This window comes from Symsagittifera roscoffensis, chromosome 2 (genome assembly GCF_963678635.1).
Source record: "Symsagittifera roscoffensis chromosome 2, txSymRosc1.1, whole genome shotgun sequence".
In the NCBI taxonomy this organism is placed as follows: Eukaryota; Metazoa; Xenacoelomorpha; order Acoela; family Convolutidae; genus Symsagittifera; species Symsagittifera roscoffensis.
This window is the reverse complement of record NC_087063.1, coordinates 67,275,900-67,415,913: the sequence shown is the minus strand read 5'-3', so window position 1 is coordinate 67,415,913 and position 140,014 is coordinate 67,275,900. Positions and strand designations below refer to the sequence as shown.

General features: G+C 37.1%; 8 protein-coding genes across 9 annotated transcripts; 1 reads left to right on the top strand and 7 right to left on the bottom strand.

Annotated features, from left to right (window-relative positions):
* Positions 1 to 24,052: 24,052 nt before the first annotated feature.
* LOC134840240 (serine/threonine-protein kinase D1044.8-like) lies at positions 24,053 to 69,403 on the bottom strand. 2 transcript variants are annotated; one of them, XM_063855976.1, is made up of 11 exons: positions 68,880 to 69,403; positions 65,919 to 66,134; positions 63,659 to 63,926; positions 29,366 to 29,750; positions 28,382 to 28,872; positions 27,920 to 28,106; positions 27,502 to 27,667; positions 27,007 to 27,254; positions 25,387 to 25,582; positions 24,662 to 25,181; positions 24,053 to 24,449 (listed from the first exon to the last, which is right to left on the bottom strand). In XM_063855976.1, exons 1-11 carry the CDS (start codon positions 69,296 to 69,298, stop codon positions 24,156 to 24,158), a joined length of 3,390 nt encoding a protein of 1,129 aa, XP_063712046.1. In that variant the 5' UTR covers positions 69,299 to 69,403; the 3' UTR covers positions 24,053 to 24,155. The 2 variants fall into 2 exon arrangements, with proteins under 2 accessions (XP_063712046.1, XP_063712047.1); XM_063855977.1 differs by having other exon boundaries at positions 24,662 to 25,166.
* A 243-nt stretch (positions 69,404 to 69,646) lies between these two features.
* Positions 69,647 to 71,154, bottom strand: LOC134840189 (protein FAM8A1-like). Its single transcript, XM_063855905.1, has 2 exons — positions 70,574 to 71,154; positions 69,647 to 69,990 (listed from the first exon to the last, which is right to left on the bottom strand). Exons 1-2 carry the CDS (start codon positions 71,133 to 71,135, stop codon positions 69,704 to 69,706), a joined length of 849 nt encoding a protein of 282 aa, XP_063711975.1. The 5' UTR covers positions 71,136 to 71,154; the 3' UTR covers positions 69,647 to 69,703.
* Positions 71,155 to 73,450: 2,296 nt separating this feature from the next.
* Positions 73,451 to 87,847, bottom strand: LOC134840238 (charged multivesicular body protein 2b-like). The gene is made up of 6 exons (XM_063855975.1): positions 87,745 to 87,847; positions 80,260 to 80,357; positions 80,143 to 80,184; positions 76,457 to 76,609; positions 74,120 to 74,317; positions 73,451 to 73,689 (listed from the first exon to the last, which is right to left on the bottom strand). The coding sequence occupies exons 1-6, from the start codon at positions 87,770 to 87,772 to the stop codon at positions 73,588 to 73,590; spliced, it is 621 nt and encodes a 206-aa protein (XP_063712045.1). The 5' UTR covers positions 87,773 to 87,847; the 3' UTR covers positions 73,451 to 73,587.
* On the top strand, positions 80,391 to 87,731 carry LOC134840237 (uncharacterized). Its single transcript, XM_063855974.1, has 10 exons — positions 80,391 to 80,606; positions 80,764 to 81,048; positions 81,517 to 81,629; positions 82,142 to 82,522; positions 83,302 to 83,498; positions 83,985 to 84,244; positions 85,763 to 85,957; positions 86,199 to 86,390; positions 86,662 to 87,004; positions 87,284 to 87,731. The coding sequence occupies exons 1-10, from the start codon at positions 80,567 to 80,569 to the stop codon at positions 87,660 to 87,662; spliced, it is 2,385 nt and encodes a 794-aa protein (XP_063712044.1). The 5' UTR covers positions 80,391 to 80,566; the 3' UTR covers positions 87,663 to 87,731.
* A 1,407-nt stretch (positions 87,848 to 89,254) lies between the features above and the next one.
* Positions 89,255 to 90,801, bottom strand: LOC134839315 (coiled-coil domain-containing protein 97-like). Its single transcript, XM_063854819.1, has one exon. The coding sequence runs from the start codon at positions 90,769 to 90,771 to the stop codon at positions 89,920 to 89,922; it is 852 nt and encodes a 283-aa protein (XP_063710889.1). The 5' UTR covers positions 90,772 to 90,801; the 3' UTR covers positions 89,255 to 89,919.
* A 7,731-nt stretch (positions 90,802 to 98,532) lies between these two features.
* LOC134840234 (pleckstrin homology domain-containing family M member 1-like) lies at positions 98,533 to 101,566 on the bottom strand. Its single transcript, XM_063855971.1, has one exon. The coding sequence runs from the start codon at positions 101,561 to 101,563 to the stop codon at positions 99,188 to 99,190; it is 2,376 nt and encodes a 791-aa protein (XP_063712041.1). The 5' UTR covers positions 101,564 to 101,566; the 3' UTR covers positions 98,533 to 99,187.
* Positions 101,567 to 104,605: 3,039 nt separating this feature from the next.
* Positions 104,606 to 113,400, bottom strand: LOC134840233 (lipopolysaccharide-responsive and beige-like anchor protein). The gene has a single exon (XM_063855970.1). It carries the CDS (start codon positions 113,197 to 113,199, stop codon positions 105,175 to 105,177), a length of 8,025 nt encoding a protein of 2,674 aa, XP_063712040.1. The 5' UTR covers positions 113,200 to 113,400; the 3' UTR covers positions 104,606 to 105,174.
* A 242-nt stretch (positions 113,401 to 113,642) lies between these two features.
* LOC134839539 (autophagy-related protein 101-like) lies at positions 113,643 to 114,953 on the bottom strand. Its single transcript, XM_063855130.1, has one exon. The coding sequence runs from the start codon at positions 114,922 to 114,924 to the stop codon at positions 114,253 to 114,255; it is 672 nt and encodes a 223-aa protein (XP_063711200.1). The 5' UTR covers positions 114,925 to 114,953; the 3' UTR covers positions 113,643 to 114,252.
* Positions 114,954 to 140,014: the final 25,061 nt, after the last annotated feature.

Sequence of the window (140,014 nt, the reverse complement as noted above, 5' to 3'; positions counted from 1 at the left end):
GAATTGTTTTTTTCCCTGTTTTTCGATCGGTTTCTGAAGGAGCGTTTTGAAATCGTTGATTGCTCAGCTGGTGAACTCTATGTGGCAAAGAGAGAATTAAGGGGCGGCGCTGCTTTGATGTTAGGCAAGCAAAGAATTGGTTTGGCATAAATGTTTTAAAAAATATACGAGAATAAAGATTCAGTTTTTTCAAAGTTTTTGTATAAATTACACTATCATTTTCTTTGTTTTTTGCCGAGTATGATAGAAGGAGATTCAGTTTTTGTTTCTATTAGATTTCCTTGAAGTCAACATCTAAGCTATAAAATTCAACTCTGAACCTTTGTTTAAACACTTTGTTTGCTCTTTTCAATTCATTAGTTTCCAGAAGGTCTCGAACGGTTTCCATAACCTTTCGAACAAATTTTTGAGATGATTTCTTTTGTCCTCAACGAAGATGTTCGCTGCAAAAAATTTTGTAACTCATCTTGTTTTTTTTGTGTCATCAACACCATCTCCACTTAAATCAGTAACTGAAGGCAGGTGTTTTTTCCAAAGAATTGTTTCGACAATTGTAGGTGTTAGAGGGATGGGAGTTGATTTTAAAGGCAACTAGTCGCAGCTGGTATTTCGTTCACTGTTTTGTAAGTAAATGAGTCGACATACTTTCAAAGAAAATGATGAATTTTATAATCTGGAGCATATGTTTTGCGCGAAAAAAAGACGAATTTTTGTATAAGGCATCTTTTTTCATATTTCAATGATTGTAAACGATTTTTTTTCAATTAACCAGCGACAATTTGTTGGCAAAATTTTTTTGTTTTCACGGACGCTAACCTCAATATAAAATTTCCTCAGATGGTAGTTTGTTTTTCTCGATGATTTTTTGTTAACTGGAACATGGCCAGGAAACACAATTACAAAAACAAAATCGCTAGGAAATTGAACAAAAATTGAATCAGCTGTTGTCAAAGTTAATCTAAAAGGCGGGCTTTCAAACATTCCCTTCAATATATATGGTTAATTTGCTCTAAAATTCCAAGGAAGGAATGACTGCGATCTAAGATGGGAAACAACAGGTGGAAAGCATCGTAGGAATAATACTTCAAGAAAAACGAAGATTATTAGAAATACCGGGATCTGAGTCTGCTAACAAAGTGCCAAAATCTTCCGTTACCGATTGATAACCATGCCCGATAAATTTATCGTTATTCGGTTGCATTCCTAAATGAAAAATTGTTGAATGTCACGAGATGAGTTAAATAAATTCAAGCACGTCGTATTCAATTCTAATGTACGTGAATGCTTGCTTTGCTGAAACAAATCATGCTTGACATGAAAAACATGAACATGTGTAAGGCGGCATGCATACGCTTATTTAACAAAAACTTTTTAAAAAAATTCTTCACAAGTATCATTAAAGACAATCAAGCAACCCGGTAAGTCATCAACAGTTTCAAAGCTAGACGGTTGTGTAAAATCATTATCAAATTTGTGTTAAGTAACAAAAGAACAGTACTTGGGTCGATCGTGAATAACAAAAAAAACCCTTGTTTTACGGTGAATGCATTGTACTTTCGAGAAGCATTTGAAAAGGTAAATCAGTTTTGTCGGATTTTGACGGACCCAAAACGGATAACAACAGACAACTATTTGTTGAAAATATCTTGTTAATTATCACCATTCGGAACATTCTAACCTGTAACCAATTGTACTGGAGCGCATCAAACACCAAATGGCAGGCTCGTCACAATTTAAAATTGTAAAACAATGATTTAAAATAGAAAAAGCTAGCAAAAAGAAAATAAAACAGACGTGTGCAAAAAAAAACATTTTCAACAGATGCAAAAAAAACAGTAGACAAATTTCCCTGATCTATTACCTTCAGACGAAGATCCTTCGACAACACCAATGTCTACAAAAGGGCAATCACATTCTCCATTTTGGTGTTTTCGTGCTCAAATTTATTAGGTGAATGTTTTGGTTAATTTTTTTAGTATTTACAATATTATGATGATCACAAACTTTTTTTCAACATTTACCAAATGGCCTTTGCTTATGATACATATTTATATGGTTTTGTCTGTCGTTTCTATTGGCAAACGTTTTCTACGGCTTCGGTTCTGATCTCGTTTTCAAAATTTTTTTTATCAAAATCACACTGTGAATTTCACTTTTGCGTAGTGATTTTTGGCAATTTTTTTGGAAATTTTGAACTTTAAAAATTACAAAATGCTATCAACATTTAATCACGCAGAGAAAAAAGATGAATGAATTCAGTCTTTTTAAATAAAATTTTCAATATCATAAAATTTAGAAAAAAAATACTTCTTTAAATTGATTCAGTGGGCAAATCAACTACTCGTTAAATAAATTAAAATATTGTGAAATTGTCAAGGTGTGATTTAGATTTAAAATTAACTGCAAAAAATGGTTTTGAGAAGTGTTTCAGTTAAATTGGAAGCTGTTAATCACGCAAATAAAATTCTGTTTTAACTTCTTGATGAGGTTTAGGCCCTGCCAAGTTCAGGTTGAATTGCTAAATGGACTGTCAAACATGACTGTCAAAGCTGTTAAATTGTCGTCTGGACATTGTACATGTGTTTCGACATTATACTGGTGGAAATAGTCAAGAACGGTAGTAACAATTCATACAGATTGTTGATTTCGATATCGTTCATTTTAAATTAATCAAGCCATTGCACGAGACGCTTTTGCCGACATCCTTAATTGCCTGAACACGTCAGAGTAACTTCAATTGATGGTGTTGAGTTGTTATCAGGATTCTCATTGGTCATCAAAACAAAACTCACTGAAATTGAGGACGTGTTGTTTGCATCGCAAAATAGTTCAGTTTGTTTCCGATCGGAAAAGTCTTTGGCTTTTAAGGTACAAAAATTGAATAATTGTTGCGAGGGAAAAAATTTTAGTTTTTCGAACAACGAAGTTACTTCCTCCATCCTCCAGCAGCCAAAATGTTTCAATTCTTTCACGGGTTATTTAACTTTTTCAGCAAAAAAAAACTAATTTTAGCGTCACTTTAGCACAAAATTGAAAGGTTGGTTTCCATAAACAGATGCTGGCAAATTTTTGGTCCAAACATTATAGTGGGTATTCAGACTCGTCACAACGTAGCCCGAGCAGAAATCTAATAGCCCAAATGTAAGTTTTGTATTTTGTTTTGAAAAAACGTTGGTTAAATTTGGCAATGAAAATCGATCTGAGTGAATTGTATTAGCAGAACAAACGGAGACTTCCTTCACAATCGAAAAATTCTTGTCGATTTTAAATTCTTCAAACTCTAAAATAATTGGGCGGTTGTGGAAAAAAACGGATTTCAATTCTGTGAATTGACAGGGTTTTCAAATAACCTATTGGACGAATTTGAAAGTCATTCAAGAAGGAGAGGAATGAAACTTTCGAGACGTTTCAATTACTATCTCGGAAGCAACGGGAAGGGGAGACACAGGAAACATTCCACTCAGTATTGAGTGGGTTAGCTGCTAGGTGTGCGTTAGGAACCCTGAAGCGACGCATTTTGCGTGACGTATTTATAGTAAATATTTCCAGAGGCACAAACGGAACTCTGTAGTTCAATAAAGACCCCAGATGAGGTCTACCAAAATGCCTGGTCAAACGAGCGGGGGGACAAATACGCCAAAACGTATAAAGTCTCTGGTGGTGGTCTTGCAGCGGCACCAGCGGGGGCATTGCAGATAAAAACAGAGCCAATTAACGCCATTCGAGGTAGCTACCGTCGACCGTTCCAACAGGGCGGAAAAGGATTCGGTAGAGAAAATAACAGGGGCGGCGGAGGAGCGGATTGGAAGTGTTTTAACTGTGGACAGAGTGGTTTTACTCCAGAGCATATTGCAAAGTGTCCGGCGCAGAATGCCACGTGTAATTTTTTGTCGGAAAACAGGTCACTATGAGCGGACGTGCCGAGGACGTAGAGCGGCAAATAGGGGACGCGTGAGGTTGATACATGATGATAGCACCGACGGAAGCCCTCTTCAAAACGATCCGGAGGAAAGTGTGTCGAATTACGGAAGTTCCGTCGGATGGGTAACCGACTCAAACGCAGTAACACAAGGATGGAACTCAGACAGTTCAACAGATTATGTTGTTAAGTCGGTCCGGCGAAAACAGGAGGAAGAATTGAAAATCGCGGGGGCAAAACTGCCACTACGGATAAACGGTCACGCAACTCAGGCCTGGATTGATAGTGGATCGCCGATTTCTATTTTTTATATAGGGGACTTGTAACGTACTTGGGAACATGCAATGTGCGTCTGCAGCAGTTGGATCCGAAAGATGACCAGTTTCTGGACTACGGGAACATCACGCTGAAGTTTCTGGGCAAGATGGTCGTTACACTCTAGTCCAATGGATGGACAACAAATGCAACCATCAATGTAATTGGAGGCTGCAGGCCCTCTATTATCGGCCGGGATTTGATACCAAAGCTGGGATTATTGTTGGTCCAAGCGCCAGCGGAGTAGGGGGTGCACAAAATCCAGAAGCAAGGTGATATTGTGGAGCAAGATGAAGATCTTGATGATTGGCAAAAACATTTCAGTAAGCAGTATCACCATCTTTTTTACAGGGTAGAACGCATTCGTAACTATTAAGTGCAAGCAGAATTTTCAAGAATCTGATCCCAATCCAGCAAAAAGGCAGAAGAGTGCCCATAACGTTGCAAGAGAAGGTAGATTAGGAAATCGTTAAACTCTTGGAGCAAGGTCATATCCAAAAGCTGGAGAAATGTTCAGATAAATTTTTTGTCTCCCTATTGTCATTACGGTGGAGAAGGTTGGTTCCGTGAAACTTGCACTGGAATCAAGAGAACTGAATAAGCAAGTCCATAAAAATAAATATTAAATGCCTAATATTGAAGAGCTAATGGACATTGTGGGCCAAAAAATAAGTAAACGAAAACAAGTTGATGTTTTCTCGTCAACGATGGACCTCACATACGCATACGGGCAATTACCGCTGAGTTAAACTACGAGCAAACATTGCAATTTTTCTCTGATAGTAGGTCGCGCTATCGGTACGTACCGTTTCAAAACAGGATTCTACGGTTTAACAACTATGCCGGCGGAATTCCAACCGGTGATGGATGCCATTCTTTCGGATGTTCCGTGTGCGCACGAATTTATCGATGACATTTTGGTCATATCAAAAGGCTCTAAAATTGAACACATTGCCCTAGTAGAGAAAATCTCGGCGAAACTTCATAACGAAAATATGGCACTAAAATTGGAAAAATGTCAATTTGCGAAAAATGAATGCGAATGGCTGGGCCATCGGAAACGAAATCTGGTATTACGCCGCTGGTTCGAAAAACCGACCCGATAGATAAATTGGCCTCTCCGAGGTCACTATTGCAGCTGAAATCATTTATGGATTCGGTTCATAGTCTTCACAAATATCTACCATCGCTAGCGGAATCTTCGGCGCCATTGCGCCCGCTGTTAAGTAAGAAAAATGGTGTGGACAAACGAATGCCAATTAGCATTTGAAATGCTCAAGAAACAAGTCGCGAAGATTGTAGAATTTAAACACTTCGACTTGCAGAAAGATATCCGAATTGTGTGTGATGCGAGCCATAATGGCCTAGAAGCAGTACTAGAACAACTCGGCTCCGAACGATGGCGGCCTATTTCATTTGCGTCTCGATTTATGAATGCAGCGGAAAAGAAATATTCGACCGATGAATTACAAATGTTGGCCGTAGTTTGGGGTTCGTAATACTTTAGAAATTACATTTTTGGTAGAAAACTTACTGTGGTAACAGATCATAAAGCCTTAGTATCATTATTGAACGGAAACTTTAAGAAAAATAAAACTGTTTAGTCGCCTAAACCGTTGGATTGATCGAATTATTCCATTTGATTTTTTAATTGAACATATGCCAGGGATAAAAATCGGCCTGGCCGATTACTTATCAAGGCACCCAGTGGGGGAAGCTACGCGGGTGAGCCTTTATGAAAATACGTTCTCAGTTGTAAAATTGCAGTCGATTACCAATTCGCTTGGTTATAAAGCGCAGAAAACCACCGGAGGGGCTATTAGCAAGTCAAAGAAATTAGTTGGTTCAGCTAATGCGCACCGAATTGGATCAAGTAATCGCAAAATTCTACCGGATGAGGGCGGCAAAACACGTGATCATCGATTAACCAATCAGAATGCAGTACCGCGTATAATCGAGTGTAATGACCGCAAAGGCGCGAAAATAGTCGAATTGATGACTGAGTGTCAATTACGTGAGTTTGCTTTTAATCCTTTTCAAAACAACAAAATTCCTTTTCAATACAACAACATTTCTACAATGACGAATATTAATTTGAAGAAACAAAATAAAATACTTTTGCGATATCCAGAGATTACCAGCGGGAGCAGCAGCGAGCTGGAAGTGGTGGATGCGAGACAGGAGGCGGTGACGACGGGTACCAGAGACGTTAAGTGCAATACAGTTATGTCAATTCTTTCGGCATTTGGGGGGACACCCCCCGGTGGCATACCCTGCAATCGTGTTCATGTCCGTAATTCTACGGGACTGCAATATTGTCCGAAAAAGTGCCTTGCCAGAACTATTTAACCTCTAACTAGTGGAGGCTTACTACAAAGGAGACCTTCAAATTCGCGCTATTAAGGAGTTGGTGCAGAATAAAAATCCCGAAATTGAGAGAAAAGTACGAGCAATGGGTGCTAATTTGGGACAGCACACTCATGACTTCCATGTCCGTGAAAATTGCCCGTGGATGGACGAGCGACTCGTCATCCCAGTTCCTCTCAGGAAAGCGGTGGTCAATCGGATCCATTGTTTCAACCACTGTCGATCAAACATGTTCGATGCGGCAAGGGACGTGTGGTTCCCCTACCTCCACCGGAGTTTGGTGGCTGCCGCAGATGGGTGCAAAGAGTGCACTAAAGCAGATTCTAATGACCCGCGGGCGGTCAAATTTCCGCACCCAATGGCAACTAAATGGGAGGACAGGTCGGATGTCGACTATGACGTCGAGCATATAAACCATCCAAGAAAACTTGCAGAGGACCAGTTGGTGTCCATTGCTGATCGGGGCTCGGCGTTAGTTGCTGCTTCCAAAAACTCCGAGGGAGTGAAAAAGCGGCAGTCAGAGGCGCAGACGCCAAAGCGTCCAAACAAGCGGACGGAACTCTTGTTCCAACGCATCAAATAGAGCAATAAAAAAAAAGTGGAGTCGCGGAAAAAGCGCTAAATTCGGCTGCATCGGAATTCTCGAAGAAGATAACGCCAAAATCTCCAACGATGGTCGATGTGAAAAGAAGGGGCGACCAGAAAAAAGCGGAAGCTGAAAAAGCAGCGGGAGCAAGTGCGAGGAAAACTCTACAAGCTGGGAAGCGAGCAAAATCGCAAAACTGGGACGACGATGACGACTCCGAATCGGGTTTTGAATACGAGCCACTGCAAATTACGCGATATACTGGACTGGGGGCAATGGGTGACTAGCTGGAGGCTGGCCCCAGCCATAGGGACAGGTCAAGCACGCCACTGGCCAAAAAGAATACAGAAGGCGGAGCGAAGCCATTCGGCGGATGCGGAGCGAAACCATCCGAGGGAGAACATACGGGGATTGAACGGTCGGAGGAGGCTAGTATCGAAAAAGCGGGAAGTGTGCCGAATGTGAGCGGCGGAGTGGAAACGGGGAAGATGTCGAAAAAGAAGACTGAGCGTGTAAGAAAGCAATGATTACTGTCGTGTTCGAGCCAGGAGTCGCAGGATTCAGATGGGGCGGGATCGCGAAAGAGTTCAAGGAAACGAGCTGAAGTTACAAAAATTGGCGACGTGATGATTGACAGCGTTTTTAAGACCAGAAAGAACAAGGACGAAGAAGATACTGAATGTGACACAAATTAGGAAGGCGAAATCATCCAGTGGATGAACATAAAACTCTTGATGAGAAACTCGTATTTAAGTTCAGGGAGAGGGCGGACCACTGTAGGTCTAAAACTCAGAATTTAGTTTGTTGTCTGATTTTAAATTACAAATTAAAATTGCTATTTGAGGGAATGTTATAAATACAGTTTATTGAATTCAGTTAGTTTATATATTAGGAGTTTGATTCTGGCGCCATTGGTTACGGCCAAGTCCTTGGTGTCATTTTGATTAGTACCTGCCAGTGGTGGTCTTGTACACTTGCCATCTAAAACAGTTGAAGCTATTTTGCGTTACGATTTAAGTTGTGCATTATCTTAGGAAATTTACAGTATTGATCTCACCTTTTTCACAAATCAATTATAATACAGCATGAAAAATAAGGAGAAAAACTTGAATTTATTTTGAGTTTTGGCTCGAATAAAGTTTCAAACTCAAATTTGAGCGCACAAAACACAAACAACTTATTCCGCCTGTTGGTAGACAAACAGATGTTTCCCATTTTTGTTCTTACCAATTTTTTTGAAATCACTAGGCTCTAGTTTTTTCAAAAAATTAATTGCTTGAAAATTTTCATGAAATTTTGATTAATTTTTTTTCCGCAAACAAAAGCAACTGAAGACGCCTCGAGCGCAACGAGCACCTTCTTGATAAAGTTCCTGTTGTTTAACGATGCAATTAGTGTCGATTTACTGCTCAAATGCTCTAAAAAAGCGCAAAATCATTCTTTACTCTCACGGTCAACTTGCAGTTGTTTGTTATAATTGTCAATTGGGTTTCCACTTGCTGAAAACATATCAGCTCAATTAAGAGTAGCTAATGGCCTAACTGTTATGGAGTTTGGCTTTGCTTATTTAGCTACTACAATTGCAACTGCTGATGCTGCGGTCGGTGATGTGCAAGCTGTCGATCGAGATGAAATTAACAGCTTCAGTGTTTAAACAAGAGAGTCTGGTTTTGGTGTTTTCGAGGCGTATGTGATCGGCCGGCGAAAACCTACCAGCAATTGAAGATCAATCGATTTGATCTTTCATTTTGCAATTTGTGGAAGACACCAAAAAAATCAAAACCTCATAATCGACTGGTTGGCAGAAAAACCTAGAAAAATTTACTTCAGCTTTAGTTCAAACTAAGGCTTAGTTAAAACTAGAGCAATAGTAGCTTCTGGTGATATAGATCCCTATGAGCATTTTTTGCGCAAATGAAACCGATGACAAGCATGGGATGAAAAGGCGACATTTTTTTTGAAATGTCCGAAAAACGCAATTGGTCTTAGAGATTTTTGCATATTATGGAAGCGATGGGGTTCTGCAACACGTCATTCAAGAATTTTTTGAACTTGCGAAATGTTATCCAACCTATTGATCATCTCAGTTTTGATTTAATTGAACTAGTCGTCAACACTAGATTTCGTCAACACTAGAATTCACGACGACCCTTGTTGGTTTCAACTTTGCTTTACCGTTCCATAGAGTTTGAAAAATGGCATCGATTTACCTCTGACCAAACAAAAACGCGTACGCAAGAGGGGCGCAAAAACATCTTGATACATTCACAACTCAATTTTGCCCATGAGTTTTGCATAGAATGGAATTTTTCAACAAGTCAAAGATGTGCGGGTAAATGCTTTCCAGTACCAAGAAGGACATTTTTTGCAGTCGTACATATGAAAACGATCAAACCATGACGGTAACACTGAAAACAGGATATTTTATATGGACCTGCTTCCTTTGTATCACAAAGCATCACCATGTACTTGTAACATATTTGCTAAGAATGATCTGCGAAATCAATGTGACTTATGCTTTCATGCAGAAACTGTTTTCATATTATTTGGTGTGATGAAAAATTGAACAGTAAACCTAATCTTGCAAGAACCATAAGCTTGCTCTAGTAGTCATGCATTCAGCAGAAAAAGTAACCAACCGATACAAGTTCAAAAAGCTTTAGTCTTTGTGGTTTGTACCATTTGTGATTTTCGTCGATTTAGAACCTTTTCTGAAACACGGGGATTCCTGCCCTAGAAATCTATTGCAATTATCATATCGATTTGATCGAAAATTTGTTGTTTATGGTAATCTTTGGCTGTATTTGAGCACCAAAATTTACAGCTTTACTTTGAATATGGCAGCTCAGGGCAATGCATGAAGAAATTTCTCAATCAGTTGCAGCAATTGGCGAGAAAAACCTAGTATCAAAGGGACGATTTCCACGTTTTCTACAAAAAAAAATCATTATTGAACAAGTAATTATCAACTTGTTGGATGTGCCGAATTTTACAAAGGAGCACGAAAATTTTTTGACCAATGTAAATTTATGGCAAAGTTTCTGCAAAGAGCCCATGAAAAATTCAATCGTCGAGGACGAACTAATTCCAAGCCATCGGACATAACAACCAGAAAAAAAACTTTTTAACAGAAATGTCTAGAACTGCATGGCTGCTAGCCATCCAACTCGATGAGTGTTCTGCAAAGCATTTGCGCAAAATACATTTGGTTAACTGAAACGGAAAAACGGAGTTGAGGAAAATTTTTTCGATTACTACAAGTTCATTGAATCGTGCTAAAAAGACCCAAAAATCAATAGAGGATACGAAGTATTTTTTTACCCGTTTTAACCCATAGAAATTACCAATAGAAAAAAATTGCCAAGAAAGAACTACCCACCTTGCAACATTGACCCATTATTTTGAGTGGAAAAAAATTGCAGTATCAGAAGCCAATCTGGAACATGCTAAGAAAGTATTTGACGAGTTTAAATGTCAGAATATGGAGGACAATCACAACTCAGGTCTTGATTGTGATATAATTCTTCTTGTTTCCGTCTTTAAATTTTAGAAAATTAGTCAACAAACTTATCTTCTGGTCTGGTCGCACCATTTTTTTTGCTTCAAACAAAGCTGGAGACAACTGCAAACGTATCAGCAAAGACTCAACCGTCCAGATTATATCATACCGTAGACATAGACATCTCAAAATTGTCAAGAGTATGATGCGAGTTGGCACCACATCCGATGGCTAAATTCGGTCGCAACGGAATTCTCGAAGAAGATAACGTCAAAACCTCGATAAACGTCAAAACGATGGTTTATGTGAAAAGAAGGGCCGACCAGAAAAAAGCGGATCAAGCACGCCACTGGCCAAAAGGAATACAGAAGGCGGAGCGAAGCCATCCGACGGATGCGGAGCAAAACCATCCGATGGCGAACATACGGGGATTGAACGGCGGGAGGAGGCTAGTATCGAAAAAGCGGGAAGTGTGCCTAATGTGAGCGTCGGAGTGGAAACGGGGAAATATCGAAAAAGAAAGCTGAGCATGTAAGAAAGCAAAGATTACTGCCGTGTTCGAGCCAGGAGTCGCAGGATTCAGATAGGGCGGGATCGCGAAAGAGTTCAAGGAAACGAGCTGTAGTTACAAAAATCGGCGACGTGATGATTGACAGCGTTTTTAAGACCAGAAAGAACAAGGACGAAATAGATACTGAACGTGACACAAATTAGGAAGGCGAAATCATCCAGTGGATGAAAACGAAACTCTTGATGAGGAACTCGTATTTAGGTCCAGGGAGAGGGCGGACCACTGTAGGTCTAGAACTCAAAACTTAGTTTGTTGTCTAATTGTAAATTACAATTCAAAATTGCTATTTGAGGGAATTTTATATATACAGTTTATTGAGTTCAGTTAGTTTATATATTAGGAGTTTGATTCTGGCGCCATTGGTTACGGCCAAGTCCTTAGTGTCATTTTGATTAGTACCTGCCAGTGGTGGTCGTGTACACTTGCCATCTAAAACAGTTGAAGCTATATTGAATTACGATTTAAGTTGTGCATTATCTTAATAAATTTACTGTTTTGATCTCACCTTTTTCACAAATCAATAATAAAACAGCATAAAAACTAAGGAGGAAAACTTGAATTTATTTCGAGTTTTGGCTTTAAAAAATGCAAACTCAAATTTGAGCGCACAAAACACAAATAACTTATTCTGCCTGTTGGTAGACAAACAGATGTTTCCCATTTTCGTTCTTATCAGTTTTTTTTGAAATCACTAGGCTCAAGTTTTTTCATAAAATTAATTGCTTGAAAATTTTCATGAAAATTTGATTGCATTTTTTTCCCGCAAACAAAAGCAACCGAAGACGCCTCGAACGCAACGAGCACCTTCTTGATAAAGTTCCTGATGTTTATCGATGCAATTAGTGTCCATTTATTGCTCAAATGCTCTAAAAAAGCGCAAAATCATTCTTTACTCTCACGGTCAACTTGCAGCTGTTTGTGATAATTCTCAAGTGGGTTTCCACTCGCTGAAAACATATCAACTCAATTAAGAGTAGCTAATGTCCTAACTGTTATGAAATTTGGCTTTGCTTATTTAGCTACTACAATTGCAACTGCTGATGCTGCGGTCGGTGATGTGCAAGCTGTCGATCGAGATGAAATTAACAGCTTCAGTGTTTAAATAAGAGAGTCTGGTTTTGGTGTTTTCGAGGCGTATGTGATCGGCCGGCGAAAATCTACCAGCAATTGAAGATCAATCGATTTTATTTTTCATTTTGCAATTTATGGAAGACACAAAAAAATCAAAACGTCATAATCGACTGGTTGGCAGAAGGACCTAGAAAACCTTAGTTCAGCTTTAGTTCAAACTAAAGCTTAGTTAAAGCTACAGCAATAGTAGCTTCTGGTGATATAGATCCCGATGAGCGTTTTTCGCGCAAATGAAACCGATGACAAGCATGGGATAGTAAGGCGATTTTTCTTTTGAAATTTCCAAAAAACGCAATTGGTCTTAGAAACTTTTGCATATTATGGAAGCGGCGGGGTTCTGCAACACGTCATTCAAGAATTTTTTGAACTATCGAAATTTTATCCAATCTCTTGATCATCTCATTTTTGATTTAATTGAACTAGTCGTCAACACTAGAATTCGTCAACACTAGAATTCACGACGACCCTTGTTGGTTTCAACTTTGCTTTACGGTTCCATAGAGTTTGAAACATGGCATCGGTTTACTTCTGACCAAACAAAAACGCGTACGCAAGAGGGGCGCAAAAACATCTTGATACATTCACAACTCAATTTTGCCCATGAGTTTCGCATAGAATGGAATTTTTCAACAAGTCAAAGATGTGCGGGTAAATGCTTTCCAGTACCAAGAAGGACATTTGTAGCATTCGTACATATGAAAACGACCAAACCATGACGGTAGCACTGAAAATAGGATATTTACATGGACCTGCTTCTTTTGTATCACAAAGCATCATTATGTACTTGTAATAGATTTGCTAAGAATGATCTGCGAAATCAATGTGATTTTTGCTTTTATGCAGAAACTGTTTTCATGTTATTTGGTGTGATGAAAAAATGAACAGTAAACCCAATCTTGCAAGAAACATAAGCTTGATCTAGTAGTCATGCATTCAGCAGAAAAAGTAATCAACCGATACAAGTTCAAAAAGCTTTAGTCTTTGTGGTTTGTACCATTTGTGATTTTCTTCGATTTAGAATTTTTTCTGAAACACGGGGATTCTTGCCCTAGAAATCTTTCTCAATTATCATATCAATTTGTTTGAAAACTTGTTGTTTGTGGTAACCTTTGGCTGTATTTGAGCACCAAAATTTAGAGCCTACTTTGACCAGCTCAGAGCAATGCATGAAGAATTTTTTCAATCAGTTGCAGCATTTGGCGAGAGAAAAGTAGTATCAAAGGGACGATTTCGACGTTTTCTACAAAAAAATCATTGTTGAACAAGGAATTATCCACTTGTTGGATGTGCTGAGTTTTACAAAAGAGCACGAAAATTTTTTTGACCAATGTCATTTTATGGCAAAGTTTGTGCAAAGAGCCCATGAATAATTCAATCGTCGAGGACGAACTAAATTCTACGCCATCGGACATAACAACCAGAAAAAAAGCTTTAACAGATATGTCTAGAATTGCATGGCTGCTAGCCATCCAACTCGATGAGTGTTCTGCACAGCAATGGCGCAAATTACATTTGGTTAATTGATAGAGAAAAAAGGTTCATTTCATCGAATCGTGCAAAAAAGACGGAAAAAACAATAGAGGATACAAAGTGTTTTTTTACCCTTTTTCACCCATAGAAATTACCAATAGAAAAAAATTGCCAAGAAAGAACCACCTACCTTGCAACATTGACCCAATATTTTGAGTGGAAAAAAATTGCAGTATCAGAAGCCAATCTGGAACATGCTAAGAAAATATTTGACGAGTTTAAATGTCAGAATATGGAGGACAATCACAACTCAGGTCTTGATTGTGATATCATTCTTCTTGTTTCCGTCTTTGAATTTTAGAAAATTAGTCGACAAACTTATCTTCTGGTCTGGTCGCACCATTTTTTTGCTTCAAACAAAGCTGGAGACAACTGCAAACCTATCAGCAAAGACTCAACCGTCCAGATTATATCATACCGTAGACATAGACGTCTCAAAATGGTCAAGAGTAGGATGCGCGTTGGCACATCCGATGGCTAAATTTGGCCGCATCGGAATTCTCCAAGAAGATAACATCAAAACCTCCAGCGATGGTTTATGTGAGAAAAAAGGGCCGACCAGAAAAAAGCAAAAGCAGAAAAAGCAGCGGGAGCAAGCGCGAGGAAAATTCTACAAGCTGGGACGCGAGCAAAACCGCAAAATTGGGACGACAATGACGACTCCGAATCGGGTTTTGAATACGAGCCACTGCAAAATACGCAATATACTGGACTGGGGGCAATGGGTGACGAGCTGGAGGCTGGCCCCAGCCATAGGGACAGGTCAAGCACGCCACTGGCCAAAAAGAATACAGAAGGCGGAGTGAAGCCATTCGGCGGATGCGGAGCGAAACCATCCGAGGGAGAACATACGGGGATTGAACGGTCGGAGGAGGCTAGTATCGAAAAAGTAGGAAGTGTGCCTAATGTGAGCGGCGGAGTGGAAACGGGGAAGATATCGAAAAAGAAGGCTGAGCGTGTAAGAAAGCAACGATTACTGTCGTGTTCGAGCCAGGAGTCGCAGGATTCAGATGGGGCGGGATCGCGAACGAGTTCAAGGAAACGAGCTGTAGTTACAAAAATCGGCGGCGTGATGATTGGCAGCGTTTTTAAGACCAGAAAGAACAAGGACGAAGAAGATACTGAACGTGACACAAATTAGGAAGGCGAAATCATCCAGTGGATGAAAACAAAACTCTTGATGAGAAACTCGTATTTAGGTCCAGGGAGAGGGCGGACCACTGTAGGTCTAAAACTCAAAACTTAGTTTGTTGTCTAATTTTAAATTACAATTTAAAATTGCTATTTGAGGGAATGTTATATATACAGTTTATTGAGTTCAGTTAGTTTATATATTAAGAGTTTGATTCTGGCGCCATTGGTTACGGCCAAGTCCTTGGTATCATTTTGATTAGTACCTGCCAGTGGTGGTCGTGTACACATGCCATCTAAAACAGTTGAAGATATATTGAGTTACGATTTAAGTTGTGCATCATCTTAGGAAATTTACTGTGTTGATCTCACCTTTTTCACAAATCAATAATAATACAGCATGAAAAATAAGGAGGAAAACTTGAATTTATTTCGAGTTTTGGCTAAAAAAGAGTTGCAAAATCAAATTTGAGCGCACAAAACACAAACAACTTATTCCGCCTGTTGGTAGACTAACAGATGTTTCCCATTTTCGTTCTTATCAATTTTTTTGAAATCACTAGGCCCTAGTTTTTTCATAAAATTAATTGCTTGAAAATTTTCATGAAATTTTGATTGCAAATTTTTCCGCAAACAAAAGCAACGAAGACGCCCCGAGCGCAAGGAGAACCTTCTTGATAAAGTTCCTGGTGTTTATCGATGCAGTTAGTGTCCATTTACTGCTCAAATGCTAAACCATTCTTTGCTCTCACGGTCAACTTGCAGCTGTTTGTGATAATTGTCATTTAGGTTTCCACTCGCCGAAATCATATCAGCTCAATTAAGAGTACCTAATGGCAATCTGTTATGATTTTTGGCTATGCTTATTTAGCTACTACAAACGCAACTGCTGATGCTACGGTCGGTGATGTGCAAGCTGTCAATCGAGATGAAATTAAGAGCTTCAGTATTTAAATAAGAGAGTCTGGTTTTTGGTGTTTTCGAAGCGTATGTGATCGGGCGGCGGAAACCTACCAGCAATTGAAGATCAATCGATTTGATTTTTCATTTTGCAATTTGTGGAAGACACAAAAAATCCAAACCTCATAATCGACTGGTTGGCAGAAGGACCTAGAAAAACTTAGTTCAGATTCAGTTCGATCTATGGCTAAGTTAAAGCTAGAGCAATAGTAGCTTCTGGTGATATAGATCCCGATGAGCGTTTTTCGCGCAAATGAAACCGATGACAAGCATGGGATAAAAAGGCGAATATTTTTTTGAAATGTCCGATAAACGCAATTAGTCTTGGAGACTTTTGCATAATATGGAAGCGGCGGGGTTCTGCAACACGTCATTCAAGAATTTTTTGAACCTACGAAATTTTATCCAATCTATTGATCATCTCATTTTTGATTTAATTGAACTAGTCGTCAACACTAGAATTCGTCAACACTAGAATTCACGACGACCCTTGTTGGTTCAACTTTGCTTTACGGTTCCATAGAGTTTGAAACATGGCATCGGTTTACCTCTGACCAAACAAAACGCGTACGCAAGATGGGCGCAAAAACATCTTGATACATTCGCAACTCAGTTTTGATCATGAGTTTCGCATAGAATGGAATTTTTCAACAAGTCAAAGATGTGCGAGTAAATGCTTTCCAGTACCAAGAAGGACATTTGTTGCAGCCGTACATATGAAAACGACCAAACCATGACGGTAGCACTGAAAATAGGATATTTACATGGACCTGCTTCTTTTGTATCACAAAGCATCATTGTACTTGTAACATATTTGCTAAGAATGATCTGCGAAATCAATGTGACTTATGCTTTTATGCAGAAACTGTTTTCATGTTATTTGGTGTGATGAAAAATTGAACAGTAAACCTAATCTTGCAAGAACCATAAGCTTGCTCTAGTAGTCATGCATTCAGCAGAAAAAGTAACCAACCGATACAAGTTCAAAAAGCTTTAGTCTTTGTGGTTTGTACCATTTGTGATTTTCGTCGATTTAGAATCTTTTCTGAAACACGGGGATTCCTGCCCTAGAAATCTATTGCAATTATCATATCGATTTGATCGAAAATTTGTTGTTTATGGTAATCTTTGGCTGTATTTGAGCACCAAAATTTACAGCTTTACTTTGAATATGGCAGCTCAGGGCAATGCATGAAGAAATTTCTCAATCAGTTGCAGCAATTGGCGAGAAAAACCTAGTATCAAAGGGACGATTTCCACGTTTTCTACAAAAAAAAAATCATTATTGAGCAAGAACTTATCAACTTGTTGGATGTGCTGAATTTTACAAAAGAGCACGAAAATTTTTTTGACCAATGTCAATTTATGGCAAAGTTTCTGCAAAGAGCCCATGAAAAATTCAATCGTCGAGGACGAACTAAATTCTACGCCATCGGACATAACAACCAGAAAAAACTCTTTAACAGATATGTCTAGAATTGCATGGCTGCTAGCCATCCAACTCGATGAGTGTTCTGCAAAGCAATGGCGCAAATTACATTTGGTTAATTGATAGAGAAAAAAGGTTCATTTCATCGAATCGTGCAAAAAAGACGGAAAAAACAATAGAGGATACAAAGTGTTTTTTTACCCTTTTTTACCCATAGAAATTACCAATAGAAAAAAATTGCCAAGAAAGAACCACCTACCTTGCAACATTGACCCAATATTTTGAGTGGAAAAAAATTGCAGTATCAGAAGCCAATCTGGAACATGCTAAGAAAATATTTGACGAGTTTAAATGTCAGAATATGGAGGACAATCACAACTCAGGTCTTGATTGTGATATCATTCTTCTTGTTTCTGTCTTTGAGTTTTAGAAAATTAGTCGACAAACTTATTTTCTGGACTGGTCGCACCATTTTTTTTTTGCTTCAAACAAAGCTGGAGACAACTGCAAACGTATCAGCAAAGACTCAAACGTCCAGATTAAATCGGACCGTAAACATACAAATCTCAAAATGTTCAAGAGTAGGATGCGCATTGGCACCACATCCGTTGGCACCAAAACTATAAGCAAAGAAGGCCCCTTCTTCAACCCGGATCAGTATAGCACCTATGTTTCGATGATTGACGCCAATAACCTCGCTTAGACGAGACAGTTTTGAATCAATTAAAAATCAAAACTAATTTTTCTTTAATTTGATTTTTAGCAGCTTTTCTCGAGTACTCAGAAGTGCTAAGCAACACTCCTTACCTTTTAGCTTCTACTAACAACAGTTCCACAATAAATTTTTTCAGGCATATTATGGTTAATTTCAAACATTCAGCTGCTAGAACACATTTTGCGTACTTTTAAGTTTGGTTTCTACAAACGAATGCTGTCAAAACAAGATTGAAATAGGAGTAAGAGTTTAAAAATTCACTTTTGTCACAACGTAGTCTTAGATGCAAAAACATGCAAAATGTTAGATGCCCAATTGTAAGCTTTTTTGATCTTTTTTGAAAAGTAAGCTTTTTAAAAAAAAACTGTCAAAAAAAACGGAGGGTTTCTTTGAAATGAAAGATTTCTAGCACTTTTAGGTTCTTCATTATCTAAAACAATGCGGTGGTTATGAAAGGAATTTTAGTGTTTCTTCATTTATGCTAACATGACTTTCAATCAACGTTCCCACAAAAGAAACAACTTTGTCTCTAAAGCCTATTTTACAAGCAAAACGTGCTGAGATGTCACCTTGTAGTATCACGTGACCTAGGTAACAGTTTTTGATTGGACAAAACGAAACATATTTGTGCTCAAATCGCGTGGTACTTTTTGTTGCAATAATCTGCTGCATCATTTTGTGCTCAAATCTGCTGCATCATTGTAGGTTCTCCAGAAAAAAAATGTTACAAGTGTTTTGTCAAGTGAAAACTTGACTAATCTAACAAAACCGCCAACAAAACTGTTTTTCGACACAAAACTCAAATAATCATCGGCGAACAAACACAAAAAATTTGCTGAAAAATACTGAAATCTGCTCGATTTAATTGGATATTGATTTCCTATAAATATTCATTAAAAAAAATTCGAATCGAATAATTAAATTTATGCCTGATTTAAACAAAAATTAGTTAAGAGTCAATTTCTCTATAACAAAAAAACTCACAAACAAAACACCAATTTCTATATCAAATTTTTTTAACACTTTATCAAAAAAATCGAAAGAGTTTTTTTAGCCTGTCTTAAGTTCGTCCAATAAACCACCATTTCCAATGACATCTGAATCTGGAGAAATTAAATACATGAAAACCCATCGAAAACCCAGGAGATACTGAAGTCTTCTTGGCAAGCAACAATTCTTTTAATCGTTCCTCGGAGTCTACTTGAATCAAGATATGGTAAAAGGACTTTTTTCAATTTCAGCTGGAAAAGGCAACACTCAGATTTGAAGTGCCTTCCGAGAGCATATTTTATTTGAAAGTAGATGAAATGGGCATTTTTTCAGAAATTAAAAATTTTGAATAATCTGGTATCAGAACTTTGAACATAGCTTCTGCCGTTTTCTAAGAAATATCAATTCGAATCTTAATGAATTTCGTTTGCGTCTCAAAAGAGTTGGGTCTGCTTGTCAAAATTACAATTAGACTGGGAGTTATTTTCAATACTATAACGTGCCTCGGTTTTTTGATCTCAGATATAATTATCTGATTTAAAAATTTTGAAAAGTTTTCACTGGTTCAGAAAGTTTTTGCATACAATTATTTTCATCGTCTTCAGTTGTTTTTTCTCAAAAATTCTAAGAACACAAATGTATCTTTTACTGTTTTCCGAATTATCGAAATAGCAATCGCCAATTTCTTCAACTGTTGTTGCTGTCTGTTCATTGAATCGTGGTCTTTTTTGAATACATGTTTGCAAAAAGTGGTACCTACTCTATCAGCGGATAAAGAGTTCTCGTCGAACAAGTTTTCTGCAAAAAGGCAGAGAAAATACAAAGACATGACATGACAAAAAAGTTTTTACCCTTAATCATAGATGATCACTGAAAAAAAATGCAGAAAAAGAAATACCGCCCATGCAGCAGTTGGGCGATGTTTCGAAAGGAAGAAAAATTGCAGTATCAGAAATGGATCTGGACGATGCGAAGAAAGAATATAGCAAATTCATTTTTCAGAATATGGAGGTCAATCACAACTCTTATCTCAAAAGTGATATCAGTTTCCTTACCTGTAACTTTGATATTTTTCAGGGAAATTGTCAACAGACGCTTGGTCTGGTTCAAACTTAGCTAGAGAACGCATAGCCTTTGAACGTATCTGAAAAAACTCAAATGTCAGGATTATATCGGAATGTACACATCACAGAACTTTCAAGAGTATGATGTGGGTTGGTACCGCATCTGTGTTTCCTTGTCGTTTTTTCAAAGATGAACACAAAGAATGCCCCAGCTTCAACCCGGATCAGCCTGTACCCCAGGAGTAGTTGAATTCCTACAAACTAAATTTTTTCAGTCAGATCACGGTTAAGTTCAAAAATTCAGCTACTAGAACGGATTTTTGCTTCATCGATTGGCGAGATTATCTTTAATGCACAGGACGGTTTCCACACTTTTATAATTCCAGAATCCTTGAAAAGGATCAACATGTTGGATTTGCTGTTCAAATTGTTCCAATGAGCACAAAAAATATCTTGAACAATTTCAATTTCTGCGATAGACCCATGAAAAAAGCAATCTTGCTAGACGAAAAAATTTCGTACTCAGTTCCGACGAAAAAAATCATATCGTTAATTAATTGAAATTTATTGAAAACTGTTAAAAAAATGGAAATGAGCTAAGAGTTTTTGATCACTTCACAGTCAGTTTTTGAAATCTTCCTTGCAAAAAAAAATTAGGTGATAATCTACCAGTGGAGAAAAAATCCGCTTTCAACGAGTGTTTTGCAAACAACAAGGAGAAACAACGATTCATGATATGAAAGAAAATTGTACTCCTAATCATACATGGCCAATAGAAAACATTTCGCAGAGAAAGAGGGACTACCCGTTGCAAGACTGGTCTGATATTTTGAGCAAAAAATCTGCAATGCCAGACGCTGATCTGGAGCTTGCTAAGACAGTATTTGAAATTCAGTACATGGAGGGCAAGCACAACTTTTATCGCAAGTGTGCCACCGTTTTCCCGGCTTGCGTCGATGAACTTGGAATAAATTGTCAATAAACTTATGGTATGGACTGTGTGCGATATTTAAGTGGTTCCAGTTTAGCCGGAGAAGCCTTCAAACGTGTCTGCAAAAGACTCAAATGTCCAGCATATACCGGACTGTAGACATCTCAAAATGGTCAAAAGTAAGATACGGGGTAGTACCCCATCTGCGTTCAATAGTCGTTTTTCAAAACTAATAACAAAGAAAGTCCGTAATTTTTTTAGAAAATGAGAAAAACCAAAAAATTGGGTAAAATAGAGTTTTTCGTAGGCTGTAGAAAGTGAGGTATGGTAAAAAAATACTCGTGGATTATGCAGGCACACAGAATTGTGGGCTGTATTTCCATTGGCAAACAGGAATTCCAGTATTCTGAACAATTAAATTCTCTCTGGTATCGTTAATTAAATTCTCTCTGGTTTCGGTAGTGAACTGCTCCAAAGATTTTGGGCTAAAAAATTATAGAAGATTTTTTGATTTGAAACGAATTGTGCCTAAAACCATCTGAAGACCAGAACTGTCACTGGGCAAAATGCTACACTATGGGCCCAGAAAAAGCTGGAGGTACCTGATTGATATTTTATGAATTCGCTGCACTGATACTAGATCAAATGAATATTTTCGAAAAATTGAAAAGTTGGGTTTCAGAGAAAAACTTAGCTGTTTCTCTAATAAAGCAAGAAAGACTTTTTTGAGAAATTTGCCATATCCTATTGCCTCGATTTTTTTAAATCACGAAAAAAGTTTCAAACAGCGGTAAAAAAAGACAAAAATAATTCTTTCCGAGAACGATATCTTTGTATGGAAAAACTTGTCATGGTCGCTTATACAGGGGAGCTTCACACAACCTGTATTTTCTTTTGAAACAAAAATATCGAATTGGGCGGGAGTACTTTTTGAGAAACTTTTAAAAAAACAGTCAAAAATTAAAAATATTTTTCCGAGAACAGTCTTTTTAGGCAGAAAATGGGTCCTAGCTACTAAGGCAAGAAAGGTTCCCGCAACCAGGTATATCCATTGGACCCAAAACCCCAGATTTTGGCGGGTAGTTTTCGAGAAAAGTGGTCATAAATCAAATATTTGACTTTCCCCAGGGTGATTACTTTTTGTGTGAGTACATTTGAGCGTAACTACTTATGCAGGGGAGCCTCAGATTACCCGCCCTTCCCTTCGATTGGATCCTAAATCTTGCAGGGTAGTTTTTGAGAAAATGAAAAATTCCAAAAATCAAGTATTCCTACCTCAGAGTTTTTCGAAATCAAGTTTTCCTACCACAGAGTTTTTCGAATGCTGTAGAAATTGTGATATGGCAAAAAAAACGTACTAGTTGCTTATGCGGGCACACAGGGTAGGGAGAAGTCTTTCCATTGGAACCCTTTTAGGAAATCGAAATTGTAGATTTTGAAAAAAAACTAATATTTTTGAGTAGAGTGCAACAATTTTCCGAAGCGTCAAAAAAACACGATACTTTTTGATTAGTTCTCGAACTCGGTAAGCCAAATTCATAAAGGCTATCAACATTATGACACTAGTTAGTCTGTAGAAATTTAATCAGAGCATTCTTTTAAATCCGTTACTTGTTTTTATTTTTTTGAGCTCTTACACTAATTTTTCATTGATAAATTTGCCAATTTTTGTTGGTATATTTGCATTGCTTCGCATACACCAGCAAAAATAAACAACTTTTAGAAAAAGCAAACGAAAGCGAGCAAAAGAAAACATGCTTTGGATAACATAGAAGCTACTGAATGCGAGAGTAATGAAGGCGTCGAAGTCCTTGAGAAGAGTGCAACCCTTTCCACCGAAATAATCGTTACTGAATTAATGAGATCAGTTGGAAGTAAAAGCAGTTATTATAAGCCCTTAGCCACACCAAGGCCTCTACTTCGAAGCTCTTGCTTTACCAACATGTCTGTTTGCAAAAACGAAAAAACTAGATTGGAGTAGAAAGGTAAACCGAAACTAGAAAGAAAAACTTCAGATAAAAATCCGACAAAAGTACCTCTGGCTGAGGCGCTTGAATAACAGAATCACTTGGCATCGTGGTAGGGCGTTCACTTCGAGAGCGTCAGATCGTGTAATCGATCCCATGCCATGTCAATGATAGTGAGTCGCACTTGACATCCAGCTTCAGGTCTACCACAGCGTGACCCAATTTCGGCTGCATTAGTGGTTCCAAATTCTGGACGCAAAAACTACTACCTTGACTCGCTAAGAAGTATGGGCCTACCGCTTTCGATGCGTCCTTTCAAAGTACTTGTGTAGAAGTAGGTTCCAGGTGAAACACAACAAATTTTCTTCTTTAGACTTACTACTTCAAATTTTCTATATAATCAAAAACTATTTCATTGGCTAAACTTAAACAGCAAATGTTTATACTGTACTAGCAGCAAAATAATAAAACCAATCGACCTAAATTATCTATGTGATTTAGCTACGGCAGAAATTGAACTTGAAAAAAGTGGATAGCTCAATTTCAATAAGACTAAGCAGTTTCTAAGGCCGACTTTAATTCGGAAAACTCTTTTCTGGGAACGTATAGAGTTTTTTGGGACCATACTTCTAAACGGGTTAGCCATACTCTTTATAGTATAAAGAAATATTGGCAAAATTAGGGGAAAATTTTTATTGCAATAATTCAAGAGTGAACATCTCGTATTTACAAAAATTGCGACTAAAATTTTATGAATAAATTTATAGTTGAATCGAATGTACAATTTGATCAAGATGACTAGACTTTAAGAGCTAATTTAGGATCTCTTTAACTATTCCTCTTTTTTTTCCAAAAGGAGGATATTATTACTAGATAGATACAAAATTCACATATGCTTCATATGCTTAACCGTTGAATTAGTTCATTATAGGTGGCAATTAGTTACTAGGTACCAAAGGGGGGGGGGAGTTGAAGAAATCTCTAATTTGATGATTAATCAGAACGTTGAGCTAATCTAATTAAGTAATCTATATTTCTGCAATTATATTTTTACAAGCTATTTACAATTTTCATAAACTCTTGATATGATACAGATTCCATAGAACTTTGTGACTTAGAGTAATAGCTCATTTGTGAATGATTCGAACCAATGCAATTTACTGCAAGGTGAGCGAAATTTTGTCCAAAGCATTCATTCGCAGCTGGATTTTGAAAAAAGTTTATATGCATGACATCACCACTTTCTTCAAGAAACTTCCTGATTTGAGTTCGCATCCATTCCGAATCATCGCAACTGTACAGTTTCTTTCGAACAAGTGATACAAGATACAACTGTTTTGATTCCTGAAAAGCAAACAAGATTTTCGAGCTTTACCATTCGCAAAATTCTAAAGCTGCCTTTTGAGTTGAGAGCTATTCATAAACACCCATTTGCCAGAACAACAAATACAAGGAGAAATATTAGTCTATATGTGCTGTTCAGGATCTATCCCGTTAACTATTTTAATTCCGATACCACGGGATTGCGTTCTCAAAATTAGACTGCAAATTAATACCTTTTTGGTCAAGTTATCTTTCTTTCTATTGCACAATGAGTCAAGTCTCCTCAAAAATTGCAGCATATCCACTTGCGAATCATTTGAACTCAGATCCCGGCCTCCAATTGAACCTCGCTTCCCCGAAGGACTCAAACTAGCCACCTTTAATTCTCGCAGTTTTGACATTGGCAGTGTGACTGTAAACGATTTATTGTTCGAGCTACTTGTCGATATAGAACTCGGACTCCTGGTTGATTTCAACGCGCGGGCCAAGGCGGCTGTGTTTGGCTGACTCGATTCGAAATTATTTGATACAGGCGAGTTAATCCTTGGAGGATTACCAGAACCATGCCCGTTACTTCGTGTATTGTGACCGTTGTTAGACATGGGTTCTTCAGCCACCGAATTGAGTGAGGTAGCTGAGCTTGCACGTGAGTGAGAAGCAGTTGGAAATGAGAGACCTCCTGAGGATCCTAGGAGATCCATGGTCACTTCAGCAGCCGGCGAGGGGGTTAGATTTCCACTGGATTGAAAACCACTGAAACAATTAGAGACAATTGCAATTCGGTCATTAATAAAAAATACAAAAAGATCTTTAAGCCTCATACGACCTAAAAGAACCAATTCGCACTTCTATTTTAAGTAGGATAGTTGTAACATTCAGAGCTAAATTTCATAATTCTTCCAACATTTTCCTTTGAAAACTTGCATCACTTTGAGATGGCGAAACTTTCCTTGCTAACCTTTGCAGGTCACCGTGTGACCCTAAGGATAGCTCCAGTGTATTGGAACTTGGTCGAGACGAGTTCAACTTCCATGTTTTGCTCACTGAATCTAGTCTCTGTCGCAGCATTTCATTCCTTCGCCGACACTGCTTCAATTTGTCAGCCTGTATGTCTAACTGCTCCAGCAACTTGGGAGACAGTATTTGCACAACTCCTACGATCAAATAAGAAAAATGACCCCCGAGAAACCCAATATTTCAACACAGAGGCGAAGCTGCACTTCGCAAAAATCAGCGAGAAAAGAAAAGGCGAAACTAACAAAAAGTCTGCCAATCCGCTTACTAATAGTGGAACACTAAGGGCCCCATTTGATATAAGGGCCCCAAAATAAACTGTCGTGTAACCCACCTCCGGTGCTTTTAACAGATTAATAAATATGAAAACTGCTTAAAAAAGAATATATGAAAAAACAGCAAAAGGAATGCAACTGTAATAATAGACGGGGAATCCAAAACGCTTATTTCTAAAATTGAACGATAAAAATAATTTCGACATAAATGTTCTTTTTGAATATACTTTCATATTTAAAAAAAACTTCGATACAATTTCATTTGAAAAATCACTGAAATCATAAATGAGATTTTTGTTTAACTAAGTTCCTTATTTTTATTAGCTTGTACGTATATCACTTAGTGTAATGAAGCGTTCAAACCTGCGTTAATAATTTAAAAATGTGATCTTTTTTCTTAGTTTGATCAAAAATTTTTAAATATCAGAAAAAACGTCAATTTCGAAAAACTAATTAACTCGAGCAATAGTACCAGGATGAAGGCCACATCTACAACTGCTGGTAGTAGCCTGACCTTACCCCACTAAAATGTCTAAAATTTCAAATTTTGAAAAGAAAATACTGATGAAATTTAACTCTTTGAAAATTTTTTTAAAAAAAACGTCATATGTAGGAAAGTGAGAGGCGTTGACCAGTCAAATATGGAGTCGATTCGTGAACCTCTTGTGAGTACCTTGACAGTGTTCCATAATAGCTTTGAGAAATTCAAACTCCAGGAAACTTTTTTAGGTTTTTTTTTTTTTTGAAAATGTCTGAAAAATCAAAAGAAACGGCTTATCTCGGAAATCAAGATGATTTGAGAAGACAAACTTGGAGGCAAGATATGCAACCTCTGAGATTATTCTGAGAGCACCCCACTACAGGGTTGGAATTTTCGAGTTCTGAGAGCACCCCACTACAGAGTTGGAATTTTCGAGTTTTGCAGTTTTTTAATTCAAAATTTTTGGAATTTTTTTTAAAACCTTAAAAAGTCACATCTCGGAAACTGAAGGAACCTGGACACTCAACTATGGAGGCAAGATTTGCGACCACTGAGGGTACCCTGGGAGCACCGCATTAAGTCAAGTTTTCTCTGAAACTAAAAGAAAATCACGTTTTTAGGCCCAAATTTAAGGAATACTGACACCAAAAAACTTTTCGGCCAAAAGTGGATATCATAAAAAGTACAAAGTGGGCACCGTTTGCGCAATGAGGGGGTCGAATAACTGAGTGTGGTGAGGGGTTGCGCCCGCTTTTTCGGCCAGTTTTCTAGATTCCGTTTAAACAAAAAACGGCCACTTATACCTCACCTAATGCATCTGGTCTCAATTCTTTTTCAACCGTAATACACTTTGCCACAAGCAATCTCATTAAATCCGAGTAAGGCAGTCGGGCATCTATCGGCTGGTAGTTACACTCCACTATCTTCTTCGCGATCGAGAGAATGTTGTCTGCTATGAATGGGGGCTTCAGGGTGCACATTTGGTACACTATGCACCCGTACGCCCAGATGTCTGCTTTGTTGTCGTACGGTTGTTCCTGAGTGATTTCAGGACACCTAAAAATGCGTTTCATTGGCCATGATTTGATTCGACAGTTGAGTGCTTTTTTATACAATAAATTGACTTAATCGTTTCTGTTAATATTTTTCTTTTTTTTTTCGTTAAGGTGGGTCTTAAATATAAATTTTAACTGACTCAAGTCGATAAATTCAATGGCAAAGAATAACATACCAATTCCTAATTTCGAGAAAGCTGCTTTGAAAACTACCATTTAAATAGGTACTCGACAGTTTACTAGCTAACCAATAGGATACAGTCCCAACCACACTTCTGCACATGCCGTTCTTGTCTGTGGCCTTCGTGAATCCGAAGTCAGTGATCTTGACCACGTCTTCAAATGTCAACAGGATGTTGTTCGGACTCAGGTCTCGGTGAATCAGCTCCTTGTCAACGTGCAAATACTTCAGGCCTGTAAACACAATCATTTCCCCTGACATTTCTACGGAGAACATTTCGCTAAATGCAAGCAAATAACCGCAAAATATTCCCGTTGAAATTCTGGGACATTCGTTAGGCAACTAAATTTTACTCAAATGTTAGAATGTTTAAAGATAAAAGATGTTCGCGGTGCTTAAACTCTACTCATTCGGATCACATCAAAAACACCGAGTTTTTTTTTAAACTCAGCATCGTAATTGATTGATTAAATACCAGCACTGACCTTGGATGAACTGTATGGCTATGTTCCACACTCTCTCTTCCTGAATGGGGCCACACTTGCTGCTCTCAATGTAGTCCAGGTGCTCCTGCAGAGATATGCCATCGGCTAGTTCCATCAGCACATAAAGCGTCTCGTTCTCACGGAATGTCTTCAGATACCGGACCAGGTTGGGATGATTTAATTGTTCCTAAAACATACCCAAAACTTATTGGAAGCTTCCAAATTAATGTTTGACTGACCTTTTTACAGTCTTGCACAAACAATGACAGGATACTTAAACTCTGAAAACGAACATCAACATGGACTGGAATATAGTTTCAAAGAATCGTATAACCCAATTAATTGCCATTTTTTTATGTTCACACTTTTTAAAAATGTTTTTATGAACCAAGCCGAAATAATTGAGGTTCAGTTTTGTCACATTAGACAAATGAGTCAACACAATACCTAACGGCAACTAACCTTCAGGATTTTAATTTCATTCATAATCGTAGATGCCATCGCTTTCTTCTTGCTCGCTGCCTCCTTGCCAGAAAATATAATTTTCTTCAGCGCATAACAAGATCCCGAAGAGCCGTTTCCATATTCTTGCTTTTTTCTCACTCTCATAACAGACCCAAAAGATCCATCGCCCAGTTCGTCTATTATCACATATTTGCCTATTATTTTTTGCTCCCCTTCCAATTTTGGTGCTTCCAAGTTAATTTCAACCAATTTGTTTGAAATATCTTCTGTATTCAATTCTCCTTTAAGAGACCGATTCACAATTTCGGAAGCTAAGCTGGTGTAATTTTTTAAGTTCAGTTGGTGATTTCCACATTCTGCAAACTTTTGACACAATTCGACCGGGAAGAATTTGCGAATCAGAGAACGCATTTTCTCTTTCGAAGAGAACAGCAACCGCAGCGTCATTAGCGAATACGAAACTAATTTTATCATTTCGTCCTTTGCGCCTAAAACAAAAATAATTCGCTAGTAACGTTTCTGATGATGTCCATTTCTTGCTCCAGTGAAATTTGCAAAAAAAATGACATATCAATTTGCCGCACCAGATAGCATAAAGTAGCGACATAGATAGCAATGCTGTCACGTCATTTCGTTGATGTCCGTTGTCCGAAAAAATTTAGAAAAAATTCTTTCTCGATCCCCTTAGCTTTGAAGTTTCGCCAGTTTACAAAGAAAGAACGGTAATTGAAAGTTTCACAAAACTACATCTTTATTTTACAACTTTCTTTCACCTCTTTATTTTACTCTGTTGCAAGGAGCAGCGAAACTTCAATGAAATAAAATTTACTGCAGCAAAAACAATTTTTCATTTTAAAAATGGGTACTTCAGCTACCTGATTAAATTTAAATCATTTTAAAAATCCACAATTCAAATTTCGGCTCTCAGATATGATTTCGGCTAATGAAGCAACTTTGAATTCCGTTTATCTGTGATCATACCTGAAGCAGAGGTGCTTCTAGCAACTGGCAAGATGAAAGTAACTTGACCCATTGCAAAAATCCCATTCGCTTCTGTGAAAATTTTCTCATTGAGCTCCGAAAGTCGACAAACATTGGAAAAAACTGAACACACTCCTGCAAGGCACGATAACACCCTTTTTTCACGCTCTAGGTTGCTTGAATCATCTTCGGCTATTTGGATGTGTGCAAGGACGAATTGTACCAAATGGGAGACAATTTCTGATCTGACGGTATTTTCTCGTTTGACTATGGATGTGTGCACAATTTCAGGAGAAAAATAGCACATTCTAGCCACAGCTGAACAGCACGTCAAACTGAGGTCCAAGTCAGAGTCCGAATCTAGTCTGATATTAGCCACGAGCACCTGTCAAAACGTGAAATAATATAAACTTGCATAAGTGTCAAGGAAATCAAGAACAAAAACAAACTGACATTTTTATGAGAATTTTTTTCACGAGGAACTTTCGAGTGTCAAAGAAAAATATATCAACATTGATGACAGAAATTAACTTTTGCTATTGGATAACCTAATGTGATTTCTAAATAGAGAAAAAAATTTTGAAGCTAAAAAAATTAAGAAATCGGACCACCGAAAATCAAATTGAAGCATGAACAACTTAACTTTTCAGAAAAACCAAATAAAAAACTACACGACTTAGACCTTTAGAGTGAGTGTCTTCCTTTCATTCGTCGACACTTGGGACCAAAAAACTTCCCTTTGTTCCGAAAAGCTAAAATCTAAATCAACTTTAGACAAACAAACGATGTCAGACAGACAAAGAAAAGGAATTAGAAGTTCTCGAAAACAGTTCAAGTGACAATTCATCTATCACTTTCTTCCTGTGCTTCAAAAAGTTTTTTAAAAAATTTCCAAATCCATAGCTGGCCCTAAAAAGATTCATAACAACCTCAGGATACGACAATAAATTAATTCATCAGAATCACAGCTTGTAATCAAAAGTTCTTTTTATAAATTTCAGCTTTTTTAGAGCTATCAGTTCTGGTTCTACAAAATTACACAATTACCCTGAATAAGATACCAGAATCGCATGAAACAGAAAAAAAAATCATATCTAAGACTACAAAAACGGACAGATTGCGAACAAGGGGCGGATTTATGGGACAAACTTCTCTAGAAAAACTAATTTTCAGGGGGAGCGCTCGCCAAAAAAACGCGTTTTTGGTCAAAATTTTCCAAAGAGTGCCCAAAAACGGCCTTTTTGACCTGGTTTTTCATAAATTCGCTTCCCAACCCCCTCCTAGCCCTTCGAGGAAATCCTAGATCTGTCCGTCAAAATATTAATCGAATTAAGAGCATCTGGCAAGTAAGAACTTTGTTTTTCATGTAAAATCATTTTTGGTATCCAAAATACTCAGAACACCAAAACATTTCATTTTTAACAATACATCAAATATTCAGGACCACATCATGTTATTGCAACTAACTGTTTGATAACAAATTTTTCACATTGTTTCAAACAGTAATTAACAGGAATACGTTCAGATGCGCATCTAGCTCAAAATTTCCGACCAAATTTCCGCGAACTTGAAAAAAAATAGGAAACTAAGAAAAAATCAAGACAAATTTTGATATTTATTGTCGAAATGAAAAAAATATATAGAGATTTTTTCATACTGTTTGTTTTCCAGACAACGAAAAGGGCTGAGTTGGTCGACGATCTTAAAAATTCAAGTTAACAATAGCTTGGAATTTAAAAAAAACTAAATAGAGGATGAATTAGATTGGAAATTCTCTACAAAACCTCAATCGTAAAGCTAACGGTTGGTTTCAATTTGATGGGACTTAGAAAAAACAAAACAAAGTAACTGAACAAAATCATGGCTAAAAAATAAGAACAAAGCAGAAATAAATCTAGAGGCTATAAAAATTGTAAAAATGCTTGAAAAAAAATCTGAAGCTAGTTCATGAAAATATCATTTTGAAAATGGAAGTCAAACTACAAGAATCTCATCTACAACATCAACAGGAAACTATCAATAGACTTGAAAAAGACGTAGCATGTATTTCAAAAAAAGACCAACAAAACTACAACTGACCAGAGCAAAACAACAAGCGGAGTATCAGACTTTACACCAATTCAATGAAAAACTTCAGCCTAAAATTGCCCCTCCGCTTGTTAAAAACCTTGAAATTCCGGAAAGCTCATGCCAAAAATTCACCAACAAGATATTGAGTTACTAACGGCGATAGATTCATTATCTTCGGCTACTGTAGATGAAGTAAATGGTAATGTTGACAAGCATACTACTGGGACAAAAGTTGAAACCCTTTCTACAAATTCTTGTATGATGCAACTCTTCGTTACAATTTTTCAAGACAAAATACTCCATTACAACTTGGAAAGATCCTGGTATCTTGGAAAAATTAGACCTATATAAAAACAGAAGAAAAATCAGCTCAAGCTCGAAAAAAATCAGACAGACTGCAAAGATATATCAGAACTAAAGTGTGATAATATGAACCTGCTATTTCTGAAATCAACCACAATGAACTTGCTATTTCCAAGATGATAGAACTGATTGAGATAAGAAAAAATTTTAATCAGCTCGAACTGAAAATCAGACACAGTGCGAAGATATATCTGAAGTCATTAGTAAAAAATAACATTATTGATCAATTTTCATTTGCAATCGGCTTAGAGATTTTTAAATCAGTCAGTTTTTAAAAAAAGGAATAAATAAAAACCACAGCTTTCAATCAAAAATCATTCACGATGCATTTCTTCATCCCATTTTTTAAAAACAAAACGCTTTATTACTACTTGAAAAGATCTTGGTATCTTAGAAAAAGAGGATCTGTATGAAGCAGAAAACTTAAATCAGCTCAAACTCAAAAATATCAGATGGACTGCAAAGAGTTATCAGACGCCCAAGAAACTATCATCATTGATCAAGTCGTCAGTAGTTGAATCAGTCAGAAAAAAAACGAATTTATCAGAACCACAACTTGCAATAACATCTCATTCACAATGAATTTTTTAATGCAATTGATAAGATCAAAACATTTAAATTTTTGAAATGAGCCTGGTATCTTCACTAAAATCGAATTGCGTAGAAAAAAAAACGAATATCAGCTCAGAAAAAAATATATATCAGAGACCGCGAAGATGTACAAGAATTATTTGTGAAAATATCATCATTATTCAATTTTCATTTGCAATCAGCTGAGCGTTTGGTAGGCATTTGTTTTTAAATCAACAATTTGTTGAAAAAAAAATGAATGAGAACCACATCTTTTGATCAAGAAACATTCACGATGCATTTCTTCATTACAGTTTTTAAAAACAAAACGTTCTTTTACTACTTATAAGATCCTGGTATCTTGGAAAAAAGGACCTGTATAAAACAGAAAGCTTAAATCAGCTCAAACTCAAAAAAATCAGACGGACTGCGAAGAGATATCAAAAGGCCAAGAAACTATCATTATTGATCAAGTCGTCAGTATTTGAATCAGTCGGTAGAAAAAAAAACGAATTTATCAGAACGACAACTTGCAAGAACATCTCATTCGCAATGCATTTTTAAATGCAATTGATAAGATCAAAACATTTAAACTCTTGAAATGAGCCGGTATCTTCAGGAAATTGGACTTGCATAAAACAGAATACTACAATCAGCTCAGACATGAAAAACACCAGACAGACTGCGAAGAAAAATCAGAAGTCATAAATGAAGACATCGTCACAAACCAAACTGTATTTGCCCTTGAGTTCAATTTTGAAAACGTTCCGATGATTCCACTTCTTGGAATTCCAAATCTGTCAGTTGATAGAAACAGCTCGAATTAATCAGAACTACAATCTGTAATTAGAAGATCATATAAAACGCAAACGTCATCAACATTTTCAGATCTACTTGATGAAAATCGTTCTCAAATGAACCAGTTATTTTCAAAATGATAGAACTGCTTGAGAGAAATTGACAGACTACAAAAAGATATTAGAAGTCCAAATAAAAAAAAGATAATATTATCATTGATCAACTTCCACTAGCACTTGAGTTAGTAGTATATAGTCCTCAGTTGCTAAATGGGCCAGTAAGATAAAATGAAGCTTGAAAAAATCAGAAACAAAGCTTTTACTGAAGCATCATTTACATTGAATTTCTTCATTGCAAAATATAAGGTCAAAACATTTAATTTCTACTGGATATGAGACTGGTATCTTCAGGAAATTGGACGTGCGTAAGAAAAACAAAAATCAGCTCGCAAAATAAAAAAAAACAAGATTGCGCAGAAAAATCAGAAGTCATTAATGGAAACATCAACACAAACCAAACTTGAGTCAAATTCTGAAAACGTTCAGATTCCATTTCTTGGAACTCAAAACTAGTCAATTGATACAGAAACAGCTTGAAATAATCAAACCTACACTCTGTAATTAGACAATCATGCACAATGCAAGCGTCGTCAACTTTCTAAGATCTACACGCTAAAATTCTACCTGAAATGAGCCTGCTATTTTCAAGACGATGAAACTGATTGAGATGAACACTCAAATCAGCTCAAACATAAGAAAATCAGACAGACTAAGAAGATGTATAAGTTTCATTAGTGAAAATATTATCAAGGCTGAATTTTCATTTACAATTGACTTAGCGTTTTAAAAAATTAACCTGCTATTTTCAAGATAATAGAACTGATAAGTTGGAACACTGAAAACATCTATCTCAAACTTAGGCAAAAATCAGACAGACTGCGAAGATATATCAGAAATCATTGGTGAAATTATCATCATTCATCAATTTTCATTTGCAATCGACATAGCGTTTAAAAGTCATTAGTTTTTAAAACGTCAGATATAGAAAAAAACATCAGAATCACAGCTTTTAATCAATAATTATTCTCGATGCATTTCTTCATCACAATTTTTTGAAACAAAACGTTCCATTACTACTTGAAAAGATCCTTGTGTCTTGGAAGAAAGGACCGGTATAAAACAGAAGCTTAAATCAGCTCTAAGTCAAAAACATCAGTCAGACTGCAAAAAGATCAGAAGTCAAAAAGGAAAACATCATTGCAAACCAAACTGTAATTACTGTTGAGTTCAAATCTGAAGACTTTCCTATTCCACTTCTTGGAACTCAAATTCAGTCAGGTAATAAAAAAAACAGCCTGAATAAATCAGAACTACAGTCTGTAATTAGAGGATCCTACACATACAAACATCAACAACGTTTGAAAATCTAAACGCCCAAACTCTACAAAAAATGAACGAGCTAATTTCAAGATGATAGAACTGATTGATATGGAGCACTAAAATCATCCATCTGAAACTTAACCAAAATCAGACAGACTGCGAAGATATATCAGTAATCATTGGTGAAATTATCATCATTCATCAATTTTCATTTGCAATCGACATAGCATTTAGAAGTCGTTAGTTTTTAAAACGTCAGATATAGAAAAAAAAACACCAGAACCACAGCATTTAATCAAGAATCATTCTCGATGCATTTCTTCATCACAATTTTTTGAAACAAAATGTTCCATTACTACTTGAAAAGATCCTTGTGTCTTGGAAGAAAGGACCGGTATAAAACAGAAGCTTATATCAGCTCAAACTCAAAAACATCAGACATACTGCAAAAAGATCAGATGTCAAAAAGGAAAACATCACAAACCAAATTGTAGTTACTGTTGAGTTCAAATCTGAAAACTTTGCGATTCCACTTCGTGGAGCTCAAATTCAGTCAGGTAATAAAAAAACAGCCTGAATTAATCAGAACTACAGTCTGTAATTCGAGGATTATACAAAAAGCTAATGTCATCATCGTTTTAAAAATTACACGCTGAAATTCTAAAAAAAAAATCGAACCTAATTATTTTCAAAAGAATAGAACTGATCAAGAAAAATAAAATCATCCATCTCAAACTTAATCAAAAATCAGACAGACTGCGAAGATATATCAGAAATCATTGGTGAAATTATCATCATTCGTCAATTTTCATTTGCAATCGACATAGCGTTTAGAAGCCGTTAGTTTTTAAAACGTCAGATATAGAAAAAAAACATCATAACCACAGCTTTTAATCAATAATCATTCTCGATGCATTTCTTCATCACAATTTTTTGAAACAAAATGTTCCATAATTATTTGAAAAAATCCTTGTGTCTTGGAAGAAAGGACTGAAATAAAACAGAAGCTTAAATCAGCTCAAATTCAAAAATATCAGACAGACAGACTGCAAAAAGATCAGAAATCAAAAAGGAAAACCTCGCAAACCAAATTGTATTTATAATGAGTTCAAATCTAAAAACTTTCCGATTCCATTTCTTGGAACTCAAATTCAGTCAGGTAATAAAAAAACTGCCTAAATTAATCAGAACAACAGTCTGTAATTCGAGGATCATACAAAAAGCTAATGTCATCATCGTTTTAAAAATTACACGCTGAAATTCTAAAAAAAATCGAACCTAATTATTTTCAAAAGAATAGAACTGATCGAGAAAAATAAAATCATCCATCTCAAACTAAATCAAAAATCAGACAGACTGCGAAGATATATCAGAAATCATTGGTGAAATTATCATCAATCATCAATTTTCATTTGCAATCGACATAGCGTTTAGAAGTCGTTAGTTTTTAAAACGTCAGATATAGAAAAAAACATCAGAATCACAGCTTTTAATCAATAATCATTGTCGATGCATTTCTTCATCACAATTTTTTGAAGCAAATTGTTCCATTACTAGTTGAAAAGATCCTTGTGTCTTGGAAGAAAGGACCGGTACAAAACAGAAGCTTAAATCAGCTCATGGTCAAAAATATCAGACAGACTGCAAAAAGATCAGAAATCAAAAAGGAAAACATCGCAAACCAAATTGTATTTATAATGAGTTCAAATCTAAAAACTTTCCGATTCCATTTCTTGGAACTCAAATTCAGTCAGGTAATAAAAAAAACTGCCTGAATTAATCAGAACAACAGTCTGTAATTCGAGGATCATACAAAAAGCTAATGTCATCATCGTTTTAAAAATTACACGCTGAAATTCTAAAAAAAATCGAACCTTATTATTTTCAAAAGGATAGAACTGATCGAGAAAAATAAAATCATCCATCTCAAACTTAGGCAAAAATCAGACAGACTGCGAAGATATATCAGAAATCATTGGTGAAATTATCATCATTCGTCAATTTTCATTTGCAATCGACATAGCGTTAAGAAGTCGTTAGTTTTTAAAACGTCAGATAAAGAAAAAAACATCAAAACTACAGCTTTTAATCAATAATCATTCTCGATGCATTTCTTCATCACAATTTTTTGAAGCAAATTGTTTCATTACTAGTTGAAAAGATCCTTGTGTCTTGGAAGAAAGGACCGGTACAAAACAGAAGTTTAAATCAGCTCATGGTCAAAAATATCAGTCAGACTGCAAAAAGATCAGAAGTCAAAAAGGAAAACATCATTGCAAACCAAACTATATTTACTGTTGAGTTCAAATCTGAAGACTTTCCTATTCCACTTCTTGGAACTCAAATTCAGTCAGGTAATAAAAAGACGGCCTGAATTAATCAGAACTACAGTCTGTAATTCGAGGATCATACAAAAAGCTAATGTCATCATCGTTTTAAAAATTACACGCTGAAATTCTACAAAAAACGAACCTAATTATTCTCAAAAGGATAGAACTGATCGAGAAAAATAAAATCATCCATCTCAAACTTAAGCAAAAATCAGACAGACTGCGAAGATATATCAGAAATCATTGGTGAAATTATCATCATTCGTCAATTTTCATTTGCAATCGACATAGCGTTAAGAGGTCGTTAGTTTTTAAAACGTCAGATAAAGAAAAAAACATCAAAACTACAGCTTTTAATCAATAATCATTCTCGATGCATTTCTTCATCACAATTTTTTGAAGCAAATTGTTTCATTACTAGTTGAAAAGATCCTTGTGTCTTGGAAGAAAGGACCGGTACAAAACAGAAGTTTAAATCAGCTCATGGTCAAAAGTATCAGTCAGACTACAAAAAGATCAGAAGTCAAAAAGGAAAACATCATTGCAAACCAAACTATATTTACTGTTGAGTTCAAATCTGAAGACTTTCCTATTCCACTTCTTGGAACTCAAATTCAGTCAGGTAATAAAAAGACGGCCTGAATAAATCAGAACTACAGTCTGTAATTACAGGATCCTACACATACAAACATCAACAACGTTTGAAAATCTAAACGCCCAAACTCTACAAAAAATGAACGAGCTATTTTCAAGATGATAGAACTGGTTGATATGAAGCACTAAAACCATTCATCTCAAACTTAACCGAAAATCAGACAGACTGCGAAGATCTATCAGAAATCATTGGTGAAATTATCATCATTCATCAATTTTCATTTGCAATCGATATAGCGTTAAGAGGTCGTTAGTTTTTAAAACGTCAGATAAAGAAAAAAACATCAAAACTACAGCTTTTAATCAATAATCATTCTCGATGCATTTCTTCATCACAATTTTTTGAAGCAAATTGTTTCATTACTAGTTGAAAAGATCCTTGTGTCTTGGAAGAAAGGACCGGTACAAAACAGAAGTTTAAATCAGCTCATGGTCAAAAGTATCAGTCAGACTACAAAAAGATCAGAAGTCAAAAAGGAAAACATCATTGCAAACCAAACTATATTTACTGTTGAGTTCAAATCTGAAGACTTTCCTATTCCACTTCTTGGAACTCAAATTCAGTCAGGTAATAAAAAGACGGCCTGAATAAATCAGAACTACAGTCTGTAATTACAGGATCCTACACATACAAACATCAACAACGTTTGAAAATCTAAACGCCCAAACTCTACAAAAAATGAACGAGCTATTTTCAAGATGATAGAACTGGTTGATATGAAGCACTAAAACCATTCATCTCAAACTTAACCGAAAATCAGACAGACTGCGAAGATCTATCAGAAATCATTGGTGAAATTATCATCATTCATCAATTTTCATTTGCAATCGATATAGCGTTAAGAAGTCGTTAGTTTTTAAAACGTCAGATTTAGAAAGTAAAAATACATCAGAACCACAGCTTTTAATCAAGAATCATTCTCGATGCATTTCTTCATCACAATTTTTTGAAACAAAATGTTCCATTACTACTTGAAAAGATCCTTGTGTTTTGGGAGAAAAGGACCGGTATAACACAGAAGCCTAAATCAGCTCAACGTCAAAAATATCAGTCAGACTGCAAAAAGATCAGAAGTCGAAAAGGAAAATATCATTGCAAACCAAACTATATTTACTGTTGAGTTCAACTCTGAAGACTTTCCTATTCCAATTCTTGCAACTCAAACTCAGTCAGGTAATAAAAAGACAGCCTGAATAAATCAGAACTACAGTCTGTAATTAGAGGATCCTACACATGCAAACATCAACAGCGTTTGAAAATCTAAACGCCCAAACTCTACAAAAAATGAACGAGCTATTTTCAAGATGATAGAACTGGTTGATATGAAGCACTAAAACCATTCATCTCAAACTTAACCGAAAATCAGACAGACTGCGAAGATCTATCAGAAATCATTGGTGAAATTATCATCATTCATCAATTTTCATTTGCAATCGATATAGCGTTAAGAAGTCGTTAGTTTTTAAAACGTCAGATTTAGAAAGTAAAAATACATCAGAACCACAGCTTTTAATCAAGAATCATTCTCGATGCATTTCTTCATCACAATTTTTTGAAACAAAATGTTCCATTACTACTTGAAAAGATCCTTGTGTCTTGGACGAAAGGACCGGTATAAAACAGAAGCTTAAGTCAGCTCAAATTCAAAAATATCAGACAGACTGCAAAAAGATCAGAAGTCAAAAAGGAAAACATCGCAATCCAAATTGTATTTATAATGAGTTCAAATCTGAAAATTTTCCGATTCCATTTCTTGGAACTCAAATTCAATCAGGTAATAAAAAAACAGCCTGAATTATTCAGAACTATAGTCTGTAATTCGAGGATCACACAAAAGCTAATGTCATCATCGTTTTAAAAATTACACGCTGAAATTCTACAAAAAAAAACGAACTTAATTATTTTCAAAAGGATAGAACTGATTGAGAAAAATAAAATCATCCATCTCAAACTTAACCAAAAATCAGACAGACTGCAAAGATATAACAGAAATCATTGGTTAAATTATCATCTTTCGTCAATTTTCATTTGCAACCGACATAGCGTTTAGAAGTCGTTAGTTTTTGAAACGTCAGATATAGAAGAAAAAAACATCAAAACCACAGCTTTTAATCAATAATCATTCTCGATGCATTTCTTCGTCACAATTTTTTGAAACAAAATGTTCCATTACTATTTGAAAAGATCCTTGTGTCTTGGAAGAAAGGACCGGTACAAAACAGAAGCTTAAATCAGCTCAAATTCAAAACTATCAGACAGACTGCAAAAAGATCAGAAGTCAAAAAGGAAAACATCGCAAACCAAATTGTATTTATAGTGAGTTCAAATCTGAAAACTTTCCGATTCCATTTCGTGGAACTCAAATTCAGTCAGGTAAAAAAAAACAGCCTGAATTAATCAGAACTACAGTCTGTAATTCGAGGATCATACAAAAAGCTATTGTCATAATCGTTTTAAAAATTACACGCTGAAATTCTACAAAAAACGAACCTAATTAATTTCAAATGGATAGAACTGATTGAAAAAATAAAATCATCCATCTCAAACTTAACCAAAAATCAGACAGACTGCGACGATATATCAGAAATCATTGGTGAAATGATCATCATTCGTCAATTTTCATTTGCAATCGACATAGCGTTTAGAAGTCGTTAGTTTTTAAAACGTCAGATATAGAAAAAAAACATCAAAACCACAGCTTTTAATCAATAATCATTTTCGATGCATTTCTTCATCACAATTTTTTGAAGCAAAATGTTCCATTACTAGTTGAAAAGATCCTTGTGTCTTGGGAGAAAAGGACCGGTATAAAACAGAAGCTTAAATCAGCTCAACGTCAAAAATATCAGTCAGACTGCAAAAAGATCAGAAGTCGAAAAGGAAAATATCATTGCAAACCAAACTATATTTACTGTTGAGTTCAACTCTGAAGACTTTCCTATTCCAATTCTTGCAACTCAAATTCAGTCAGGTAATAAAAAGACAGCCTGAAAAAAATCAGAACTACAGTCTGTAATTAGAGGATCCTACACATGCAAACATCAACAGCGTTTGAAAATCTAAACGCCCAAACTCTACAAAAAATGAACGAGCTATTTTCAAGATGATAGAACTGATTGATATGAAGCACTAAAACCATCCATCTCAAACTTAACCGAAAATCAGACAGACTGCGAAGATCTATCAGAAATCATTGGTGAAATTATCATCATTCATCAATTTTCATTTGCAATCGACATAGCGTTCAGAAGTCGTTAGCTTTTAAAACGTCAGATTTAGAAAGTAAAAATACATCACAATCACAGCTTTTAATCAAGAATCATTCTCGATGCATTTCTTCATCACAATTTTTTGAAACAAAATGTTCCATTACTATTTGAAAAGATCATCGTGTCTTTGAAGAAAGGACCCGTATAAAACAGAAGCTCAAGTCAGCTCAAATTCAAAACTATCAGACAGACTGCAAAAAGATCAGAAGTCAAAAAGGAAAACATCGCAAACCAAATTGTATTTATAGTGAGTTCAAATCTGAAAACTTTCCGATTCCATTTCGTGGAACTCAAATTCAGTCAGGTAAAAAAAACAGCCTGAATTAATCAGAACTACAGTCTGTAATTCGAGGATCATACAAAAAATATATGTCATAATCGTTTTAAAAATTACACGCTTAAATTCTACAAAAAACGAACCTAATTAATTTCAAAAGGATAGAACTGATTGAAAAAATAAAATCATCCATCTCAAACTTAACCAAAAATCAGACAGACTGCGAAGATATATCAGAAATCATTGGTGAAATGATCATCATTCGTCAATTTTCATTTGCAATCGACATAGCGTTTAGAAGTCGTTAGTTTTTAAAACGTCAGATATAGAAAAAAAAACATCAAAACCACAGCTTTTAATCAATAATCATTCTCGATGCATTTATTCATCACAATTTTTTGAAGCAAAATGTTCCATTACTAGTTGAAAAGATCCTTGTGTCTTGGGAGAAAAGGACCGGTATAAAACAGAAGCTTAAATCAGCTCAACGTCAAAAATATCAGTCAGAGTGCAAAAAGATCAGAAGTCGAAAAGGAAAATATCATTGCAAACCAAACTATATTTACTGTTGAGTTCAACTCTGAAGACTTTCCTATTCCAATTCTTGCAACTCAAATTCAGTCAGGTAATAAAAAGACAGCCTGAAAAAAATCAGAACTACAGTCTGTAATTAGAGGATCCTACACATGCAAACATCAACAGCGTTTGAAAATCTAAACGCCCAAACTCTACAAAAAATGAACGAGCTATTTTCAAGATGATAGAACTGATTGATATGAAGCACTAAAACCATCCATCTCAAATTTAACCGAAAATCAGACAGACTGCGAAGATCTATCAGAAATCATTGGTGAAATTATCATCATTCATCAATTTTCATTTGCAATCGACATAGCGTTCAGAAGTCGTTAGCTTTTAAAACGTCAGATTTAGAAAGTAAAAATACATCAGAATCACAGCTTTTAATCAAGAATCATTCTCGATGCATTTCTTCATCACAATTTTTTGAAACAAAATGTTCCATTACTACTTGAAAAGATCCCCGTGTCTTTGAAGAAAGGACCCGTATAAAACAGAAGCTTAAATCAGCTCAAATTCAAAACTATCAGATAGACTGCAAAAAGATCAGAAGTCAAAATGGAAAACATCGCAAACCAAATTGTATTTATAGTGAGTTCAAATCTGAAAACTTTCCGATTCCATTTCGTGGAACTCAAATTCAGTCAGGTAATAAAAAACAGCCTGAAATAATCAGAACTAAAGTCTGTAATTCGAGGATCATACAAAAAGCTATTGTCATCATCGTTTTAAAAATTACACGCTGAAATTCTACAAAAAACGAACCTTATTAATTTCAAAAGGATAGAACTGATTGAAAAAAGAAAATCATCCATCTCAAACTTAACTAAAAATCAGACAGACTGCGAAGATATATCAGAAATCATTGGTGAAATTATCATCATTCGTCAATTTTCATTTGTTATCGACATAGCGTTTAGAAGTCGTTAGTTTTTAAAATGTCAGATATAGAAAAAAAAAATACATCAGAACCACAGCTTTCAATCAAGAATCATTCTCGATGCATTTCTTCATCATAACTTTTTGAAACAAAATGTTCCATTACTACTTGAAAAGATCCTTGTGTCTTGGAAGAAAGGACCGGTTTACAACAAAAGCTTAAGTCAGCTCAAATTCAAAAATATCAGACAGACTGCAAAAAGATCATAAGTCAAAAAGGAAAACAACATTGAAACCAAATTGTATTTACCGTTGAGTTCAAATCTGAAAAGTTTCCTATTCCACTTCTTGGAACTCAAATTTAGTCAGGTAATAAAAAAACAGCCTGAATAAATCAGAACTACAGTCTGTATTTAGAGGATCCTACACACAGAAACATCGTCAACGTTTGAAAATCTAAACGCCCAAAGTCAAAAAAAAAGACAAAAAATGAACCAGCTATTTTTAAGACGATAGAACTGATTATTATGGAGCCCTAAAACCATCCATCTCAAACTTAACCCAAAATCAGACAGACTGCGAAGATCTATCAGAAATCATTGGTGAAATTATCATCATTCATCAATTTTCATTTGTAATCGACATAGCGTTTAGAAGTCGTTAGTTTTTAAAATGTCAGATATAGAAAAAAAAAATACATCAGAACCACAGCTTTCAATCAAGAATCATTCTCGATGCATTTCTTCATCATAACTTTTTGAAACAAAATGTTCCATTACTACTTGAAAAGATCCTTGTGTCTTGGAAGAAAGGACCGGTTTACAACAAAAGCTTAAGTCAGCTCAAATTCAAAAATATCAGACAGACTGCAAAAAGATCAGAAGTCAAAAAGGAAAACATCGCAAACCAAATTGTTTTTATAATGAGTTCAAATCTGAAAACTTTCCGATTCCATTTCTTGGAACTCAAATTCAGTCAGGTAATTAAAAAAACAGCCTGAGTTAATCAGAACTACAGTCTGTAATTCGAGGATCATACAAAATGCCAAAGTCATCATCGTTTTAATAACTACACGCTGAAATTCTACAAAAAATTAACCTAATTAGTTTTAAAAGGATAGAACTGATTGAGAAAAATAAAATCATCCATCTCAAACTAAACCGAAAGTCAGACAGACTGCGAAGATATAACAGAAATCATCGGTGAAATTATCATCATTCATCTATTTTTATATGCAATCGACATACAGTTTGGAAGTATTTGGTTTTTAAAATGTCAGATGTAGAAAAAAACTAAAAATCAGAACCACAGCTTTAAATCAAGAATTATTTTCGATGCATTTTTTCATCACAATTTGTTAAAACAGAAGTTCAATTTCTACTAGAAAAGATCCTTGTGTTGGAAGAAAGTACCAGTATAAAACAGAAGCTTAAGTCAGCTCAAACTCAAAAACATCAGACAGACTGCAAAAAGATCAGAAGTCAAAAAGGAAAACATCATTGAAACCAAATTGTATTTACTGTTGAGTTCAAATCTGAAAACTTTCCTTTTCAACTTCTTGGAACTCAAATTCAGTCAGGTAAAAAAACAGCCTGAATTAATCAGAACTACAGTCTGTAATTAGAGGATCCTACACATACAAACATCAACAACGTTTGAAAATCTAAACGCCCAAACTCTACAAAAAATGAACGAGCTATTTTCAAGATGATAGAACTGATTGATATGAAGCACTAAAACCATCCATCTCAAACTTAACCGAAAATCAGACAGACTGCGAAGATCTATCAAAAATCATTGGTGAAATTAGCATCATTCATCAGTTTTCATTTGCAATCGACATAGCGTTTAGAAGTCGTTAGTTTTTAAAACGTCAGATTTAGAAAAAAAAACACCAGAACCACAGCTTTAAATCAAGAATCATTCTCGATGCATTTCTTCATCACAATTTTTTGAAACAAAATGTTCCATTACTACTTGAAAAGATCCTTGTGTCTTGGACGAAAGGACCGGTATAAAACAGAAGCTTAAGTCAGCTCAAATTCAAAAATATCAGACAGAGTGCAAAAAGATCAGAAGTCAAAAAGGAAAACATCGCAAACCAAATTGTATTTATACTGAGTTCAAATCTGAAAACTTTCCGATTTCATTTCGTGGAACTCAAATTCAGCCAGGTAATAAAAAAACAGCCTGAATTAATCAGAACTACAGTCTGTAATTCGAGGATCATACAAAAAGCTAATGTCATCATCGTTTTAAAAATTACACGCTGAAATTCTACAAAAAACGAACCTAATTAATTTCAAAAGGACAGAACTGATTAAAAAAATAAAATCATCCATCTCAAACTTAACCAAAAATCAGACAGACTGCGAAGATATATCAGAAATCATTGGTGAAATTATCATCATTCGTCAATTTTCATTTGCAATCGACATAGCGTTTAGAAGTCGTTAGTTTTTGAAACTTCAGATATAGAAAAAAACATCAGAACCACAGCTTTTAATCAAGAACCATTTTCGAAGCATTTTTTCATCACAATTTGTTAAAACAAAAGTTCACTTTCTACTAGAAAAGATCCTTGCGTTGGAAGAAAGTACCAGTATAAAACAGAAGCTTAAATCAGCTCAAACTCAAAAATATCAGACAGACTGCAAAAAGATCAGAAGTCAAAAAGGAAAACAACATTGAAACCAAATTGTATTTACCGTTGAGTTCAAATCTGAAAAATTTCCTATTCCACTTCTTGGAACTCAAATTCAGTCAGGTCATAAAAAAACAGCCTGAATAAATCAGAACTACAGTCTGTATTTAGAGGATCCTACACATAGAAACATCGTCAACTTTTGAAAATCTAAACGCCCAAAGTCTACAAAAAATGAACCAGCTATTTTTAAGATGATAAAACTGATTGATATGGAGCACTAAAACCATCCATCTCAAACTTAACCAAAAATCAGACAGACTGCGAAGATATATCAGAAATCAATGGTGAAATTATCATCATTCATCAATTTTCATTTGCAATCGACATAGCGTTTAGAAGTCGTTAGTTTTTGAAATGTCAGTTATAGAAAAAAAAGAATACATCAGAACCACAGCTTTTAATCAAGAATCATTCTCGGTGCATTTCTTCATCACAATTTTTTGAAACAAAATGTTCCATTACTACTTGAAAAGATCCTTGTGTCTTGGACGAAAGGACCGGTATAAAACAGAAGCTTAAGTCAACTCAAATTCAAAAATATCAGACAGACTGCAAAAAGATCAGAAGTCAAAAAGAAAAACATCATTGAAACCAAATTGTATTTACTGTTGAGTTCAAATCTGAAAACTTTCCTTTTCAACTTCTTGGAACTCAAATTCAGTCAGGTAAAAAAAACAGCCTGAATTAATCTGAACTACAGTCTGTAATTAGAGGATCCTACACATACAAACATCAACAACGTTTGAAAATCTAAACGCCCAAACTCTACAAAAAAAGAACGAGCTATTTTCAAGATGATAGAACTGATTGATATGAAGCACTAAAACCATCTATCTCAAACTTAACCGAAAATCAGACAGACTGCGAAGATCTTTCAGAAATCATTGGTGAAATTAGCATCATTCATCAGTTTCCATTTGCAATCGACATAGCGTTTAGAAGTCGTTAGTTTTTAAAACGTCAGATTTAGAAAGTAAAAACACATCAGAACCACAGCTTTTAATCAAGAATCATTCTCGGTGCATTTCTTCATCACAATTTTTTGAAACAAAATGTTCCATTACTACTTGAAAAGATCCTTGTGTCTTGGACGAAAGGACCGGTATAAAACAGAAGCTTAAGTCAGCTCAAATTCAAAAAACTCAGACAGACTGCAAAAAGATCAGAAGTCAAAAAGGAAAACATCGCAAACCAAATTGTATTTATACTGAGTTCAAATCTGAAAACTTTCCGATTCCATTTCGTGGAACTCAAATTCAGTCAGGTAATAAAAAAACAGCCTGAATTAATCAGAACTACAGTCTGTAATTCGAGGATCATACAAAAAGCTAATGTCATCATCATTTTAAAAATTACACGCTGAAATTCTACAAAAAACGAACCTAATTAATTTCAAAAGGATAGAACTGATTGAAAAAATAAAATCATCCATCTCGAACTTAACTAAAAATCAGACAGACTGCGAAGATATATCAGAAATCATTGGTGAAATTATCATCATTCGTCAATTTTCATTTGCAATCGACATAGCGTTTAGAAGTCGTTAGTTTTTGAAACTTCAGATAGAGAAAAAAAAACATCAGAACCACAGCTTTTAATCAAGAACCATTTTCGATGCATTTTTTCATCACAATTTGTTAAAACAAAAGTTCACTTTCTTCTAGAAAAGATCCTTGCGTTGGAAGAAAGTACCAGTATAAAACAGAAGCTTAAATCAGCTCAAACTCAAAAATATCAGACAGACTGCAAAAAGATCAGAAGTCAAAAAGGAAAACAACATTGAAACCAAATTGTATTTACCGTTGAGTTCAAATCTGAAAAGTTTCCTATTCCACTTCTTGGAACTCAAATTCAGTCAGGTCATAAAAAAAACAGCCTGAATAAATCAGAACTACAGTCTGTATTTAGAGGATCCTACACATAGAAACATCGTCAACGTTTGAAAATCTAAACGCCCAAAGTCTACAAAAAATGAACCAGCTATTTTTAAGATGATAAAACTGATTGATATGGAGCACTAAAACCATCCATCTCAAACTTAACCAAAAATCAGACAGACTGCGAAGATATATCAGAAATCAATGGTGAAATTATCATCATTCATCAATTTTCATTTGCAATCGACATAGCGTTTAGAAGTCGTTAGTTTTTGAAATGTCAGATATAGAAAAAAAGAATACATCAGAACTACAGCTTTTAATCAAGAATTATTCTCGATGCATTTCTTCACAACTTTTTGAAACAAAAAGTTCCATTACTACTTGAAAGGCTCCTTGTGTCTTGGAAGAAAGGACCGGTTTAAAACAAAAGTTTAAGTCAGCTCAAATTCAAAGATATCAGACAGACTGCAAAAAGATCAGAAGTCAAAAAGGAAAACATCGCAAACCAAATTGTATTTATACTGAGTTCAAATCTGAAAACTTTCCGATTCCATTTCGTGGAACTCAAATTCAGTCAGGTAATAAAAAAACAGCCTGAATTAATCAGAACTACAGTCTGTAATTCGAGGATCATACAAAAAGCTAATGTCATCATCGTTTTAAAAATTACACGCTGAAATTCTATAAAAAACGAACCTAATTAATTTCAAAAGGATAGAACTGATTGAAAAAATAAAATCATCCATCTCAAACTTAACCAAAAATCAGACAGACTGCGAAGATATATCAGAAATCATTGGTGAAATTATCATCATTCGTCAATTTTCATTTGCAATCGACATAGCGTTTAGAAGTCGTTAGTTTTTGAAACTTCAGATATAGAAAAAAAACATCAGAACCACAGCTTTTAATCAAGAATCATTTTCGATGCATTTTTTCATCACAATTTGTTAAAACAAAAGTTCACTTTCTACTAGAAAAGATCCTTGCTTTGGAAGAAAGTACCAGTATAAAACAGAAGCTTCAATCAGCTCAAACTCAAAAATATCAGACAGACTGCAAAAAGATCAGAAGTCAAAAAGGAAAACAACATTGAAACCAAATTGTATTTACCGTTGAGTTCAAATCTGAAAAGTTTCCTATTCCACTTCTTGGAACTCAAATTCAGTCAGGTCATAAAAAAACAGCCTGAATAAATCAGAACTACAGTCTGTATTTAGAGGATCCTACACATAGAAACATCGTCAACGTTTGAAAATCTAAACGCCCAAAATCTACAAAATGAACCAGCTATTTTTAAGATGATAAAACTGATTGATATGGAGCACTAAAACCATCCATCTCAAACTTAACCAAAAATCAGACAGACTGCGAAGATATATCAGAAATCAATGGTGAAATTATCATCATTCATCAATTTTCATTTGCAATCGACATAGCGTTTGGAAGTCGTTAGTTTTTGAAATGTCAGATATAGAAAAAAAGAATACATCAGAACCACAGCTTTTAATCAAGAATTATTCTCGATGCATTTCTTCACAATTTTTTGAAACAAAAAGTTCCATTACTACTTGAAAAGCTCCTTGTGTCTTGGAAGAAAGGACCGGTTTAAAACAAAAGTTTAAGTCAGCTCAAATTCAAAGATATCAGACAGACTGCAAAAAGATCAGAAGTCAAAAAGGAAAACATCGCAAACCAAATTGTAATTATACTGAGTTCAAATCTGAAAACTTTCCGATTCCATTTCGTGGAACTCAAATTCAGTCAGGTAATAAAAAAACAGCCGGAATTAATCAGAACTACAGTCTGTAATTCGAGGATCATACAAAAAGCTAATGTCATCATTGTTTTAAAAATTACACGCTGAAATTCTACAAAAAACGAACCTAATTAATTTCAAAAGGATAGAACTGATTGAAAAAATAAAATCATCCATCTCAAACTTAACCAAAAATCAGACAGACTGCGAAGATATATCAGAAATCATTGGTGAAATTATCACCATTCGTCAATTTTCATTTGCAATCGACATAGCGTTTAGAAGTCGTTAGTTTTTGAAATGTCAGTTATAGAAAAAAAAGAATACATCAGAACCACAGCTTTTAATCAAGAATCATTTTCGATGCATTTTTTCATCACAATTTGTTAAAACAAAAGTTCAATTTCTACTAGAAAAGATTCTTGCGTTGGAAGAAAGTACCAGTATAAAACAGAAGCTTAAATCAGCTCAAACTCAAAAATATCAGACAGACTGCAAAAAGATCAGAAGTCAAAAAGGAAAACATCGCAAACCAAATTGTATTTATAATGAGTTCAAATCTGAAAACTTTCCGATTCCATTTCTTGGAACTCAAATTCAGTCAGGTAATTAAAAAAACAGCCTGAGTTAATCAGAACTACAGTCTTTAATTCGAGGATCATACAAAATGCCAATGTTATCATCGTTTTAATAACTACACGCTGAAATTCTACAAAAATGAACCTAATTAGTTTCAAAAGGATAGAACTGATTGAGAAAAATAAAATCATCCATCTCAAACTAAACCGAAAATCAGACAGACTGCGAAGATATAACAGAAATTATCGGTCAAATTATCATCATTCATCTATTTTTATATGCAATCGACATAGCGTTTAGAAGTCGTTCGTTTTTATCACGTCAGATATAGAAAAAAAAACATCAAAACCACAGCTTTTAATCAATAATCAATCTCGATGCATTTCTTCATCACAATTGTTTGAAGCAAAATGTTCCATTACTAGTTGAAAAGATCCTTGTGTCTTGGGAGAAAAGGACCGGTATAAAACAGAAGCTTAAATCAGCTCAAAGTCAAAAATATCAGTCAGACTGCAAAAAGATCAGAAGTCGAAAAAACTAATACATCAGAACCACAGCTTTTAATCAAGAATCATTTTCGATGCATTTTTTCATCACAATTTGTTGAAACAAAAAATCAATTTATACTAGAAAAGATCTTTGTGTTGGAAGGAAGTACCAGTAAAAAAACAGAAGCTTAAATCAGCTGAAATTCAAAAATATCAGACAGAATGCAAAAATATCAGAAGTCAAAAAGGAAAACATTGAAACCAAATTTTATTTACTGTTGAGTTCAAATATGAAAACTTTCCTATTCAACTTCTTGGAACTCAAATTCAGTCAGGTAAAAAAAACAGCCTGAATTAATCAGAACTATATTCTGTAATCAGAGGATCCTACACAAAGCAAACATCATCAAAGTTTCAAAATTTAAACGCCGAAATTCTACAAAAATGAACCTACTAATTTCAAGATGATAGATCTGATTGAGATAAAACACTAAAATCACCAACTCAAACTTAACCAAAAATCAGACAGACTGCGAAGATATATCAGAAATCATTGGTGAAAATTTCATCATTCATCAATTTTCAGTTGCAATCGACATAGCGTTTAGAAATCGTTAGTTTTTAAAACGTCAGATAAAAAAAAACATCAGAACCACAGCTTTTAATCAAGAATAATTCTCGATGCATTTCTTCATCACAATTTTTTAAAACAAAAGTTCACTTTCTACTAGAAAAGATCCTTGCGTTGGAAGAAAGTACCAGTATAAAACAGAAGCTTAAATCAGCTGAAATTCAAAAATATCAGACAGAATGCAAAAATATCAGAAGTCAAAAAGGAAAACATTGAAACCAAATTGTATTTACTGTTGAGTTCAAATATGAAAACTTTCCTATTCAACTTCTTGGAACTCAAATTCAGTCAGGTAAAAAAAACAGCCTGAATTAATCAGAACTATATTCTGTAATCAGAGGATCCTACACAAAGCAAACATCATCAAAGTTTCAAAATTTAAACGCCGAAATTCTACAAAAATGAACCTACTAATTTCAAGATGATAGATCTGATTGAGATAAAACACTAAAATCACCAACTCAAACTTAACCAAAAATCAGACAGACTGCGAAGATATATCAGAAATCATTGGTGAAACTTTCATCATTCAACAATTTTCATTCGCAATCGACATAGCGTTTAGAAGTCGTTAGTTTTTATCACGTCAGATATAGAAAAAAAAACATCAAAACCACAGCTTTTCATCAATAATCAATCTCGATGCATTTCTTCATCACAATTGTTTGAAGCAAAATGTTCCATTACTAGTTGAAAAGATCCTTGTGTCTTGGGAAAAAAGGACCGGTATAAAACAGAAGCTTAAATCAGCTCAAAGTTAAAAATATCAGTCAGACTGCAAAAAGATCAGAAGTCGAAAAACTAATACATCAGAACCACAGCTTTTAATCAAGAATCATTTTCGATGCATTTTTTCATCACAATTTGTTGACACAAAAAATCAATTTATACTAGAAAAGATCCTTGTGTTGGAAGGAAGTACCAGTAAAAAAAACAGAAGCTTAAATCAGCTGAAATTCAAAAATATCAGACAGAACGCAAAAATATCAGAAGTCAAAAAGGAAAACATTGAAACCAAATTGTATTTACTGTTGAGTTCAAATATGAAAACTTTCCTATTCAACTTCTTGGAACTCAAATTCAGTCAGGTAAAAAAAACAGCCTGAATTAATCAGAACTATATTCTGTAATCAGAGGATCCTACACAAAGCAAACATCATCAAAGTTTCAAAATTTAAACGCCGAAATTCTACAAAGATGAACCTACTAATTTCAAGATGATAGATCTGATTGAGATAAAACACTAAAATCACCAAATCAAACTTAACCAAAAATCAGACAGACTGCGAAGATATATCAGAAATCATTGGTGAAAATTTCATCATTCATCAATTTTCATTTGCAATCGACATAGCGTTTAGAAATCGTTTGTTTTTAAAACGTCAGATTAAAAAAAACATCAGAACCACAGCTTTTAATCAAGAATCATTCTCGATGCATTTCTTCATCACAATTTTTTCAAACAAAAAGTTCCATTACTACTTGAAAAGATCCTTGAGTCTTGGAAGAAAGGACCGGTATAAAACAGAAGCTTAGGTCAGCTCAAATTCGAAAATATCAGACAGACTGCAAAAAGATCAGAAGTCAAAAAGGAAAACATCGCAAACCAAATTGTATTTATAATGAGTTCAAATCTGAAAAGTTTCCTTTTCCACTTCTTGGAACTCAAATTCAGTCAGGTAATAGAAACAACAGCCTGAGTTAATCAGAACTACAGTCTGTAAATTGAGGATCATACAAAATGCTATTGTCAACATCGTTTTAATAATTACACACTGCAATTCTACAAAAATGAACCTACTTATTTTCAAAAGGATAGAACTGATTGAGAAAATAAAATCATCCATCTCAAACTTAACCAAAAATCAGACAGACTGGGAAGATATATCAGAAATCATTGGTGAAAATTTCATCATTCATCCATTTTAATATGCAATCGACTTACGGTTTGGAAGTCGTTAGTTTTTAAAACGTCAGATTTAGAAAAAAAAACGAATACATCAGAACCACAGCTTTTAATCAAGAATCAGTTTCGATGCATTTTTTCATCACAATTTGTTTAAATAAAAAGAATCAATTTCTACTAGAAAAGATCCTTGTGTTGGAAGAAAGTACCAGTGGAAAACAGAAGCTTAAACCAGCTCAAATTCAAAAATATCAGACAGCCTGCAAAAAGATCAGAAGTCAAAAAGGAAAACATCATTGAAACCAAATTGTTTTTACTGTTGAGTTCAAATATAAAAACTTTCCTATTCAACTTCTTGGAACTCAAATTCAGTCAGGTTAAAAAAACAGCCTGAATTAATCAGAACTATAGTCTGTAATCAGAGGATCCTACACAAAGCAAACATCATCAAAGTTTCAAAATTTAAACGCCGAAATTCTACAAAAATGAACCTACTAATTTCAAGATGATCTGATTGAGATGGAGCACTAAAATCACCAACTCAAACTTAACCAAATATCAGACAGACTGCGAAGATATATCAGAGATCATTGGTGAAACTTACATCATTCAACAATTTTCATTCGCAATCGACATAGCGTTTAGAAGTCGTTAGTTTTTAAAACGTCAGATATAGAAAAAAAACATCAGAACCACAGCTTTTAATCAAGAATCATTCTCGATGCATTTCTTCCACACAATTTTTTCAAACAAAATGTTCCATTACTACTTGAAAAGATCCTTGAGTCTTGGAAGAAAGGACCGGTATAAAACAGAAGCTCAAGTCAGCTCAAAATCAAAAATATCAGACAGACTGCAAAAAGATCAGAAGTCAAAAAGGAAAACATCGCAAACCAAATTGTATTTTTAATGAGTTCAAATCTGAAAAGTTTCCTTTTCCACTTCTTACAACTCAAATTCACTCAGGTAAAAAAACAACAGCCTGAGTTAGTCAGAACTAGTCTAAAATTCGAAGATCATACAAAATGCTAATGTCATCATCGTTTTAATAAATACACACTGAAAAACTACAAAAAATGAAACTACTTATTTTCAAAAGGATAGAACTGATTGAGAAAAATGAAATCATCAATCTCAAACTAAACCAAAAATCAGACAGACTGCGAAGATATATCAGAAATCATTGGTGAAATTATCATCATTCATCCATTTTTAGATGCAATCGACAAAAGGTTTGGAAGTCGTTAGTTTTTAAAAGGTCAGATTTGAAAAAACGAAGACATCAGAACCACAGCTTTTAATCAAGAATCATTTTGGATGCATTTTTTCATCACAATTTGTTTAAATAAAAAAAATCAATTTCTACTATAAAAGATCCTTGTGCTGGAAGAAAGTACCAGTAAAAAACAGAAGCTTGAATCAGCTCAAATTCAAAAATATCAGACAGACTGCAAAAAGGTCAGAAGTCAAAAAGGAAAAGATCGCAAACCAAAATGTTTTTATAATGAGTTCAAATCTGAAAAATTTCCGATTCCATTTCTTGGAACTCAAATTCAGTCAGGTAATTAAAAAAACAGCCTGAGTTAATCAGAACTACAGTCTGTAATTCGAGGATCATACAAAATGCCAATGTCATCATCGTTTTAATAACTACACGCTGAAATTCTACAAAAATTTAACCTAATTAGTTTCAAAAGGATAGAACTGATTGAGAAAAATAAAAATCATCCATCTCAAAATAAACCGAAAATCAGACAGACTGCGAAGATATATCAGAAATCATTGGTGAAATTATCATCATTCATCCATTTTATATGCAATCGACAAAAGGTTTGGAAGTCGTTAGTTTTTAAAAGGTCAGATTTGAAAAAACGAAGACATCAGAACCACAGCTTTTAATCAAGAATCATTTTCGATGCATTTTTTCATCACAATTTGCTTAAACAAAAAAATCAATTTCTACTAGAAAAGATCCTTGTGTTGGAAGAAAGTACCAGTAAAAAACAGAAGCTTAAATCAGCTCAAATTCAAAAATATCAGACAGACTGCAAAAAGATCAGTAGTCAAAAAGGAAAACATCATTGAAACCAAATTGTATTTACTGTTGAGTTCAAATCTGAAAACTTTCCTTTTCAACTTCTTGGAACTCAAATTCAGTCAGGTAAAAAAAACAGCCTGAAAGAATCAGAACTACAGTCTGCAATCAGAGGATCTTACACAAAGCAAACATCATCAAAGTTTCAAATTTAAACGCCGAAATTCTACAAAAATGAACCTACTAATTTCAAGATGATAGATCTGATTGAGATGGAACACTGAAAACACCAACTCAAACTTAACCAAAAATCAGACAGACTGCGAAGATATATCAGAAATTATTGGTGAAATTATCATCATTCAACAATTTTCATTTGCAATTGACATAGCGTTTAGAAGTCGTTAGTTTTTAAAATGTCAGATAAAGAAAAAAAACATCAGAACCACAGCTTTTAATCAAGAATCATTCTCGATGCATTTCTTCATCACAATTTTTTCAAACAAAATGTTCCATTACTACTTGAAAAGATCATTGAGTCTTGGAAGAAAGGACCAGTATAAAACAGAAGCTTAAGTCAGCTCAAATTCAAAAATATCAGCCAGACTGCAAAAAGATCAGAAGTCAAGAAGGAAATTATCGCAAACCAAATTGTATTTATAATGAATTCAAATCTGAAAACTTTCCGATTCCATGTCTTGGAACTCAAATTCAGTCAGGTAATAAAAAAACAGCCTGAGTTAATCAAAACTACAGTCTGTAATTCGAGGATCATACAAAATGCTAATGTCATCATCGTTTTAAAAATTACACGCTGAAATTCTACAAAAAAAAGAAACTAATTATTTTCAAAAGGATAGAACTGATTGAGAAAAATAAAATCATCCATCTCAAAAAATCAGACAAACTGCGAAGATATAACAGAAATCATTGGTGAAAATATCATCATTCATCAATTTTTATATGCAATCAACATACGGTTTGGAAGTTGTTAGTTTTTAAAACGTCAGATATAGAAAAAAAAACATCAGAACCACAGCTTTTAATCAAGAATCATTCTCGATGCATTTCTTCATCACAATTTTTTCAAACAAAATGTTCCATTACTTAAAAAGATCATTGAGTCTTGGAAGAAAGGACCAGTATAAAACAGAAGCTTAAGTCAGCTCAAATTCAAAAATATCAGCCAGACTGCAAAAAGATCAGAAGTCAAAGAGGAAAACATCGCAAACCAAATTGTATTTATAATGAATTCAAGTCTGAAAACTTTCCGATTCCATGTCTTGGAACTCAAATTCAGTCAGGTAATAAAAAAACAGCCTGAGTTAATCAAAACTACAGTCTGTAATTCGAGGATCATACAAAATGCTAATGTCATCATCGTTTTAAAAATTACACGCTGAAATTCTACAAAAAACGAACCTAATTATTTTCAAAAGGATAGAACTGATTGAGAAAAATAAAATCATCCATCTCAAACTTCAAAAAAATCAGACAAACTGCGAAGATATAACAGAAATCATTGGTGAAAATATCATCATTCATCAATTTTATATGCAATCAACATACGGTTTGGAAGTCGTTAGTTTTTAAAACGTCAGATATAGAAAAAAAACATCAGAACCACAGCTTTTAATCAAGAATCATTCTCGATGCATTTCTTCATCACAATTTTTTCAAACAAAATTTTCCATTACTACTTGAAAAGATCATTGAGTCTTGGAAGAAAGGACCAGTATAAAACAGAAGCTTAAGTCAGCTCAAATTCAAAAATATCAGCCAGACTGCAAAAAGATCAGAAGTCAAAAAGGAAAGCATCGCAAACCAAATTGTATTTATAATGAATTCAAATCTGAAAACTTTCCGATTCCATGTCTTGGAACTCAAATTCAGTCAGGTAATTAAAAAAACAGCCTGAGTTAATCAGAACTACAGTCTGTAATTCGAGGATCATACAAAATGCCAATGTCATCATCGTTTTAATAACTACACGCTGAAATTCTACAAAAAATTAACCTAATTAGTTTCAAAAGGATAGAACTGATTGAGAAAAATAAAATCATCCATCTCAAACTTCAAAAAAATCAGACAAACTGCGAAGATATAACAGAAATCATTGGTGAAAATATCATCGTTCATCAATTTTTATATGCAATCAACATACGGTTTGAAAGTCGTTAGTTTTTAAAATTTCAGATGTAGAAAAAGAAGAATACATCAGAACCACAGCTTTTAATCAAGAATCATTTTCGATGCATTTTTTCATCACAATTTGTTGAAACAAAAAGTTCAATTTCTACTAGAAACGATCCTTGTGTTGGAAGAAAGTACCAGTATAAAACAGAAGCTTAAATCAGCTCAAATTCAAAAATATCAGACAGACTGCAAAAAGGTCTGAAGTCAAAAAGGAAAACATCATTGCAAACCAAATTGTATTTACTGTTGAGTTCAAAACTGAAAAGTTTCCTTTTCCACTTCTTGGAGCTCAAATTCAGTCAGGTAAAAAAACAGCCTGAATTAATCAGAACTACAGTCTGTAATTAGAGGATCCTACACAAAGCAAACATCAAAGTTTCAAAATTTAAACGCCGAAATTCTACAAAAATGAACCTGCTAATTTCAAGATGATAGATCTGATTGAGATGGAATACTAAAATCACCAACTCAAACTTAACCAAAAATCAAACAGACTGCGAAGATATATCAGGAATCATTGGTGAAACTTTCATCAATGATCAATTTTTATTTGCAATCGACATAGCGTTTGGAAGTGGTTAATTTTAAAAAGACATACGTAGAAAAAAAGAATACATCAGAACCACAGCTTTTAGTCAAGATCCATTTTCAATGCATTTTTCATCACAATTTGTCGAAACAAAAAGTTCCATTTCTAGTTAAAAACATCCTTGTGTCTTGGAAGAAAAGACCGGTATAAAACAAAAAATTAAATCAACTCAAACTCAAAAACATCAGACATACTGCAAAAAGATCAGAAGTCAAAAACGAAAACATCGCAAACCAAATTGTATTTATAATGAGTTCAAATCTGAAAAGTTTCCTTTTCCACTTCTTGGAACTCAAATTCAGTCAGGTAAAAAAACAACAGCCTGAGTTAATCAGAACTACAGTCTAAAATTCGAAGATCATACAAAATGCTAATGTCATCATCGTTTTAATAATTACACACTGAAATTCTACAAAAAATGAACCTACTTATTTTCAAAAGGATAGAACTGATTGAGAAAAATGAAATCATCCATCTCAAACTAAACCAAAAATCAGACAGACTGCGAAGATATATCAGAAATCATTGGTGAAATTATCATCATTCATCCATTTTTATATGCAATCGACTTACGGTTTGGAAGTCGTTAGTTTTTAAAACCTCAGATTTAGAAAAAAACGAATATATCAGAACTACAGCTTTTAATCAAGAATCATTTTCGATGCATTTTTTCACCACAATTTGTCGAAACAAAAAGTTCCATTTCTAGTTGAAAAGATCCTTGTGTCTTGGAAGAAAAGACCGGTATAAAACAAAAGTTTAAATCAGCTCAAACTCAAAAACATCAGACATACTGCAAAAAGATCAGAAGTCAAAAACGAAAACATCACAAACCAAATTGTATTTACTGTTGAGTTCAAACCTGAAAACTTTCCGATTCCACTTCTTGGAATTCAAATTAAGTCAGGTAAAAAAAACATCCTGAATTAATCAGAACTACAGTCTGTAATTCTGGGAACATAAAAACGCAAACATTATCAACGTTTCAAAATTTACATAATGAAATTCTGCAAAAAATGAAGCTAAATATTTTCAAAGTGATAGAACTGATTGAGAAAAATAAAATCATCCATCTCAAATTTAAACAAAAATCAAAAAAACTGCAAAAATAAATCAGAAATGATTGGTGAAATTATCAACATTCATCAATTTTCATTTGCAACCGACATACCATTTAGAAATCGTTAGTTCTTAAAGCGTCAGATGTAGAAAAAAGAATACATCAGAACCACAGCTTTTAATCAAGAATCAGTCTCGATGCATTTCTTCATCAAAATTTTTGGAATCAAAATGTTACATTACTATTTGAAAAGATCCTTGTGTCTTGGAAGAAAGGACCGGTAGAAAACAGAAGCTTAAATCAGCTCAACAAAAATATCAGACAGACTGTCAAAAGATAAGAAGTCAAAAAGGAAAATATCATCGCAAACCAAATTGTTTTTACTGTTGAGTTCAAATCTGAAAACTTTCCGATTCCACTTCTTGGAACTCTCAATCAGTCAGGCAAAAAAAATGCATGAATCAGTCATAACTAGAGTCTGTAATTAGAGGATCCTACACAATGCAAACATCATCAAAGTTTCGAAATTTAAACGCCGAAATTCTACAAAAAAGAACCTGCTAATTTCAAAGTATTAGATCTGATTGAGATGAAACACTAAAACCAAAATCTCAAACTTAACCAAAAATCAGACAGACTGCGAAGATATATCAGAACTCATTGGTGAAATTATCATCATTCATCAATTTTCATTTGCAATCGACATAGCATTTAGAAGTCGTTAGTTTTTAAAATGTCAGATATAGAAAAAAAGAATAGTTCAGAACCACAGCTTTTAATCAAGAATCATTCTCGATGCATTTCTTCATCACAATTTTTTGAAACAAAATGTTCCATTACTACTTGAAAAGGTCCTTGTGTCTTGGAAGAAAGGACCGGTAGAAAACAAAGCTTAAATCAGCTCAAAGTCAAAAATGTCAGTCAGACTGCAAACAGATCAGAAGCCGAAAAGGAAAACATCGCAAACCAAAATGTATTTATTGTTGAGTTCAAACCTGAAAACTTTCTCATTCCACTTCTTGGAACTCAAATTCAGTCAGGTAAAAAAACAGCCTAAATAATCAGAACTACAGTCTGTAACTTGAGGATTATGCAAAATGCAAATGTCATCAACGTTTTGAAAATTAAACGCTGAAAATCTACAAAAAATGAACCTGTTCATTTTCAAAGTAATAGAACTGATTGAGAAAAAAATCATCCATCTCAAACTTAACCAAACATCAGACAACCTGCGAAAAAATGTCAGAAATCATTGGTGAAACTATAAGCATTCATCAATTTGCATTTACAATCGACATAGTGTTTGGAAGTCGTTAGTTTTTAAAACGTCAGATGTACAAAAACAGAATATATCAAAACCACAGCTTTTAATCAAGAATCATCCTCGATGCATTTCTTCATCACAATTTTTGAAACAAAATGTTCCATTACTACTTAAAAAAAATATTTGTGTCTTGGTAGAAAGGACTGGTATAAAAAAGCTTAAATCTTCTCAAAATCAAAACTATTGAACAGACTGCCAAAAAATCAGCAGTCAAAAAGAAAAATATCATCGCCAACCAAATTGTATGTACTTTTGAGTTCGAATCTGAAAACTTTACGATTCTACTTCTTGGAACTCATATTCAGTCAGGTAAAAAAAACAGCCTGAATTAATCAGAACTACAGTCTGTAATTAGAGGATCCTACACATTGCAAACATCATCAATGATTCAAAATTTAAACGCCCAAATTCTACAAAAAATTAACCTACTATTACCAAGATGATAGAACTGATTGAGACGGAACACTAAAAATATCCATCTCAAACTTAACCAAAAATGAGATAGACTGCGAAGATACGTCAGAAATCATTCGTGAAATTATCATTATTCACCAATTTTCATTTGCAATCGACATAGCGTTTAGAAGTCGTTAGTTTTTAAAACGTACGATAAAAAAAACATCAAAACCACAGCTTTTAATCAATATTCATTCTCGATGCATTTCTTCATCACAATTTTTTGAAGCAAATTGTTCCATTACTAGTTGAAAAGATCCTTGTGTCTTGGGAGAAAAGAACCGGTATAAAACAGAAGCTTAAATCAGCTCAACGTCAAAATTATCAGTCAGACTGCAAAAAGATCAGAAGTCAAAAAGGAAAACATCATTGCAAACCAAACTATATTTACTGTTGAGTTCAACTCTGAAGACTTTCCTATTCCACTTCTTGGAACTCAAATTCAGTCCGATAATAAAAAGACAGCCTGAATAAATCAGAACTACAGTCTGTAATTAGAGGATCCTACACATACAAACATCAACAACGTTTGAAAATCTAAACGCCCAAACTCTACAAAAAAAGAACGAGCTATTTTCAAGATGATAGAACTGATTGATATGAAGCACTAAAACCATCCATCTCAAACTTAACCGAAAATCAGACAGACTGCGAAGATCTATCAGAAATCATTGGTGAAATTATCATCATTAATCAATTTTCATTTGCAATCGACATAGCGTTTAGAAGTCATTGGTTTTTAAAACGTCAGATTTAGAAAGTAAAAATACATCAGAACCACAGCTTTTAATCAAGAATCATTCTCGATGCATTTCTTCATCGCAATTTTGGGAAACAAAAGTTCCATTACTACTTGAAAAAATCCTTGTGTCTTGGAAGAAAGCACCGGTATGAAACAAGCTTAACTCAGCTCAACTTCAAAAATATCAGACAGACTGCCAAAAGATCAGAAGTCAAAAAGGAAAACATAATCGCAAACCAAATTATATTTAGTGTTGAGTTTAAAATTGAAAACTTTCCGATTCCACTTCCTGAAACTCAAATTCAGTCAGGTAATAAAAAACAGCCTGAATTATTCAGACCTACTGTCTGTAAATAAAGGATCCTACACAATGCAAACATCAACAAAGTTTCAAAATTCAAACGCCGAAAATCTACAAAAATTAACCTGCTAAGATCAAGATAATAGATCTGATTGAGATGGAACACTTAGATCACCATCTCAACCAAAAATCAGACAGACTGCCAAGATATATCAGAAATCATTGGTGAAATCATCATCATTTATCAATTCTGATTTGCAATCGACATAGCGTTTGAAAGTCGTTAGTTTTCAAAACGACAGATGAATAAAAAAAGAAAACATCAGAACCACAGCTTTTTATCAAGAATTATTCTCAATGCATTTCTTCACAACTTTTGAATTAAAATGTTTCACTACTACTTACAAAAATCCTTATGTCTTGGAAGAAGGGACCGGTATAAAACAAAAGCTTAAATCTTCTCAAATTCAAAATTATCAGACAGACTGCCAAACAATCAGAAGTCAAAAAGGAAAGCATCACCGCAAACCAAATTGTATTTACTGTTGAGTTCGAATCTGAAAACTTTCCGTTTCTCTTTCTTGAAACTCGAATTCAGTCAGGTGAAAAAACAGCCTGAATTAATCAGAACTACAGTCTGTAATTAGAGGATTCTACACAATGCCAACATCATCAACGTTTCAAAATTTTAACGCCAAAAATCTGCAAAAAATTAACCTAATATTTCCAAGACGATAGAACTGATTGAGATGGAACACTAAAAATATCCATCTCAAACTTGACCCAAAATCAGATAGACAGCGAAGATATGCCAGAAATCATTGGTGAAATTATCATCATTCATAAATTTTCAATTACAATCGACATAGTGTTTGCAAGTCCTTAGTTTTTAAATCGTCAGATATATAAAAAAGAAAACCACAGCTTTTAATCAAAAATCATTCTCGATGCATTTCTTCATCAAAATTTTGGAAACAAAATATACCATTACTACTTGGACAGAACCTTGTGTCTCAGAAGAAAGGACCGGTATAAAACAGAAGCTTAAATCAGCTCAAAGTGAGACTGTAAAAATATCAGCCAGACTTAAAAGATCAGAAGTCAAAAAGGAAAACATCATCATCGCAAACCAAATTGTATTTACTGTTGAGTTCGAATCTGAAAACTTTCCGATTCCTTTTCTTGGAGCCCCAATTCAGTCAGGTAATAAAAAAACACCTTGAATTAATCAGATTTACAGTCTGTATTTCGAGGATCATACAAAATGCGAATGTCATCAACGTTTAAAAATTTACACAAGAAAATTCTACAAAAATTGAACCTAATTATTTTCAAAGTGATACAACTGATTGAAAAAAATAAATCATTCATCTCAAACTTAACCAAAAACCAGACAGACTGCAAAGATATATCAGAGATCATTCGTGAAAATATCATCATTGATCAATTTTCCTTTGCCATCGACATAGCGTTTGGTTATCGTTAGTTTTTAAATCAACAGATGTTGAAAAAAAGACTACATCAAAACCACAGCTTGTAATCAAGACTCATTCACGATCCATTTCTTCATCGCGCTTTTCAAGATCAAAAATTCGATTTCGTCTTGAAATGATCCTGGTATCCTATAAGAAAATGATAAGCCGGGTGTATTCAACAAATTGGACCTGAGTAAAATAGAAAACTTTACTAAATCAAAATTAAAAAAAACACTTGACAAACTTTTTCGCCATCACGTTTTAAGGCTTACACGCAAAAATCTACTAAAAGTGAGCCTGCTAATTTCACGAAAATCAAACTGATTGAAATAGAAAACTAAAACCAGCTCAAACTAAATAGATTTCACACAGACTGCAAATAGATATCAGAAGTCAATAGTAATAAAATCATCATTGACCAATTTTAATTTACACTTGAGTTAGCATTTGATGTCACCAGCTGTTGAATCAAACATTTGTTGAAAACAGAACAAAATAATCAGAACCACGATGCATTCACGATGCTTTCAATCATTCACGATGCATTTCATCATCAGTTTTTAAGATAAAAAACGCTTAACTTATAATTAAGTGAGCCTAATAACTTCAAAAAATTGAACCTAAGTGAAATAAAAGTTATAGGTGACATAATCAGCAAAAAATTTGAAATTGTAATTTGTTCCGGAAACCCAATCGTGAAGCTGAGAACTAAAATCCGTTGTAAAAATTTCATTCAGAACGACCGCCAGTAACAACTGTGTTCACTTAACGTTTTTTTAACCCCTTTCACAGTAGTCAAACAAAGATCTTGAAGTTTTTGTTAAGCAAATGAAATTTACGAAAAAATAACATTGAAAATTTGATTGCAAATCATGCTAATTGGTGTTCAAATTCATCCAATCAAAAATTAAAAACTAAAAAATACGAACATACCTATACATACGTTCGGATTCAAATACTTTGGCGTTCGTAATTACTTGAAAAAAATCTACTTACAGGAAGAATATCTAACTGCATGAAAACTTTGATCAGGTCAATTCGTTCTTCGCAATTAGGCATTTCACACAACACTAGAATTACTTCAGCAGCCAATTTCATATTTGAGAAGGTGTCATACTCATCAACGATTGCCTTCGGCTGACTGAGCATTTCAGCTAACTGGCCAAGGATGTTAAATGCATCGCAGTTGAGAATTTGTTCGTACACTGCACTTAAAAGTGATGGTTCTACCGTAAGGCAGTCCAGAAGGAACTGCAAGCTACATCTAAAACAATAATTAAATTCCCTTTTGCGTTGTGATTCTGTTTAATCTGAAACTTAACAGCGTGTCTACTAAGCATTCTAAAACGGCAGAAAAAAATTGCAGAGTCAGACCAATTTCCTGTAAAGAAATAATTGGAAGTTCAGATTCGCCTCCTCTTGAAAAAAATCCTTCATCCGCGCCTGTTTGCGATTATCAAATATAGGAATCGTTATTCAGCTCCAATGTTAATCCAGCTTAGCAGCCGTTGAATTATCTCAAATGAGTCTGAAGCTCTTTTCTTGGAAAATTTGAAAAGTATAAAACTTTTTGAACGAATTTTCAAGAGGCAAACTTATCCAAACAAATTAGCCAATTTTTCAAATGTTCAATGCTTTCGACTTCAAGGCTGGTTGAAATTAACCAATCAAAACTAAATAAATTGGAATTTTCAAATACGATTTTCTCACAAGGAGTCTTGAGCACAGAATTTGCTGAAAATTTAACCAAATTAACATGGTGCCATTCATTTTTAAAAATTCATTGCGCATAAGAAACGTCCAAAGACTGCAGGCATCTTCAGGGGCGGACGCTCCCCCTCAGGAATTCGACCCCCTGCCGACCCAAAGGGTCCCCCTTTGTACTATTTTTAGATATCCATTTTTGGTGAGGGACCCTAAAGTTTTTCTAAAGGCTCCTTTGGCGCCAATATGAACTAATTTTGAAGAGGGAGCGCGCACCGAAAAAACGCGATTTTTTGATAAACATTTTCCAAAAAGTGCCTAAAATTGCCCTTTTTGGACCGTTTTTCAAAATTTTGCCTGCGGCGCAGAAACTTCGGCCAAAACAGGGTCTTCGTAATGCTTTATGAGAGCTCAGAAAATCAATTTGGTCGACCTAAAAAAAGGTTCTGGGCGCGCTGAAGTTTATAAACGAGCAGCTGCGCTCTGAAGTTTAATAACGAGCAGCTGCGCTTTGGGCGCGCTGAAGTTCAAACGTGACCAGCAGTCAAACCAAAATAGAGGCTGTTACAGTAATCAAGCCTTGAAATAACAAAGGAGCGAGCTAAATGTGAAACTATTTTTTATTTTTTTTATTCAACGAGGTCAACAGTAAATGGTGCTCGTATTTTACCATCAATGAAAAGTAAGCTGAAATATAACTCTGTTTCCCATCGTGTTGCCAAATTAATCAATATATTAGCCAATTGGTGTGTAACTATACCTTTCTCCTTTGAAACCCATCATTCAAAAAATGCTTTCTGTCATTCAATCTTAGATTCATATATAATAGGAAATTGCAATTTGATTGATGAACTGATCGCTAGACTTGAACTAATCCATTCTAACTTCCCTGAGTCTTCGGTTAGACCTGATAACCTCTCGTCGAAGGTACAAGGCAGTGGACACTAGGAAGGGAAGTTAGAAAAATGCGAACAACTGGATTACCAGCTCTTAAGAACTGGGCCCACTTGCTCGCTGATTAAATTAACGGTCATTATTTCGCATCCGCCCGCTGTCAGTTGTATACCCTTGTAGGTATAAGCTTACATCATATCTCTTACATGTTGAAGAATAAAGATTTAAAATTTAAAAAAAAAGTGATTGCACTATTTAAGTTTTGTTTTTTTTCTTTCGCTTTAAATTTGCCTCTTTGACTTGAATTAATTATTGAACTTTTTGATCTGATGTCATATGATGTTATTCCTTTACGGGGCAACCTTCAACAAGCCTCTCGTTGGCTTTCTGGTTGTCCTATCATGAGTTATTTTTGAAATTTTGCATATTGTGTTATGATAATTTGATTACTCATGATGAATATTAAATAAATAAATAAATAAATGAGCAGCGTTTTCAAATGATACATATTTACATATTCCACAGAGTAGCCTTAATGGCACACATGTCGCTTTCTCTAATAACAGCCAGATATGAGAGAATTGCGTTATAAATTTCTAATTTCGTTCGTTTAGTGCGGATAATTAAGAACTGTATAGGATGTAAGCAAACCACTTACTGAACGAGTGAGGTTTTATTGCTGGGTGCAATCACTGAGGAGCAGAGGCCCAATAGAGAAGACAGATTAGGTGCAGATTGGACCACAACCGAAGAGAGAGTGGGGTTGCATGTGATGCGGGAGAGAATGGTCATCACTTCTATTAATAAGAGGTCGAACATCTTCTGGCTCTGGAAGGCACTGTCTATGTACAAGTCAGAATAGATTTCCCCCAGTCTGAAACAACCATCAAAACAAAAGCTATTTCAAAATAGAAGCGAAGCTGCACTTCAAAAACACAAGCTAAATACCATCCTCATTTATTTGTGACAGATTCAGTCTATAAAATAATAAGGCAAAACCGAGAGACTTCAAAAGGAAGGCGTGAACCGATACTGCAGTTTCGCTGTGAGCAGATTCTGAGAAAGTTTCCATTGATAAAATTATTCTCACCTTAATTAAACTTGTGTATATGTTCTTATATAATATGATAAATTTATGTATATAGAACATTCCGGCGCAATGCTTAACTTAAACCTTGATTTGTTTTCAGCACTATTTTAATTAACCCAAGGATTAATTAATTTCACATGATTGAAAAAGCGCAAAACATAGCCAACTTACAGTTGGAAAAGAGTAATGAACGCAACGAAACTAAAAAAAAAACGACTTGTTTTTTTTTCAAAAATCTTCAACTTTTGAATTTCGAATAAAAAAATTAGATGGCCTTAAAGCTCTTTGAATTTGTGGAACAATTTATGATGGACACTTTTTTGTTAAAATTAACCCTATTTGAAAAAAAAAACTGGATCAATAGGTAAAACTTTTATTTCGCTGGGAAATCTGATAATTGAATTTCATTTTCAAAATTAGAAAACGACCACGTTTTTGTGACCTTTACATATTTCCTGTTCAAAAAGCGGAGTTTGCCTTCCTTTTAACAATCGAAATGCACTGAACTTAAAAAGAAATCAGCAGTCAAAAAAATCAAAAATGAGCGTGAACAAATTTTAGGACTTTTTCCTAAGGAAAAAAATCAGCAAAACCAATTTAAGAGTCGTCACTCCGTTCATTACTCTGAAAAGATATTTAACAGAGAGATGAATCTTAAATCGTTATCTGAACAATACTTAAGAAGTTGTAAAGAAGCCTACAATACCTGAGCACACATCCGCATATCAGAAAAAAATCCCCTCAAAACACACGGATAATAAACATTTTTCTCACATCAAAAGACTCAACTAAACCAATATTATTCAATGGAAGATGTTTCAAGCCGAACAAAATAAACACACAGAGGTGAAGCGGAGATCCGCAACCTTTGCAATAAAACACAAACATGGAAAACAAGTTGAAAAAATGAAAAATATTGATAAAAAACAAAGTGAATTTAAATTTTTGTACGTCTCGATAATAGAGAACTAGAGGCCAGCTAAAGGTGGTGTTACATGTCTGATATTTTTGGAACTTGCTTTACTGATGCGAGATGCAAAGGTTAATTTCAAAAATTGGACTTTGCCCGTCCAATTGGACGGTGTTTCTCTACAAAAATAAGTGAGAAGAAATTGTAATCTTACAAAAGACAAAATCTTTCTTGTAAAAAACTCCGGAGTCGCGCTTCTGCAGGAACAATTTTACAACCGGCTGTTGATTGATTCCTTTCCTAGTTTCTAAGAAAATTCAAAAAAGATTTTATAAAACGCTCGAAGTTCAAAATATTGACCATCCTAAATCCATAACTTTTTTCGACTAAAAAAGATAGTGGCCGCTTAAGCAGAGAAGATTCCCAAAACCGGGATCTCCATTGAAAACTTAACCTAGGAATTGACAGGCTAGTGGACAAGAAAAGTCAAAAAGTTTCCAAAAAAATGGTCAACAAATCAAAAAATTGACTTTTTCGAGAATCATAGCTTTTTGTGTGAAAACATTTGGGTGTGGCTGCTTACGCAACAGAGATTCACGCAACCGGTTTTTTTGAGTTAATTCTTAATCTCAGCATCTCAGATTTGATAGGATATTTTTTAAGATTCAAAATGTTTCTTAAATCGGTCAAAAGTTCAAAACTTCACTTCCCGAAATCCATTAAAAAAATTCTTGTAAAAGAACTTCCCACAACCCGTTATTCCGATTGAACCCAAAATCTCAGATTTGCGAGTGTAGTTCTCGAAAAAACTTGAGAAGTTTCAAAAAACGTTCAAAAAAATCAAAATTTTGAATAAGCGTCACACAACCCGCTCTTTGCCTTGCATCCAAAATATCAAAATTGGGAGGGAAGTTTTCGAGGAAAATCAAGAAGTATTCAAAAAATGGCCAAAAATCAAATAATTGGCTATTCCGAGGGCCAACTCTTTTTCTGTAGACAAAATTGAGCGTAGCCTCGTCTGCAGGGGAGTTAACCACAACCCGCTCTTTGCATCCACAGTCTCAGATTAATGAAGGTAATCTTCGAAAAAAGTCAGAAAGATTCTGAAAACGGTCAACAAATCAATTAATTGACTATTCTGAGGGCCAAAACTTTTTGTATTACAAAAATGTAGCGAATTCACTAAAGCAGGGGAACCATCCAACAAAACATTTTAGCAAGTAAACCCAGAATCACAGTTTTCGGATAGTAGTTTTTGAGAAAACGAACGAAGCTAAAAAATAGTTAAAAAAATCCACCCACTGACTTTTGGAAGGCTGTACACAGAGGAGTATAGTAACACAGACTAGGTGATTATACATGCAAAAGTCATTCTTTGAAAATCGGTGGACTAGTTTTGGAGATAATGTTTTTTTTGAGACGCTTTACACCAATTCTACCATTTTCAAAAAAGAGGTGCTAGTGAAAATACCGCCTACTCTTCTGTGTGCATGCATATTCCCCCAATCCTTTTTTACTTTTGCTTTACCCCTCTGTCTACAGCCTTCAAAAAATCTGTGAGTGGAAATTTTTTTGAGTTTTATTATAAAACGAAGTTTTCGCTTTGTGTCGTTCAATACCTGATTAAATGCTCTGCGAACTTCTCGTTAATAATCTGCTTGCAATCTTCAACCACTTTCTTCTCTTTCAAAGCCAGTCGAACGAAACACAAAACAACATGCACATGTCCATGACGCATTCCTTGCATGAATCCCACGACAAACACTCGTTTTTCTACCACTAATTTAAACAACTTGGAAAGCTTAGTCGTGTCCACTTTGTTAGACTTTGAACCATCTTTGTTGCTTTTCAGTTTAGGCAAGAAGTTTGAGAATAACGTTTGTTCCTGGTTCAGTTTTTCACAAGACTGAAGAGAATTTGTCGCTGAGGTAGCTTTAAATCTAGGTTGTTTGCATCCTCCGCACTGACCAAGTAAACAAGATTCACTTAGTGAGTTAACACTATCTAGTAATGCATCCATTTTTGGATCCGTGTTCATTTACCAGCTATATACTTTTGTCACATTACTTGACGGTTGTCGGCTTTTTACATATTTACAAGGTTATCTACATGTTATTTCACAGCAAAACATAGCTTCTCTGAAAAATAATATAAATTGCTAATCATTTATTGAGTCAGCCAAAAAACTTTTTGAAAACTTACTCTCAAAACTTGCCAATTACCATTTGATTAAATGATCAAACGGTGAAGGCGTCGAATCGGAGAAAAAACTCATCGTAAAAACAAAACAGATCTCAATTCTTCAAACTTCAACACTTTGACTAACTTCCAAAACTTAAAGCCAGGAAAAAAAAACTCAAGAAATAATTTAATTGTTTAAGACATAATATTTTAAATTTAATTTCCTTGATTTATTTGAGTTTCACACACTAACATTAAAAACCTATTCCCGATTAGCATTATTCCTGTTGGGCCCTCTCGACGGATGATACACCACTAGGGAATGGGAGACCACGTCATAGGCAGTTCTGTTGTTGTACATCATAACTGTAAACACCAGAGGAAAGAAAAAAGTCATGGCCATATTTTTGATCATTGACCTCACAAATGACCTCCCATAACCCAGATTCCTGCACCCTGTAACCAGAGCTTCTTCTGGACCCAGGCTGTCTGCACTCGTACATCCAATGACCCGAATACCCATTGCGTATTTTCCGGGCGTACATCCACCTAAAAGTTGTATGTCAGAACAATAAGTACAGCAGTATCTGCATCAGGGGCGATTTTAAGGGAGGTACTATCCCCCCTAGGTACTATTTCACGAAATCCATTTTCGACCGACTGACCATAAAATTTTTCTTAAGGCGCCAATATATGCTAACTGCAAGTCAAAACACGAGATTTGTTTGTAAAAAACCTTCCAAAAAACGCCTAGAAACGTTTTTTTTATTTGGCAGCGGTGCAAAAAAATTATGGTCTTTATGGGGTTTTATAGAGCTCAGAAAATCTCTTTGGTCGCTCAAAATTAAAGGTCATAGAAAATTTCTTGAAAATTCTCCTCCTAAAAATGCTAGAACCACCACTGCAGTTCAATCCATGAACTAAATTAGCTTGCTGTGTGAGAATTATCGAAAAAAATTGAAAAATTATTTTCTTTACTTTATTTAGTTGATTGGTTTTGATTGTTTTGTTAGTTGCTTTTGAGTATAACCTTCCTCCATTAATCGTGGACATAACTGATTAAAGGGGTTTGCAAGTTTTACTTGCTTTCGGATTGGAATACAAAAATTTCAACTTAGTAACATACACCCACCTAGATTGTCTCGACGACCTGCTAAGAACCACATTTCCAGTATGATCACCGCTAGCTTATGTATCCCTCCTATGAGGATGATTTCAATCAGTTCTTGCATCACATTGTCTTCCTGCATCAACCCCGAATCCAAGTTCAAAAGTTCCAGCTGTAACTCGTCAAACGTATAACTAAAGCTAAAATTGCTCCGTGCCAGTTTAATGTCGAAGACTTGCATTAAAATTATATTTGTGATGAAGAACTTGATTGCAAACACGATGAAAAAGTCGATAAGCTCTGCGAATATCCGAGTCGTGAAGGTTGGAATGTCGAAGGTAGTGCTGACTTCGGGAGCCGCCATTCGTCTGCGTGCAACATTTGGGTCGGAATTCGTCCCTGCTGACGACGAGTCTGTGTTTTCTCTGCTTGGGGGAGGCGGAGGTATTTTATTACCCGTTACTTTCTCGTATGCATTTACCATGTAGCGCATTTGGTTTTGTTGCCACAAGGCGTTGTAGACGGCACACTCGTAATTCCATTGTTGAAGATTTGCTAATGCCTTCTTACGATCTGAGGATGACATAATTATTAATCTGAAAACATTTCTAAAAGAATGAGTCACCGGCAAACACTTTGAGTATTGTGATTTTTGAAATCGGAGGCGAAACGTAGCTTTCCATTAAAGGTGAAACAACACAAAAACGCATGGCAAATCAGCCGACTGAAAATAAGACGGAAACCTCAATGTAAAAAAAAGTAGCCGTCGAAAAAAACTACCAAAATTTCGCATACTTATCTAGAATGGAAAAAAATAAAAATGATTTTGAATGAAAACAATCGGTAAAACCCAAAAATACTTGAGTACACACCCGATGAGCTAAAGAAAAATTGTGTTGACAGTATTTTAATTACAAAACGGTATATTCACATCCCATTAAGGTGTCAGTTAGACATACATAACTTTCCTCAATTCATTTGGGGAATTTTTTATGGTTGTTTTGCAGCTACTGCATTCATTGAACATTATCCACAGACATATTTCGCACCAGCCCATCTAAAAAGCTGTTCATGATTTAACAGCTAGCAAAAAATGGGTTTCCTCGTAGACATGTAAGACGTAGCCCTGTTCGTTGTTGTACGAGCTGATACCCTTTCTAATTGGCAGGGAAATGAAGTTTTCGCATTGAGTGGGGAATGACTGAAAATGTGCTACTGGCGCTGCATTTTTGCAGGTTCTGAACATGTGACGCAAATTATAATTTACAGATTGCGTTTTTGTACAGACATTGTGCTCAAACAGTCAGGGTTGTTTCTCACCGTCTGCACTTCTTCTAACAGTGACTCCATGTAAAAATACATCGCAAAAGGGTTGTAGCATCGGGCACCAATGTTTCAGAATCGCAACTTGCTTTTGGTGTTATCAAGAATTGCTACTAGTGCAAGTAAGGTTCCCATGCAGACAAACTGGTGTTGCTTAAGTCGCTCTGTAGATATACATCGGTGGAAACAGTTACTGCAGCGATTTCTTTATTTACGCATTTGTTTTTTGAAATTCACTGACCAGGTCATTGAGATCTTTTTATCAAAACGTAGTGATGCATACCCATATCGTTTATCAGCAGCAAAATCGCAACAACAATTGACAGGTATATCGACACTCTCAGACGCAGAAAAGACTTCGCACAATACCTAAAAACCAACAATAGTTTTCCTACTTATTTAAACTAACAACCTTTTTTCAGCGATTATGCAACTAACAATTCGAACTTACTTGCTTTGCTTATTTAAACTAACTATCTTCTTTCAGCGAATATGCAATTAACAATTTGAAATTACTTGCTTTGCTTATTTAAACTAACTATCTTTTTTCAGCGAATATGCAATAACAATTTAAACTTACTTGCTTCGTGTTTTTCAACTGGTCGCATAAACTCAATTCCTCCAACTGATTACTTATAATTGTTCTATTTGCGACCGGGATGATTTTCTGTCGATAACAACCAGCAACAACTGTCGATGTTCACCAGTTTCAGGATTATGACAATTTGTCAATCATCCGAACGCTCAATCCACTGCCATGAAACGCACACTGATGAACAGTAGTTGGTGTCTGATCCAAGCAATCATAGAATTGCTCCTCGGTCCATCCCTGAACGTCCGCGATAAGCTTTTTCCATATCGCAAAAATAGTTAATATTTCTTCAGTTCCATCTTCCTTCAGCTATTGTCTATATTGTGGCAATGCTGTTCGTCAAACCCCCATAACTTAACGAAAAAAGATTTCAGGTAAAATATCTTTTTAATTATGACTTCAGGGCATCAATACTCTTCAGATGGTGTAAAAAATCCGTCAAAAAATCCTAACTAAAAATCGAAGTGTACCAGAAAAAATCCATCCGAGCGCAGACATCTATTCTCTTACTGCTAAAGTCAGAAAAAAAAATACACCGACTAGAATTATTTCGAAACTCGGAAAAGTCTATTTTCTCATTATTTTGGTTTTTCAAGTGCACCTAAATTCTTTTTTTTGAGAATCGTCTAAATTGATAGTCGTCCAACTTGCTTAGCTCAGTTTTGTTTTTGTTTCCTATGTGAGTCCGCGCAATTTTCCTAGGTACTGTTGTATTTAACGGATTATATTTGTCGCCTTTTTATCCAGGCAGGGCAAATAGAAAATTTGAGAAAAAAATACAAAAGATAGACGTTTCAACATTGTTTAAAACAGCCACTTTTTCAAATTGTCAACACTGATTGTAGAGTTGCTTTTTTGACAATTTCGAAAAGGGAAAATCTCGTAGCCCGTACTTGCAAATTACAACATAATATTTTTCAAAATGTTGGCCAAATTAACTGCTAAGACGCGACAATGCTTTTCAAGTAGTGGCTCAGAATAATTCATCAAAAGGAAATTTCTAAATTCACTAAAGTTAAATACAGATCGTGGAACGTCTAACCAATAGACATTAATTTATTAACAATATTTATAAACAAGATATGAAAGGCAAATGAGGAGTAGAACATCTAATTGCATTTCGCTATTGTGGTGGTGCGGCTAACTGATTGAGGCGTCGCATTAGGTCGTCGTCAGCTTCTGCAGATCCCGTAGCAGGGAGAGCATTGGCTCTGCTTTGTGGAAGCTAGAAAAAAAACATCATAACACCTGATGTAAAAAAATTTATTCCGTGATGATAATAAGTATTCTGTGAGAATACATTTTCCATTTTCAATTACAATGAAAGCTCGCTTGCGGAAAAAATTTCATACTCTCACTTATTTTTTTTCAAGAAATTGTGAAACATTTTACCGAAATAGGATTAAAAGTAGAAATTGCTGAGGGAAACCTTAGGATTACGACTACTTGGAAACCGACTTCTCTGAGTTAGATAAGATCTATGATCAGAGAATGACTGATGCGCGCAAACTTAAGAGAAAGTTATTTATGGTTATTTTTCTGGGCTGAGAATTGATTCCTCGCCATCAGACTACGGACACGGATTGACTAAGAGGCTGACACCTAAAGTAGTTTAACGCCACTCTTCTCGTACGCACTTCGAACAGTATTCGTACCTGGGCGTTGATGTCGATGCCGATCTCAGCCAATACCTCATTGACCACATCGTCTTCTGCTCCTTCGTCGTCCGAGAGAGCAAGTGCCATCGCGTCGTCCATCATCTCCTCCGTCATCTGCATCTTCTCGTTCTCCTTCTGGAACTGCTGCATGGTTTGCGCTGTCTTCCTAACATCCGGAGCTGTCTTGGACATCACCTGGAACGAAAGCCAACTCATACGACTTCAATCATAGCAAATCTTAGATAATAGTTAAAAAAACTTCTATGCTTTTTGCGAAATTATTATTTTTGTTAGGAGTTGAAGAGTATGTCCCGTACAAACATTTTTTTAAAATGATCATTTTTGCTAACGAATAATTCTGAAAATGCAGATAATATTTGTTATATCTATTTGCTACAAAAAGTTTATTGGTTAGAAATTGAAGATGATCATTTATCATTTACTTTCTACACTTTTCTGAAACAAACGAACCGTGAGCCTTTTCATTATAGATGACAGCGCCATAATCATATCGGCATATAATCAATTATACACAAAGGCGAAGCAGAGCTTCGCATCACTTGCGAAAGAATACAAACATAAAAAGAACAGTCGAAAAAAATTTTTGATGTTGAAAAATACTAGGTAAACCATATTTTTCGATCATAGTTTTTATTTCGATCATAAGTCTCGATACAAAACACCACAGGCCCAGCTAAAGCTGAAGGTGTGTGTTAAATATTGAATGAGTTTGCTATACTGATGCGGCAGAAAAAATGTGATTTCAAAAATTGGTCTTTGCCTGAAACATTAGTTGTTTCTCTACTAAAATAAGTCTTCTGCAGAAACATTTATTGCAACCCGTCTTTTCAATGGAAATTTTCATCTCAGATTTGTATGCAAAAATTTTAAGAAAATTCCAAAAAATTCTAAGAAGCCGTCAGAAGTTCTGAAAAACAGTCAAAAGACTTTCCAAAATCGACAACTTTTTCTGCACAAAGCAGGTTATGGCCGCTTAAGTAGAAAAAATTTCCGAAGCCGGGTTTCTTGATTGAACACAACCTGAGAATTGGCCCGGTAGTTTTCGCTTAAAGTCAATAAGTAAAGGGTCATAACTTTTTAAAACTAACTGAGCATAGCTAATTTAAAAAGTAGGCTTCCAACAACCTGTTCATTTGATTGAACCTATAAAATCAGCATTCGCAGGATAGAAAGCGAGAAACGTCAAAAAAGTTCAATAAATCAAAAAATTGACGATACCGAGAATCATATCTGTAATTTCGATTGAACCCAAAATGTCAGATTTGGGAGGGTAGTTTTCGAGAAAAGTCAAAAACTTTCGAAAAAATGTGTCCGCTAATGCAGGGAGCATACCACTACCTGTTATCTCATTGAACTAACAATATCAGATTTGAGAGGTTCGTTTTCGAGAAAAGTCGAAAGAATCCACAAAACGATCAAAAATTTAACTATTCTTGTGTGCAAAAAAAAATTGGTCGTAGCCAACTATAATTTTTCAAAACAGCTCTATCCATTGAAACCAAAAACTCATATTTGAGAGAGGTAATTTTCGAGAAAACGATGAAAAAACATAAAATATGGGTCAAATATTCACCCACAACTTTTCGAAGACTGTAGACAGAAGGGTCAAATAAAAAAAGACTCTAGGGGAGTATGCTGGCACACAGACGAATATACGGTCTTTCAATTGGTACTGCTATTTTGAAAATCAGGAGAAGTTTCTGAGAAAAACTAATATTTTTTTGCAAAAAGCGAGAAAATTTCCCCAAAAAAAAGTTCAATATACAGATTGGTAAAAACACAACCGACTTGAAAATTGCGGAGGGGAGTGCTAAAACTGTGTCGATCTTGACACGTCCAAAAAAAAATAAGGTCATTTGGCGAAAAAAAAAACAAAGGAAATATGAAGTCAAGGTAAATAAAATTACAAAACGTAGGCGTAAATAAAGCACTTAAAACAATAAAAAATGCGCGTATAAAAAAACAATTCCAAGATCTGACAACTTAGCCGACAACAGATAAGCAGAAAATTAAATCCCCAACAATTTTTTTTGTAACAATCTTTTCCGTTTGACAAAAAAAAACAGGTCCTGGTCAGGTTCGAACCAAGAACCTTTCCCGTCCCAGGCATATTCGTTGCCTCCAGGTTAAGTTGGCCAAGAACCCTAAGGAATTTGAACACATAATGAAACAAGGTAGAAGTGAGTCCAGACGAGTCCTGTGGAAAAAGTTGTTTACGGGAAAAAATCTAGTACCCGGTTGCAATACCCTTGTTTATCACAACCGTAAATAGACTACATTCTCCAATGATTACAACCCTACATATTGTGCTACCTTAGTGGTTTTAGCCATGGAGTCTGCGACCTTCTGGTTGGCTGCCATGCTCTTTTGTTGCATCTGCACTCCACGTATTCTCCCCTGGGCAGCCAGGGTCCTCTCGTTGGCCTTCCTCATCTGCACCAGCTGCTTGGCCAATGCCGCTGCTACCTGGAACAAATTGATTCGTTTAATGGTAACATTTGTGGTGTAAAAATATACTTTTTGAGATTTGGATTACAAAAAACCTCTCATTGTCGCAAAGAAACAGAATGAATACGTGCACTCCTACGGCTAACAAGGAAAGACGGTTGATAAGCGAGGAACACAAAAATTTTCTACCGTGTGAAATTTTTTGGCAAAACATTTGAGTTTTTTGTGGCTTTTTTTTGTGGTTTGTGGCAACCAAAAATTAGCTGAAAACTTGTAAGATGAAGGAAAATAAACATAGCCAACTGACAGTTGGAAAAGAGTAATGAACGCAAGGAAACTGAAAAAAAAAACCGACTAGTTTTTTCAAAAATCGTCAACTTATGAATTTCAAAGAAAAAAATAGATGGCCTTAAGCTCTTGGAATTTTAGAACAATTTACGAAGGGTTGAAATTAACCCAATTTGAGAAAACTGGATCAACAGGTAAAACTTTTATTTCGCTGGGAAATCTGATAACTAATTTCCATTTTCGAAATTTAAAAGTCGATCACGTTTTTCGTGACTTTTACAATTTTGCTGTTCGATAGTGGATTTGCCTTCCTTTAGCAATGGAAATGCACTGGACTTATGAAATCAGAATTCAAACCGCGAAAAATCAAAATTGAGCGTGAACAAATTTTGAGACTTTTTCCTGAAAAAAAAATCAGCAAGACCTATATAAGAGTACTCACAATGTTCATTACTCTTAAAAGCCAAATAAAACTTTTATAATTCGTTAGCCGCATCGTTGGGTTTAATCAGACTACAGTAAAAGGTTGCCATTTCAGCTTGAAAATATGACACTCCAACTCTTTCTCGTTTTCGAGATATTACGATTTTTATAACCATGTAAAAAAAGGTTCTTGTGTCAATATTGTGTAATGGAAAAGATAGAGATACTTTTTACATAACTTAGAATTAACTTATAGACATTGATGCGCTTATTGTTCCGACCATTTGAAAATTTATTGCTCCAATTTGGCCGCCAACTTTTTCTTCTGACCACCCTTGTATTTGATTTTCCACGCTAATCAGGTACCACGAATGATCATCGGAATGGTTCGAGTGAAGCCCTTTCAGAAACATCAACGAATTTTCTAAAAACTTCAAACAAATGGCGCTAAAAAAACTCATTTTTTTAAAAACTTTTTTTTGGGTAATAAACTAAGCATAAAAAATTTTTGGGTCATAAACTAAGCATAAATAAGCTGTTGTAAGCCTCCTCGCTCGTTTTACTTGCTCGAAATTGAAATAAAAATCAACATTTTCAAGCCAGTTTTTCTCAATTCTGATAAAACTTTTGAAATTTTTTAAAAATTGTTCGAATCACAACTGAAATGGTTTCAATTTCTTACATCACTGGAATCATTCCGATGATTATTTGTGGAACTTATTTTTGCGTTGAACTAAAATTTTGTAGAAAAATGACTAGAAAAAATTTTTTTTTTTAAATTTCGTTTTTCTAGTCATTTTGCTACATAATTTTTTGCCCAATTCGCCTATAGTTATATGAATGTCGAATATGCCTAAATTATAGTTTTGCGTCAGATCTTCTTATCATGTCACAAAAAATTTTACTAATGTGAAAAAAACTCCCAGTGTGCCTAATTTATGCCTTTTGTCTATCCTCTCCATGGTAGTGCTTACCTTTGTTGATTTAAAATGTTGTTGTACTATTTTGGAGAAACTAATTCTTTCGTTCTTTCGGACAGACAACTTCTAGGAGTTTTAAAATGATACCACACTTCACCTTCGACTGGCTTTATTTGAGTTAGCCAAAATTGAGAAACTATACGTAGCCTAAAGCTACTTCCCACTTCGTTGTCGGAACAGTAGTTAAAAAAACAAGTCGGTAATTTGAAACAAGGGATTGATCTACATCATACAAAGCTTCAAATCAAGTTGGTAATGGCATCATCATAAACTGAAAACATAATGTGCTTACCGTTGTTGATTTAAAATATGTTGTTGTACTACTTTGGAGAAACTAATTTTTTCGTTCTTTCGGACAGAAAACATCTACGAGTTTTAATATGACACCACACTTCACCTTCGACTGGCATTGTTTGAGTTAGCCAAAATTGAGAAAGTATTCCTAGCTTATAGTTCCTTCCCACTTCGTTGTCGGAACAATAGTATAAAAAGTCGTTAATTTGAAAGAAGGGAATGACTGGTCTACATCAAACAAAGGTTCAAATCAAGTTGGTAATGGCTTCATACACTGAAAATATAGCCAGTTTCAATTATCGCAAAAAAAATCGAAAAGCAAAAATGATCTTGAACTTCTTTTGTAAAATTTACATTCGAAAAAACCAATTCACTATAATTACAATTTTTAACTGGTTTTTCAAATTTTGAGTTTATGAAGAAAAATTATATACAGACTTAAAACTCTTTTACCTATGACGCTTTTTTGATACAGGCAAAGTTACAGTTGAAAATCCCTCATAGGGTATGTAAATAACGTGAATGGCTTCTCCTCCAGTAATGCGCTATCATGAACAAAAGAATTGCCCCCCATTCAATTTGGAAGGACTTCTGAGCTGTTTTATATTGCCAGCTGTGCTATGGGTTGACAATAAACTTGTAAATATCGCGCATTGTCTCAAATTGGCAATTTTCAAACCCTCAAACCATAACTATACGAAAAAAAAAGATCACCGGCAATATAAGTTCCCATTTCGAATTCAAGACATCAAAAATATTTCAGGTGGTATAAAAAATTACAAACGCCTGTATAAATATCATCAGCAACTTCGGTTACGATAAATGATCAAACCCCAGCTCGTTTAAAAATGCCTTTGCTCATTTAAAAATGCTTGTGAACTATAACAAGACTGCTCGTATCAGGGCGAAGCCCTGAATGTTCCGACTGCATTTTAAGGTCTATGGAGCAGCAATAACATAAAAAAATTTAATGTAAAAAATATAATATTTTTTTATTTGAGATTTTCTTGAGAAAATCATCCCACCACACGCCACATAAAGTACAAAAGGATAGATTTCGCTCCTTTTAACAAATCAATTACGGCAAATAATCTTCTTTCAACCAATTTGAAATATATCGCGCGTTAATTGTCCCAAATTGGCCAAAATGGCAATCTTTAAACCCCCATAACTTTACGAAAAATGATCACAGCTCTTTTCAAATTTAAGCTTAGGACAACAATACTTTTTGAATGATATTGAAATCCCGTCAAAAATGGCTAGTTAATTTTGTCGAAATTTGCCAGAAAGTCGGAACAATAATTAAGTTCGATTTTCAACTGAAATTCATTCAGATTTTGCGCCATTCCTACTTTAGTAAGAGGAGAACTTAACTCGCCCTTCATTTCTTCAATGAATTCAAAGTGAGTATTAAAACAAAGTCAAAAAGCTGAAAAATATATATGAGCATGAGCAACTATTAAGTTTTTTATTTGAAAGGCAAGGAAAACTCCTAGATTAATTAGCACAATAAATTTAGCAGGGAATTAGCAAATCAGATTTGAAATACAATTAATGCCAACTTACTGGTTTATTGTTTGCCTTCACAGCCTTCTTGATTTCCATTTCCTAAATGCAAAGCGATGACCCAATAAATAAAAGTGCAAATTTTAAAAAATAATCATCGAGTGCTAGTACACTGACTAATTTTTTCTGTTCACGATCATTGGCTGCCCTTTCCTTGTCTAGGTCTCGAGTCACTTTGTTCAGATCCCTGTCATTCTGTCGCATCTGCTCCTTAGCTGAAGAAAAACATAACATCAACATTATTCATCTTTTCATCTCTTTTCAATAGAAGCAGCAAAACATTACACATCTATGCTAAACGAGAAAATGTTAAGTGCCATTATCAGTAATCATCAACCGTGAACCAGTTGGTATCATACATTAACCGTATATTTCAATGAGGAAATCAAAATAACAAATTGAACAACAATCTATAAACAAACAAATGGCTTATAGTCGACGCCATCTTTCAGTTCAAGGCGCCGGTGAGAAAACTTTCATTTGTTTACGGCAAAAAAATTGGAAATTTCACTTCCTGGTAACAACTCTCAAATAAATTTAATTTTCAACAAAAATGGAGAGAAGACTTTCAGAATCAGCAAAAAATAATAATTTGAGACAAATCGATCAACCATTTTTCAGATATCTCAGATGTTGCATCGCGATTATTGCACTCTAAGGCCAGAGCGTTGAGTTTGACGGATGAATCCAACAAATACACAACTGAAGCAGCCGACAGAAATGCAGGCGATCTCAACGCTATTTCAATAGTGGTCAAATCCAACGAGACGCTAGACGCTGATTCTACGGCAATCAAAGCAGCGGAAAAAGTTCAGCCTAAGGGCAAAACGGGCATCCAGAAGTTGCGGAATGCAGTGAAAACGAAGAAAGTCCCGAAGCTTTTTGAGCTGTATCAGCAACTGAGAGGTAACAAAAACTGAAAAATTGAATATACTAATTAAATTCATGAACGACGTCGGTTTAGATTTAAGATTAAGTTAAGGTAGACACGCAGGTAAGTTGATAGCGGTAAAATCAAATATGAAAAGAATGCTCTTATTACTGAAAAGGAAAACTAATTTCAAAGTTTGCATTCCATAATCGGATCTCGTTTTCATATTTTCAGCGCATGTTTGTTATACATATTTTTTGAATATTACTTGTACAGTAACCTCATTGATTGATTACAGAGTGTTTTTAATAACAGCAAGGGAGCAATATCATTGGCCCGATTTCTCAGCAAATGAGATTGAGCCTCAAACTGTTAGCATCAGTTGCGATTGAACTCCGCATACAACTATACCAAGAAAAAGAACGCAGAGTCGAAGATTGCATGTATGACCCGTAGAGCTGACTTAACTAGTGCATCATGTCACAAAATTTTTTCTTCTTTAGCGGAGCAGCAGGTTACGGGGGGCATAGGTCTGGGCGGGAAATCTATTTCGGGGCTGACTCAGTACAGCGGACAGGACATGGAATCCGAAGAAGATGAGATAGATGAGTCAGAGGTAATAAAAAAAAACTAAAAATCTCAGTCACATATTCGGCAAACGTTCAAATAACATTCAAACAGAATAGCAATTGACAGAGATTAAAATACTCAAAAAAGTAATAACAAAGGCCGCAATTTAACAGAATAACAGCATATTGCCATATATCAGATATTAAAATGATCCGACGAAAGTACAAAACGGCGCTTCAAAGTTTATTGAGAAATTAGGGTCAGGAAGAATTTTCTTGAGCAGTTCTGTATTTTTTTTTTCAAGTTAACTTAAGACGATTTATCCACAAGGGAAAGGACCAACACACGAGCTGTTCAGCTCTTCCGCTGTTGTGCTCCTGGTTAAGATTTACATGCAATTTTTTTGGTTATTTTTCTGGGCTGGGTACTGTTGCTTCACCCTCCAGCAACGAGCACGGATGATGGTGGGCCTCGAACATCCGACCTTTCGATTGAGAGGCGGAGACGTAACCACTTCACCACCACTTTTAAGGAAAATAACTCATTTAACAATTTTAGGAAGAGGAAATAGAGTTCCAGCGTCAACAACGTCGCAAACGTGTCAAACTCATGTTGATCCAGAGCACACTGGCTCGAAACCTCACAGACGACAAACAACGAGAACTGACATCTCACATACTCAAGGCGGGAAGTAGAGGCAGTGGCAATGACAAACTTCACAACGAGTTCTATGTTTCCACTCCCGATATCGGCGACAACTATGTCAGTCGAAAGAAATCACTGGACGCAATAGTTAGTGAGTTTCTAGAAGGGAGTGCGTTCAATTTAGAACACACCGCTGGGTTGATTAGTCATGAAGACTATGTCCCGATGAAGGAGAGAACAGCACTTGGAAGTGGTTTGAGGAAAAAGAAAGTGGCACTCAACGACCGCGCTAAGGTGAGTGTATCATTAGTGCTAAGTTAGAAATAAGATTAAAATAGGTCTTTGACATAATATACCTTATTTCGGACGGTCCCTTCAGGCTTTTGATTATGATTTTTGACTACATTTGAGACAATAGCGACACCTTTTGGAAGAAGACAAAGGCGATATTCAAGCACATCGATCTGTACACGGTCGAATCCAAATAGCCCGCGTGAAACGATGATAAGGGTGAAAACGATAAGGAGCGGTTTAAATTTTAAAAATTTGGACTCGGTAAACTGAGCTGTTTGACAATCGCAACAGCATTTAGTATTCAGTCAAGTCTTCTTTCATATAGAACCTATATTTCACAGCTTTGAACGATTTTTTACCATTAGATGGAAGTTGTGTGTTTTGATGCTGCTTTGGCCTTCTGCATCACTTCACGATGCACGAAATTCAAAAAAAACTTCAAGGATACAATTTGAAAATAATTTTTTTTTTCAACTGAAGTCTGCCGCGAAGATTTTTAGAATATCCAATAGTTTTGAGACATCCAATAATTTTGAGTTACACTATCATTAATACCAAATTGTTAGAAATATCGGTGGCCTCCGCCAATTAAACCCGTAAAAAAACGTTGTTTTTAGGTTAATTGAATTTTTGATATGATTTGTACGAGCTGAAAATTGATTTTCATCGTTGATTTCCAACCTGTCATTGACCGAAAAATATACCGCCGATTTTGTCACTAACTAGGAAATTATTGCATCTTTTTGGAACCGTTCTCCTCTTATCTATAGATATTTTAGGAAATGCACCGTGGCTCCTTTACTGTGACCGAGGAAGACGGCGGGGGGACAGGAGAGGTGAGTGAAGTTCAGCAGGGGTCAGAGTTCGAGGACGAGAGGTCTCTGTTGAATGACATGATGATCTATCATCAGTCGGACTACTACCTCGCGGGCCGCAAGAGACAGTCCATATTCATCGGCATTTCAGCAGCTGCCAGGTTAATATTCCACCAATTTAATAATACTATCCAGTGAACCACGCGGAAAATACTTGTAGCAACCTTGTTAAACAACCTTTACGACGTTATCTTTGCATAAATTCTGTTTTGTCGAAAGTTGGCTAATTTCGATAAGATATCTATTATCTTACTAAATAGCCAACGAAAAGACAGTAGAATAAGACAGCTGAAAGACCGTTGAATAAGTATCAATGAACAAGAACACCGAATAAGATGAAAAAATATATGACCTAAGGTTCTATGACTTTCAATATCTGTTATGATTGACACATTTTTGCATATTTTTTGCATATTTCTATTTTCGGAACTGGAGAGCCATCCTCTTAGCAAACAAAATTGAATTGAACTCAAAATTGAATCAAGTCAAACAGCAAGATATTCAAACTGAACTTGCATAAGTTTTTCCTGAAAAAAAAAACGAAAATAAACAGGTTTCATCAGACATTTGCATGTTCGCTTTTTCAGGTTCTATAAAATAGCCAGATGTGTAGCCATTCTGTGCGTCTTCTTCCAGTTCCGGTCCAGTGCGCAGACTCCGTCCGCATTCCGCGGAGTCAGTTTCCTGGCGAGCGCAGACGCCAAGAAACAACAACAGGGAAAACAGAGTGGCAAGGCCAAGGAGAAAGATGGCGGCAACACTGGCTTCATGGCTCAGGCAGTCACTGGTCCTGCTGATTCTCCGATGGCTTTCAACTCTAGTTTGTTCAAAGCAGGCGAGGAAATGGGTGAGCCATTTTCCACATGCATACACTACATTCAGATATAAAGTCTATTCGAAAGACATTCGCTCGTACAGATACGTCCGTTGTCAAAATCAGGGGCTGTGAAATAAGCAGCTTTTTTAAAAATCAATGTTATGACACAGAGCTGAGCTTCACACTACTTGCAATACAACAAGTATAAGATTAAAACAGCAAGAGGCTCAAGAACTATCGAACGTTGTTACCGTTGAATAAAGAATTAGGAACACAAAAATTGAAATTCATTTTATAAAGCTTAAGTTTAATGAAATTTTTTAAAGAGTTCCAAGTGGGGTTGACTTTCAGCAATCGAAAATTGAAGTTTTGTCAATCTCACCAGTAATATGGGAATTTTGTAGGAAACAAAATATTAGGTAAATAAGCCGACAGAATTAAAGACGACAGCCAATAACCAAAATTGTTCGGTAAAATTTTGACTGAACTGTCCAAATAGTATCCATAAGTGCCATATAAGAACTGAATGCAAGGTAGCATACACAATACGGAAACTAAACCGAGAGCTTAATTGACAACATAAAGCCGAAAAACCATCAGCAGCATACCGATATTCTATAACTCTACAGACATCCTAGATCTATTAGAATGAATGGAGATAGTTTTGCAAAACAACATGCCCAGACAATAGAAAGCAAAAAAACTATAGGAGTAAAATTTACCAAGCAGTAACAAAGCCAAAAATACCTGAGCAGAAACCCTTCATGAAAACAAAAAATCTAAGCAAATAAATAAGGTTAACTCCCCTTCCCCTCAAAACACACACACCCAAACAAAACTTTTTTTGGAGATCAAATGACGCAATAAAAGGCCACATAGCCGACATAAAAAAGCTGAAACCCATTAAGCCGAAAAAAAAATGAGAAAAAAATTTAAAAAATCGAGTTCGTAAAATTACAACCAAAACAAAAAGCGAATTTTGATTCAGCCGGCCATTCAAAAAGCTGAAACACTAAAAACAACTACAATGAAATTTATCTACAGCAAAAAAAACTAAGCAGACAAAACATAAGTAGACAAATAGTAAAACGACAACTTTTTTTGAAAACGAATATTTCCCGTTTGAAAAAAAGAAGGTTCTGGTCAGTTTCATACCCAGGAGGTTTGCAGGCATATTCGTTACCTGCAAGCTAAGTGTCCAGAAAACACTAAGAAATTTGAATTCATTATGAACCAAGAAGGTACCACCAGGAGATGAGTCCTGTGAACAAAGTTACTTACGGGAAAAAAGTCTTCTACCAGATTGCAAAACCCTTGCTTATCGCAAGTGTAAAGATAATTTTATCTCTGAAACCAATTTGATTTTCAATCGTGAGCACAAAAATACACGTAAAAAAGCAAGTCTGATACCCAAAATGCAAATTACTCATTTGAAACCAATATGAATCAAATCCTAGTCTGATAAAGTGCGATTCCACAAGTGCCAGAACATACCGAAGATGCGGAACGTGCTAATCGTAACTTGCTAATCGTAACTTTTGTATTTAGGTCTGAAAAAGCGCGCCAGAATTGTATTGAGCAAAATGCCAGAGCAGAGAACGAAGAGCGAGAAGAGTGACACTCTGCGCATGCTGAAGAGTCACATCTCGGGTTTCATAGAGTACCCAGCTAGACTGCAGCACATGCTAGTGGCATTCGGAATCTATGCTCAAATTAGTGCATCCAGGGTCATCATAAAGCAGGGTCAGAACTAAACTTACACAATCAAAGAATTATGACGAGTTTCATTTTGTTCGGTAGAACTTGAAACTATCGACTTCAAGGCGTCAGCCCCATGAAAAATTCGCAATAAACAAATCACTATAAAAACGATCCAAATGTTTTCGTTGCGATTGCCTGAATCTATGATTCCACTGTGATGCCCCGTAAAAGGCCGAATAGTCTATCGATTAACAACTGATTAACCTTTTTTGTCTTTTCTCAGGACACACAGCTGAGTGGTTCTACCTCATTCTGAGTGGCACAGTGTCAGTGCAGACCCACCCTGACAACGACATGAGCACAGTGACGGTGGTTGGCACATTGGGCAAGGGGGAGACCACTGGGGAGATGGAGACTCTGAAGGGGGCTAAGAGACAGGCCACGATGGTGTGCAAAAAACAGGTCGAGGTTGTCGGTCAGTAAAATTTGAACAAAAATCATTCTGCCAGTGCTACAAAATAGATAGACCCTTGCTAAATAGATTTCCTCGCTAAATAGACGCACTACGAATACAATGCATGGATAAATTTCCTGGAAAAAAATAGACGTTAGCCATCAATTTTTTTGCGATCATTTTGTCTTCCAATAGATCCTCATCACTGACTTTTCATGGCAAAACTATTCAAATTTTACTATTTACATTTCGTCAGCCTGACAACTCTAACCCTATTGGTTTTGATTTTCAGGTCTTACACGAGAAGATTTCTGCAACATCTTCATGTACCGACCTCGCTCAGATTTGGACTTCACTTATATTTCCTTTCTCAAATCCCTGGATCTCTTCTCATGCTGGAGCGGACTAGAACAACTTGCGAAACTTGCCGAACCAGATTATGAAAAATGTTTTGTGAGTTACTTCAAACGTGGAAGAGTTATTGCCACTGACTACAAGGAGTGCAATTACATTTATGTTCTGCTATCTGGGAAATGTTCGGTTAGGAAGAGGTTGCACATAAACGACGAGGAGGCGCCGGAGAAGGGAGAAAACATCTGGGATTTGATGCCCCTGAACAAGGATAATATTCGAAGGTTGGAAACGACGAAAATTATATGTCCAAATTTTTCGAGAGCTTAATCAATATAACCAACGCATCTCTCGCATTTCAATTATCTTAGTGAACGTCAATCGATAGATGATATAACTAAGCATACTCATCAAACACTTAACTCTAGGAACCACATTACAATGATGTCAATGGTCCAAAAATATTAATAGAATCAATAAGAACAAAGAAAAATAGCGAAAAAACTTATGTTGAAATTTAAAAAAAAAAACAGATCATGGTGATTTATACGATTTTATTTCAGGTTCAAAAACGGAGACCTAAATCTCACAGTCGAAATGCGCAATCTCTACACTGGCCATAGTTATGGCCTGGAAGGGATCGTTTACAGATCTGAGCTAGAAGAGCTAGGAGTCGTGGAATCCACGAGCGGTGGATCCAGCGAGGCTTCGCTAATCTCCGAATCATGCGAATGTGTCATGATTGACAAGCAGTTCTTTCTTCAACACTTCAATGAAAAGTGTAAGATCAAAATGCAGTCACGCGTTGATTTGTACAGTGAGAAGGGAGAACTGGTGGAACGACTGACCGACCAGGAAACTTGGAGAAAAAATCGAACGAAGATCATCAAGAAAACATTAGCACGATTGGACGAGAAAAAGAAGTTCAAGACAATATATTGATTGCTAAAAAAAGCTAGACATGATAACAAGTATGAATCATTGTTATAGCGTTAGCAAAATGAAATTCAAAGTGTGATCTAACCTTTCTGTTCATTGCTTTTAAACATCATAAATACAAGTTGAAGCTCCCTAGATGTCAATGATTTGTTCACACAATCAGTCTGAAAAAATGAGTCAGTTATATCGAGAACATTGAATTTATGGTAGTAAACCACAACCAATTTCCCTTCAAATGAGCCTAAAAATCATGATATAAGTTAGTACTGATAAAAATTTGCATGCCCGTCTCCATTAATCAATCGGATAGCAAAAAAAATTAGTTGTTGTTCTGATCAAGCTTTTCAAACAATGAAACTTCAAACAATTTCAAGTTGGACCATAGCGTAAATCGGTTTGAAAAAAAAATAAATTTCATAGAACGAATCGGTTCGCGAAAATTTAAAGCTTTTCTAAGCAAGCCATCAAACTTTGAAATGTTTCAATTTGTTTCATGCAGCGAATCGGTATGCGAAAAATTCATTTTTCTCCAAGCAAGTTGTTTCAGCAACAAAATTTTGAAATATTTCAAATTATTTCATGAAGCGGTTCGGATGGCAAAACTTTACGTTTTTCTATTGACATCCAGTTGGTTCCTATACCGAATCGCTTTGCGAAAAGTTAAAGTTTTCGCATGGAAGCTATCCGAGTAAAGAAACTTTAAAATAAATCAAGTTACTTAATAAAAGGAATCGATATAGCGAAAATTTAAAGTTTTTAAATTGTAGCCATTTAAGCGATGCCCCTAGAAGTATTTCTAGTAATTTCATGGAGCAAACTGGTTCCCAAATTCAAGTTTTTCTATGCAAGCTATAAGGCAAAAAAAAACTTGTTTCATACAGCAAATCAAACCGAGAAAATCCAGTTTTTTCTAAGCAAGCTATTCAACTTATTATATTTATTATTGAAATATTTTAAGTTATTTCATAGACCGAATCGGTTCGGAAAAAATTAGTGTTTTTTTTCAAGCACGCTACATTGCTGATTTTAATTGACCGAGAAAAAATGCGCAAAACTTGAAAACCGTCTTTCTCAAACTCGGTTCATTTTAGACAAAAAAAAATGAAGACAAAACTTGATTGGAATTTTAGCTGATTTATTAAGCTGCAATTTGTTTTTCAAAATTCGGACCCAAAAAATTTACCCTAAAAATAGATTATGTTTGGCTTTTTAGTCAACCAAAATATAAGGCTGAAACTACCGAGTCAATTAGTGACAACATTATATCAAAGTGAGCTTCTTGTGGAGCTCAAAAACTTAAAAAAAGGTATTGTCACTAAAAAACAGCAAAACATTTTAAGATAGATTCCATATCACAAGTTGGGAAGTTATATATTAAAAAATGTTATTTTGTGTCTATCAAACATAATTGAAATAATTTATACGTTTTTTGAGATTATATCCTTTTAAGCTTTGAAATAAATTTGCAACTAATTGACTCGGCAGTTTCCGCGTTTTTTTTATTGAATTAAAAAAAGCCAAAAATATTCTATTTTGGGGCAAAATATTGGGCCTGAATTACGAAAAACCACATTATTTCTGCAAAATTGCTATGCAAGTTTTGTCTTCATCATTTACTGTCTAAAACCTATTCAAATTGCGTTGTAGATTTCAAGTTTCATATGCGTTGTTTGGATAATTTAAATCATCACTGCACTTCAGCTATTAACTTTGAAAAGTTAATTCAATGACCGAATCGGTTTGCGAAAATTTCAAGATTTCCCAAGCAAGCTCTCCAAGTTATGAAATTTTGAAATTAATTGTTAGACTGAATCGGTTTGCAAAAAAAATTAAATTTATCGAGCAAGCTATTGCAGCTATAAAACTTCGAAATATTTCAAGTTATTTTATAACTTGAATCGGTTTGTTAGTTAGTTTTTCAAGCATAGAGGTTGCTGTTTTTAGTTAATTCATTTCAAAATGAAATGCATCTGTAATTGCAAAACTTTGGAAAAAAAACAGGACCGGTTATGTCTAGCCTTAAAGTTGAATCGAGTTTATCTTGTTTAAAGAGTTTCGGACTTTTTCCAAAAAGAATACTCCAACACTTCTAGAATAATCCAGGCATTACAATGATTGAAAATTATAGAAGTTCTTGCCTAAATGCCTCTGAAACATTGAGCTCGATGGATGCTCTGAATGGCTTATCAACGTTGAGCTCGATAGAAAAAATAAAAACATTGCATCCATAGCAATAGCGCTTCTCAAAGGCTTCAAACAATTAGTCATCGCCAGCAAACCAGGCCTCTTCGTCATCTCTCGACTTCTCTTCACATAAATCATTTCCGACGTTGCTGTCTATCTCTTGATAATCCACACTCTTCTCTTTTCCATGAAGAAACTTTTGCTGCATGAACAAAAGAAACTCACGGCGTCTCAACTCTTTCGCGGATTCTGACAAATCGCCATTGAACTCGTCTTTTCCGTCGTCCATTTCGTCATCCGAAGAATCCGAATCAAATTCTTCATCAGAATATCCTTGTTTTTCGGTTTCCTCCTTAGTTCTGCCATTTGAACTCTCCCCCAATTGCTCATCCAAAGTTTCTAATAGCTGGTCATATTTAGATTTGGGTTCCTCTGACAAGCTAGCAATTGGCTCACTAATTATTGAGTCTAACTCTTGATTGGATAAAAACTGACCAATCATAGTGTTGTATGCTTCTGGGTCCCGGTGTCTCATTTGTGCCTCCGTGAAGAAAGTACTTTCGTCCATAAGCTTAATCATTGCATGATAACGTCTGTTGCTTCGCGTTTTGTTCGAAATTCGGGACGATTTTTGAATATTTGCTAAAAAGAAATTTATAACTGACTTTTCATTGTCTCCCAAACTAACGCTTGTTTTCAAACAATTTTCAAAATATTCGCAACATCCTTCGTTTAGATATCTGTGATACTTTTCAAGGAATATATGAGGCTTTTCAATTAACTGATGATTAAGAACATTTGTTTTCTCCTCGGTTGTCAGAGGGGTGTCTTCACGTGACTGATTCACAATCCTATGACCACTTGCTAATACTAACCCTACAATACTCGATAAAGTTGAATCATTTCGATCAAGACTTGACTCGCTCATTTAGCCCCAAAAATGACATCAGCACTAAAAAACAAAAATCACGTTTCTCAGAAGGAATCTAAATGGCATATGTATAGCAACTTCATCCCTCTGGGTAATTTATCCAGCCATATTATTTCTTTTGTCTTGTTTTTCAGCATGACTTCTTGATTAAGTCACTTTTTCAACTGATGTGAGTCTTTGTTTTAGAGAACTGAATTTCAGAAGAGCTACAAGCAGTTTGCCAGTAAACCAATGCGAAGATAATGTGACGATGGGACAACCACAAAACTAAACATAGCCCATCGTCGAGACTTATCAAGCAAACACCTGCCGGAAAAAAAACTACGTCATCATCAAACACATTTTGATGAATATGATCGTTTCGAAGAAACTGCCTTCCCCCTCCTAAAACTCACGGCGTAGTACCGTTAAAGTCGTCTGAGCAAGATTGTAACTTAACCTCAGCATGTGAGGAGAAGGCAGCAATTAATTCAAGTTGAACAGGATAGGAGAAAGAAATGAGCCACGAGGGAAGCCTATACGCCTCATCACCTGTCACTGACGTGACTATTTTGAAAAGCCATTATTTCAAGGCATTCATGAGATTGAACTAAACTTTCCTTTACATGAGGTTAGGTGAACTGAGTTTCGATTTACGCGCAATAGCTCAAAAAATAGATCAACGATGCAAAGTCAACGACGGTTACGGTTAAACTCAATTTTTATGCCTAATTCTTCGGCCTTCACGGTATTGAAGAGCTACTGCAAATATATGAGTATGTCTTCACAAGACCTCAATTCTACACGATAGAATTCTCTAATCTCTTTGCACGACCAAATTTTTTGAAATGTTTTTGCTGGTATGCTACTAACTAATTCTGTACCTCCGATTCAAATTTCAGACTCAAAATCCTCAATATTGCAACTGGCACAAACAACTTTCAACGGCCACGAAAAGGAAATATTTGTGATCCTCCATAAATTAAAAAAGAATTTAAATTTAACTCGCTGAAGAACTAAACACTAACTTATAACTACGAAAGACTACGACATCACCGATCCTCAAAAGGTATTTCACGTTCTTCAGGCCCGAACTCCAATTAAGTGGCTCGTCTGAAAGATTCGCCATGGTGTATACACGATTTTTTTTTACGAAGCACCAGTTTACACATTTAAAAGAAACTTATTGTTGAATGTCAGTGAAAAGCTTCGCTTCGACTTTAACAAAATTCCTAACCATTTTCTGTTTACTTATCTATATCCGGAAAACCAAAACCTCTGCACTGCAGTAAAAAATGTAAATCAAAGTTGCGCATCCAAAACGGGAGCCGTAAATTATCTCAACACAGATGCGACACCATTTGTAATACTACACACGAACATATCATGACAGACTATCCGACAGAAAATCAGACGAAAACCTCCAAGTCGAAGATTAGAAAAAATAATAAAAACTAGCAACGTTTTCATAATTTGTCTCGATTTCTTTCTGTTAAAATTCATCATCATCTGAAAAAACGTGCCATCTAAGAATCATGTTTTTCAATAAAAAAAAATCAAGTAACCATCGAAAAAAGTTATGAAGCGGTAAAAAAGCTGAAAATTCTTGAGCAGGCCCCAAGAGTACAAAAATATATCTACATTTAGAAATATTAGAACACAAAAAAGTGTCCAACTCCTCTACTCTAGACAAGAAGTTAAAAACAAATAGCGTGTAACGCACCTGTGGTGCTTCGAAATTTCAACAACTCAAAAAATTATTCTTTGAGTGTACTCTGACAGCACCCAATTACAAATATTCAAGTTTTTTTTACAAGTTTTGAAGAACCATAAAATTTTGTGGAGTTTTATATAAGTTCTTTGGAGAATTTAAAATGAACTATGAAACGTCACATCTGGGAAACTGAAAGCAATTGAGCAGTCGCATTTGAACGCAAGATTTGCAACTCCTGAGAGTACTATTACAGTACCCAACTACAATGTTGGGAAATTCAAATTTTGAGAAACCTCACCTTAAGTTTTCTTTTTTGAGGACAATATTCGCAATCTTTGAAAGTACACAACTACAGGGTTGGGAATTTCACTTTAACGAATTATTTTGTAATTTGAGTTTTCTGAACAATTCCAAAAAAACCCACAAAAATCGTCGTATCTCTTAAAAAAAAGATTTTGGCATTCTTAACTGGAAGCCAAATTTCCAACCCCTGGGATTACTCTGACAGCCTCCCAACAACAGGTTAGGGAATTCAAACTTTGAAAAAAAAACAATTAATTTAATTTTCATGAAAATTTTTATGAAAAAATCACAAAAAACGTCATATCTGGAAAACTACAAGAATTTGAGCAGTCAAATTGGGAGGCAAAACTTGGAACTCCTGAGAGTACCCTGACAGATCCTCACTACAGAGCTGAAAATTTCAAGTTTTGTGAAATTTTTTATACTTATGTTTTATGAAAAATTTTGAAGAAACCTAAAAAAAAACGCCATATCTCGAAAACTACAAAAATTTGAGCAGCCATATTCAGAGGCAAGATTCGCAACCCTTGAGGGGACCCTCACAAAAACCAACAACAGGATTGAGATCTTCAACGTTTTGAAAATTTTTTTTAAATCTAAGTTTTTGAAATTCTTTTTAAAAAATCATAAAAAACGTCATATTTCGAAAACTACAAGGATTTCAGAAGTGAGAATTGGAGGCAAGATTCACAACCCCTGAGAGTACCCTGACAGCATCCAACTACAGGGTGAGAATTTCAAAATCTCGAAAATTGCCTATCTCGTAAACTAAAAGGATATTGTTATTCATATATGGAGGCCAGAATCGCAAAACCTGGGAAAGCTCTGACAAAATCCTACTATTGTGTTGCTAACTTCAAACTTGATGAAATAAACACTGAATTTAAACTGGAAAATCGAAAAAAACCTTAACCGTTGCAATATACGATATGGCTTAAACGTGAAAAAAAATCTTTTGTTAAACACGCAAAAACAATACGTTGAAAAAGCTTAAACACGGCGAGATAAAGAAGCCCGCATTTAAATATATAATAGATAGATAGATAATAGATGGAAGTTAAAAAATTAGGCGACGGGTAGACAGACAATCAAATTAATTTAAAAAGCAGGTATACAGACAGACAGACAGACTTAATATGGCCTCGAAAAAAACTGATGAAAATATAATGACCTTGCGGAAAACTAAATGAAAAATTTTCTTAAGCATGGCAATATATGATATAGCTTAAACATGAAAAAATTCTTTCGTTAAACATGCAAATTATTATGCTTAAACATGGGAGATAGCTGTCACTCGCATTTAAATATAGTATAGATAGATAGATAGATATAGATATATAGATATAGATAGATAGATAGATAGATAGATAGATAGATAGATAGATAGATAGATAGATAGATAGATATAGATAGATAGATAGATAAAATAAACACTGATTTTAAACTGCAAAATCGAAAAAAAAACTTAAGCATTGCAATATACGATATAGCTTAAACGTGAAAAAATTCTTTTGTTAAACATGCAAAAATAATACGTTGAAAAAGCTTAAGCATGGCGAGATAGTGAAGTCCGCATTTAAATATATAATAGATAATAGATGAAAGTTAAAAAATTAGGCGACGGGTAGACAGACATAATCAAATTAATTAAAAAAGCAGGTATACAGACAGAAAGACAGACTTAATATGTCCTCGAAAAAAAATGAAAAAATAATGACCTTGCGGAAAACTAATTGAAAAATTTTCTTAAGCCTTGCAATATATGATATAGCTTAAACATGAAAAAATTCTTTCGTTAACCATGCAAAATTATTATGCTTAAACATGGAAGATAGCTGTCACTCGCATTTAAATATAGTATAGATAGATAGATATAGATTTTTTGCCCATCGAACGACGCAATTTGTCCAGTTAGCCGACATACGGCCGTTAATACAATATCACTCTATTAGGCAGTCAAAATTGGATCAAAAAGACAGTCTCTTTGGGAAAATATGCCAAGCATTTTACCTTCTATGAAATCAATTAAAAGCCACCCCATTATTCACGTAATCTATTTCTTTCACCTAGGTGCTCAGCTAAATTTGGAACTATCTGCTTGATGCTTTTATAAAATGTACTCATGCGGGATGAAATACTTAATTTTAAAAAATTCCAAAAAATGAATTTACCAATCTGAGTGGTTTCTTTACTTGAAAAAAAAATTTGAGCTTTCTTCGAAAAAATATTTACTACTCGTTCTTTCACTGGAACTTAATGTCAGATTTAAATTTCAAGAAAAGCGGAAAAAATTCCTTAAAATATTTTTCCATGCCGGCGGCTTATCTACAAGAAAAGGGTAAATCCAACTATGCAGAAAATATTTGAAATTAAATATTATTTCAAATTAGCCTCAATAAGCAGGGCAGTTTTAACCTCGGCTATAAACCTTTTACCTATTAACCTCTACAGCGGGACATTTTTCAGAAAAGAAAAAGGCGTCCACAGAACGCTCCATATCTCAAAACTTTGACTATTATAAAGTTCCTAACAGTTGTTCTACAAAAAAAGCTCATGTGTAATTATGCAGAAAAATTCCCACAATATGTTCTTTCGATTTAACCTATAGCGATAAGGCCATTTATGCAGAGAAAATAGAAAAAAGTTGAGACCACTTCCGCAAGCAAAATAGTCGCAACCTATCTTTTTGACTGAGCCCTTAAGGTCAGATTTAACATGGTAGTTTCTAAGAGGTTGGTTACAAAAAAAATGCCTAAAAAGAAACGAAATTGAAAATTGACTCAACGGTATCGCAAATCGGACTTTGCCTAAAACCTAAGTTGCATCTCCACTAAAATAACTGAGAAAAGAATCATTTAAGAAAATCAACTTTTTGATGGACAACATAAATATCTCACAAAAATTAAGGAGGCGTCGCTGCTGCAGGAAAAAATCTCGCAACCGGTTTTTTCAAAAAAATCAATCTGAGATTTAATTTATTAGCATTTCGATAACGTTTTTCAGCAAAAAAAAGCCGGTCGAGACCATTAAGATAAAGAAGATTCAGAGAAACGGGTTTCTCGATTGAACACTCAACCTGACAATCGGTAAGGTAGTATTCAAGTTCAAAAAATTCCGGAGCGAAGAAATTTTTAACATTATGACTTCTTTGAAGACCATGACCTGTTTTTTTAAAAAAAAAATCGCTTACCCAATTATAAAGAAGGCTGTCAAACCTGTTGCTTCGATTAAACCTATGATATTAGATTTGGCAGAATAGTTAGCAAGAAAAGCCCAGTAAACGGTCAACAAACGAAGAATTTGACGTTTCCGAACATCATAGGTTTTTGTATCAAAAAATAGGGCGTGGCCGCTTATGCAGAAAGGATTCACGCAATCTTTTCGATTTTTCCGAGGGCCATAACTATTGGTCTCAAAAAATGGTCGTAGTCGCATAACCAAATGAGCTTCCTAGAACCCGTTCCTTGAAATGAACAAAAAATCTTAGATAAGGCAGGGTGGTTTTTGATATACTGAAAATGTTTTTAAAAAAGGTTAAAAATCAAAAATTCTACTTTTCTGAGGGCGATAAATTTTGTTAAACTGTGAGTAGCCGCTAAAACAGAAGAGCTTCCCAGTACCCGTTATTTTCATTGAAACAACAGAATCAAATTAGAGCGGTTAGTTTTCGAGAAGATTAACAAAACGGTCAAAATCTGATACTTGACAATTCCGAAGGCCATAACTTTATGAGTAAAAAAAATTTGGTTGTAGCCACTTATACAGGTAAGCTTTCCATTGAAACCAAAAACTCAGATTTGAGAGGAGCAGTTTTCGAGAAAACAAAAAATCAAATTGGGTCAAATATTCCCCCCACAGACTTTTTCGAAGGCTGTAGAAGAGGAGTCAGATCAAAAGAGACTCCAGGGGAGTATGCAGCCACAATGAGCAGAAGGCGGTCTTTTAATAAACATCCCTTTTTGGAACATCAAAAGTTTTCGAGAAAAACTACAAATTTAGCAAAACTAAAAAAATGAAATTGCAACATCGATTGGTTAATATAGAACTAACTTGAAAATTGCGGAGGGGAGTGTTAAAATTGAATTTCTCACAAAACTGCCCAGAATGAGATCATTGAGCCGACAAGTAAAATTAGGTCAAGCAAAGTAAAATTACAAATTGTAGGAGTAAACCAAATACTACAAACAATATTAAAGAAAAATGTGCGCAGTTAAAATAACTATTCCAAGATGAGACAACTAAGCCGACAACGAATAAGCAGACAAAGAATTGGTCAACAATTATATTTGAAATAGTTCCCGGTTGAAAAAAAGGTCCTGGTCAGACTGGTGGAACCCGGGACCTTTGCGGTTGGCCGGGAACGCTGAGAAATTTGAATACATTATGAAACAAGGTACCACTATAGATGAGTCGAGATGAGTCTTGCGAACAAACTTAATTACAGGAAAAAAATCTAGTACCGGAGTGCAATATATTTTTTAGTTAAATTTTATTTAAATTTTTACAAGAGGTCCTAATGGGGTTGACTATGAGCATTCAAAAATTGGTGAGTCTTATCGATATCAAAAAAACTGCCGGGCGTATGAAGGAAAATAATACGGTAAATAAGCCGATTGAAATCAAGCCGACAGCCGATTACCGGAAACTCAGCCAAAATTTGTTAAAAAATCATATTGGAAAAACTGCAAGTAACGCCCAGATATGATTCACGATAGCTATATAAATAGCCCGTCTAAACTAGAGTACAGAATTTGGAAACTAAACCGACAGAGCTTAAGTCGACAACCATGAAGCAGAAAATCATGAGCAGAAAATTTGTATCGAAACTCGATATATTTACCAGTAGTAACTAGTACCCACCCAGTAGTTAAATTCAAATTTTCATGAAATTGAGATGTCAGCTGCATAGCAGCATCATACGTGATTCAACTGATTTCGTTAAAGTAGTTGTAAGCCCGAATTTGATAACCCTTACTAATGGTAAGCATAATAAAAATGCCAATTCAGACACCTTCTTTAAAAGCGCCACCAAAAATCCGATTTGATAACGCTTGCTAATCGCAAGCGTAATAAAAATGCCAATTCAGACACCTTCTTTAAAAGCGCCACCAAAGTTAGCACATTTACGACTTAGGTTGGAAAAAAAGCATCCAAATAGTAACCACACTACGCTGCGCATGTGTAACTGTAAAAAGACATTAAGCTACTATAAAACTGATTTTGCGGCCCAGTTGCAGAGAGGGGGCGAAAGTAAATTTTTGGCCGTAAATTACTTTCAAAATTTTTTTCTGGTGACGCAAATTTTATTAAATGTATAAAAAACACTTCAACTTTTAGCATATAAAAGCATAATCCAACGCTTTTGCACGTTTCCCTCCAGACTATCCTTACAGTCAGCCTGTTTTTGATTCGGAATACTGAGAAATCTTTAGACTTCACATGTTGTGACCCGCGTTTTGAGGGCGCTCGACGGAAATCTTCTGTAAATTGTTTTGATGTTTTCCGAAGAAATTATGTCAAAATCCAACTTTAGCTGTCTTTTTTAAAGTATAAATTACATGATCCTCTATGCTGACATTCGACACCATTTGTATAAAAAGCACGAATCAGTGTTTTTTTTCTGATTGAACAGAACGCATGCCTTTTCTGTATGGGTCATTTAAGTAAAGGCATTGAACTTGGTTATATTTTATGTTGCAATTTCCCCTTCACTCAATTTCCGGTCGGCGACCCGTTCTCAAAACATGTAACGAAATATGTTTTCTCTAAGAGACGCAATTGTGAAATGAGAACACGCCGACCAATCCAATCTCCAATTCATATCCTTTACTTCGCGGTTAGTTTATATTATTTTACGATAAATTAAATTCAGAAAGAAGAAAAAAAGAACTAAAACTAATTGATAAACTCAGTTTGAATGCAAAATAAAGAAGTAGATACCAGCACCATTCAAGGACATATAGACTCGAATCTTTAACCTCAGTAACAAATTCCAGCTACAAAACGGAAACCTTGTGCTTGATCGTATGTAAAAACGCAATTGCGAACAACCGTTATCTGCCATTTTGCTTCTTCAATCACATTTCTTGCAGTGAAAATTTCATACAACTGATTCTATTGATATATACTTTTTTGCTCTATTTGATCTGTTTTTTTTTGCAAAAAGTTCTGCTATGCACTTCTTTCATTAACATTATCGCCCATAATTTAATCTTTCAAAATTTTAAAGGACGATGAACAATAGATAACCGTTTTGATTTGACCAAATTCTTGTTAAAATCTTCTGAATAACATCAACCAATGTAAGTATTGATTAAACACCTTGAACAAACTAATGATTTCATCGAACCCAAAGTTTGAATATCTGACTAAAATTTTCTTGCTACTGAAATCTAAGCTAAATGAACATTTTCAAGTTTATGCCACTGCGCCAAAGCCCATGGTTCTGTGCATTGTATAACTAGCTCTTCGCACACATTTCGGGCAAGGCGCATAATCAGACTTGCATCTTTTGTGAAAGACGGTGTGGCATTTCTCACACGTAGCCGTTCCTTCGACATCAAAAGCGTAAATAATCTCCGATTCCCGACAGATCTCACATATAAATCCTTTTTGCTTGCAAACCACACACGTGCTAATATGTCTTATGCAGAAGTCCAGCACTCTTTGCAAGTGTGTTTGCAGGTATCCCGTTTGTATTTGCAGGAGATCCTGAACACTATAAAGATGCAAGTTACTCAGCATGTAATCTTTCGGCCAGAGACGACTTTTCACTTCGTTTGAAGTCGTTTCAGAGCACGAAAAAAGATAATTAGCTGCGTACTTGAGTCTTTTTCGTTTATCAAACATAACCCTCAGAGGCTGAATGTATTCGTACAGATTGTTATTGATAACATCGAAATCAATCAATGGCTCGTTTTCGACTTCAGTTAGGAATGTTTTAGCCGCACAACACACTTTATAAGGCGTGAAATCCCAGTTGTTCACAATGTAAGCAGGAATCACTGCTTCATCATCAGAATGACATCGAGCACAGTAATATTTCGAATCAAAAGCGCAAACTTTAAATTTGCCGTATATGGTACCAATAGGCGAGCTACACCCCTTGCACATGTAATTCTGAGACGGCAAGCCTTTCTCATGGGTCAACGTTGTGTAGATGCTCTTGAAATCACTCGTAATCGATTCGTTCAAATCATGTTTATCGACTCCTGGTTGAGGAATTAGTTCAAAATCTTGTGAACTACCTGAAGGTTCCCTTGATTTTTCTTCTTTATTCACACGCAAATGTAATTCCGATGGATTTTGATGAGCTTCAGACGACACAGGCTCACAGGCAACTTCCGGTATTCTTGGAACTGAGGTGCTTTCGTTACGCACGATTCTGTTTCCGATATGCGGTAAGCCCATCAACGCGTACAGATTCGGAGAAGATCTCGCTGTATCTGTCCAAGTTCCGTCTCTATTCGCTATGACATTACCAGGTGGTGATGGAGTAACACGTTGAGAGAAATCACTCACGTCAGCATCATTAGCTCCTCCTGTTATGGACGACATCGACGCTATTGCAGACGCGTCATCGTCCACAGCAAACATCACGCTGGCGTCGAAATGGTACACTTCTGCCATCGGTTCCGGGGAAAATCTAGCCTCCATTTGTCTACCGGAATCTTCTGCTTCGGGTTCACCTTTTTGAACTTTTTCGTTTCTTTCTTGAACAGGGTCATTTCTTTCCGCAATTGTAACTTTAGCTAGTGACAAATCATCGTCGAAAGTATCTTCGTCTTCAAGCTTGACTTTAGACTCAGACTCAATAGCTTTCTCCAAATTCGATTGATTCAAATCATCAGGCGTTTTGGAACCTGAAACCGAACTTCCTGCTTGACTTTGCTCTTCTTCCATATTGAATTCACTGCCTTCCAAATTCTTGGAACTCCTGTCTGCTATATCTACTAGTGATGTATGTAAAGATTCGGTTGAAGCTCTGGAGCTACTAGTCGTACTGAAAGTCTTTTTCGACTTCCCATTCTTCTTCTTTCTTCTTCTACGAGTAATCACAATGTCCAAGTCTCCGGCAGTCGTAGCGCTGACATCTTGGTCCACATATCTTACAGGTTCCGCCTGAGTCTCCTCTGGTTTTTTGCTAGCTGCAGCCGGAACAGTTTTGGGTATCGAGTCAGGCGGAAATAGAACAGGCAAGTTTGTCACTTTGAAGTATCCCGCCAACTCTAAAGGTGTCGTACCCCATGAATTAAGGAGTGAAACATTATGAGCTATTTCAAATTTGTAGTTGTCGATTCCAAACAATAAACCAGTTATCATAGCTACCTGGTCCGACTGAAACCAAAAGGCCTCCTTATTGTAAAACTTCTTCCTTATTTTCATTTCCCCGTTCAAAATAAGTTCAACATAGGACGAAAATAGACCGTCATTTAAAGCCATTCGAATCCATGATCTACACAATCCAGTTTCATTTGTAATGAACTTCAAAGCGCCTAGTTGGGTTGACACATCACTGTGCGTGAATTTGAGAACAAAAGGCCAGAACGATGGAGCCACAACTTTCGTGTTCGTAGCTGGGTCAACCACTTTGTTCGTTGAATACGGGCTCTTCAAACCGAACAGGAAAATTGCCTCTAACACATAGCAGAGCGAATGAGTTACGTCCGAGGACTGAAAACTTGTTGTTTGTGTCGCTGTTGCATTGAACAGAAGCTTTTTAATTACCAGCTTCAAATTATACAGAATATTATCGCGCACTTTGGCAGATAAATCAGAACCATTTGAAGACATGCAAGTCTAAAACGGAAAACATCAATCAATTCGTACATCGCCAATTCAGATATTATTAGTCTACTCACTAAAACTTAGGAAGCAATAAGAAACCAAAAACCCTAACTAGAAGTCTAATTGAGGCAGAAAATTGGACGGACTGGAACACCGATTGGACTTTTTTTAAACTGTAAATTTTCAAATTTCACAAATTTCAACAGAGAAACACCAGGTTTTCAGTCGAGAGCTACAATATAACACCACTTGCGCAATCAATTTGAAACATAGAAGTGAGGAGGAATTTCGCATTACTTGCAATTCCTTAAGTAAGAAACAAAAAGAAGTTGAATTATCCATACTCAAAAATCTGCAGATAAAATAGCGAAACTTATTGAAATCGTTGCCTCAAATTATTCTGAAAATTTTGTCATCTAATATTCTCAACAAATATGTAACCAAACAAGGCTAACCGGTTACTGCGCAAAAAAAAAACACAAAAAACATTGGTGTGGTAAGGGGATCTGAACGCAAGCGTAGAACAAAGCCTTTTTGAGGCTTCAAATTTTTTAGGCTTTGCGGCTTATGCAGGGAAGATTTCAGCTACATTTTAGTTCGATTGTACCCCTTAATCCCAGATTTGAAAAGTGTGTCAAAAATTCCCCCAAAGATTTTTTCGAAGGCTTTAGAAAGTGGAGCAAGGTTTCGCATGAGTACTATAAGTACTTTCCATAAGTACTACTTTTTCAAAATTCAGAGAGCAGTTTTGAGAAATTAAGTTTTTTTTAAGAAGTACAAAAATGCATAATAACAGGGATAGCCGGTTACTGTGCAAACAAAACAGAATGTTCCGACCATAGTCTTGAAGAAAAATTGCAAAAAAAATTAAGTTTTTAACCCTAATCCGAATACAAAATTGGTCCTCAGTTTCAATTGTCGGAACAAAATAAACCCCATACAATTTCAAAAAACCTTTTATTATCAAACAGCATTTTAAACCTTAAACCGTTTGAACAAAAAATGATCAAGAGGCGAAGGTGTGCTTCGCACACAAGCGAAAAAAAACGCAACGAAGAACCTTTATTTTTCCTTATTTAAAAAATAAGTAAAATAAGTACGCAAATAACAAAATTCAAAATCAATGCCGCAAAACATTCGGAGAGAATTTTGTCTTAGAAATATGTAAATAAAACAAGGTTAACCCTTTGCTGAGCGGTTAAATTAAAGCATAAAAAGTTTCGTTTTTTTTTTCTTGAAATTTGTCATTTTTGTCAGTGGTTTTATAAAAAGATCTGGAAAGGCCTATAACTTAGGTGGGTTCGATAGTTATATTAATTTCGGTATATTTGACATACTTTATTTGGTATATTTTATTCCAAAGAGTGCGCTAAAATAAAGCTTTTTTTGAGACAAAACAACATTTTCACCGATATTGAATAGAAGCTTTTCTTCCTAAAAATCAAATGATTTTAAGACAAAATGTGCTTTAATATGATCAATAAAAGGTTGAAAATTAAAGGTCTTTCATAAGATATATCACCCGACCTATTCCGATGATTATTTGTGATACCTAAGTTTGCGTGGAAAACGGTTCAACATTTTTTTATAAAAAAATCCGAGACAAAAATCCTCCCCAATTTAAGTGGCCGAAACAATAACCAGTAACAATGGGGACTAATAAAAAAAGCTTGGAATCTTTTGAAAAAACTACTAGAGCATATGATTTATATACACAAAACAGTGTTCAATTAAAGAATATCAATTAACCGCTCAAAAATCTTTAAGGATTTATTTTTTTGACAAAAAAATCATTTTTCAAACATTTTAAAAAGAAAACTGGATCAATAGATATTTTTTTAATTAAAACAAAAAATCAAAATCCAATTTCGAAACTTTCACATTTTTGGCCGCGTTTCAGCTTTCTCAATTGTACGCCGAAATTGGACCTCCTCTTAGCATATGAATATGAGCTGAACTTGAAAGAAATCAGAAGTCAAACAGCAAAAAATCAACTCACAAAAGAACCCAAAAAAATCATCACGACATATTGAAGTGTCTTTACTACGTTCATTGACATTTTATAATTTTTAAAATTAGCAAAAAAGAATTCAAGCTTTACATGTGTTTTTGATTGGCAGAGCCAATATCTATTTATATTATAAATTTGAAAAAATTCGAAATTCACGCATCTCGAACAATTTGCGTTCAATCAAGTCAAAGGGAATTAATTTTACAATAATAAACTGTTACTAAACTATTTGGTATTAAACTCAGCTTGACCTTGAATTTCCAATTCAATGATCATGAACAAGAAACAGTTTTAACGCGGCATCAGATTGATACCTCAACCACGTCACTTTAGAAATTTCTTAAACATGTCAGTCCGTCCAGTAAAGAGCCAATGGGCAAAAACGTATCGAGACTTTTAGAGGCATCAACGTTTTTACAGCGGCGAAGCTGCACTTCGCAAATACATGCAAAAATGGCAAACGGTAGATTGAAAACGCAAGAAAACATAAAACTAAGCATCTAAGCTTTGAAAAAAAAGCTCTCAATTTCATGAGCTTTCTTTACGTTATTGGGTTTTTCATAGATTTTGAGCCTCTAATTGATGTTTAGGGAATATTTAAATTTAAAACATTGTTGAACGTTTTTTAATGTGTCTAATTTATGCATTTCAAAATCATGCTTATCTAATTATCTGATACCATTCTTAAGTTGTGCATAGTTAAGAAGAACGCTTTATCTGAACTAAACTTGCCTAAATTTTTGCAAATAAACATTTTACAGATAGGAAAATAGTGTTTTGATGTGCTTGTAAAGTTTATATTTCGGCCTGAAATCCCTTCGGCTGAAAATCCCGTCAGCTTGTTATCCTAGACCCGTTTTCATAACTGCGGCATAAAATCACTTTAAAAAGCGAACAAAATAAATGCTATTAAACCGCAAATGCCAAAATACTGGCGTGCTATGCAACAAAAGTCATGATTTTGAGCATTTTGTGAATTAAGGTGGACAGAAATAGTTCGGAAGATCAAATTTTATATAATTTAACTCCACCAAAAATATCACCAAAATTAACCCGATAAAACGCACACTAAAAAGCTATCCTAAACACTCCGTCATTTTATTCGAAAGTGACACCAGAATAACATGTTTATAGATAGACTATAAATTTTTAAGGTTTAACAGTATTTATCATACTTCATGATTCTTCCACAGAAGCAAGCAGTATTATCTTATTAGAAAAGAAAGATTTTAGAAGAAATTTTCAACATAGTTCGCAAAATATTCATACATCACAATTAAGCACGAAGTGAAACTTGCAAAAACTTTCGCACTAAAGCATTCAAAACTTTTAATAATCAATTCAAATACCATTTATAAATATTTAAATGAAGCTAGCAGCTTAATTATATAACTTTTGGAGGGGATATATACTTTTAAATTTACAACAAAACCTAATTTCTACAAAACAGAGCATTTTTGACATTTATAGATAACACAAAAAGCATGCAAATATTAGAATGAATCAGAAAATGGAGCATTTACTATTATGTCAAATATAATTGCGTTTTTCATTGAACAATTTTGAAAAAAAAAAACCTATTTGGCTAGCATCAATTTCCGATGACCTAATTTTTCTTCTCCGAAGCTGCTTTGGGAATGACGGGATCAACTTTGTGGGTCGGTGTCAACGACGCAGGGCTACTATAGTTTAACTGCTCATGATATTCAGGGTACCAACGCGTAAAATTCACCGGAAGTACCCAGAGAGCCCCATTGCTTACTCCCGCCAAAACAAATTTGTTATCCCAACTGAGCTCGACTGACTTGATGTTCAGATTTAAAACTCCATCTTGGCTTTGAGGTGAGAAATCGTACAAAAATTCTAGATCATGTGATCTGTAAACTTGGAGACAGTTCGAGTCTCGGGCTACTATAATAAAGGCGCCGTCTAAAGAAGCCGAAACGTCATTGATTCTTGCGTTTTTGAATTCGTTTTCACTAGCCAAAAGCACACCATCAGTTGTAAACACAGAAAGTGACGATTTCTTATTCGATACTACAAAAATGTATCCAGTAGCTGGGTTCAGGAGAATGTTCGAAATGGCAGAACAGTTAGGTTGATTATCTATTTCTGGTAACTTAATTCGCCTCACGAACTCCCCGTTGACTAAATGCACTAAAACATGTGATATGTCTGAAGTTGATACTACTATTCCCAATTCAGATGAAGTAGAAACACATTTGACTGAGCTCTCGTGACCCATCAAGATTGCTTTGGCCATTGGGTACTCCCCGGGTATTGTTTTCTCACCCATTATACACTGGAACCTCGAGTTCCATTCCCAAACTAGTAGTGTGTTGTCTGCAGATCCCGAAACTACATGGCAGTTACCACCGGTTCGATTCTCAGTCCTGGCAACACAAGTTACTATTCCATAATGTCCAAAAACAACCTGGACTAGTTTTCCCGACTCCAGATTGAAAACCCGCAAACTACGATCCCAAAAGCCACAAACTAGAACGTAAACATTGTCAGAAGTCACTACAAAACTGTTCTTCTGCACCGTGAAATTTGTATCGAGTAAATCTGAGCACAACTTTCGCCCAGTATAACTTGCTTGGGTTGAATTGACTTGCATCGAATCTACGTGCAGAGGCTTTAAATTAGTGTGGTTTTCGTTTTCGAGGTTCTGATTTTGAACCATGTGCTTCGCAAGAATTCCCACAGAGTTCGGGTTTTCCCATTTGTTTATAGAGTAAGACATGTTTTCCGCTAATGCAATACAAGCGGGTGAATTTAAACTTTGATGAGTATTTGCGGCAACGTGAACTATTGGCGAATTGGACAGGAACTTCACTGTGTGCCCTTCAGACGCTTCGTTAAGTTGCTTAAACAACTGAGGATTCAGAACTAATATCGAACTTCTTTGAGGATGAGGTTCGGTCAACAATTGCACTGGGGTTGTTCCAAAGCTCCTAATCTGTGACTGCAAAGCTTCCAACAATACTGGATCTCGGATTGCATCAAAATTTACCGACCCTTCATAGGTCAAATGGTAGAAAACATTAACTGCTTTTTCAGCTTCAAGACCGCGCTGTTTGTAGCCAAATATCAGATCTACCCAATGGTTCAGCTGGCAGGATACGAACTCGGATTCTAGCGCCATTCGGTGCTTTCGAATGAAATCTTCGGGCGAGCTAGACCAGGCGGGCAAAATGACGTCATTGACGACTTCTCCATTTTCTAGCTTGCCGAATTTCAGTTTATTTCTATTGCGTAATATTTCAGGCATGTAAAACAATTCTGGGATAAGTTCTTTCACGTCTGAAGTATCTCGTTGACAGTTTGACCACGCTTGTTTCACGCAGTGGAATGTTCGGTCGGCATGATCAAATTTACCGCCTTGGAAGTTCAGAAACATCGAAGTGAACGGCTCGCATCGCACCATCCAGTTTAGAACAAAACCAGGGGTTGAATAGTGTGTTCCGTAGTGAAACGGAGGGACTGTATCCGATTCCCATTTTTCATACTTGGCTCGAAACGCTTCTGCTCGTCGATTATCTTGAGCTCCTATAGGTTTGGTCAAATCCCTGAAAGTTGCCGGCGATTTTAAATCAAGCTCGTCGGAATCGTAGTCTTTTATAACCCAAGGGAACACAGGGTACTGATTTAAGTCGTTAAACGTGCGACCTCCAATTGTGTTAAGAAACATCAGATATTGGAAATTTGAAATTTCCCGCTTTTGCCATTTTTCCATCATGTTGGTTAACTTGAGCAATGCTTTGCCTGAAGCCATAGAGTATCTTCTAGTTTGCTGGGCCCCAAATTTAGTGCCGATGCCAACACGTGGCAAAAGGGTAACAGCCTGTTTCACAGCCGCTATATCGGGCAAATTGAACATAATTGCCGACCGCGTTGCGACAAATATCTCCAGAGCTGTATTTTGCAATAAGTATCTCCGTGAGAAAATGGCTCTAATTTCAGTGAATGGGATCTTAATGTGGGTTAAATCACAATATGCTATCAACGATGGGTCAATTTTCTTGTATTGTGGATTTTCTTCATCTATGTCAAAAATGATTTCGTTAGTCGTGATCGAAAGCATACCGGGTGCTGTTATGCAAGGGTGAATGAGTAGGCATTCATGGCTTTGGAACTTCACTGGATTCGTAGTCGAGGGAATATTGATCAAATGAGATTGATTTTCAGCATCATTATCGTTATCTTCTAGACTATCATTTTCTTCTTCCTCTTTTAAAACTTTATCTTGGTTCTCCGCCATCGGTTCCACTTTTAAGTCTTCCAGGGCACTTTTCGATTCTTCCACTTTATCAGCATCTGTGTCCTTTCGGCTTTCATCTTCGGCTTTCAGTGTCGCTTCCGGGTGACTTGTTCCATTCGGATTCAAAATCATTCTTCTTCGTCTCCGCAGATTATCTTCCCATGCGTCAATTTTATAAAATGCTTCCGTTTCATTTGACTTCTTATCCCATAGTGCTTGACTAAATGCACTCGAAAGTATTTTCTGGACACACTTGACGGAAGATATAGTGTCCCGACGTCTAGAGGCAACAATAAGTCGATCACACATCGTTTCTTCCTCTCGTCTGTCGGCCAAATGAGTAGCACATCGAGCCTCGAACTCAGACTGACGCGCCATTTGATCTTGATACTCTCGGTTCAGGATCTCATTTGCCTCATCGGCAACTCGAATCAAATGGTCTGCAGTCAATGACGAAATAATTCTTCCTTCGTTTTCTAAGTTCAAAAATGCTCCACCTGCATGTTTCTGAATTGCTTTCTGCCACTCCTGAGAGCAAAGCATCATGACTAACTCAACAGCGGATTGACTATTTTTCATGACTATTAGCCCTTCGTTAAGCAACTCTTGGCCATGTGAACCGATCAAAGTTTTGGATAAATACTGTGAAAAGTCTAGGAACAGGTCCCTCAAGACTTGGCTACTTCCATTGAGTGAATTTTCCAAATATTTTGAAATATTGTTTCCCATCGTCACTTTATTGAAGTTCAGTCCTACTGCAAAATTTAGTTTATCAAAACTGTCAGCTTCTATTCTCGAATGTCCAGTTGAGGATGTTGACGTCAGATCCAGACTAGCTCCAATTCCAAGTCCCAAATCCTCAGTTTCTGTTTCGTTCGCCGTCACCAATCGGTCACCTGATTCTGGTTCTTCAGAGCCAGACCAGGTAGCTGTTCTAGTCAAGGTAGCCTTTTTAGAATCCGCATTTAAACTTTGACGTCTTTTAGAATCTTTCGATCCTTTTGAAAGATCTGAATCGTCTGCATCGGCAACTGGAGTTCCTAGATCCACATCTTCGAATTTGTCCTCATTTGATCTCGGTGAATCATTTTCATTAGTTTCCTCCGGGCCACACGACATTGGTGTATTGGGACCACCGGGGCTTCTTAGACTTGGAGATCCGAGGTTCGAATCCATGACTTCTTTTGTAAAAGGCGAAACCGTAACCTTGCTGGGTTCCAAAATATCCTGGTACCTTCCGACCATCAGAAGCGTCAGAAAGTATACACATGATAGAGCGACTGTTTGGCTTTGTTTTATATCGTCCGTTTCTCTGTAAATCGCAGCCCGGATTCTGCTAATGTCTATATCCTGAAGTAGTCTTGACAAATCGTTGATAGCTTGCAACTGAATTGATCCGCTCAGAAAATCGCCGGCTGCATCCTCACCTGGAATGTCTTTCTCAAACGCCACGAGTTGTTTGGCGAATTTGTATCTACATTCGAGACAGTTCTTAAGAGCGGCCCAGAATACCAATCTTAAGCACTGCCGCAGAATGCCTCCCGGATTCATACGTTTCTCTGTTTCCAGACTTGAAAACCGAGGAGACGCCGAGTAGACAAAAATGTCTACGAGATTTAACAGTCTGTGAACGAAGGAGAAACTCTCGTCAAAGAGGAGTCCCGCACTTGCTGCTATGTTATCTTGGCTCTGCGACGTGGCCGAATGAAGCAGAGGTACCAAACCTCCACTTGAATACAGAATCATGTCAGATATCTGAGATATCACATGAACAGTATTATGCAGGAATGTCGTATTATCAGCAGCATTTAGGAAGTCGACAAGAGTTTTATTGCTTTGACTTCTCCAAATCTGAACGTCCGTCTCTATTGCAAAGATCAAATCTGACAGAAGACGTTTTACAAGATGTGACCACTGGAATGGAGGAATTCGGAACAGTTTGCCTGTCCTTCTTTTTCCTTCTGAAATCGTCTCGTTATGATTTGGCGATGGCTTGCTTTTCAGAATTGATTTTGGAATGGCTCCTGCATCTTCTTTGACTCCCAGCTCATTGGAGGCTCTGGGTGATTGTGCATCTTTTGGCGAAAACCGAACCTCTTTTGGATAGGATTCGGTGTCTGTGGTAATCGTGGTTTCCTCAGGTTTAATATCGTCTTTAATTTCAGTTTTCCTAATCTGAACAGCAGCGTTCTCATCTGGAAGTTCATTTGAATCTACTTTTTCTGTTGTATTTTCGTCAGTGTTTTTCGCGACAAAGCTATTGATCGAACTTTGCGGTAGTCCTAACACCTTCAATGAGTCATTTGAATTTCCAGAACCTCCGGAACTGGGCTCCTTTTCTCCGGATTTGGTCAAAATATGATCAACATATACTTGAGATTGTACAGCTGCTACGTCCCCAGGTAAGGTCCCAGGACTTGCTTGAACGTCCAAATTTTCAGCAGCTTCCAGATCTTTTCTTTTGTTGCATGCCTGAGAGTGCGAGCCGTTTTGGACAGCGGAAGTTCCACCACCACTTCTCTTGTCAGTATCATTTCTCCACGATTCTCGTCTGTGCTTTCTATGATGATGTCCAGATGCCAGCACCGATCTTCGATAATTTTCAATTGATACTTTAAAGTGAGCAATGCTCAGTGTATCAATCCATACACGCCAGCCTCCGTATTCAAACTTGACAGCATGATGTAGAAGAATTTTGAACAGAACTAGAACCATTTCAGTGATTTGTTTCTCACGTTCATTTGCCGGGTAAATGTGCAACAAAGAGAAAACCCAATCTTGCCAAACCGAACATTGAAGCAATCGTCTGCGATTTTCGCGGTTGTGATTGAACAGCAATATCATATCAGCAATGAACTTTTTCTTGATCTCGAAAACATTCAGTGTTTTCCTGCTCGTGTTTATCATAGTTGCAATACTTTTCAGCCCAAGTGCATTTATCAACGGAGTTGTCGAATCAATTTCAGCATGTTTGTTCTCCATGATCTGGGGTCCTGTTTGTTCAGTGCAAAACTCATACATCACATTGTAAGTTGGCAAAGTTATTTCGTCACAATGAAGCATCATCCTTTGGCCAATCAGTTCATACAGGCCATAAGATACCATTATATCCATTTTCCGCTTGTAGGGGATGTTAGCCATGTAGTAAATCAGCACTTTGGCCGCTTTAATTCTGATCCTTTCACTCGGCGATGTTAATATTTTGAAGATTGCTCTCACAGCGTATTTTCGATCCAACGCTTGCGAAGTCAGTTTTGGCGAATTTGCTGTTATCGACAGCAGAAGCGACAGAACATCGTGGATATTTTCTTCTTCGTGTAGTGTTGTTAAATAGTTCAGCAAACTTTGCATGTGTTCTTCATCCACAAAGTTCCCATCAACTGTTATAACTCCTTTTAGAAACAGAAGAATGAATGACCTGATTGTCAGAATATCCGTCTGCTCGGGCCTTGGACCATCTGCTCCTTTCGGGGCGACTCCCGATTTGGCTTGAGGGTTTGTAACCCAGTAGTAAAACTTCAGCATGTGCAGTAGCTGCAATACGGTACTTACACGTCTTATTCTGCTTAGTTTAAACAGCGGGCAATTGAGGGCAAAGTCAGTGGACAAGTAAGTGAACAATGTGATTTGGATTTGGACGGGCGCATAGATCCAGAGATTAGCATTGAGAAGCAGAAAGTCAATCGTATGTTTCAACAATGCTTCTGACCTTATATGTATGAAATAGTTGGACAATGAGATCACATTTTCGAGCAGACCTTCGCTCATAATCTTGTTCGAATACTTCACAAAATAGTGTCCAATTACCATCAATCCTTTCAATTGCACCATTTGCTGTCTTATTTGTGACGATCGCATGAGTAAATTCGAAACCAGTTCCAGGAGCACTTCTGCAGGGTTGAAGTTCGCAGGAGCAGAAGGGTCCAGATCCAATCCGAGTTGCGTCAAAAGAGGAAACAGAATTTGGATTCCTCCAATTGAATGCAGCGAGTGGAAAACCGGTTGGGTTGTGACCGCTTTCACATCTCCTTGGAGTTGTGCGTGAGGTGAATGAGAGAAGTAACCGTTTGTTTCCTTTCCTTTCGCGGCAGAGGCTGCTGAGAAAAAGCAGACCTGACATTGCGAGGCTCTAGCGCTGTACGAGAACACTATTTCGGACGAAAGTGATCCTTGAGAGAAAATCGCATTGTTGTAGAACTCCGAGAGACAAACATCAGTATCTGATTGCTGGTTAAAAAGTCCAGTGTAACAAGGTCCGAGTTGATGCAACGCCTCGACCTGTGATTGCGCCATCGCTGATGAGAGAAGATACGTCGTTCCAATTTGACCGCAAAAGTATCGACGAATTTTATCGTCCCCCTCGTTGCACGGCGCCCACCCAATGAAGCATTTATCGTATGCGTCATAGCCAGCTTTCACATACCAGTTCACTTCAACAGTCGTCACTAATTGACCGTCAACGTAGCATTTGATCTCGCCATTTCGCCAGCGACTATAAATGTGAACCAACGTCAACATATACCAGACTCTTGGTTTGAATTCAAAATTAACAGAATACTGGTATCCTTTGTTTTTGCTCTTGATCACAGTTACAATCAAACAAGCGCCTACGAAATGTGCAGAGTATCCTTGGCCTTTGGACGTCCGAAAACAGTACACGTACGGTTTGTCTTTATCCTCTCGTATATCACTGATCGGATCCGAGCGAATCCAAGTCGTGAACGTATAGCCATTGGTGCAAGGCCATTTAGCTATAGGGGGTATTGCAATGTAACTTCGGTCAAATCCTGGGAAGTCAAAAAACTCTGTAGGTCCAATTTGAAATGGCGCTTGGCGCAATACTGTCATCAAGTTTGCTGAGTTATTGGGCCAGGTAATGTTAGTCCCTTTACTGGCATTTTGCAAATGGTTGATGATAATTTTCAACTCATTGTTTGAAATCGATTGTGGAACTATAATGCACAGTATTTCAGTGAATAAATCAACAAGAGCATCATTTGAATCGGAAGATACCAATTTTTCGAGGAGATATTTTGCAAGTCCAAACTCGGAACAGATACATAAATTCCGGGTACTTTTCTGAATCGCCGCTTTGAATAATGACCAAACCTGAGGCTGCAATTTGGAACTTCGGTCGCATTTTTCATCCTCGCAAATAAACTTCAATAAATCTAAACTCGTGGCGAGACTAGTTTCACTTTCGAAAGTGTAAGCGGTTTCCAGGTCAAACACAGTGCATACAGCTGTGTTTGTGACTACTTTAACCAGATCCTCAGCTGTGAAATCTTGTCCGAGTAAAGCCGATTTGAACAGCTTCAGGTGGTCAGCAATGACTCGTTGTCCTTGAATATTGAAGACAATTTCCATTTTCTTCTCAGAGAAGTAATAAATTTCCCTGTTCTATTTTCAACACCGAGAATAAAAAGTCTTTGTTCTGATGTATAAACTAACTGGTGGTGTTTTTAGGCCACGCGATGATCAAATTAGGCTCACAAAGCAACATGGTGCCGCAAGTTTTCCGAGCTAATGACGCATTCAAGACTTGCTCTAAAATAGAAACTTGGTGTAACCAGGAGAAATGTATTCCATATGTTACTGCTAAAAAACTACACAATAAAAAATAGAACGCTCTTAGCTTAACAAAAATTGAACTAGCCGCGCGTCTGCCATATATATTCTGCAGGAAAATAATGACATTACTGCAGACAGAAATGAAATTTGAATTCAATCGTTTTTTGCTGTGAGCTATTTTCAATTGATAGAACTAGTGAATGCAGATCACATCTCTACTTAGACTGATAAGAAAAATCTAGATTTAGAAATGATTTAATTGATTATGGTAATACTAACTAATTTCAATAAATGCATTTAATCGAACTGACTAGATTAGAGAATGATAATAGCAACAATAACTATAGTAACCTCCTGCGCGTTCAATTATCTAACCCTAAAGCTAAAACAAACTACTTTAAGAAATTTAGCACAAATCGAATCGCAGTGAACAATTTAAGGGAGAAAAGTAAAAAACTGAAATTCACTTATCAAAATTGGAGAACATCTATTACAAACTGACCAAAATGAACAAACAAGAAATTATAAAGTTAGCACCAAAAATTTATTTCTGCTACTTTCTAGGTTGTGTTACAGGTCCGTTCCAATCAACTAATGGATATACACAGAGCCCATCAACTAATTTGGGAGGACCTTTATTATTAGGAATAAGAAAAGTCAAAATTTGATCTAGAAATAAAATAACACATCCCTGAGAGCTTTTTCTACGTGCAAGGTAACAAAAATTCACCTGTCACTACTTTTGGACACCTCAAAGCTATCTATGATTTCTAAATTTTAATTTAAAACTATTCAACTGAAAGAAAACCGTGAGAGCAGTTCAAAAAAGGGCAACTGTTTTGGTCCGTGTCAAACCGGAAAATAAGTATCTGAGAACATACGCGACATAACTTGTCGAACAGGTTTGGAAGTCTCGTCGTTAAAAGTACTGTATATTCTATGCAAGTAGGGCTGTAAGTTTGTGAAGCTGGTGTCAAAAATTAAGTTTAAATCTGACAAGACTGGGATTTTTGGAACATATTCGGTGGAAGTAATGGCCTCGGATATTAACAGGATTTTTTCGATGATAGTAGAGCTCAGCTGCTGGAGGAATTGTTCTTTGTCATAGAAGTCCACCATCTTGAGTTGGAATGTCCAAATCTCCCATGGAATATTCTCCTCCATTCTCAAAGGCCACCTTGGTCTTCTCTTTTCGAAAAATTCGAGGTGCAGTTGTCCTCCTGAATCACGGTTCACAGGCTTCATTAATTGCTGATGAAAATTGACAATTTCTCTGTGAAGTTTAGCATGCAATTCAGCGCAATCGGATTTGACGTATGTTAGGTCGAGAACTTTGCAGTCGACGTCAATAAATCCAACGGACCCAATCGAGTAATTGTTCTCTCCGGAGTAGCGAAAACGACCAGTGCTTCTGTGAAAGAACAAGGTGTGCATCAAGGCAGATAAAAGTTCTTCACAGCTGGATTCGTCTACGTTTATATCAAACTTGTGACTTTTTGCATTCATTACTCCTGAAATCATCAACTAACTCATTTACGCTAATAATCCAACTTAATTCTGAAAAAAAAACGAAGAGTAACACTTGACAATTAGAACGGATTCATGACGTCAACTTGACGTTATTCTATTTAAACTGATTGTTTATTTATAGCCCAACGAAGATTGATGAGGTTTCAGATATTGATATTCATTAATTAACAATTAAACAAACCGAATGCCTAACAAAAAACGTTTCACGTAGAGACGAAGCGGAACTTCGCACCATTTGCGATACAACACATACATGTGAAAAAAAATAAAACTTGAAAAAAAGGTGAACCTTAATTTTTCATATGTCTCGATAAAAACAACTATGGGCCCAGCTTAAGCTCTGGATGTACGTGTTTGATATTGACTGAATCTGCTATACTGATGTGGCACGAAAGGTGTGATTCAAAATAAGACTTTGCCCAAAAACTTATTTGTTTTTCTAGTAAAATAAGTGAGAGTAGAACAAATTTTGAGAAAATCAATTTTTCCTTGATAATAATTTTTTAACAATTTAGGGAGTCGCCGCTTCTGTAGGAATAATTATCGCAACCGGTTTTCATTGAATATCAGATTTGATTGTCTAAATTAAGAAAATTCGAAACGTTTCAAAAAAACAGTGAAAAATTCTTAAATACGGTCAAAAGACTTTCCAAAATCCATAACTTGTTTTCGGCAGAAAGCAAGTTGTGGCCGCTCAAGCAGAGAAGATGCTCAGAACAGGGTTTCTCGATTGAACGCAACCTGAGAATTGACACGGTAGTTTATGTCTTAAGTGAAAAGTTTCCAAAAAATCAAAGTTTGAAAACTTTGACTTGTTTGAAGGCCATAACTTTTTTCTTAAACAAACTGGGCATGACTTCGATTAAGCCTATGATATTAGCCAGAATACTCAGCGAGAAAATTCCAGAAAACAGTCAACCAATGAAAAATTAGACGTTTCCGAAAATCATAGCTTTTTGTATGAAAAAAAGGGCGTGGCCGCTTATGCAGAAAGGATTCACGCAATCTTTTTGACTTTTTCGAGAGCCATACTTTTTGGAGATCATTGTTTTTTTTCTTGACAAGGAGGCGTAAAATGAGCTTCGACTAGCCAGTTGGCTTAACAAGTCGGGACATCCAGAAAAACCAGTTAAAAAAAAAACTGCCGGAAAAATGACAAAAAATGACCCTGTCCCGCTGGGCAAAAGCTTACGTTCTCGTTTGCTCTAGTATAAAATCAAAATGATGTACATTATTAGCATCGTAAGGTAAACGCGATAGTAGAACTGTCTACGGAGCTGTTGGGGCAGGAAGTTGAAAAGATGGGTCATGAAGAGTCATAGAAATAGGAAAAAAATGGAGATGACACCGATGGTTTGTTTTTCAATCAGCTTGTTAAAGCAAGATTTTTGGTTGACGCATATCAGTTGATCAACTGAATACCAAAAAAATTGTGTTGATAAGTTTTTTAAAAGGATGATGTCAATTTTTGCACACAATGGAAAGAAAAAACTGAACTCATGAGAAAAAAATAAGTTCGTAGAGTTGGATCTATAACCTGAATCAGACCGTGAAGTCTCCGGAGGGTGGAGCAGAAAATTTAACCCGAAAGTCGGAACAAAAAAACGAGGCAGGCTTCAAATTTTCGGGAGTTTAAATGTGATTAAATCCTGGGGCAGACTTCTCTCTAGGGAGTCGAGGCAGCTCAATGACTTCAACTCTCACCACTGAGCCAAAAATTGGTCGATCGCGGTCCAGCAAATATTTTCACGGTCCAGCACCAATTTAAACATTATTAGCATCGCTAGTGAACAGATCTCCGGTTAAACACGATAGTGAATAGATCTCCGAATTTGTTGGAGCATGAAGTCGATAGGATGGCCACCCGAGTTGACCTCCATAGACTAAAAATGCTAATCATACAATTCCATAAACTAAGTCTATGAAAAAATACTAATCATACAAATTTCATACATTTTGCTAAAATGATGTCGTCGAATTTACGAAAAACTTTTCCCTTGTTATGGCATAAAATTCGGTGTATCGTACTAAATAAAAAAAAACTTTTGTCAAAAAAAATGCTAATCATACAATTTCCGGTGATATATTACAATAGGTGGTAGATGCAACAGATTCAACTGCGAAGAGAAAAATATCTGGCTCGAACAGGCATTCAAACCCGGGGGCCATTAGTCCAATGCGTTAACCACTAAGCCAACCGGTCTGGTTTTTGAACAGTGATAACTTTAGACTTAAGCTCACAACAGAGAATAAGTAATTCAAAAACAGTTGTTAGCCATGCTATTTTTCGATTTTGTAAATCAAACTAAAAATGATATGAGAGCAACTGTGTTTGCTTTTCGCAAAAACTTTGTATCTTATCTTTTTGCTTTCTATTCATATATTTGTGATGGATAGTTATGCGCTGGTTAATAAAGTCTGCCATCTGACTTTCTCTTCAGTCGGTTTGGTATAGTGGATAACATACTTGATCCAAGGCCCAGAGGTATGGGTTGAAATCCCGCTGGGAGCAGTTTTTCATTTGTAAAGACAGACTATTGTCACCTATTGTAATAAATCACCCAATTTCCATATATGGAAAATGTATGACTAGCATTTTTTTGATGGCGACGACAAAAAGTTTTCAAGTATTTTTGAAATTACACCTAAAATTTTTTTTGTGTTTTTAACCGCAAATTGATTTTCGTACTCAAACAGACATTTTTTAAAAAAAAATTTGGATGCAAAATTTATTTTTTGTGTGTATAACGTAGTCCTGGATATACTAATATTGGATTTTTTCCTTTTCTCTTCATAGCTTTTTTCAAAAACGCTTAAAACTCCTTTCTTTTGTATGACATGTTTTTGTATGCCTTGATCAATGTCTGGTAATTTAAAAATTCAAATTTTAGAAATAATCATCTTTTATTATTTTTGTGAAGCAGAATTAAAACATTTCAGCCTGTTTACAATGCAGTTTTACTGCGAGACGGCCAAATCTTTGGTTACTACGTTTAAGTAAACAAGGTTTATGTCATTTGTGTTAGGTTACGAACACAACCAAAAAATTTTGAGAAATTAAAATGTAAAAAATCAATATTTTTAGTTTATGGAAAAATGCTAGTCATACAATTTCCATACATGAAAAAATAATAATCATAGACCTTTCATGCAATTTTCTGTACTTATGGAATTGCATGGTTAGTGTATGATTGGCATTTTTCCATATATGAAAATTGTATGACTAGCATTTTTGGTCAACCCGGGCGTGGAGAGACTCACAGATAGTGAGAAGGTTGAAAAGGCACCAATAGTGATCCTCGGTCAGCATATCAAAGCGAGATTATCGCTCGACCTAATATCATTTGGTTACCTCAATAACAAAAGAAGGCTTGGCAAAGACTTCAAAAAAATAATAACAAGGTTTCGCTATTTGACCCCTCGAGAACACTGGATTGAAATTTTTTTTCTAACAGAAGAGGCTATGCTAGCTTTTGTCCCTACGAGGTAGATGATTACCTATTACCCTATCAACCCACTTGGTTGATGATAAATTGTCCCTAAACTATATTACCTATTGAACAATCAACAGAAAAATATGTGAGTTGGGAAAATAGCAACATCTTATGTTTGTGAAGTCGGATTTGTAAACTGAATCAGATTCTGAAGTCTCTTCAGGGGAAAAACTTTAGTTCGGCGAGTCGTTACGAGAAAGAGAAGCAGGCTTTAAATTGTCCGGTGAGTTCGTTGTGATGAAGTTCTGGGACAGATTTCTGTCCGGGGATTCGAATCTCACTCTCACCACTGTGCTTGAAGCCTGATTGATCGAGGTAACGAAGCTTCCAACGAGATTCCATTTTAACGATATTGTAATCAAGACCAGTCTAAGACGCTCGGAGCTAGAAAGTAAAAACTTGCTAATAATGTGGCGTGTCAAAGCGCTAGTTGAAACTCATACAGCGCAACTTTTCAGTGACCAATGGATTGTCCCGACGACTAATGCGAAAAAAAAAACATTTTCTCAGATCTGCTGAGAGCTGAAACGAATGATAGGACGATAAATTTACCATGATTCTATCGAATGGAATCATTTCCCCGTTTTTTTCCTGCCAAATGGCAATCAATCGTGTCGATATAGCTTAAGCTACGTTACAGTAGCATTTCAAGTTGCCAGTTGTGGAAAAAGTTGCGCGAAATTAGTGTTGCCGCGTGCTTGTTTGGTCAGCTAGAAAAAGACAAGACGAACCTGAGATATTTTCGGAAATTAATTAGGTAGTGCAAATCGATCATCAGAATATCTGCTAAAAGGCAACCTGCTATAACCAAGGACTAGTACTGATAGACCATTTCACTGAAAAGCATCAGCGGTAGAAACTTTCTGTCTTTCTGAAGAAGATGTAGACCATCCTATCAAGCATGTCAGATCACATTCCAGCCTGGTTTTGGCAAAGTGTTTGTAGACGAGTGAACAACGGAACTCATGAAAAGATGGCCCATTTGAGGTTTTCACAACTACAGACAAATTGTCTCGATGTTGCGATTGTATGGCTCAATTTACCTGGATGACCGATCTCACTTGAAGTCGATATGGCTGATGATATAGAGATCGACTGTATTGAAAATTGTTTTGAATATCAGCTAGAGCTAGAAGATGGAAAAGTGGTGTAGCAGTTGCATAAATGGGAATTGATTAACCTGAGGGTGCCCGAGTTTATTCACGATCTCCCAGTTGAGCAATTGGAAACAATTTGCTCCGAAATCCAAGATCCAAAATCTGTTCAAAAGCCGAAAAGTCGAAAAAAGCTTAGATTATAAAAAAATGTTCATCAGAAAAAAAAACTAACATTAAATCTTCAGTTCAGTTCAGTTCTTTTTCTGAGCTTTTAAGCGTTATGTCGCCTCTATCGATCAGCTCATGATGTACTCTTTTTCGATTAATTAGTCTCAAATTTATTAATTCCGCTTTTCTTCCAATGTTTGTCCAGGTTGTTCATGAAAGCATTCAAGGTCTTCGAGTCATGGCAACATGTTCCAATTGTAACATTCGCCCGGAAGATACATATCGACGGAAAATAAAACTAAGTCCTAAGACGACTGGCTAACGTCTAAACAGAGCTTTTCATGTTTTTAACCCTCTCTGCCAAGCCAGTACTTTCGGTGGTCTTTCTAACATCGGGTCGACAAAAAACGTTACTGCTTTCGGCTTCGGTCAAAACACTCAAATTAACTTAATTACATGCAGAAATAGTGAGCTCATGGCTGGGTCTCAGTATCCCCAGACCACGAGGTCACTCCTAAAAACAGGGCTACTACTATTTATTGAATTATTATTATTGTTCAGTAGATAAAAATCATCATCTCCATCGAAGATGGATCAACCCTTTCCCCCAACTCCTAGCTTCTCATCTTAGCAGAATGAATTCAGATGTTAATTAAATTCAATTCAGAACATAATAGGGAAGCTAAAATTTTATATCAGTTAAAAGAAGTTCCAGTCCCGAGACCCCTAGGGATTCCTGAATCCGGGGAAAAAAGGCTCTTATTCTCCTCCCGGAAGGCTGGTTTTCCACCTTTCACCGTTGTTCGCAACGGCCTTGCAACTATTGTGGAGACACAATAGTTGCAACTCGGAACAGTCTCTGCTATTCCTGCAATCTGTTATTGTTTCTCAACCACAATATCCGTTGTTTTCGCTATCGCAACTATCGTTGTTGCGTTTTTTTTCCGGTTTTCTATCAAAATGGCCGTTTCTGACGTTTCTCAGAAATATGACGTCATACTTCGAAATTTTATCAGCAGTATCAAATTTCATACTTCAAAGTGATCAGTTCTCCTAGCTGATTAAAAACAGTCATGCAGGCTAGAATATTTAAATATACTCCTTCACTCAAGCCTTTCTAAATAAATAGTAAGTAAGTGTCTCTAAAGCCACTCAACTAAAATCAAAATGCAAATTTATAAATGCAACAATTTCAAAACTCAACTAAATGTTTCAGTTTTCAATTACAACTTGGTTCTTTGGTTTCTCACTTGAGTTTTTTCAAACACATAAAACATTTCTGAGTTTTAACTTTTTCTTCATCACTCCTTTGTTTTCTTCTTTTTTCGTCGTTTAGAAGTTCTAAAACTTCTAAATTCTTCTAATTTTGTCTCTTTTTGCATCTCGTTTTTCGGCCATTCGTCAAGGTTCCATTTCCTCCTCCTGTGATAATGACTCTGCACTCTCAGTTTCTGTATCCTGCAACACGTCGTTAGCTATCCTGACGCTGTTGGAAGCCGTTCTCCAACACTTCTGCTCTTCTACCCTCTGTTTGCAACAAGGTAGGGGATTCACGTTAGATTCTCTGTTCCTGCAGAAGCTGTTGTGGAGACACAACGTCACATTTCTCTCCAAATCTTCCTTCAACATCTCTGTCTTCTCCTTTCCACTACGTTCACTTGTCCTGGAAATTTTTTTCACAGCGGTGGTCACTGCATTCCGATGAGTCACGAGAGCTCGCTTGAAAGCTCCTGCTCCAGTGTCCAGCTGATATTCACTTTACACTCTGCCGTGCTTCGACATATGCTTTTTAGCATATTCGTACAACCATGCAGTCATGTTAGCTCTGAACCATGGCATCAATCGTTTTCTTGCCCATATCTTCTTCACTTCCATCGGAACGTTTAGAATTTTGCACATTGTCTCAAAAAGATCTAAATCTGTTAGACAATCCAATTTCCGCAACTGTTCTCTCGTCGGTGCCTCCTGATGGTCTACAAAAGTCTCACTGTGTCTGATGTTCAATTCCGCCTCGATCGCTTCCCTCAATTTTCCTATGTGTTTCTGCTCGGGTTGCAGAACTCCTGGGAATACTTCTACACTGATGGCAGTGACCATCTCATGTCTCTGTTCTAGATTCAATAGTGACTCTAAAGAACTAAACATGCTGTAGAACCCTAGTGCAGTCACTAGATTCACCTCGGTTCCTCCATGACAATCCGCTATCAGCTCCGTTTCCGTTCTTGCTTTTATCACGACATTCCCAAACAATACCGTCAATTGCTTGTGTTGTTTCTCTAGGGTCTTCACACAGTCCAGACTTCCACAAACGTGAGCCTCCAGTCCACAGACTTCCGCCAGACAGCTACCAGGTTTGACCCAGTCTTCTGGTCCCCAGCCAGGCAACTCCACTTTATCTTCACCGTTGCTCCTAGAGGCCGTTATCATCACATTATATATGATGTTAAGGTCATGCAGGTTACAGTCTGCATTCAGCTCCCTCTGCACGTCTTGTGTCGCCCGTAATATCGAGTCAGCGTTGGGACTAGGACACCATGATGGCCTCATCAATTCCCACACTGCCATCAAGCTCGTTCTTAGTAATTCATCTGAGAATCCCAACCCAAACTCCGCTCTTTTGTTGGATTTTGGTACGGAAGGTGCAGTCACCTCTTCTTCCAAGACCAGTCCCAATTTCATCTGAGGATTGGTAGCGCTCCTAATTGTTACAATTCTCGACGTCCACACTGCCTGCTCATAATCAAAGAAGCAATCACGTATGTCTTCACTCAGGAAAAGGTTGTACGCTATCCCTATGATTCCGGATACGTAGCTGTACGACTTCTTCTTGATCGGTCCACAGTATTCACTGGATTTTGGCAGTGCACCCATAGACTCTTTAGTGAGTCTCAGCTCCTTGTTTGAGAATCTCCTGATTTCGTCTATCTTTCTCATGGGCTCTAACTCCTCGGGATCCTTCATATTCAACCTCATCGGTTTGCTTTGCTGCATATCCAGCAGTGCTAGCAAGAGTAAGGCTTTCGCTCGCTCATCGCCTTCCCTCAGCATCTTAACACAAGTGTTCAATGCAGGTACTGAAATCTGCTCTATCATGAATCGAATGAAACAGAGAGCGTCTCTCCGTTTCGCACACGCTACCGCTGCTCCCTCTTGGATTATCAGATCCCTCAGGTTCGTCATAAGGAAAACCTTCTCTTCTTTTGACCTCTTCCTTTCTTCCTTGAGGCGAACCTCAGTTGGAACTCTGTTCTTACGTAAGGTACTGCCACGAGAGCGTGTATCCTTGGCGTAGTCCTCATCTCTTCTTCGAAGTACCTTAACACCACTGCTCTCCATGGAAGGCTCACCAACTGCTCCATCGTTTCTGCCTGTATCTCAGACGACGCTAAAGTCCCGTACGCCTTCTGCTTGAGGGTGGTGCCTTGCAACATTGTCTCCAGATAACCCTCCATGGCACTCTTATCTTCCAGAGCAATCACATAACCTCTAGCCGAGTTTCGGTACTCCAACATCTCCATGCATCCACCGGCGGGTTCATCTATCGACGCAGCCTCCGATACTGTCAGTCGGTTATACTCCACTGGTACTAGTTGTCCTGCGACACTTTCCCTTCCGTGATTCATGGGAGATGGCTGAAAGTCTTTCATTATGCTCTCTCCACATTGGCTGAGTATTTCCATTTCTAAGGTTGCTCCAGTTAGAGTGCGGTCACTCCTTTTGGATTTATAAACTGTTGATTTTATTCCCGCCATGAGAATGGGTGGCACCATCGCTATATCAGTCAACATTTTATCTGTGCCAGGCGATTGATAATCACCTTGTCCCAAATCCATGACCTCTTCGACTCGTTTCCTTTTCGCTGAATTGACAGCTTTCATCGATATCTCCGAATCCACCTTCGTCTTTCCTACTCTCCTCGGCATCACTCTGCTGCCTAACTTCATTTTCATCGCGTTGATCTTATCAATCACCAATTTCGATCGCATCGTTCCTCTCCTGGTTCTTGAGAGATACACCACCTCTCCTTTATCGTCCTGCGGTGTCATCTTGATGGGAGAATTCGCTTCACTTTCATCAGTGGCTGAGTCAATCAACAACTCACTCAATCTCCCTTCGCACTCATCAAGCTTGTCAAGGACTTCCCGCATCAACGGTCGGTTGAGACTTGTTTTCAAAATGGACTGGGTCCCATAGCTCTGAACTACTGTCCAGACTTCTTCCATGAACGCCACTCTGTCCAATCTACATCCCGTCCTATTCTCATGATCTCGGTGATGTACTTCCCACTCTTCTTCGGGCAACGTTCCCAAGAAAGGTACTCTGGCTGAGCCCTATATTCTTCTACTTCTAGGTGATTCCATGAGGATTCTTTGTTCGTTATTTCTTGAATTGCCAGGAGAGCTGCTCTCCGGCAAACTCCGTTTCGTTTCCATAAAGGCTGACGGAGGCTCCAGTGTCGAAATGCCTTCATCCGCTGGCTCAGTCGTCTCCAACGTATCCGCGTTGTTCTCAAGATCACTGAAGATATTGAAATCCAGGCTGAATACTCCTCCTGTCGATGCCCTGTCGTCTTCCCCACCAGCTTGACTTGAATCTTGTTACATGGGTTCTTCGGTTTGACGGCTTCCTCCCTGTCCGTCATCTCCTTCTGACATATCCTTCTTTGAGCTCGAGGGTCCTTGCTTATCGTAGTCGGTTCCTTCCAGAAACTTCGGTATGATCAATGTACCGGCCGATCTATCTTCCTCTTCTCCATAGACCACTTTGATTTCCTCGCAGCCGAAGGGTGCTAGGAAGGTTCTCGTTCGCAGCGTTCCTAATACCGTCAAATCCGGTTTCACACTAGTCAGGATCAAGGAGGCCTCAGGCAGTTCGGTCTTGCCTCTCGTTTTCATAGGCTCTAAGCCCAATCCCGCCCATTCCTCGTCAAATCTTTCAGGCTTGGGAGTCGCGGCGTTGCTTATTCGCCTTCTCGTCGCTTGATCCGTATAGGCAAATCGTGTGTACTGTAACACAGCGGCATTTCTTCCCACAAAGTATGTATCCATCGTTGCTACGAAGCTCACTATTCTCCTTTCATTGGTTTCGAATGCTCTCAACCTAGGAGTTTGTACCACGGAGACTGCTCCGAGCAACGTCCTTCTTATCAGAGGAAATTCAGGGATTGCCTCCGGCAGCTTCTCGTAATCACGCCAGACTTTCGTCTCTTCTCTCACCTTGTGATATGCTGCAGTGAGACGAGGAACTCTGCTCATTTCACCATTCGTCTTGTCATAGGGTCTCAGATTCCAGAGTTTTGGAAACACCTCGATGTATCCTCTTTCTACTTCTCCCATGCGATCACGGAAGTGATCGTCAAAGTTAATGACTGTCATCTCTGGCTCTGATATTTTCGCAAAAAACAGATCTTCACGCATGAGCTCCCGCAATGTGTGCTGCTCACACCAGTTCAGTGCACTACCGTCCACTGCTGATATGAAGTTCAGGTGCAGCACCGACCTCCTATACGCCTCCACCTTAACGTCAGGGAACGGAAACGTGACTGCTGGTCCATAGATCACTGTCACAAACTCCGTGGCTCCTCTGATCAGTGCTAAGGGATCGGTTCTCATAGCCAAGCTCAGATCAGTTACCAGGGGCATGCCTCCAACATGTCGTCTAACATCTTCTTCTCTTTCGATAGTCTCATCTTCTCCCGTTCCAAAGCGATTTTGTTGTAAGAGATATTGGATAAGAGTGTGTCTCAGGTCTCTTATCTTATTCCACGAGTCCGTGGATTTCTTCATATCTAAATTCCTCATTCTCTCTCTCATCTGCTCTGGACAACGTGTCAATTTCATTAGTCCTCCCAAGTTTCCGTGGGTAATCGCAATCAGTATTAGAAGCCCATCTAACCGTAGGTTCTGGATTCCTTCGGTGAGCAGCATCGCCGGTCCTTTCACGAAACTGTCTGCTCCAAACGTCACGAACAATCTAGTAGTTCCACTATTGACACTTCCACTACTGCTTGGAGGAATTCCTTTATCAAGTAATGAGAAACTTTCGGGTAGACTTTTGCCAAGAAGGATGCGGTCCATCCGGCTCCCAACCCTTCCAGCATGCTGTCTGTCCGTTCAAAGCCTTCCTGTCCCTTCACTTCCTGGGTCCAGAAGGTTTCCAGGGTAATCTGACACATTCTGTTTACAAATTCAGCGGTCTTTTCCTCGGCATTTTCCGCCAGGTTCACCTCCTTTAACAAGTAGGCATGGATCTTCGTGATCATCACAGGGCCTTGCTCAAAAGCATCTGCGTCCAATGCCGCTACTCGAGGATTTAGGTGTAGCCACTGGTTGGCTTCCGGCTTGGTTCTCAAAATCATCACCTCCAAATGAGCTCTAGTCTCCAGTGAATTTTTCCTTCTCGTGTTTTCACCTGTCACATCCATTGCTCGGAACCATAAGTCGTAGGACATCGCTACGATCACTCGATGGTCGTCGTCTATTCCCGGTTTCAGTTTGAGCTGTCGACTGAAATTGGACAGTTCCAACCCCAGCACCTCGTCCAACACTAACATGTGCAGCGAATGGTCCTTGAATCCTCTCATCGCGTTCGAGATATCAGACCACACTGCAGGTAGTTCAGCCCTGATTGGCCTCAGGTTCTCCATCTCTATCATGCGATTTGGGGCTGAGATGATCACATCATATTTTCTTTCCGAAAGCAAGGTCACAATCGCATACACGAATTTCAGTCCATCCGGGAGATGTGCATACCCCGGGGACAACGCGAATACTACTCTCGGTGTCACTTTGGTGAACGAACCCTCCTTCGTCGCATCCACCACTTCACCCATCGACTCAAGGATATCTTTTATCGCTGGCCACACAGCATTCTCTGCCGTTGTAGGATCTCTGAGTCTGCTCAGAAAACCTCTACTGTGTAGATGGTCATTGATGCCAGCAAACACGATCGTAATTGGGTTCATGTCCGTCTGTCTTTGTACCCCTATAGCCAGAGACACCGATTGCAGTAGGTCCAGATCGACCGCTGCCAACATTATGACGTCCGGCCAAAACAGAGACTTGGAGGTATACACGAACTCTGAATTCGCTACTATCATGATCTTGGCCTTCCTCATTTCTGCTTTGTCATAGGCGGCGAAAATGGTCTCATCTTTCTTTATCGCTTTCAACTCGCCGTATCTTTGGACATCACCATCTTGATTCACTAGTTTCGGGTATATTCTCTCCTTTACATGACCTGGGGGTGAGCTCACTTGCCTGAACTTCTTCACATGTTGTCCGATCGGCGCCCTTGTCACTAGAAATCTTCCAGGTCTCTCTTCTCGATTCCCTTCATCACGATTTAATCTCACATCTTGCAATGGTCTCTCGTTCACTGGTCTCATTGTGTTGTTAGAGGGCAGTCCCTCTAGGTCAGCAAATCTCAAGGCCGTCGTGGAGCTGAAATTTATGCTAGCGGCTATCAACCCGTCTACGCCGGTTATCGATTACAGTCTGCTGACGGATAGCGTCGCTCCATTCAGCATCCTCCTTGCATCTTCTATGAAGCTTACCCTCTGGAGATCCAGCTTCATTAGTTCGTCTTTGTATACATGCCAGGGAGATGGTATGGGTCTTGACCACATCAACGAGCCTCTGCCTGGGCGTCTCTCCTCTCGACTGGTACTTGTCGTCTCCGATCTCGTGTCCGATCTAGTCGTGCTGGCTGTCTCTTCAATTGGGTTGACAGGTCCTATTCTTCTCCTAGGATGGATGGTCCTCCTCATCGGCGCTTCTCCCAATCAATCCTGTAGGTCTGTCCTTTGACCTGGTTCACTGGAGCTCTGTTGTCTGTAGTTCGTGACGGCCGGGAACGTCCCCAAGCATGTTTCCAGGCTAGGAGGCACAAAGGTGGTAATCACCGCGTCATTCGATGTTCCTTCTTCCTTTAGCACTCCTGTGTCAAAGAGTTCTGCCTCTAACTCATCCAATCGCTCCTGGAAGACTCTGTTCAGCCAAGCCTGTCCTTCTATACTATCGAAGTGGATGCCGTCTGTGGTCAGCCTGGCCTGATCCATCGCTCTCAACTCATGTTCGATGTCCATGAGGATCATTCTTCCGGCATTCCGACTTGCGAGATTCCTCAAGATGTTATTCCACCTGACGACTCCTTCGTTGTGCCTTCTTCCTGCTGCTGTCAAGCTCCTCGTGTTCATTGGCACAGTGCAAACGGTCAGTACCGCGCAATTGAATTTCTGCCAGAGGGTAGTAAACAAGCACACCATCATTGATTCCCATAGTGCTTCCTGCTCATCCGAACCTCTGGAGATGTCATTTGTTCCAACTAGGATCATCACATTGGGGATCCTCCCTGGATTCATTAATTCCACCATTCGATATAACTGGGCTATCGTCGCGCCTCCGAAGGCCATCACCGTGGTGACCCAAGAGGTCCTCAAATTCGATAGTACTCTGACCAAGCTGTCTCCCAGTATCAGATGTGATGTCCCCAGTGCCGGTTGCTGCAGGTTTACTGCCGGGTTCCAAGTCGCTCGATTGAAGCAAGCTCTCGGATCTGTCTCCGGAACTCCCGTAAATTTATATCTCGATTGATTGTTCTTTTGTACGTCTATTACACGATACACTTTCTTCGCTGGCATCTTCTGTATTCTTCTCTCTGGGGCCTTCGAGCTCCCCATGAGTGGCGTCACGTCACTTATCCCCTGTCTGATCACGGTCTGGGAGAGTCGTACTCTGCCCGTGTCGTCGATCGTTCCATAGGGTGCGGTCACCCCGGAGCATGGCGCATTCTTGTTGGCGACCAGTCGTCCAGCTGTCTCTATCAGCTCCCTCACCGTTTGTTCCACGACGGGGTCACCCAAGGTGTCACTAAGGTCCGGGATTGTCACTCGATCTGTCGCTGTCGGGAGCCGTGTCTCCGTTGTCTGACTCATTTCTCGAGGCTTCAAGAGCTCCATGGGGGACTGCCCACGAGGAATACTCCTTGCAGGTATCACTTTCTCCACGGCCGTTGTCAACGCCATCCGTTCCGATTGTTCCTTGTAGTCCTGCCTCAAGCGCTCAATTTCTTGACCCTGCTTTTTGTTGCAGTCTTCGAACAATTTTTTCCACATGTCCCGATCTTCCTCCGTAATGAGCATGGTTTTGGTCATCTCGTCCAGCTCCCTTTTTGTCCTTTCCAGTTCATCCTTCATCCCATCCAGATCTTGCAAGTTTGGTTTGTCTGAACCTTTTGTCCCACTTTAGACCTCTTTGGTTGCACAGCTGCTCTCAGTGGTGAACCAGACGAGGCAGCCTCGCTGTTCATCTCCTGATGGATTCTCGTCAGCATAGGTTTGGGCTTGGAGGGCATAGGTATCTCACCTGGTTGGTAAGTCCTAGAACTTCCCAGTCCAGGCTCATTCGCCAAGTCACTCCCTGAGAGTGCCCCGTTTCTCCACCTCATCACTCTCATGTTCGGGCGGTCTAGTACTCCCCTCTCTCCATATTCTGCCATCAACAGGACTTCCGTGGGGCGGTCACCACGGTTGTCATGCCCCAAGATGTTGATCAGGGCGGTCAGCAACATGACTACCTCTGGGTCCTCCAGAGCAAAGTCTCGATCCATCTGCCGACGATAGATCGCATCTATCATCGGTCCTACATATGCCTCTGCCAGGTCCATCAATTCATCCAAGTTGAAATTATCGATTCTGTTCTTCAAGTTCGATTCGATTTGTTTCTAAGGTTTGACTCAAGTGAGTAATTAAATGATCAACCAGGATTTAGAAAAGAAGTCTTAAATATCACACTTGTCAGTTTCACTTTAACAGATATCGTTAAAATTTGCTTAAAAACAGTTCAGATAAAAAGATATTTGTCCTAAAATTTATTAAAATCAATCGGTCTCTAAAATTTTGGATTTTGACCTAAGATTGGACAGTCCAAACTTTGGATCTATTCCTAAGATCGTCATTCAATTGTTCATGGTCACTAACTCTTTCTTACCCAAGAGCTTAATAACATAACACATAACATAACATAACACACATATCACACATTACATACAACTTAGTCTTTAGCCTAACACCCTCTCGCACGTCACTCAGCCTATACTTATGTAATATTTCTTATGTAAATATACTTGTATATTAGTATCAAAGAATATCACGTGTACAAGCGCGTACAGTTCCCGAGGATGCAGTCGTCCTCTGTTTGGATCGTACACTGGAAGCGAGAGCTCCTTCACGTCCATTTCCACGAGGAAGTCCCTCAACCTCGTCAAGGACAAGACTAGGTTCTCTGGGTCCACGTGCTGCTTCTCCGTCGCCCTCGTTACCAAGAAGCATATATATTTTCCCGGTAACTGTGACGCCGCCGGAGGTAAGGCCGCTACGCCCCCTATCCCTCGTCTTTGCTTTCAAAGGAATTCCACGTTTTTGTATTCTCTCTTAAAATCTGCCGCTAACGCTGTCCTAAAACTGATGTCTGCTGTGATTGCTATCGCACATGTTCTATTTGTGAGTATGAAATCACTGTCTGTTAGTATTATGTTACTTGAATATTCATTTGGTAAGTTAAAATATGACTCAACTACCCTCCCTATTTCAGGTTTCTTAGGTTCTTCGCCTGTTTCTGCTTCTATGTCTCCTGTTTCTCTTGCTACTCTCAATTTTTTTATCATCAAGTTTTCAGTGTGGGTAAGTTTTACCACCACTCTCCGGACAAAAATATCCATCGACGTCCCCGTCGATCGCATACCGGGTATCAAGTCGAGGTTAGAAAATGGAATGAGTAGTTGTCCTTCCTGGGCAGCCCAGGAAGGATCGTCTCGTTCGGTCTTGATGTATTTCATGCTTTCACGATCTACGTCCTGAATCGTGACGCTGTTCTCTTTAGGGTCTGATGTCATTTCGTTCAGCCACTCCAAGACTCGCAGATTTGTGAGATCTTCTTCGTAGGACTCCAATTGCTCCTTGTCGAATTCTACTTCGGGTTTCGACCTGTCCTCGATCCATTTCTGGTGGTGATCATCTACTATGTCTATGTCTTGTGAGACTGTTATGCCTTCTAGACCCATCATTTCTTCCATTATCTTTTTCAGATCTGTCCTGTCCACTACAAAGTTGTCACCGTAAGGATTATATTTCTTTCTTGGTCTTGTCCCGTCCTTCTGACGAGTCTGTGTCGTGAACCGAAGATCCGGTTCCAAGTTCTTGGGAACCTCTATCTGTTCGGGATCCTGCCAATCCTCCTCTGCGTATGGTAAGGTTTCATCGTTCGCTCCGATCACCTCGTTTGGATCCAGGTCCAGCGGTGTATCCGTTCCTTCCTCCACGACTTCGTTTCCATCGTTCTTCTCCCTGGTGCCCTTTTCGTTGGCCTCACAAGCAGGATCCATCATTAGATAATCCCCTTCTTCCATGTCTGCAGGTATACACCAGTCTTCTGTCGATGGATTGTGTGGCTTAATGTTCTCGTAGTGGGCGGCTCGGCCAGTGCTCAGTCTATAGAAGCGTCCCTCAGGTGCACTTTTGTAATCATGAAGGGTCCTCTCCACTTTTTTAGGAGCTTTTTTGTCCCTTCGGTGGTATAACGTTCTGAAATACCCATACGTAGTCTCCCACCGAGTAAGCTTTTGCACCAGCTGCTTTCTTGTCGAATCTTCTCCTCTGCCTTGCCTGTGCTTGCTGAGTATTTCGTCTACAAAAATCGTTCAACTCCTGTTGACGTCTGATCACATCCCTCACGTAAACCTGTGGAGACGTTTTCTTTCCCTCATAATCTGGGTAGAAAAAGGTTAAGGGTAAAGATTTTTCGTGTCCAGTTAGCATCATGTGTGGACTGACTCCGGTGTTGGAGTGTTGCGTGCTGTTATATGCTCCCATCACCTGCGGAAGGTATCTGTCCCAATCGGTCATGTACCTGGAACAATATACTCTCAGCATCGACACTAACGTCCTATTCTGTCTTTCCACTAAGCCATTCGTCTGGGGTTGGTATGTCGTGGAGTGAGCCTGAGCAACCTGTGAGCGTCTCATAAGCTCTTTCGTAAGCTCTCCTACAAAAGCTGTTCCATTATCCGATTGAAACGTCATCGGACAACCATGTCTCGCTATCCACGTATTGATCAGGTGGTCGCATGTCTCTTCCGCCGAGGCATACTTCGTAAAATGATCTATCATGACCAACACCTGATTATAACCACTGTCTGTCATGCATATCTTCTAGTGATCTATCTGCACCACCTCATTGAATTCAGACGACTCGATCGATTGTAATGGAAATCGCAACTTCCTTGGATCTTTGACCTGTTGGCATGACAGACATGCTGTTACCCACATCTCGCATGCCTTCTTCATCCCAGGCCACTCAAAGCGCTTCAGGATCCTCTGATATACTTTTTCGATCCCCTGATGGCCCATCTGATCATGTGACCTGAATAGTAGTTCTGTTTGATAGAGTTGCGGTAACACTATCGCGTTATACTTGTATAGGACTCTGTCTTCCTCTCTTCTTTTGCAAGCCACAATCCCGTCCTTGTTCAAATATAACCTCCCTTCCTTCTGTATGAAGTACTGTCTCAGGATACGATAACTATCTTCCTCGAGGTCCCCTTTATCCGGAGAACCATTCTCGATCCACCTTTTCATGTTGCTTGTCATGCGATCATTTCTCTGCGCCCTGAGAAGATCCGAGAGTCTGTATCTCGCCTTCAAAAAACGTCTTCAAAACCCTCATCAGACTATTCAGCTCATTGGGCTGGTGTGTGTCCTTCCATCTTAACGCTACAAATCTTCGCCAGTGGCTGTGTTTCTTGCTTGAACGGCTGAAGATCAGTCCTGACTACCTCTTCTGGTGGCAACAGGCTTATCGAACGTTTCGATGCCGCTATTGTCTCCAAATCATCCGCTGCGTTGTCAAAGACTCTTTCGCTTGGTATAAGGTACCGATCACTGTCACGATCCTGGTACACCTCTCTGTCCAGATCCCTTGCCCGAGTTTCCACTAGTAGTGTGTGGATCGCTAGTTCGGACAGTTCTGATCCCGAGCCCGAGTTCCTGTCTGAATAGGTGTCAATTCCTGAGTTTTGGGAATTGTCATCTGTTGAAGAGTTTGTGATGGAGTCTGCACGCTCCTCCAGGTCATGTCTGTGCCTTCTTCGCATCCATCTGACCTCCCCGGACAAAACCTTGTTCTCCAGGTCCTGTTTCTCATCAGGAATTTTTTCCTCTATCTCAGACTCCCCGGACAAACTTTCTTGTTCCGGGTGTTGATCTTGTGCTCGCTGACTCTTCTCATCGTTCATCTCCCCGGACAAACAGTCTTGCAGCAGGTTTTGTTCTACCTTCTCACCTTTTTTATCCTGGTCCACGAAGGTAACGGTTTTCCTTCGCGTACTGCTTCCCTGTTCTTTCCGTCCGTAAGAAGTACTGGTTAAAAATTCGTGGGGTATTGAAGATACTAGTTGCTGAACTATTGTCCTACAATCCCTTTCGTTCTCTTCGTGTTGTCGTCTGGATGGCATGATCTTCACCTTCTCACTGACTGTTAGCGATGCCACTGCTGCTGTCCACTCGGGGTCATCTCTGGTCACTTCTCTTTCTAACAATCTACCCAGCATCCGCATATTTGCGGTGTGACCTGCACCGTTTTATCCAATAATGAGAGGCTGTTTATGTTTATGCGAGAGAGTTCTTGCTGGACCAGATTTGAGCGCAGCAACAGATCCAAGGGGACCGGGTCCTCCTTGGATAGGATCTTTATCTCGGCTGCTTTCTCTACAAGTAACTCGGCGTGTCCTGGAATTGGATGTCCAGACATGTCCAACCATCTCGTTAAGGGAAGCGCTTCATAGGTTTCTTTGTCCAGAAACGAGAATCCCTCCTTTATTTCTGCCTGATTGGCTTGCTTCTGCTCCAATCTTTCATAGAACTCAGTTTTCTTGCTGAGGCTATCAGCATTCTGGTGTTTATCACGCATCCTGTGTTCGATTATCATATGGTAGCCATCCAACCTTACTATCCATCTACCAATATAACTCTGATCCATCGAGTAGGTCTTCAACCAGGATAACGCTCTGTTGTCCACGCGTAACTTGAAGGGAGCGCTCCCAAGTATGCACGGTACTTTTCCACGAAAACGACTACTGCAAACATTTCTGCTTTCGGTGCGCCATATTTCATCTCTGTATCACTCAAGACCTTGCTGCCGTATGCAATGGACGGAGAACCGTTCTTCCGTTCCATTCTTGCTCCTGATGCATTATTCCTGAGATGGCTACTACCGATGCGTCTGTGTCAAGAACATACATGCCCTTTTCTGTAGGCATGCCTAGCACTGGCGCTTCGCACAGTTCCCGCTTTATGTTCTCGAAGGCAACTTGTGCTTCATCGTTCCATTCGAACATTTTTCCTTTTGTTGCGCATCAGCTTCTGCATCGGATACACCTTGTCCGCATATCCTTTTATGAACTCGCGGTAGTAGTTGACAAACCCTAGGAAGCTCAGGAGCTGTGTGTCCGTTCTAGGAGCCTTCAATGTCAACACTGCTTCTACTGCTTCTGGGTCCGGCCTCACACCATGTCTGTCCACCATTCTTCCCAGGTACGTGATTGAATCCCTAAGGATTTCACATTTGGATGGTTTGCACTTCAAGCCTGCTCTTTTCATGCATCCAAAGACCTCATCGAGCCGATCAATGTGGTCTTCCAAGGTCGGTGTCGCTATGACCACGTCGTCCATGTAACACATCACGAGATTCCCGTATTTCTTGGTCACTCTGGTCAAACCCTGAGCCATCAGTCTTTGAAAAGTGGCTGTTGCGTTGCACAAGCCGAGAGGCATCCTCTTCTACTGGTACAACCCCAACTCACACGCGAATCCGGTTTTCTCTCTGTCCTTCTTCCGCAGAGGGACCTGCCAGAAGGCAGAACCCAAGTCCAATGTGGTGAAGAACTTGGCATCACCAAGCTTAGAGAGGCTGTCGTCTATTCGCGGTATCGGGTACGCATCGTTTATCGTCACCGCGTCCAAATAGCGAAAGTCGCAACAAAATCTTAGCTGCCCCCTTTCTTTTTCGCCATTACCAGCCCGCAAGCCCAAGGCGATTTCGAGGGTTCTATCATGTCGTATTCAAGCAGCATTTCGATTTCCGCTCGGCATGCTTCCGACTTGTGTGGCGTCATTCGTCTCGCGGAACGGCACCTTCTTCTAGTTCAATTTCGTGTTCAACGAAGTTAAAGCAACCGATATCCGCCTTATTTTTTGAAAATACATCTGCGTTCCGATTAAGGAGGTCCCGCAATTTTTCGAAATCTCCCTCACCTAATTTCCCTTTTAAATGTTCTATCTCTGGTAAAACCGGTTTGTCAGATTCTAGTTCATATGACGAGGGGCGTTCCGGAAAATTCGAGCAGCTCGATAAGCCGTCGTTCATTTCGGATTTCATTGAAAACATTTTATGAATAGATTTTAATTCATTAATCCTCTTTAAAATTTTATCTTTATTGGCATGAAAAGGACAGTCTTTCACACTATGTTTCTTCAAGTTTTGTGTCTCCTCATAGTCGGTCCTCATCGGCAAAGCGTAACCAAGCTTCTTTCCACGCTGGATTGAAACCGTGGTGTCCAGTGTGTTCAATAACACACTGACACACAGTCCGTTTCGCGTTACCGAGAAGCTCCGGCCTAAAATCACCGAACTCTGACTATTTGGATTCGGTACTAAACAAACCTGTTTACTAAAGCTTAACGAATTTAAATTTCTGATTCTAAAAATTGCCACCACAGCTTGTCCTGGCTGTAGCTTCACTTTTATATCTAAAAAAATTGGTACCTTGTTTTTGTCTGTTATTATCCTATTAATTGGTTTCTTAACATACTTCCGGTCCGGGTTTCTAATCCGTATCAGACCGTTGTTCAAGTCAATCATCACGTCAAAATTCCTGACGAAATCTCTGCCCAAGATGAATTGGTCGGCGTCGTCCAAATTTTCTACCACCAGGAAGCTCATCCAAAGATCCCGTCCTCCCATGTGGAGAACCGTTATTGGTGTTCTTCCGGCTACGTAGATCGCTCCTCGATTAGCGGCGGCCTGTCGGAGATTCGTTGGAATTAGATCTTCCCTCGTGAAGCGCATTCTTTCCCAAGTTTTTATCGGCATCATACTCACTACCGCTCCTGTGTCCACAAGCCCTGCGACTCCAATTTTCGTCCCGTTGATGTCGAGCAGATGTGCGGTCACATCTGCTTCTTACCCAATGTGTACTGCATCTTGTTCCATCATGGCGTCGTGGCCTATCCTGCGGACTTTGAGTTCATCTTCACCCAAATCGAAATGCCCTATCTGGTCACTGTATGTTGTTACATAGGTCCTAGTGTAGATACTGATCCCATCCACGTTCAGCATCACTTGATACGGCCCATAGACCTCCAGGTAGCGTCCATGAAGTTCCTTTGTGCGAGGGCCACCCGTTGTTAGTAGTGCTCGCACAGCTCTCGACTCAGTGCGTGGCTCCACCTGCCTCAGATACTCTGCATATGTGTCCAAATGCATCAAAGTGAACTCGGATGGTTCACTCAGATTTCTGATTACCTGGTGTCCAGCCACTGAAATTATCGACTGTATCTTGCTTCCTTGTGGCACCATACCGAACCTCTGACCGGAGATCACATTAAGTTTCATGCTCAAACTGCTTGGTGCTTTAGTCTCCTCGACCTCCGTTGCTTCGAAGGTATTCAGTTGCTCCTGTAGTTTCTCAATCTCCAGTTCGAGTTTCACTTTTTGTTCGATCTCTTTCGTCACCAGTTCTTGCTGCACTCTATTTAGAGCATCCCTTGCGGCTGCCCTATAATCAATCTTGAAGTCATCGGCCGCAGTCACTGGTTCCGGTTCACGTGTCTCTTCAGTTACTGCTTGCATTTTCTTCGTCGCCAGCTCTTGCGGTTTGTCTTTTCTGCGCGCATCCGCTTCACTCAACAGGCGAGCCTTGCTGGCTTTCACTCCTGACAAAGCTTCTTCATGCCTTGGATGCTTGATGTCTGCCACTGCATCCCAGAATTGCGGACAAATGACCTTCCAAGTTGCAAAAGAAACACCTCGGGCCAAATTTCGCAATTATTCCTCTCATGAAATCCTATGGTCCAATTCTGACGCATCTTCGTCCTCGAGGCTAAAGCCTATTGCTTTCATGCCTGGTTTGTAAGTTGGGAATGCTGACACAGGATGGTCCGTTGAACTGCAATTGGCACAAGAGCGTCTCTTGTCCATATCATCCCTCGGTTTGTACCAGTTGTTCCCTTGGTTTGCTGGTCCGTTGTTAAAATTGCAATAATTGTTCTTATAGTATCCAGATCTCGAAGGAGGTTTCAACAAAAGATATTCTTTTGACTTGAGCCTCAACTCCTCTGGTGTTGGCGCATTGGTTGATAGTGGTGTGTAATGCGTTGCTAGCATTGTTCGAAGTTCATCATTCTTCACACCATCGATGAATTTTGAAGCTACTGCCAGGTTCATCCTTCGGTTCGACTCATCCGGTTGGCTGCGTCTTCTCAGCATTTCCAAGTCATCTAGAAACTTGTCCATCGTTTCATCTTCCCGTTGCCTCCGTTTCTCGAAGCGCATCATTGCTTGGTGCCCCTGCACCCCTGATCCAAAACGGTTTAACAAGATTTCGAAGATTTTCTCAGCAGTGTCACGTTGATATCGCTTCTTGGCCATGACTATATGCTCGTCCGTTCTTTATTTCAAGCGTTTTTCGCTCCTACCAACTAGTGGCGGTGTAACCCTGTCGGTCCCAGGTAGCTTCGTGCTGGTCGAGATTCGGGCCTTGACTCTCTGCCTCGACGTCTTTTCATTATCCAACTCAGGATTCGCCAATGCGTTGCCTAACCCTCTATTTCCACTCTCCCCAGTTTGCGGCTCTGAATTTGTCATAATCGCGAAGCCTCTCGACTGGCCCGGTGTGTTTACCTCTTTGCTTATCGTTCTCACCACACCAAATTTGTCCATGGTTCCAGTCTCTCTTTCGACGTATGCCTCATTCTCCTGGGTCGAACTATTGAGGCTGACTTGAGACCCAAAGTCCACTTGCTCTTCTTCGTCGTCCTCCTCCTCCTGGGATTTACCTTCATTTCTTGTGCCCGCTCCCATGGTGAATGCAAAGATGTTTCCTAAGGTGTTCCTCTTTCTTTCTGAGAACGATGATGACGTTGTTTTTTTCTCAGTCCCGCCTGCCATCATGGTGTTGTCTGTTGGAGATCTCCTAGTTGCCACTATTTCAGTTGAGATGTCGGACAGTTCCGACATCTCCTCTCGATCCAATGTCCCGGTGGAAGTGGCAAAATCATGGCCTTGTTCTACCGGAGTAGATTCACTCGCCAGCCTTCTGCCTCTCCCTTCCAGTCCATGTACTTCCTGGTTGTCATTCATGGCCTGGTCCGTATTGACCTCCACTTCTAACATTTCTTTTCTCTCTTCTGAGGTCTTCTGACTCCTCGTTTCAACCATTCTGCTTGAAACCGTCTCCCCTTTGTCGGTCCGGGCTCGTTTGATCCCATCCACAAAAGGGTCGGTCATTGTTTTTTTTTGCTTTTTAGGTATGAATTTTCTAGAGCTATCACCTCGTTTAGGTATCCTTGACTTGTCTAGACTCATTCTTAATTTGTCACTTCTTAATGCCTATACACTTAATTCGATTGCTAGTGACCTTATAGTTTGACTACCAATAATAATGACACAACACAAAAAATTTCACAAGATTCTATAAAATAGTGACCACGAATCCCTGTATGTTATCATTTTGTATATAATTTATTCACACTAACCGATTATCGGTCGTAAGATTTGAGAACTAGCACGATATGATGTTATTAGTCAATTTAAAATTTAGTGTACTCACTACCCAATCAAGCACAGTTTATGTTGATTTAAAAATTAAAAACAACAAAAAATATATAATGAAAGAATATGAATACCTCTATAAAAAAACGTATGTGTGTTTTTCTTTTGTACTTTTAGTCGGTCGCAGTACAATAGTCGAACTCGTCTTTTAAAAAAAAGCTTTCCCTGCTCGGTGGTGCACTAAACAGACAAAACTTTGAAGGCAGTAATTTTCTCAAGTGGGCGTCTATTGCACCCACCGAGTACTGTGTTACCTATCTGCCTTCGGACTGCCCGAGCTAGACCTACTAAAATTCTCAGGGCAGCCCCTTTTCAAAAAAAACACGTATTGGGTTTCAATCCCTACCAATGAATTACGCTCTTTTTAGTTTAGACTTAGTGTCGCGAATATCCGAGTTCGGACTTGTTTTGTTTTGGTCTGGTTCTTATTGAAAGGCAAGTTACCAGTGCAGTCACTGATTCCTAGCCTGACTGCTAATAATTTAATACCTCTCACTGTAGGCTTTCTTCTTTTTACCTAAGTCCTTTAATAAAATAATACCCCTCCGGATTGGCAAAAATAGGACCCTTCCGGACTAGCAAAATTTAGACCCCTTCGGATTGGCAACATTTAGACCCCTCCGGTTTGGGACCCCTCTGAGTTAGCAAATATAAGACCCCTCCGGATTGGGAACCCTCCGGTTTTGTGAAAACAAGACCCCTCCGGATTGGGACCCCTCCGAATTTGAAAAATTTTGGACCCCTCCGGATTGAAGCCTTTTATTTGACAATTCACGCTAACGGTGAAGGGTCTTATCGCTAGCCTAACTTCGGCTCGATTAAGGTTTTCTTGTGCCTTTAGCCTTCCCTTTTCGTCTAGAACAGCCTAAAGTTACTCTATTCAACGGTTGTTACCTTTTGGTAGGGGTTTAAGGGCTTTTCTAAAAAAAATTATAAAACGTGAAGGGTCTACCCTCCCAAATTGGCGAATTTGCTAAAAACAATCTCAAAAACTTTGCACGCTTATTTTTCCGAAAAAATTTTGTCCCTATCAGTAAGCTCAGCTAATTTTTGATCTATTGGTAACAAGATCAACTGGATTTGTCCAGTTGTTCTAAAGTTATTAACCAAAACGTCTTTTTTCTAAAATCAAAAAATTTCTCTCTTATAGGTTCCGCCTATCTTTTTTTCGCAATTCTGTTCTTTTCGACCTAAAAATTATTGATCCGAGCTCAAAAGACCTATACTTTTCTAGTTCAATGCAAAAGACCCGACCTAAAACGCTTTAGTTGAAAAAATTTGCGAAAAACTATGCTACCTAGACCCCTCCGTATTGATGATGCCACTAAATCAAACACGTTAAGTTCGATTTCTCTGCAACCCGGAAGGCTTTCGTTTAGCGGGTTTTAAAACTCGTAGATTCACTAGTGGACGTTGTCCGAACAACTATTTTTTACTG

What these genes read in the sequence shown, in the direction of transcription:
- LOC134840240 (XM_063855976.1), bottom strand. Translation starts at nt 69,298, where the DNA reads ATGAACACGGATCCAAAAATGGATGCATTACTAGATAGTGTTAACTCA. An exon ending in TGCAGTTAGATATTCTTCCT is followed by an intron (nt 29,751 to 63,658) that starts GTAAGTAGATTT and finishes ACGTTTTGACAG; the next exon opens with GTGCTCGTGGCTAATATCAG. An exon ending in GTTGGGACTGTATCCTATTG is followed by an intron (nt 27,255 to 27,501) that starts GTTAGCTAGTAA and finishes ACGCATTTTTAG; the next exon opens with GTGTCCTGAAATCACTCAGG.
- LOC134840189 (XM_063855905.1), bottom strand. Translation starts at nt 71,135, where the DNA reads ATGTCATCCTCAGATCGTAAGAAGGCATTAGCAAATCTTCAACAATGG. An exon ending in AGGTCGTCGAGACAATCTAG is followed by an intron (nt 69,991 to 70,573) that starts GTGGGTGTATGT and finishes TACAACTTTTAG; the next exon opens with GTGGATGTACGCCCGGAAAA.
- LOC134840237 (XM_063855974.1), top strand. Translation starts at nt 80,567, where the DNA reads ATGGCTTATAGTCGACGCCATCTTTCAGTTCAAGGCGCCG. An exon ending in ATGAGATAGATGAGTCAGAG is followed by an intron (nt 81,630 to 82,141) that starts GTAATAAAAAAA and finishes TAACAATTTTAG; the next exon opens with GAAGAGGAAATAGAGTTCCA. An exon ending in AACAAGGATAATATTCGAAG is followed by an intron (nt 87,005 to 87,283) that starts GTTGGAAACGAC and finishes ATTTTATTTCAG; the next exon opens with GTTCAAAAACGGAGACCTAA.
- LOC134840238 (XM_063855975.1), bottom strand. Translation starts at nt 87,772, where the DNA reads ATGATGTTTAAAAGCAATGAACAGAAAG. An exon ending in CCATGGCTAAAACCACTAAG is followed by an intron (nt 74,318 to 76,456) that starts GTAGCACAATAT and finishes CTTTCGTTCCAG; the next exon opens with GTGATGTCCAAGACAGCTCC. An exon ending in GCATCGACATCAACGCCCAG is followed by an intron (nt 73,690 to 74,119) that starts GTACGAATACTG and finishes TTTTTTTTCTAG; the next exon opens with CTTCCACAAAGCAGAGCCAA.
- LOC134839315 (XM_063854819.1), bottom strand. Translation starts at nt 90,771, where the DNA reads ATGAGCGAGTCAAGTCTTGATCGAAATGATTCAACTTTATCGAGTATT.
- LOC134840234 (XM_063855971.1), bottom strand. Translation starts at nt 101,563, where the DNA reads ATGTCTTCAAATGGTTCTGATTTATCTGCCAAAGTGCGCGATAATATT.
- LOC134840233 (XM_063855970.1), bottom strand. Translation starts at nt 113,199, where the DNA reads ATGGAAATTGTCTTCAATATTCAAGGACAACGAGTCATTGCTGACCAC.
- LOC134839539 (XM_063855130.1), bottom strand. Translation starts at nt 114,924, where the DNA reads ATGATTTCAGGAGTAATGAATGCAAAAAGTCACAAGTTTGATATAAAC.